Source organism: Girardinichthys multiradiatus, chromosome 8 (assembly GCF_021462225.1).
Source record: "Girardinichthys multiradiatus isolate DD_20200921_A chromosome 8, DD_fGirMul_XY1, whole genome shotgun sequence".
Taxonomy (NCBI): Eukaryota; Metazoa; Chordata; class Actinopteri; order Cyprinodontiformes; family Goodeidae; genus Girardinichthys; species Girardinichthys multiradiatus.
The window spans coordinates 36,252,558-36,396,736 of NC_061801.1; the positions used below are offsets into that span (position 1 = coordinate 36,252,558).

General features: G+C 40.7%; 3 protein-coding genes and 1 long non-coding RNA gene across 10 annotated transcripts; 2 read left to right on the top strand and 2 right to left on the bottom strand.

Moving 5' to 3' along the window:
• Nucleotides 1-3,512: 3,512 nt before the first annotated feature.
• Nucleotides 3,513-15,985, bottom strand: ppp2r2ab (protein phosphatase 2, regulatory subunit B, alpha b). 2 transcript variants are annotated; one of them, XM_047372633.1, is made up of 10 exons: nucleotides 15,757-15,985; nucleotides 10,255-10,323; nucleotides 8,817-8,914; nucleotides 8,511-8,676; nucleotides 8,142-8,254; nucleotides 7,828-8,005; nucleotides 7,557-7,721; nucleotides 6,619-6,788; nucleotides 5,289-5,380; nucleotides 3,513-4,136 (listed from the first exon to the last, which is right to left on the bottom strand). In XM_047372633.1, exons 1-10 carry the CDS (start codon nucleotides 15,761-15,763, stop codon nucleotides 3,857-3,859), a joined length of 1,338 nt encoding a protein of 445 aa, XP_047228589.1. In that variant the 5' UTR covers nucleotides 15,764-15,985; the 3' UTR covers nucleotides 3,513-3,856. The 2 variants fall into 2 exon arrangements, with proteins under 2 accessions (XP_047228589.1, XP_047228590.1); XM_047372634.1 differs by lacking the exons at nucleotides 8,511-8,676; nucleotides 8,817-8,914; nucleotides 10,255-10,323; nucleotides 15,757-15,985 and adding an exon at nucleotides 8,409-8,427.
• Nucleotides 15,986-16,165: 180 nt separating this feature from the next.
• On the top strand, nucleotides 16,166-21,311 carry LOC124872525. Its single transcript, XR_007039311.1, has 5 exons — nucleotides 16,166-17,999; nucleotides 18,089-18,158; nucleotides 18,411-18,582; nucleotides 18,813-18,975; nucleotides 21,008-21,311. It is a non-coding gene; the product is annotated as an uncharacterized LOC124872525 (long non-coding RNA).
• Nucleotides 21,312-24,274: 2,963 nt separating this feature from the next.
• gsna (gelsolin a) lies at nucleotides 24,275-53,504 on the top strand. Of its 2 annotated transcripts, XM_047372617.1 has the most exons (17): nucleotides 24,275-24,430; nucleotides 32,469-32,669; nucleotides 38,424-38,578; nucleotides 38,693-38,854; nucleotides 39,007-39,156; nucleotides 39,234-39,323; nucleotides 40,361-40,493; nucleotides 42,067-42,371; nucleotides 42,695-42,828; nucleotides 46,639-46,729; nucleotides 46,942-46,968; nucleotides 49,828-49,998; nucleotides 50,558-50,735; nucleotides 51,430-51,551; nucleotides 51,653-51,730; nucleotides 51,809-51,869; nucleotides 52,935-53,504. In XM_047372617.1, exons 2-17 carry the CDS (start codon nucleotides 32,474-32,476, stop codon nucleotides 53,102-53,104), a joined length of 2,223 nt encoding a protein of 740 aa, XP_047228573.1. In that variant the 5' UTR covers nucleotides 24,275-24,430; nucleotides 32,469-32,473; the 3' UTR covers nucleotides 53,105-53,504. The 2 variants fall into 2 exon arrangements, with proteins under 2 accessions (XP_047228573.1, XP_047228574.1); XM_047372618.1 differs by lacking the exon at nucleotides 46,942-46,968.
• A 64-nt stretch (nucleotides 53,505-53,568) lies between these two features.
• stom (stomatin) lies at nucleotides 53,569-71,535 on the bottom strand. 5 transcript variants are annotated; one of them, XM_047372640.1, is made up of 9 exons: nucleotides 71,324-71,477; nucleotides 69,206-69,277; nucleotides 65,616-65,648; nucleotides 65,239-65,348; nucleotides 63,411-63,483; nucleotides 62,431-62,513; nucleotides 61,054-61,257; nucleotides 58,819-58,953; nucleotides 53,569-56,030 (listed from the first exon to the last, which is right to left on the bottom strand). In XM_047372640.1, the coding sequence occupies exons 4-9, from the start codon at nucleotides 65,284-65,286 to the stop codon at nucleotides 55,842-55,844; spliced, it is 732 nt and encodes a 243-aa protein (XP_047228596.1). In that variant the 5' UTR covers nucleotides 65,287-65,348; nucleotides 65,616-65,648; nucleotides 69,206-69,277; nucleotides 71,324-71,477; the 3' UTR covers nucleotides 53,569-55,841. The 5 variants fall into 5 exon arrangements, with proteins under 5 accessions (XP_047228596.1, XP_047228593.1, XP_047228595.1 ...); XM_047372637.1 differs by lacking the exon at nucleotides 69,206-69,277 and having other exon boundaries at nucleotides 71,324-71,535; XM_047372639.1 differs by lacking the exon at nucleotides 65,616-65,648.
• Between the last annotated feature and the right edge of the window lie 72,644 nt (nucleotides 71,536-144,179).

Here is a 144,179-nt window from a genome sequence, read left to right on the forward strand (position 1 = left end):
GGCCTCAGGAATCTTTTGCAGGTGTTTAGAGTTAACTCATTGATTCAGATGATTAGGTTCATAGCTCGTTTAGAGACCATTTTAATGATATGCTAATTTTGTGAGATAGGAATTTTGGGTTTTCATGAGCTGTATGCCAAAATCATCCATATTAAGACAATAAAAGACCTGAAATATTTCAGTTAGTGTGCAATGAATCTAAAATATATGAATGTTAAATTTTCATCATTACATTATGGAAAATAATGAACTTTATCACAATATGCTAATATTTTGAGAAGGACCTGTAGAGAGAGAGAGGGAGCCAGGAAGGAGGAAATAGCCAGGCAAAAACACTGCAAAATAATAGGGTTTATGGTGATGTGAGAGTCCGTAATGACAGCATTGTTTCTGGCATGCCCTGTGGATTTTAGCCTAATAGAGTTCAGACTTTTAACCTTGCATTTTTTTCAAACAGGAATGACTTTAAACTGGCATTGAACTGTAGGAAAATATGATCTATTCACTCGTGGATATTTTGGACATGAACACTCAATGACTTGTGTCATGTGGTGATCCAGAAATATATAGTTGTGTGTCATGAGAATATGTATGATAAGCTATGTAACACTATAATCTAAGATTATTGTATAGATCTAAGCATGTAGAGATTGTATTAAAGTGCCCTGAAAATGGAGCCTTGAGGATCTCCTCGTATGATCTTTGTTGTCTCATAGATACTACTCCAAAATAACACAAAGTAGTCATCTTCTGCCAAGTAGGATCTGAGGCCAATCTGTCACAGTAGAAGATGGTCACACTCACATTTTTAGACAACCAGTAAAGATGTTTGTTGATTGTCTGGAAATTGTCCTCTCCAACCCCAACTCTAAATTGGGGTTGGAAAGAAACCTCAGATGCTGGACCTCCGATTTCGGGGCATGTTCTACATGAATTCTCAGACTTGTGACATCTAAATTCGACTTCTTTGTACCAGTGGAACGCAACATCAAGAAATGAAGAAAAATTAGCCAATTTAAAATTGAAGTGGACATATTTTACATGCTTCAATACAGGTGGGTTCATGGTAAAAACAATGTGGCTATGTGTTTGAGGTTGCTCTAGCTAAATGCAATTTCTTCCTGACTAGAATCAACATTTTACATATCCCAGATATGGGAAATTTCAATGTAATTTTATCTCCAGACTCCCACATGTAAGCTATTCCTGTTTAGAGCAAACATTATGAATATCTAAAGAAGGAACATTTTGATAACAATACTTCTTTGTATCTGGTTGTGTCACATTTTAGATCTTCAAGATAAGACATGATTCAGGACATCACTATTATAAATTTATAATAGTATAATAATGACTAGCAACAATGCACCTAATATGATCTTCGAAGATATTTTTGATATTTATTAGAAGCTTAATGGGAGGCTACCTCACTATAAAATAAGAGATAAAGGAACAAGTTTTTTCTTGTAAGATTCAGCTAACCATTTATAAATATCTATGATTTTTATTTTAACTAGAAAGATAGTTGTGCTCATCATTTGTCCTAACAAGCTGATAAGAAACATATCTGAAATGTTAATAAACAAGAAGCTCTTCTATATATCTAAAATGTCGTTTCTGGATGTTTTTAACTACTTTTATATGACAAGCTGACTTGCCATATCTCATTTTTACTTTTAATTCTAAAGTGTGTTCTATTTTTACAAAAAGAAATCCTAATATGTAGATAAAAAATATGTAGTAGTGGTTATATGCTATAATGTCTTACCATACTCAGCTACTTATTAGGTTGAGAAGTATAAACATTGCATCTAACTGAGGTCCCCATGAAGGTGGGGACATGCAAGGCCCCACGTACACAGTCATGACTCTAATCTGATGAGTGTTGACTCACACATTTCTGTAACTGAACCCTATTGGAGCAGATTTTAATCCCCCAATGGTTCAAGTCTAAGAACACTTCCAAGATGCCAAGTAAAACGTCTAATGTAGACATGTAAATTCATTACAGAGTGAAATATTTCTACGGAGTTTGATTATAGCTTACAACTACAGAAAAACAGAAATTCATTTCCTGAAATAATTATATTTTACATACAATTAAAACAGGATTTTTATGCCATTGTAGCTCAGTCTGTGTGTGTGAATGTGTGTATGAATGGGTGGATGACTGACTGTAGTGTAAAGCGCTTTGGGGTCTCTGGGGATTTGATAAAGCGCTATACAAACACAGGTCATTTACTTTATCTACCGCCTTTTCCTTCCACAAAACCTTCCATTTATGTACTTGAAAACAGATTTTCTGTGGCTTACCCTCAGAAGCGTTTTGATAACTGAACACCATAAAACCGCTGTGTACAAAAACAACAAAAAAAATCCCTTAATTAGTATTTTGTCATATTGTAATTTTCTGTGAAACTGAATTTTAATCCATAATCAAAGTGAACACCAATAAACACTTGAAGGACATCCCAGTCAGTGTAATAAAACCATCTGTCACAGTTGGATCACTCTAAATAAAATGTCAATGACAATTTATTGTTATTCAACTCTACAAACAAAACACATGGTAAAACAAAAACCAGGCAAAATCCCTCAAGCGAAAGGATGTAAAATATTTCCTTTATTTTTCCTTTTTCTTCCACCGTCAAAGAAAACTTGTAATTATACATTACTGGAGGCATCTCTGTCCTAAACGTCCTCATTGCAGTAATGTTTGCCAGTGGCTGAAATACGTTATTCAGTGCCTAAAATAATGTATGTTTTTTTAAACTGCAGTCATACAACACAGGGAGTCCAGTGTCAAATCCCTGTTGTGAAATACCAGCAACATTAAGCTTAAGGTCCAGCTTCGTTTCACAAAGTGGGACGGAACACATCTGGTGCCATTTTAAACAGGTTTTAATATAAATATGACAATCATAATATTAGCAGTAATATCTGTTTGTATAATCTCTCTCTATTACCTGACTGTTGCTAAACAAACAAAAAAAGAGGAGGAATCAATACACAAAGAGAGCCATCTTAAATGGGGAAAAGAAATGACTTCTGGAGTTTTGGGACCGTTCGGACCCTCATAGCCTGAGGAGCAGAGATGGATGTGTGAAGTTGTGCAGAATTTGAAATCCTTGAGGCAACTGTTTGTGTGTGTGGATGCTTACGTGTGGACAATTTATATGAATTAATAATCAATGTCAGATCTCAGGTTAAATATACTGACAAGTTTGCTTGTTGGAAAATGTTTATTTTACTGGTTGTTATTTGTGTTTAAGTTAATTTCATTTATTTGGAACTGGAAATTTAATTTAATGTTTACCAAACACTTTTTTGTATGGTATTTGGATATTTGTTTGTTTGTTATAAGCATTTCTGAAATTGATTTATTTACCGAAATCATTGTCTGAAATAAATAATAAAAAAAATAATACAAATTATGGGAGAAACCTGAAAATGATTAAAAATGTAATTGCTTCCAGAAATGTGAACACCACAATGGCATGGGACAAAAAAAGTAAGACATACTGAACCGTTTTTATTCTACCATGGAACCATTTAGAGGGACAGTTTATAAAAATAAGTTTTAGTCAAAGTTTTAAAGAAATTACAGGCTTACCCATGTTTGAAAATAAAGGGCAGATCAGCAGGCAACACAACGGGATGAAAGGAAAATTATTGGCACATGACTTCAACCACAAGGCAGAGGTTTCTGCTGCAGACAGATGGATGACGGAGAACAGAGGAACCCGTCCAGATCCAGAACAAAGTGTCAGAATAGTCAGAGAGGGATGCTGGTCATCAGCATTACCGGAGATCCTTGTAAATGAACGTGCAGGCGGCAGCAGGTTCATTTATCCTGTTAGTTCACTTTATCCTGGAATATGTAGAGGTTGTTTATAGTTGCTACGGCGATGATGTTGTCCTGCGGATGCCAGGCAGTGTGAAGGATTTTCTTGTTGAAGTCCAAACTGTCCACGCTGATCTCATCCTTCTTGCGCTTGCCTCCGGTGCAGACTTTACGAGGCTTGAGGACCTGTAGAGGTTTGCTGTTTTCCCGGGACGCTTCCAACGTGGCGTCCCGCCGCTGGCCGCGGTCGAACATCCGGAAGAAGTTGTTATAGGAACCGGTCATCACCACGCTGCAGAGGGGGAACAGGGAAGCCGTTTTTAAATACTGCGCCCACATCTACAGCACTTAACTACACTGAAAAAACCTCAGCTGTTGTTTACATAGAAACACTCGTTTTAAAGAAAATCACTTCTATAACTGGTAATCTTCATTTACTCAACTGGTTTTCTGTAAGATTAAGGTCTGGGGACTGACACATGGAGCACGGTTCATTTTGTATCTGCTAGACCAGTTTTGTATTGATTTATCCCACAGCATCACACTTCTTCTACCTTACTGAATGTGCATGCTGCGTTTTTCCAAATGTTCGTCTATTGTTTCAAACCTGACCAATAAAAATATGCTTTTTTCTGTCCAGAAGAGCTGACCGATATTAGACATTATGTTATAGCGCCATCATTGGTTAAAATTACGATGAAGATATCGGTCGCAGTAAATCCACATTTTAATCAATCCTCTCTTTTTCCAGTTGCACTTTCAACACTTTTTGTAAGCGTTAGCATCTTGGGCATTGTAGTCCATGTCAGCCGTGGGCATCTAATGCAGTTAAACTTAAACCAGTACGTGCAAAGTGAGAACTCATGATACTTAGAACACATCAGTCAACAATTCATTAGCCTTAGTTAGCAGTTAGCCTTGGACAATTATGCTATGAGGTTCTAAAATCAGAAATGCCACTTAAATTTTAACCCATGGAATGAACTGTGACCCGGAATTGGCAGATTTTCAGCCTGTTCGCCATGACCGGTAACCGGCCAGTCGGGATCATTTCCTGATCAATAGCCGGTCCATATTTGACTGCTGCTGCTTTTAGAGTGCAGAACCTCTGAACTAAAAAGCTGCTTTTTGACTGAAGAGGTCTGACTCTCTTTAAAAAGGATCGCAGCTCAGCAGCCCAGTTTCACTACAGATACCAGTCTGGGTCTCATTTATCCTGGGAACTTGTTTTTAATGAACAGCGGTGGAATTAATAAAAGCTGCCTGAATGCTTATTGTAATGCATTTCCAAAGACTCAACAGCAATACAAACATCATTTGAAGCATCTCAACGTTTTGAGTACATGACACAGAGAAAAGAACAAAAAGCTTTCTGTGTCCCAACTTGCATCAGATTAGTCATGCAGCGATTCTTAGAAGATCATAATTAGAATCGTGCTCGTACCTGTCGTTTCCATTCCAGCAGCACTCGAACTTGTCAAAGATGCAGTCGTTCTCGTACAGCGAGCACAGCTTGCTCCTCAGGTACTCGTGAACCTGAAACGATTGAATGAGGCAGGTGTCAACAACAGAAGAATCCCGTCTTCCTACAGCTGTGGAGCTAATCTGAAATGTTTTTTGTCTTTAAAGAAAATGTTCTTCTTTACAAATCCAACCATATAATAAGCTGCATTTAGCCTGACCCCTAGTGGCCACTACGTAAAATTACCAGAAGAGATTTTTCTTTTTTTGTTTTATTTTAGGTGGGGCTCCTGTTACACATCACAGCAACAGTCATTTGAACACCTGAAACTCTCAACAGCAGGCAGAATGCACATTTAATTTAATAAAAAAATCACAGACGGTGGATCATGTGTCTTGAAACCCCAAGATTTCCTTATGTCCATTTAAATGGTGCCATATTTGTAAGGAATGTGGATTTTGGGGTTGAACAACAGAGCTGACCCTCTGGGCTGCAGGCATGAAAAACTAGCTAAATCCTTCCAGCAAACACCCAACAGCTTATTCTACGACTGAAAGACACATGTTGGCATTTTAACAATTTGATCATTTAACTATTAGGGGCCTAAGAAGTGCCACCCTAGTCTGGCTCTGATGGTCAATCTGTCCGTAACAACTGGAGCCCACATGTGTTCAGTGGGGTTGATGTCAGGACTGCCGATGAACTCAGCCACAAATGCCATTTATATAAAAGCAACACCGTTAACAACAGTATAAGCTTTAAGAAGCATTGTTACAACAAAGAAATGTCCCTACCTGAGCAAGTAAGAGCACCACCTGTACAAACCTCTGTGTCGTTGACCGCCCTGTAACTCTGGGCTGTTTTTAACTATTGGCTTTACTTTAATACCTTTAAATACGAACACATCTGAATCTGAATGAGTTTTCCTTTGTACTAGATGTGCAGGATGGCCGTGACGAGGCCCACGAGCCAGACCTTTCACAACCCTAGTTTGGTTTTGGCAGTGGGCTGCACGTATTGCAACATTTGGGACCATTTTGTTTGGTGATTGGCTCAGAGTAAAAAGAGCGAGGATGAAAAGCACAATGAGACGTCTTCTATGAAGTCCTCATTCAAAGGAGACCACACACACGTGATCTGCCGCCATCAGGCCGGCCACAACTGCTCAAACAGGTGGGTTTCACACCAGAGTCTTATTTTTTTTATAGTTTTATTAATATATCACATTGCAAAGCTTTTAGTAACGCAGGAATAATGTATCTATTCCACAGAAAAGATACACAAACACTCCAGAATTATTCCCCATTCTCACCTGGTACGTCTCCACCGGCCGGTTTTCCATGTTCAGGTCCCAAATCTTCACAGATAAGTAGTCTCTGGTCATCATGTAGCGTCCGTTGTGGCTGAACTTGACGTCCGAGATGGATGATATGATCTCTGAGAAGAAGGAGCGGTTGCTGGGGTTTTCAGGTTCCTCGAACACTGAAGGAGAGACTTAATGTGATCATAGGTATCTTCATCAGCCACTTCATCTACCAGTCAATGTTGGAGGGAACTAGTGGTTAATAATTAGAGTACTGATGAATGTCACCAACAAGCTGACGTAGTAACTGATATCCCTGTATTAGAAACAGCGCTCCCAGCAGCACAGTTATTAAACTGAAATAGGAATCATAAATCATAATTATAAAACATGAACAGAAGACGACCAGAGTTTAAACTCCTGAAGAAGCAACAGTCTGAAGGTGGAGAAATTATCATCGTGGTAAAAAGTTGACACGCACATGTTGGGGTCGTCACCAAAATGGTTCCGATGCTTCAGAGATAGTAGCCAGAAAAACAACTAGTTCTAGCTCCAATAAAAAAAACATATATACTTTGTGTGTTTAAGATGCTTTGATGCCATGACCAACAAGTTAAACCATAATGTGACGTTGATCCTGTCTGCTATTTTTCAGCCAAATAATAAGAAAAACTGAAATAATGGGACCAAAACTCAGGCAGTTCAGGCTGCCTGCTGGGTTTTTCTGCCACTTTGCAGGGCAGGCACTTGCAGTAAGTCAGCCGTTTGCCTTATAAGCCGCTGATCTTCAGCGGCAGAACTTGAGCTAAACTATTTTTTAGAGCAGATTCATTTAAACATGAACGGTGTTGAAGAACTGAATCGGAAATGGCGTAAAAAAAGAAAAAAGTCTTTGCTATCAGATGATCTGACAGCTAAGTAGCTATCCCAGAGCAGCAATAACTCACACTTGGAGTGCTTGTCACAAAGAGCTGAAACTCTCATGTCACACAGACGGATTGTTCCTTTGCTGCTGCTGTAGACGAAGGTGTTGCACTGGTGAGGATGAAACTCTGCTGCTGTAATCACCTCGGTCAGCTCCTCCATGTTGGCTGGTTTAATGTCAACAATATCTGAAGAGCGAGCAGTTAAGGAGGCGCAACACTTGTACCCAGATCTATTCAAATAGAGTGAAAGAGTGGAGCAGGTTGGTGCACAGGCTGACATGTTTAAGGATACTGAAGCTGCGGTCGGTGATCTCCAGGTTCCAGAGGTTGACGCGGAGATCGTCCGCGGACAGGTAGGTCTCGTTGTCGCTGTTGACAGAGACCGAGTTGATGTGGTAGGTGTGAGCGTTGGCAAACACCCTCCGAGGACTGGCTTCCACCATGAGGTCCATGGGTATTAAAACTGGCACCTGAACGAGAAATGTTCCGGGTAACTGAAAGGAATCATTTCACTCAAACGTTCTTTTTAAACACATCATGCTAATGTAGACAGACAAAAACAGGTCAAGGTGCATTGATATTAGCAGTTTTGTGGTTCTGACTGACCCGTAGTGCCGTGATAGTGTTACGGTCTCTGTATCGGCCATCCTCCTCTTTGAGATTGTAGCCCTCTGGTCTCTTGTCTCGCTCACTTATTTTCCACAACTTAATTGTTTTATCTGTGCAACGGGAGGAGAGGACATCAGACTCAAGACTTTAAAAACAGGGAAACGGGTCGAGCTTTTCCACATTTTTTCATGTTACAACCACAATTGCAGAGTAGTGCATAACTGTAAAGAGCAAAGGAAACATGGTATTTTTTAAAAGAAGTACCTGAGAAAAATGTCCTACATTTTCCCAAACACACCTTCCTGTTCAGGTCTAAACGTCTTTCTGAAAGGAGATTTCTTTAGCCAATAAAACCTCCAGATTTACCGTTGGTGGACAACAGGAACTGAGCCGCATTCTTCTGAGGAAGCCAGCGGATCTTGTTGATTTTCTCTTCTATTTCTAAACTCTTTAAGTAGTCGAACTCAGGTTCGTGGCTCTGGAAGGTGCTGTAAACGTTGTACTCGCTCCTGAACTGGGGCAGATTCTTGTTCTGTGAGGAGAAACACGGACATTTATTTATCAGTACACTGCTGGATTAGGTCTGCTTCCCCAAACAGACAGAACCATTTGTCCCTTTTTCAGCAGAAAAACATCCAGTGTTAATGCATGTGAAAACAAATGAGGCTTTACTTCTACTTCCTGCTGGAAGATGACGACACGCCCACCCTTGTCTCCAGTGGCGAGCAGCTCTCCTGTGTGGTTGAACTCAACCGTCGATATAATGTCCGCTGGGCAGAGAAATGAGACGGACCATGAATGAAAACCTTTCGTTACTAAATGCAGTAACAGTCCGTGTCAATGGGAATGAGAGCGGTAGAGCAGCAGACGTGTAGAAATGAGACTCAGATGTTGGAGAACGCAGACGGAACATTATTCACATCTCCCCGAGCAGTACTGTACTCCACTAACTGGAACACACTCACATGTCCATGCACACTCGCTTGGACCTTTGTTGCCCACTGGAGCAGAAACACAATGAGCAACCAGATTGCAGTGAGGGGCCTTTGTGCTGGTCGGAGTGCCTGAGGCCCAGAACGGGGTGTGACACCGGAGTGTCTCAGCACTTTTGCAGTTCGCAGGGACAATTTCTGAGCCAAGTCAAGACATTTTGTCCCGTTATTTTATTAGGATTTTATGCGACTGAACAACAAAAATATGGTGCATGAAACATGTTGCACAACTAAAAATCTGAATAGAGTGGCATGTATTTGTATTCAGCCCCTTTTACTGGGACAGCCAATAACAAACCAGTTGCCTTCAGGCATCATCTAATTATTAAACGGAGTCCAGCTGTGTGTAATTCAACCTGGCAGGAAGAAAGCCACAGGCCACGTAGGAGACCGCAGCAAACATGTGGAAGAAGGTTCTCTGCTCAGACAAGACCATAATTAAACACCGATCATCAAGCTGAACACATGCCGAAACATGGTGGTGGCTGCATCATGCTGTGGGGATGCTTTTCTTCAGCAGGGTCAGGAAAGCTTGTCAGAGTTACTTGTTTCTGGTCTGTCAAATAAAATCCTAATAAAATAAACTGAAGTTTGTGGCTGTAACTTTCCTTAATAAGATCTGTACCAGAACCACAGTGTAGCTGGTGGACAAGTGATCATCTAAACAGCTTTCTGAAGCTCATATTTTAGATTTTCTCATTGAAAAAATTTGAAAAAAGCAGGAAAAAAAAACCTCAATGACAAATGAGAGTTTCGTAATGTTGAGATTTCCCCGTTTGGTGAACTAAAAACGAGTTTCCAGTCTGAGTGGCAGATGAGGAAGGATTTCCAGTTACAAAGATGAGCTTCGGCATTGATGGGTGGGGTTCATTATGAAGCAGCAACAGCATCATCGCTTTTTACTTTATAGATGGATTGCTAAAAATGTTTAAGGAAGTTCGCTGAAAAATGGGGATGAGGAAGTAAAAATAAAATGGATCAAGAATCTCTCTTAATATTTACCGAATTAGTGTCAGATTCAGGGGATTCCCTATAAGCAGCCGACTTCTGTCCAACATATTTTCACTGACGTGCTTTAGATTTATAAATCTAAAAGCATTTGATATCAAAACGCATACCTTCAGCTACGTCGTCGTCAATGGCTCCCTTCACCTGAGAGAAGCACCACTGCATGTCACCTCCGGGTCCTTTAAGAAGGAAAAAGACTGCAGGTTCATCACATCATTAAAATCAGAGAAAATGCAATAAATATCACATCTAACGATAAATGCATTGGAAAATAAGTCAAAGAGCTGCATCTTTTGTGATTTTTCCTGCTCATTTATGCAAATTATTTTAATGAAACAAAACAAACGAAAAAAAAAAAAAAAACTGTACTTTCAGCAGCTTCATGAAGTAAGCAATAAATAACAGAATGCAAAACAACAGGATGGTGGCAGACGTGTCACATCATGTAGTCAGACGTGTGCACATATCCTCTGCAACTACCGCTGCTAGTGTAGCTAGATTTAAATCCACTAATAAGTTAATAAAATATTTAGATGTATTGGTTAACATTATAAATTCACTCATTTCTGTTGCAGTGAAAGTCAGGAACAAGTCATAATTCACTATAAAACACCCTGAGCAAACCCAGTGTACAATATTAGGGAATATGGCCATCTTTAGTCTAACGCCAGAACCAGAGAGGGTCCATTTTCCTGTAGGTCTTCAGCTCAGGACTAACCCTCCAGTTGGATGCCTTTGCCAGCAGAGATCCCACACTGCATCAATAACACCAAGGTGGACTCTAAAGATGTCTGCTTTTACTGATCTGGATGTGTGTTTCTGGACATTTTCATGCTGGAACGTGAAGCTGGTGTCATGCAGATGCTTTCCAGATCAATTTGCCCAGTGAATTAATGAGATCTTGGTAGTTTTCTGCAGTGAGAATGTCACAAATTATGGAAAACATGGGACTGTCGATGGTTAAATAGTCAGAATTTACTGGACCCTCATGTTTCTGTTTCAAAGCAAAATATACATCTGTGTAAATATTTGAGTAAAATACCCGTTTCACAACTACAGTGTTTCACAGAGTTATCAAACCATGAGAATCTCATACCAGCACATGTCTAGGCTGAATTTATTTCTCCATTTCTAAACAACACAGCTTTCAGATAATGCTGATAAAGGTTTTATTCTATTTTGCCCTTGAAAAAGACTCAGGAAACTGTGTGTTATCCCTTTAATTCTAGGGTTGAATGGGAATTAAATGGTTTAAACAAAAAAATACATTTCATTTGAATCCGTTGCAGAGGAAAAAAAAAACAACTGCCTTAAAAAAAAAAACCCCAAATGGATCAACAGAAAACCTGGAGAATAATCGCCAAGAACACTTTATAGATTACACGAAGTTGGCTCATTTTAACGCTAAACAAGACAGAAGCTCTGAGCAGAAGATCATAGAACATAGATGTGAGATGGAAATCCTCAGCCTTTATACTACCAAGCAAAAGCTCCTAATTTTAGAGGTTCCTGTGACCCTAAAAAGAAAATCCAGACTGAGAACATTGACATCTGGACAGAAATCAGGTTCCAAATATTTTGGATAGCAATTTCAACACAGGAAAAATTCACAAACCAGAAGGTTTTTTTTTCTTTTTAAATAGATCCCTGTTTGGACTTGAAACTAGAATGGATCAGAGATTTTCAGGTAAAACGACTGAGATATGAAGATGTCATTTCTAGTGCAGCCTAGGATTGCTTATCCCGGGATAACTATTAAGCCTGCTTCTTCTAAAATGTTTTAATCACAACATTTATACTGAAGTATTGAAACAAACATTTTTCTTAACATAAAAACAGCCGTTAAAAAGAGGTTATGTGCTAGGGGTGTCCAGTTCCAGTCCTGCAGGTTTTAATTGGCTGAAGTACTTCCTCAGCATGTCACCTAGCTGTGCAGAGGCCTGCTAATGAACCATTTATCTGAGGCGTTTAAATACAGTCCAGTAAAATGTCTCCTTTTACGCCTAAAACCTACATACAACTGTAATCAATACCGCCGTCTGTCACAATATTCAGCAGTATTATCGCAACTAGATGTTTTCCTGATATTGTGCAGCTTTAATAACCGTGCCTTTACAAACAAAAGGCACAATGGTGTCAGGAATTCACAACATTCGAGTTAAACGTAGGCACGCCCGAGGACGCCTGAAAGTTCCAGATTCATCTGTTCAAACAAGTATATGCAGGTATAAACAATGTGGGAATTCCCAGCAAACATACCGTTCAGGACGGAGACGAGCTCTGTGTCCCAGAGATGAACGTACAGTACAAACCAAAAGTTTGGAAACAACTTCTCATTCAAAGAGTTTTCTTTATTTTCATGACTATTAATATTGTAGCTTCACACTGAAGGCATCAAAACTATGAATTAACACATGTGGAATTATATACTGAACAAGAAAGCATGAAACAACTGAAAATATGTCTTATATTCTAGGTTCTTCAAAGATTTGATTACTGCTACCCACACTCTTGGCATTCTGTTGACAAGCTTCAAGAGGTAGTCACCTGAAATGGTTTTCACTTCACAGGTGTGTCCTGTCAGGTTTAATAAGTGGGATTTCAAGCATTATAAATGGAGTTGGGACCATCAGTTGTGTTGTGCAGGAGGTGGATACAGTACACAGCTGATAGTCCTACTGAATAGACTGTTAGAACTTGCATTATGGCAAGAAAAAAGCAGCTAAGTAAAGAAAAACGAGTGGCCATCATTACTTTAAGAAATGAAGGTCAGTCAGTCCTAACAATTGGGAAAACTTTGAAAGTGTCCCCAAGTGCAGTCTCAAAAACCATCAAGCGCTACAAAGAAACTGGCTCACATGAGGACCGCCCTGGGAAAGGAAGACCAAGAGTCACCTCTGCTGCAGACGATAAGTTCATCTGAGTCACCAGCCTCAGAAATCGCAGGTTAACAGCAGCTCAGATTAGAGAACAGGTCAATGCCACACAGAGTTCTAGCAGCAGACACATCTCTAGAACAACTGTTAAGAGGAGACTGTGTGAATCAGGCCTTCATGGTAAAATAGCTGCTAGGAAACCACTGCTGAGGACAAACAACAAGCAGAAGAGACTTGTTTGGGCTAAAGAACACAAGGAATGGACATTAGACCAGTGGAAATCTGTGCTTTGGTCTGATGAGTCCAAGTTTGAGATCTTTGGTTCCAACCACCGTGTCTTTGTGCGACGCAGAAGAGGTGAACAGATGGACTCTACATACCTGGTTCCTACCGTGAAGCATGGAGGAGGAGGTGTGATGGTGTGGGGGTGCTTTTTTGGTGACACTGTTGGGGATTTATTCAAAATTGAAGGCATACTGAACCAGCATGGCTACCACTTGCAGCGGCATGCTATTCCATCCGGTTTGCGTTTAGTTGGACCATCATTTATTTTTCAACAGGACAATGACCCCAAACACACCTCCAGGCTGTGTAAGGGCTATTTGACCAAGAAGGAGAGTGATGGGGTGCTGCGCCAGATGACCTGGCCTCCACAGTCACCGGACCTGAACCCAATAGAGATGGTTTGGGGTGAGCTGGACCGTAGAGTGAAGGCAAAAGGGCCAACAAGTGCTAAGCATCTCTGGGAACTCCTTCAAGACTGTTGGAAAACCATTTCAGGTGACTACCTCTTGAAGCTCATCAACAGAATGCCAAGAGTGTGCGGAGCAGTAATCAAAGCAAAAGGTGGTTACTTTGAAGAACCTAGAATATAAGACATATTTTCAGTTGTTTCACACTTTTTTGTTCAGTATATGATTCCACATGTGTTAATTCATAGTTTTGATGCCTTCAGTGTGAAGCTACAATATTCATAGTCATGAAAATAAAGAAAACTCTTTGAATGAGAAGATGTGTCCAAACCTTTGGTCTGTACTGTACCTCGGTATGAAATGCGTGAATCAACCTCAGAACAAAAGTAAAACACCTTGTGTTGACGTTTGCTGAAGCTGCTCCTCCATCTCGATGGGCAGAAAGGCCACTCAGAGAGGAAGAAGTTACTCCAAGAGCAATATGAATAAAATGGATTAGAATTTGCAAATGCACCCAGCGACAGAGACCTGATAACACTTCTGGTGGTTTGATGAGGCTAAAATTGAAGCTTTTGGCTTTAATAAAACAAGCCTGCTAACACCATCCCAACAGTGAAGTACGGTGGTGGCAGCATCATTTTGTGAGGGTGCTTTGCTTCAGGAAAGATCAACAACATAGATGACATGATGAAGCAACATCTCAAGACACCAGCCAGGATGTTAAAGCGTGGACACAAATGTGTCTTCCAAATGGAGAGTGATCGTAATCATACCGGGTAATGGGTTAAAAAACTGTCAATGTTTTAGTTTGGTCATCACAAAACCATGATCTTAGTGCCATAGAAAATGTGTGGGCAGAGCTGAAAAGGTGTGTCAGCAAGACAGCCTACACACCTCACACCGGTTCTGTCAGGAGGAACGGGCCAAAATGCCTGCAAGCAATTGTGAGAAGTTTGTGGAAGAATACCCAAAGTAACAAAGTTTAAAAGACAATTCTACCAAACACTAATGAAGAAATATCTTGTTTCAGTGATAACTAATTAGTAGTGATAAAAGCAGATCTATACCTGCTAACATTCAGAAGATGATCATCATCTTTACAGTTTGCTTCATCTTCACCATCCAAGGCAATGTCTACCCTAACTTGTGGGTCATCTGAGTCAAACTCTTGTTCAAACATGCAAGGCCCCATTTTACACTGAGATCCAACTCAGAATCTATTAAATCTGTCAAACGTTGCTCATCCACCCTAGTTTTTACTAACACCAGCTGATCTGCTGGAGGGCTGTGCCTTTTGTGACGTCATCCACGAAAAGAACACGTTTCTTTCTTCAGTGCACTTTTTTAAAGTACATACTTCATTGTGGTTTCCCTGTTACATTTTTTGTGGGGGAAAAACGCCACGAGAAAGTATCTGTAATTAATCAACGAGATGTGAGCGATGACGTGTGAATGCTTAACAAAACGTGGTGGTAAAATAAGAGTCGTTCGGAAGCCGAAACAGACGGTTCTTCGAGGTGAACCGAGCCAAGTGATCCGGCTCTCTGAAAGTAGCCGAAATTCCCCTCAGTAGCGCTAACGCTACAGTTCGCCAGCCTCGTCAAGCCAGCTGTGTGTTTAGGGAGAATTAGACATCATGTGGATACCGACACGTATTTCTTGGTCAAAGCCTCTCAGTGTTTTACTGTGGTTTGTAAGACTAGATCGCAACTCTGATAATAACCCTTTATAGCTGAGAGAACTGTGGCAGTGCTTAGCTAAAGCGACAGTTAGCTTGCAAAAATAGTCCCAGTGATATGGTTACCAGCGATCATCTGTTACCAGCAGCTGGGTGGTCATTTTTAGCCGGTAAAGACAGCCAGTCCGGGTGGTGACACTTGTTTCTGCTGGCTAGCTAAGGTTTAGCGCAGCTAACTTTGGCTAGCTGGTTAGCTTCAGCTACCCCAGCAATATGAGTCGATCTAAACCTAGAACCTGGCAGCGGGCGATGGAACAGAGTCAAACCCAGCTCCAGGCGTTCAAGGGAAGGGTGAACACGAATTACCTGCCATGACGAGACACGCAGTGGAACTCGATCTTGCTCCCTACTCCCACGCACTGATCCGTGGGATCTGAACTTTTTCTTCCGCTCAAAATCCGTTGGCTGTGTGCGCAGAACTGGACGTTGAACCTTTTAAATGAACCGTATGTGGTTCATTTAGTGCTCCCTTCTTATTCCCGCTCTTCCTTCAGGTGTTTGCTGAGGATGTCACCCACTCTGTTGCAGCCGCCCGGCTACTTCGCATCCCATAAGTCACTTCTTCTTCTTCTTCTTCTTCCCCACCCCTCACCAGACGCTCTTCCGCACGTGAATCAGAGGGCTTTTGTTATGCGCGCGCATGCATCACAGGAAATGCAAAGTCTATCTATCTATCTATCTATCTATCTATCTATCTATCTATCTATCTATCTATCTATCTATCTATCTTGGTCAGGCATAACATTATGACCAATGACAGAGAAGGTGAATAGCTGGTTAATTCTTCATCTTGGCACCTGCTAGTAGGTGAACAATTTTATATCTCGTGTTTTTATTAAAAAGAGCTGATGTCCATATGATTTAGTATTTACCTCTGGACAAAAAAGTGATTTAATTGCATTTAAGACCACAATAAATAACTGTAAATATCCTTATGGTTTTAAACATCCATATGTCCACATTAAGACTTATGGATATAGACTCAGACCCCTAAAAAAGGTGACTTAAAACAACTATAAGAGGATGTCAATTACCTTGTTATGGATGTATGATTCTGTGGCCTTTTCTAATCATCTCTTTGCTGCCCTAATTAAATATATCTGCCGCACCGCTCACTGCTACAGCTTACACAACATAACTGTTGATTTCACATAAGATGCAACACATAGTCAAGGATAAACTGATACAAGAGGATAACCTTTAAGAGGGTTAAGAACAGGCATAGATAAAAGCAGGACTTACGCTCCATTCTTTGCTCCTCTCGGTTCATCTCTAAGATGGGTTGAGGGGGGCCCGGTACCGAAGGTAAATGTCACTCTGTATCTGTTCAACTGTATACTCTGTACACTGATCATTTTGGCATTAAATCTTGATTTTATACCTAACCATTTCTCATTATTTCACAAGGTAAATACTTTGCTGGTTTTACTGGTTGGGTCTCGGAACTGGAGAGAAACGGACCCGGTGGTGCACAGGGAGGAAAGAGAGTAAAAACTCCCATTTTACAACAACCTGGTCTAAGTTGCAAAATGTCTAAACGAGAACAAAAAGCATTTAGATTCTAACAAATGCAGTGTACAAAATTCACAACCAACTACTGCCTTTGGTGTGTATTATAATACCATTCAAATATTTTTCTTCTTGCAGTATTTTCCATGAGTCATGTCTGCTTTAAAGGATCCACTTCTCGCTTGGTGGACTCTGGAGGAACCAAAAAGCTCCGTAAACGTCTTAGCAGCACAAACATACAGGCCTTGACTTGGGTGAGCAATAGCTTCACCGCCCACATAGATACGTCAGTCTTTTTCTCCTTGAGAGGCTATGCTTGTCAACTAAAGAGGACTAAAATATTGTGTTTGTACACTGCTGCAAAAACAGCAATGATAAAAAAATGAAAAAAGTCCACTAATGGCCACCCCAAAAGAAAAGAAACTGAACTATACATTTCTCTGATGAAACCCTGAGCTGGAGTGAAATTATCATTAACCATACAGAAGACTTTAATCAGTCATCTGGACCTTTGTGGGATTGCTAAGGAGGTCATGGGAGTTTGGTTTTCCACTCTCTCTCTTTGCTGATCTGGAGAAGGCTTATGACCATGTCCCCCCAGGTTTTTTTCAGGGGGGAAACCGCGGGAGTATGTGGAACCTGCTTGTAATGAATATCCGGTCATTGTAGACTCACTGTAGACTCAGATTTCTGTAAATTTATGGTGAATTTTAACAGTATTTTACTGTATTTCATAATAACAGGAAAATACAGTTAAATTACTACACTTAGCATGTTAATCTACAGTTAATTTAGCTGGTTTAGCAGTAACAGTAAATAATTGTAATTCAACCCAAATTTAACAGCAAATAGAAATCCTTTACAAGTCGCGCCATTATCTGTCAGAATCTTTTCAAATGCTGTTGGCTGCTGGTTCTGTTCTGATGGTATCATATCATTAACAATCAATCGACTGAGAGGACTCCTTTTTGAAGGACATTTGTCTGTGAGCTTGTCTTTGGATAACGCACTTTCCCTGCTTCAGTCCACAAGTTCAGAAGGTAAGATTATGCTTAAATCTTGAATTATTTTGTATGTGTGATTATTGAACAACTGATATGTCAGACAGTATTTGTCACACTTGTTACAGGCGTTTGCTACACCTGCTGATGTTGAGAGGAATTTCACTCTACCAGCCAGTCCTCGGCTCATTTTGCTTGGTATGTATTTTGGTGTGCATTACAAAAAAAAAACTTTATTTAATAATGAGAATTAGGTAACTAGAGAACGTGCTTTTTGCGGGGTTATGTCCATCACTGTAATGGCATGCCATAATACAACACAATAACTTCAATCCAGGCATCGTCACTTACTTAGATTTTTTAGGAGAAATCTTGCCATCTCCTTCATGGTGTATTTATATTTCTTAAACTGTAGATTCACCCTAATTCCAACATTTTTTTTTTTTATAGGTGATCAGATCCACACACTCTGCAAGTGGATGATCAGTATTGAGAGCCATGTGATTTGTCAGAGCATTCAGCCAACATTTCAGTCTGGACTTGCGGCTTTCTTTGCGGTGTTCTATGTTTTCAACCTCCAGTATCAGGACGAGGCCTCCTAGACCCTGGAATTCGTTCAAAGGTAAGCTATAACTACTATAAATGACTCAAGAACTTAATATACCAATATAGCAAGATCGCTTGTGACCTACTGGAGACAGATTAGTGAATGCAAACAGTTGCGACTACTGTATGTTACTGGCAACATTAATTTGTTTTGAATGGTATTGTTTCCCCAAATATCAATTAAGTCACCAGTCTCACAATCTTGCCATTGACTATTGTAATTTTCTTCTATTGTTGTTTTTTAAGACGGTTCATCGGCATAAATCCAGACAGAGGGAGCAAAGCCACCTGTGGAAAGGTCATGTCTAAGAGGACTGGGAAGGTGGTTCAGAAAAGGCCCATGACTGTCAACCCGCATGTTGCCACACTGTTAAAGAAATTGCTGGACTTTGAGTTGGACTTCGTCTAGGTAGGTCACAACTGTCTTGTCATAATGTCGTTATTATGTGCTTGTTTCTATGCCAGTAAAACAGTCCACTCAGTACTCTGATTATAAAATGTATATTGACTTAGCTTCTACTGTAACTAATTATATGTGCTCTCTTTCAGACTCTAACCTTGAAAACTGGCTCAGAGTTTATCTGTTCTTTCTTTCTAGGTGAAACGACTAAAGGAGCTACATCCATTAACATTTACTTTTCCTTCCCATAGAAAGGACTCCTGGATCAGTGTTTCTTTGTTCTCTTTGTGTCTCTGATCTGTTCTCTCAAACCCCCAGTCGGTCGTGGCAGATGGCCGCTCACACTGAGCCTGGTTCTGGTTCTGCTGGAGGTTTCTTTCTGTTAAAAGGGAGTTTTTCCTCTCCACTGTCGCTACATGCATGCTCAGTATGAGGGATTGCTGCAAAGTCAACGCCAGTGACTGTCCACTGTCTCTACATGCTCATCTGGGAGGAGGGAATGCTGCAAGTCTCTGACTCGATGCAATCTGCTGGGTTTCCTTAGATAGAAAAACTTTTTATCCAATTTGAATAAATAACTGAATCTGACTGCACTGTTCAATGGTTAGGATTAATTGGAATGTATGAACCTGACTGTTGTGAAGTGCCTTGAGACAACATGTGTTGTTAATTGGCGCTACATAAATAAAACTGAATTGAATATTGGTGTGCCTGTCATAGCAGTGTCCTATAACACTGTAGCAACACTTTGTAACTACCTTGATATTAGTTGTTGTTTGAGTACTTGTGGGCACTTAAAGTAATTCTTAAACTAATTACAGTAATAGCAGTACTAGCAGTTAAAGTGTGTGAAATATTTAAAACACGGTTGCTTTAATATGAATAAGGAAAACAGAGAAGAGAACAGATGTGGGACAGATAGTGGATCAGGAAGTGCAGAGAATTAGTAATGAGAAGTGAGGTTCGTGTTAGAGAGGAGGAAAAAAGTAAGAAAACACAATCAAGAGACTGGAAGTTAATTGAAAACATGTTGAATATTCTTATTTGGCTAGGGCATATAATGGTATAATGGTAAAATCATCTTTGCTTATTACATATAGGCTTTTGTACCCTCAGGTGTGTACAGCCTTGGTCAGAAGTTTTGAGAATGAGAACAAATATTTTCACAAAGTGTGATGCCTCAGTTTTTTATTATGGCAGTTTATATATACTCTTGGATGTTCTGGAAAGAGATCAGATAGAAACATTTAACAAAAAGCTCTAAATGTACTGAAGCAGCAAACTTTGTGAAAACCAATAGCCATTCTCAAAAACTTTGGCTGTATATAAACTACTTTAAAAAATTTGGTTTTATCATAACTATGAGAAGCATGAAATTATCAATATTGGTTATGAAAAACAGTTACTGTGCATCTCTAGTGAGACCTACTATGATGTATGCTTTAGTGACAGTGAGACTCAAAGACAGGAGACTGAGCAGGTCGTGGCAGAGATGAACACGCTGAGATTTTTTGTCGGAAGTGACAAGATGGACAAGATTAGAAATGAATAGTACAAAGGAATAATGAAGCTAGAGCGGCCAGGTTGAGATGCTTTGGACATGCTGAAGAGGGATAGTGGACAAAGAATTTTGAAGATGGAGCTGTCAGGCAGAAGAAGAAGACCTCAGAAAAGATGCATTGATGTAGTGAAGGAAGACATGGAGTTGGTTTGTGTAACAATATAGGGGATGGATGCGACAGGGTGAGATAGAGGCAGATGGTCCGCTGTGGTGACCCTTGAATGGAGCAGCTTAAAAACGAAGGAGAAGACTGCTGTTTTTATTTTTATATGACTACTATTTTGGTACTACAGTCTTACGTTTTTCAGTTCATTGGTTACTAGAGAAAAGTAGGCTGTACTGTTGGTTTAGTGATCTAAGAGAGTGAGGGGGTTACAATACTGACAGTAGTAATTCAAGTACTGTCCCTACTGATTCAAATAACACTTATTGATTCAGCTACTTTATATTTTTACAACTCTTTTGTTGTTTGTTTTACAGGTACTAATCATTCCTGTGGAGGATACCAATCAAGTACTGCAGTTAAGCCATTTATGTGTGTTAGCTCTCTCTTTCTACATTTTACTTTCCCTGTTATTAACACTTGGACTTACAAAAGACTTGTGTCAAAGCTAGACTGTGATGCATTTCTCTTATACTGTTGTTGAACCTGTTATTACAGCTGGATTTCTTCTCCATTACACTGTTGTTGCTGCCATGCTACTTAAGAATTTCATGGTTGTTGCTGCTATTTTACTACAACTTTATACTATTGAAGAACATTTTTATTCACCAACTATACTGAGGTTTTGGTCATAATTTCACTAAAGTCTGACATTAAGAAATAAGTCCTTGTGTTCTGTGAATAAAAAACTATTTTAGTAAATCTGTTCTCTCTTTTTTTGTAAATTTCAAAGGATTTATGGGAATTTGCAGATTTCATTATCTTTTCATCTTTTGTAAGCTGATATGCATTCTGTAAAATTACCCAAAAAAAAACAAAAGTTTACTGTAATCCAATTACAGTAATATACTCCTAAAATAAATGACAGTACATGAACCGTAAAATAATGGTAAAATGCTGTTGCCTTACCTAACAGTAATTTACAGTAATATACTGTTAAAATAAATTACGATAAATGAACTGTAAAAAAAACCTGTAAATTACTGGCTTCCCTCCTGCCAGTAATTTACTGTTTTTTTGTTTTACTGTGACATCTTTTACAGTGCTCAATGCAAAGGTCGAGCTTGTTCCTCCCACAGGACTGCCTCCTGTCTCTGATCCTGCTCATGGACGAGATCATGAGGCTGTGCGCATGCGGAGAAGGGGGTCGGGTTAATCTCAGGATCTCCTCTTTCCTTCTTCTAGATGATACGGTTCTGTTGGTGTCTTCAAGCTACGACCTTTGGCTTGTTCTGAAGTGCTTTGCAGCAGTGTGAAACAGTCGATGATGAGTTTCTTTGAGTCTGAGGACATGTTTTTTTACCCGAGAAAAGTGGACTGCTCTCTAATGAAAAAGGTGGTTTGTTGTGGTGAAGTGAAAGATCTGAGCTTTCTCAATTTACAGGTCCATTCATGGAACTACTGATAGTAGACCTTAATTTGACCTTTTAAATTTAATATGCAATGAAACTTAATCTGTATATGACTGCTGGTCCCATAGCTGCCTTCTCAAAAGGTCCATGAATAAATGCATCACTACATACATGTAGGTTGCTAGGGTCCATTTATTTAGAACAGCAATAATCCCAGAGGTAATTTAATTGGCATCTCCAATTTGATTAGATTTATTTGATTAGATTAATTAGATCAAGTGCTTTCATCTTAAACTTGTTTAACAGATATGACTGACCCATATTAGCAGGTGAATGTGTTTAGAGAAACTCCATGTTGCATAGATATAAATATATCACATGTTTTCTGTGTTAGCAAATAACATAAGATTGAGAGTTTTTATCAACAGCAACTTCCAAGTCTGGCTACATTTTCTCAGTTTTTCAATTGGATCTAGGTCTAATTTTTCACTAAGCTGTTCTAACACTACTAAACTTTGATTTAAACCATCCCATTGTATCTCTGGGTGTACGTTTGGGGTTGTTGTCCTACTGGAAAGAGAACATCCAACACATAAGGGTGTGCATGTAGGCCAAAAAATTAATTTTGGGCCCATCTGAGCAGTGTACCCTCCTCGTGGCTTGTGGCAAACTTTAAACACGACGACTTATGTTTTTTTTTATTTTCACTCTTCCATCAATGCCAGATTTATTGAGTAAATAAAAACGGTAAATTTGATAGATTCTCCCACATGAGCTTTGGATCTCTGTAGCTCCTACAGAGTTACCATGTGCTGTTTGGCTGGTGTCGTGATTAATGCTCTCCTTGTCAGTTTAGGTGGACGTAGGATCTCTCGGTAGCGCTGCAGTTGGACAGATCTCTGGGAGATGTTCAAAGCTGGGGATATTGTTTTCCAACCTAGCTCTGCTTTAAACTTCTCCACAACTTTATTCCTCACCTTTCTCCTTTCTGGTCTTCATGATGCTGTTTGTTCACTAATGTTCTCCAACAAACTCCTGAGGCCCTCAAATTACAGCTGGAATCATATTGAGATTAAATAGCAAACAGATGGTCTCTGTTTATTAATTAGAGAGATTTTATTCAAGGGAATCAGAATAAAGGCGACTGTATACAGATGCACACCGCTCTTTTGAAATTGTCATTTCTTAAAAAGTTTAAAACTCATGAATTTGTTTCCTTGCATTCCATTATGAGTGATTTTGTTTTGGTCTGTCAAATACAATCCCAATAAAATAAAATAAGGTTTGTGACTGTTAATTGATAAAATATTTAAAACATTTTCAAGGGATGCGAATACATTTTTAAAGAAACGTAGAAGTTAAAGGTTATACCTACACTTACTGTTACTTTATTCACCTCCTCAACTAGTTCTCTTCTGTTTGCGTGTTCCACCACCAGAGGGCGGTAAAGCTTTGAAGAGCTGTGATTTAAACCAAGCCAGATTTATGAAGCACTTTTAATAGTTTTCTTTGGGCTCAATAAAGAGATTGTATGTTAAATAATCTTGCAATCATCCCAATCTTGGAAGTGATGTATGAAGGTAAATCTGAAAAGAAAGAAAGAAAGAAAGAAAGAAAGAAAGAAAGAAAGAAAGGGTATCTCTCTGCTAGCTTTGCTACTGGCAGAAATATTTGCACATTCTTGTTTGCAAAATACTTTGACTAGACCATTCTAACTCGAGATTACACTTTTGATGTAGAACATAACATTGTAGCTCTTGTATGTTTAGGATTGTTGTCCTGTTTGAAGGTGAACTTTCGCTCAAGCCTCTTACAGGTTTTCTTCCAGGATTGTCCTTCATTTAGTGCATTCAATCTTCCCATCAGCTCTGACCAGCATCTCTGTTTCTGCTGGAGAAATGTTTTCCCACAGCATGATGCTGCCACCACCATATTTCAAAGTTAGAATTGTATAATCGGGGTGATGTGCATTGTTAGTTTTCATGGGCTAAAAACATTGTTTTATAACCTAACCCTGCTTTTAACTTCTCTTCCATGTTGCTGTTTGTTCTCTTAACAAACCTCAGAGGCTTTTACAGAGCAGCTACATTGAGATAGTGAACACAGGTTGACTCTGATTAGGCGGATTCGGGTATGAAAACATATGACTGCCCGAAACCCATGATGTTTGAATACTTTTGCAAGGTGCTGTGTGTGTTTGGACGCTGCAGTCGCGGGCAGGTCAGGGAGGGGACTGTTTAGGGAGTGTCCCGTCCCAACATAAGCAGCGGCTCAGTGCTCTCTGCCACGCCGACTCGACGTCTCTCTGCTTCCGCTGCAGCTCGGAAGCGCTCCCCTCGGCTTGCTCAACACCCGTACATCCGTCCGTCCGACAACCTCCGCATTCAGGTAAGGTCTCCGTTACAAACCATCTCTTAACTGTTTAATTAAAAATTGCGGCCTGGTGGACAGATTGCAGAATTATAATCGGGGTTTTATTGTAGTCTATTTGTTGACCCGATTAGAATATCAGCCTGGTATAAAACGGAAGCGCTCTGAATAATGTGGATCCTTCATTTAATCGGACTTTTTGCAGAGGGGAATTAAAATCAGACTTAAAGTCGCTTGTATTTTTCCTTTATGCGCGGCAGCAGTCGCCATGTACGGAGAGTCAGTGACTGAAACTGCAGTTTTATTCTTGTCGTTAAGGACTCGCACATAAGGAGTTCAGTTTTACATAATAGGAGCCAAAAACAAGAGGAACATGTAAATTATGGCAAGCAATTCTGTATTTACTCGATATTCATGATTTTAGGTGTCATCTTCTAGTTCACAGCTACACTGCTTTAGACCCAGATAGATTTACTGTCTACCAACTATGAGCACTTTCATCAAACAAGGTGGGGCAGAAGTCCTTCTAATTATGTTTAAATCAGTTCAGTTTATTTCTTTAGCTACAAGTCACAGCAAATGTGATCTTAAGGCAATTTAGAAGAAAAACAAATTCAATTAATGTTTAGTTTTAAACAATAAATCTAATTCATACCAGTACATTCAATTCATACAGACACATTAGATCTTAAATGTGATACAAGAAAATCTATATTCAAATTATAATGTCACTTCGTCAAAAGTTATTTATGTACGCAAGCCCATCAAAATGCATTCACTTTCAGATTATCTTTTTGTTCTGTAATCTACATATGTTTATTATGCTTTGTAATCAAAAGACCATGTAATGAAAGGTCCGGACACAGAATGGGGGGTTGAAACTGACCCACTGATATTACGTCTGGCCAAGATAACATGTTAAGGACCTTTTGCTTGTATTTAAAGCATCAGGGGCATTTGTGGAGCATACATGAGGATCAGGACACAGAGCTCAGCCACTCTTCTTTGATTCAGCAATCACAGCTACATGATCTGAAAGCTCACACGACTGGAGATCTTGGCAGATTGCCTCGTATAATCTGAAAGGACAAAGTGATCTTCTGACCCTCTAAGTTATGAATAAATGTTGACTGGTTAATTTGTTTGTGTAAAATATTTTTACCGGTCAATTTTCATGGCTTTCATTAATAGTTAATTAGTATTAATAATATTGCCCCTACAAGTTAACTAGGAAGGCCTAAAATGTTCACTGGTTAACTGTACTAAACTAGTATGCTTACTACTAACCTGATTTTGGTCGTAAAAGCATAACGCGTAAAGTCTAATTTCCTTAAAAGTTGACTAGATTTTCTCTTCATTGTGTCCTCATGGACCTAACATTTCTATTGGTGAACTAGTATAGATACAAAGGTTTATTCATTAACTAGTAAACCTTTTTCAAAGCTAATGTTTCCCTCCAAGGTGATAAGTAAAGTCTATGATGTTCACTAGTTGACAAGTTCAAGCTATTTTACATTCATATTTCACCTGTGCAACCAAGAAACAAAGGGTTATTACAATGTTTACCTATTAACTAGTAAGCCTGGAAAAGTTTACTAGTTGAACAGTAACACAAATTGTTGCCTTATAAGGTAATTAGTAGAAGTTATCAGTGGTGATGAGCAGTTTTTGGCCTACCTACCTCACTAGTTCAGCTTAAAATGACAGCTGGTTAACTAGTGCACCTTAAATGTTTACGAGTTAACTTTGTGGCTCAGAATTGTCACTAGTTAATTAGCAACAAAGTATTTGCCCTTACAAGTTCAGTAGTCAGGCCTAAAATGCTTATTAGTTCATTCGTTTTTGACCTTCCAAGTTAACCAAAGCACCGATATGTAAGATTATTTACAAGTGTGCTTTATTAATGTAGCAGTTATTTTTTAACATTTGTAGTTCATAAGTGCATTTAAAATGTCAACTATGTAACTAGTAACATGATTTTTGCCATGCAAGACAATTACAAAAGCCCAAAATGCTCACTAGTTGACTAGTAGTAAATATTTTTGCCTTAGAAGGAAACCAGCAAAGTCTGCAATGCATAGTAGATGACAAGTTTAGTTTTTGTGAAGTTCATAGTTCACTAGTGCAGCTAAAAGATCAATTAGTTGACTAACTGAAACCATGCTGGTTGATGGCAAGTTGCTTTTGGAGCCTGTGCAGCAGAGCAACGTAACGTTTGTTTGGTTTCTATAGAGACAGTCAAACTATTTGAGGAAGTTTTACCTCAACGTCCTAAAAGTTTTTACCACAAGTCTGTTAGAGAGTGAGATACAGACTACATGACTAAGAAAGAGGTGTTGAAAGACTTATCTGAATGTGAGAGATACCCCATGAGCGATTTTTCTGAACTAAGCAGAAGTTACGTGCCCCAAGCAGCTGCCCAGCATGTTTCCTGGAGGATTAGACTCTGGGGTGTATCTGAGTGTTGACATGGAGGACATTTCCTTTCAACTGTTGAGTCCAGAGGCCCTAATTTGGCATCCTGTCCTCAGACGAGTGGGAGCTTGCCTTGTTATATGTAAACTCAAATATAGGTTAAGTTAAACACTTCCTGACAAGCGACCTCATTCAGTGAAACACTAGCCTACAGAAGCAGAGTACTAATCAGCAAAACCTATGAGAGAGAAGGTAGGGTTGATCCTCTGAGCCCCTGACAGCTTGTTTTTGTTTTTTGGGGTAGGTCAGCTGGGGTTTTGGTGTGGTAACTGTCCAATGGAGGCCATTTTTGCCTAGTCTCCTGTTTATTGCTGAATCATGAAATTCGACCTTGACTGAGGCACAAGAGGTCTGCAGTTCTTTAGATGTCGCTCCGGGATGAGTCGGCAGTGCACTCTTGGAGGAATTTTGGTATGCCGGCCACTCCTGGGAAGGTTCAGCACTGTTCTGTGTGTTTTCTATTTATGTATAATGGCCTTCACTGTCTTGCTGGAGTCCCAAAGCCTTAGAAATAGCTTGGTAAGCCTTCCCAGACTACTAAATGACTTTGTTTCACATCAGTTCTTGGTTTTCTTTAGATCAGGGTGTAATATTAAGCTTTTTGAGGTGTTGTAGCCTACTTCCTGTTGTCAGACAGGTTCTGTTTAGTTGATATCTTGATTTTATGGGTCTGCGGTATCAAGACTGGGGTTCACTGATGAAATTGAACCAGAAAATGTGTTTAACCACAGGTAATTTATAATTCAACAAGGGCAATTATGTTTTCATAAAAGCAAATAAAAAAATCATCTTAATTCCCAAAGTAACGATATACCTTAAGGTTTAGTTGATATACTTTAAACTTCACCTTAAAAAATTAAACAATCCCTTTAATTTAGTGATAGTATAGAAACAGTTTGCAGATTTTTTTTATTTATTTAAAGAAATTTTTTATGCCTTATAACTTAAAAATAAAAATAGTTGTTTGTACAGTAGTGCACTGAAAAAGCATGTGAGCAACTGTTAATAATGTTTAGTGATGCATATTTTCCTGGGAAGGTTGGGAGATTCCTACCGCTAACTTCAGTTAAATAGATATTTTTCTACCAATGAGAAAAATGGTACACCCCTCACTACCCCTGGCTGCCTTTTGGTGAGGAAAATGTAACTTTTTAGACACTAGTGGCATTTTTCTATGCCTGATTAAATGTATTCAGTAAAGGAAGGAGATTCCAAAGTACATTACCTGGTGCTGGTTCTTATAAGTGTTTTCAGTTGTTGCTGAATGACCGGAGGTAACCCTCTCATATCCTTTAATAACCAATCCTACAGCAGAGAAGTTGTTTGCAAAGTCATAAAGAGCTGGTCTGTTCATTGTGTAAACAAATATTAGGGAAGGAGCGTGGTTGTTAAAAAATATGTGAAGATTTTATCTGATGCATCCCAATCAGGCTTTCAGAGAACCACATAAGGCTGCGAGTGGCATGCAAGGAGAAAATGAGTCATAAGAAGACGCCCCCCACTTCTTTGCTGAAGGAGAGCTCGTATTTTTATCAGGGTGGGGGATGGAAACTCAGAACAGACATGTTTTAAAGGCCTTAAAATCCAGATTTCTCACATCACACCATCCTGGGTTATCTTTCCAACAGCAGACAAATCACAAGGCTTTCTAATTCTTTGGTTTCTTATCAAATGGATCCCATGTTTCTCCACAGTGGATTGCATTTTGAGTTTCCACTCAGGCCTCGAGGGAAGGCAGACACAACAGAGAGAGAGGCTGGAGAAAAATGGGGGAGGGGACGAAATATGCCAGGCTGGGGTGGCATGTCTGTTTGTCAGCACAGGAAGGGCTGGTGAGTAGGCCTGTGGAAGAGGGGACTTTGCAGATGAGCGAGGCTGACACATTGTCTTTTTCCAGCCAGCCAGCCAGTCTGCAGAGAGGGACTGACTGATAATCATATGACCCGTTCTATTTACACATGCAGCTGTGTGGGTTTTCATTCAAACAGAACTACCCCTTCATGACTCACCGTGCTGGATCTGTTAGTGGTTCATCTACTTCTCCACCACAGAACTAACCTTTTTCACTTCATAATGGTTTTCTCAGACCTGCCCAGAGTTTATACATTTTATAAAAATATTTTATTTGATTCTTCTTGGTAAATCAACTTAATTAGATACTGCACCAAAAAGCAGAAACCGAATAAATGTAAATTTGATAAATAAACACTACTGCAAAATTTACAGGATTTGAAAAAGATAGATATGCAAGATATGCACGGTGGGGCAGTTGGTAGCACTGTCGCCTTGCAGCAAGAAGGTCCGGGGGTCTTTCTGCATGGAGTTTGCATGTTCTCCCCGTGCATGCATGGGTTTTCACTGGGTACTCCGGCTTCCTCCCACATTCCAAAGACATGCCTGTTAGGTTAATTGGTCACTCTAAATTGCCCTTAGGTGAATGAGTGTGTGCATGGTTGTATGTGTGTTGCCCTGTGACGGACTGGTGACCTGTCCAGGGTGTACCCCGCCTCTTGCCCATAGACTGCTGGAGATAGGCACCAGCTCCCCTGCAACCCACTATGGAAGAAGCAGTAGAAAACAACTGACAGATATACAACATTTTGTTTTATGATGTCTACCTGGAAAACCTATCCTTAACTTATCCTTAAAGGTTCTCAACAACCTAACTTGAATATCGGGATCCAGGAGAGAAATCCTGCTGCTGTCAATTCAAGCACCAGGGATTACTGTAGGAAAAACCTTCCATATCATCTGGTTGAATGGAGAACCAAAAAGGAATTGCTCAGGCAAAATAATGGCTGCAGATCCTGTGGGATGGATAGATGTTTCACAGCCTCCTATGATTTCATGATAGTTGTATTCTGATCTATATATTAAAGGTATCCATCAAAAAAGTCAAGGATTAAGTCATCAAAGTCAGCGTTTCTTGTTAAACATCCTCATTATGTCAGAAGTTGACCAGACAGCTATCAATTTGTGATAATGTACAAAATGTCACAAAAAAGACCAGTTGGAACATAAAAAATGATGTGAGTTAAAAAGAATCTTCTTAGTTTTCCATTTATTAAGCTCACAGTCTTGAAATACTCCACAGAGGTTGTATTGAGCTTCACAGTTACATAAGAGGAAGAGGACAAATGAGGGCAAAAAATTATCGTTCCCTGGATTCGTCACTTCCCTCTTCCCGGGTCAGGAGCAGATTCCTGCCATGTCTGTGGGAAGACTGCAGCCTCAAAGAATGGCTGGCCATGTATTTTGGAAGGCAGTATGTTCCAGCAGCATTCCTGTGGAAAAACAAACTCTGTGTTAGTTTTGAGCAGTTTTAAACAGCTTCTTAATCGCAAAACTTTAGATTGTTTTGGCAACGAGATTTTTAAATGAAGACCAGCAATGTGGCCAATTTTAAAGTTGTCAAGTTCAGGTTCACAGCAAAGTTTCACTTCAGATTAATTGGTTTCAGAATGTGTTGTGCTTACTTTCCAAACTAGTGAAAAATATGTTGTGTGTAGAGTTGGGATTTTTTGGAATCTGCTTCGAAATATTTTGCATAGTTTACCTAAATTTCCTGCCTGGTGTAAACTCTGTAAACCTGCAGCTGCTGAACAACTGGCCGAGGCTACATTCAAATAGAAATAGGAAATAATTGTAAAATTAATTAGCTTTTTGCTGCCAGTGAACCGATCAAACAGAACTCCTTGTACAGCAGATCCACACCACATCCACAAAAAATTGTAGTCCCTGAATGTAGACGCTAAATATTAAACATCTGAAACAGACGGCAGCTGAGTTTATATTCTCTTCTTAAATTACAACGGTTTCCAGAAATGCAATTAAACTTAGAATGGATGTTCAGCTGCCTTTAAGACACACAGCAGGTTGTAACCTTGTTCAACAACTTAATGCTCTCCAAGTAGCACCAAGTGTTTACTGTGCAGTCAGATCCGAATGAAGTGTTTCCTATTTGTGTGCACAGATGTGTAGGATTTACGTGTCTTAAAGCCGATGCATTATTATTATTATTTTTTTTTACTGGGCTTTGAAAGATGTTCAAACCCCTTAACATTATTTACATTCTGTCATGTTACAACATTATATAATTATTTTAGAGAAATTCATTTCCCGTACTTCTGAATTGATTTGAACACATGTCAATATGTTTTATTGGAATTTATGTGATAGACCAGCACTGAGTAGTGCATAATTGTGAAGTGGAAGGAAAATGATGAATGTTACCAAAGTATTTTTTAAAGTGTATTTCCTTTATATTCAGCCCCTTTTTATCTGAAAAAACTCTAAATAAAATCCAGTGCAACTAATTGCCTTCAGAGGTTGCCTAATTAGTAAATAGATTGCCCCTCTGCATAATTTAATTTCAGTATAAACCTCAGAGGTTTGTTAGAGAGCATTAGTGAACAAACAGCATCACGAAGACCAAGGAAAACAGCAGCCAGGTCAGAGAGAAAGTTGTGGAGAAGTTTACAGCAGGGTTTGCTTCTAACAATAGAACATCTCACAGAGATCTGTTCATTCCATCATCTGAAGTCTACCAAGTCTTGATCGTCCACTTGAAGTCAGTTTACTCAGAGAAGCACCCAAGAGGTCTATGGCACCTCTGGAAGACCTGCAGAGATCCATAGCTCAGGTGGAAGAATCTGTTGAGAGGACAACTATTAGCCGTGCACTCCACAAATCTGGCCTTTATGGAAGTATGGCATAAAAAAATTAACTTTCTTAAAAAAGCCATAAGAAGTGCAGTTTCCCATGTAGAAAACACAGAAAACAAGTTATAGAAGGTGATCTGGTCAGATGAGACCAAAATCTGGCCAGAATGTAAAATCTTTGTGTGGAGGAAAAATAACACTGCCAGTCACCTTAAACACACCATTCACACAGTAAAATATGGTGGAGGAGCATCGATGTTGAGATGCTTTTCTTCATCAGAGACAAGGAAGCTGGTCAGGGTTGATGGAGCTAAATATGGGCTAATCCTGGAAAAAAAAAACAGTTAGAGGCTCCAACACACTTAAGACTGGAGTAGATAATACAGCCAGTGCATCAAGGGGATGGTTTACAGCAACAGATATCCATGTATTAGAATGGCTTAGTCAAAGTTCAGACCTAAATCCAATTAAGAACCTATGGTTAAGACTTGAAAAGTGAGGTCCACAGATGCTGTCCCTCCAATCTACCTTAGCTTGACATGTAAAGCTGTTAGAGACTTATCACTCTGGTGCTACCAAGTTTTGCAGAACGAATTTCAAGTTTCTCCTCCTACTTCCACTTTATTTTCGCTTTCTGCAGACACAGTGTTTCTGTTGCCAGAAACCTGCCATCGTAAACAGCTGGCAGGTTTCCTCTTGCTGCTCACTGGAGGAAATACCCAGCTCACTGTGATGATTCATTCTCCTGCTTATTAATAACTAACCAGAACCCTAACCTTTATCTGGGTAACCGCGGCAACAACCGAGCATTAGAAGGGAGTGGCTTTAGCATAAGCAGGTTGCTCATCAGCTGGGCGTCCCCGTCTCAGTCCCGTAGAGTTTTTAAACTGCAGCCTCTCTGCTGTGTGATTTCCCTGTAGGCAGGATGGCAGCGCACCACGCAGAGTTTGAGCGGGCCGGTCAGAGTCCAGGCCTCCAGGTGTGGAGGGTGGAGAACTTTGACTTGGTTCCTGTTCCGGAGAACCTGTACGGGGGATTTTACACCGGAGATGCCTACCTTATTCTTAACACTATCAAACAGCGTTCTGGGAACCTGCAGTACGACCTCCACTTCTGGCTGGGTGAGTCCACAGAGACAAATATCTATATCTTATAAAAGACAAGTTAGTTATTTCTGTATTTCTCTTCTTCTTCTTCTTCCATTTTTGTCTTTTTTTTATGTTAAAAAAAGATGTTTTCAGGGTTTTATTGCAGATACGACCCTGTTTGACTTGGAATGCAGATGCTGGCTCTGTGGCTCTTACTCTGAACTGCTGCTGCTTTGCATGTTTCTCGTAAATTCCTGAAACCAGAGAAATAAAAGGCATTTGCCTTCTCTTAAAAAGATCTAATAGTATTTACACAGAGTGGTTCTATAAGGACTGATGTGAGCAGTTTTTGCAAAGCCTCATGTGAGGATAAAGTGATCTGTTTTATTACCAGGAACTGGTGACACATTTGGATCCTCTACTGCAATAAAAGCAGCATTATATTGTAGAATATTCAAAATATCAAACTTCCACTTCTCCGTTTAGATGCTGACATACCTAGATACAGACTATGAGTAAAGAGCAGTCAAATTTTATTGGATTCATTATTCAAGAAGCAGTAGTGTTCATGAGTTCATTATAACATTTGCATATTAAATGTTAGTTTAAGTGAGCTTATCTCTGTTAATTCTGTTCAGGAAATATATGTTGATGTTTGGAACCAACAGTTGGCAGATGATTAAGGGAGTTTGAGTGGGGTGTGGTTTTATAGATTTCTATTGTTTCAGTCAGACTGACCACACTGTGTACTAAGGTTTAAAGGTTCATGCATTTTTACTGAACCATCTCAGTTTGGTTCCAGGTTATACTTCCCTTTTCTGTGTCACTAAGAGTCTGCTAGACATGCATTCAACTTTTCAAAAATGACTTTTTTGTCAAAAAAAAAAAACAAGCCAGTTTTAGCACTGGATGACCAGTCGCTCCGGCTAATTACCCATAGAACCGAGCCCCTCAAGCTGATGCTCTCAGGAAACCACCGGGAGCAAATTTTGTTTTTTGTTTGTCTGAGAATGCACTTGTGTTGGGATTTCCATGGTTGCAGGCCCACAACCCCCACCTAAATTGGGCCGAGTTAAGGGTGGAGGCCTGGTCCACGCAGTGTTTGTCTGCCTGCTTGCAGTCTGCAGTTTCCCCTCCTAAGATCCCTCGGCGGGGGTTGAGCCCCCCGATCTGCACCTGATTCCCCCTGACTATCACTACTTAAAGCTAGTCTTTAGTAAGTCTCGAGCCCTGTCGCTTGCGGCCCACCGCCCGTATGACTGCGCCATAGATCTGTTACCTGGGGCTCCGTTGCCATCCAGCCGGCTTTATAAGATCTCTGGCCCCGAAAGGATGGTGATGGGGCAGTACATAACCGACTCGTTGGCCGGCGGAATAATTCGCCCCTCGTCGTCGCTCCTCGGTGCCGGGTTTTTCTTCGTCGGAAAGAAGGACGGCTCGCTGCGACCATGTATTGATTATCGGAGGTTAAATGCCATAACTGTTAAAAACAAGTATCCACTTACTCTCCTCTCCTCAGCGTTTGAACCAGTCCACGGGGCCACTGTGTTTACTAAGTTAGATCTCCGAAATGCGTACCATCTAGTTCGGATCCGCCAGGGAGATGAATGGAAGACAGCCTTCAAGACCCAACGAGGACACTATGAGTACCTGGTCATGCCGTTTGGATTATGTAACGCCCCCAGCTGTCTTTCAGAATTTAGTTTATGACGTTTTAAGAGATTACCTGAACCAGTTTGTGTTTGTCTATTTGGATGACATTTTAATTTACTCTAGAACACTGTCGGAGCATAAACATCATGTCCGCCTAGTGCTGCAACGGCTTCTGGAGAATCAGCTCTATGTGAAGGCGGAGAAATGCGAGTTCCATCAGGCATCTGTCAATTTTCTCGGCTTCATTCTAGAGGGTGGACAAGTTCGTGCTGACCCAGAGAAAGTCAGAGCGGTGATGCATTGGCCCACTCCAGAGACACGGAAACAATTACAGCGGTTCCTAGGCTTCGCGAACTTCTACCGGAGGTTCATCCACTGCTACAGCCAGACAGCGGCCCCCCTAACTGCCCTAAACATCGACCAAGTCGTTCTTCGCCTGGAGCCCGGAGGCGGAGACCGCCTTCACCACCTTAAAGGAGAAGTTTTCTCAAGCGCCAGTACTCATCCACCCAGACTCAAATGGACAGTTCGTCTTGGAGGTGGACGCTTCCGACTCTGGAGTGGGGGCGGTCTTGTCACAGCGCCGAGACCTGGACGGGAAGCTTCATCCATGTGCCTTCTATTCTCGGCGCCTGTCCCCGGCCGAGAGAAATTACGAAGTGGGTGATCGAGAACTCCTCGCCATCAAGCTAGCCCTGGAGGAGTGGTGGCACTGGCTGGAGGGCGCTGAACATCCCGTGGTGGTATGGACAAATCATAAGAATTTATCCTACATTCAGTCCGCTAAGCGCCTCAATTCCCGCCAGTCACGTTGGTCGTTATTCTTTTCTCGTTTTAACTTGTCTATTTCTTTTAGACCCGGCACCAAGAACGTCAGTTTGCGCCAGACGATTCGAAGAAGGAAGCAGCCCCTATATTGCCACCTAGCTGCAAGGTGGGGGCCATGACCTGGGAGATCGAGGACAAGGTGCGACGGGCCCTCCTCTCTGACCCGGGGCCCGGTTCTGGACCCGCCAACCGCACCTATGTCCCCGCCACGGTGGGCTCCCAGCTCATTAAATGGTTCCACTCAGCAAGGTTCTCCGTCCATCCTGGCACCAGTCGGACTGTCTCAGTGGTTGCCACACGGTTTTGGTGGCCTTCCCTCCACCGGGACATCAAGGACTATGTAAACGCCTGCCCTGTATGCGCACGAAGCAAGCCCTCAAACTGTCCACCCGCTGGCCTGTTGCAGCCCTTAGAGGTTCCCCATCGGCCCTGGTCCCACATAGCATTGGATTTTGTAACCGGCCTGTCCGCCTCCCGAGGAATGACGGCCTTCCCTCCACCGGGACATCAAGGACTATGTAAACGCCTGCCCTGTATGCGCACGAAGCAAGCCCTCAAACTGTCCACCCGCTGGCCTGTTGCAGCCCTTAGAGGTTCCCCATCGGCCCTGGTCCCACATAGCATTGGATTTTGTAACCGGCCTGTCCGCCTCCCGAGGAATGACAACAATCCTGACTATAATCGACCGATTCTCCAAGGCCTGTCATCTGGTGCCACTCAGAAAACTCCCATCCGCTCTCCAGACTGCTAAGCTCCTTATCAAGCAAGTTTTTTGCCTTCACGGCATCCGGTTCGTCATCCTCTCCGACCGAGGTCCCCAATTCACCGACAAAGAATAATTCTGCTCGGCACTGGGAGTTAAGGTCTCGCTAACCTCGGGTTACCACACGCAGTCCAACGGCCAGGTCGAGCGACTGAACCAGTAACTGGAGTCAGCCTTGAGATGTGTTACATTAGCAAATCCGTCTGGATGGAGTGCCCACTTACCTTGGATCGAGTATTCACACAATTCACATGTGTCCTCCGCTACGGGCATTTTGCCCTTCCAGATAACCCTTGGTTACCAGCCGCCCCTGTTCCCGTTGGACGAAAGAGAGGAAGGGTCCACCTCTGTGCAGAGCCACATCCGACGGTGCCGCAGGATCTGGAACCAGACCGTCGGACCCCTTCAGAGGACGGCCACGCAGAACAAAAGGTACGCGGACAGACGTCGTGTGCTGGCCCCGGAGTACCGCCCGGGTCAGAAGCTGTGGCTGGCCGCTATGGACATTCCTATCACGTCCCTCTCCAAGAACATATCTCCCAGGTTCATTGGTCCCTACCCTATAGAATCTCTCGTTAGCCCCACATCCGTCCGTCTCCGCTTACCTGCTAATTTTCGTATTCACCCAGTGTTCCACGTTTCCCAGCTAATGCCTGTCCGTACCAACACGCTCTGCCCTCCGCCTGAGCCCCCTCCTCCCGCCCGGGACTTCCAGGGCCATCCGGTCTACACGGTCCGCCGGATCGTGGCCGCCCGTCGGCTTGGTCGGGGCTGGGAATAATTGGTCGACTGGGCTGGCTACGGTCCGGAGGATCGCTCCTGGGTTCCGAAGTCCTTCATCCTGGATCCCTCGCTTCTCCGGGACTTCCATTTCTCTCGGGCTGGGTCTTCCGGGCCGCCAGGTGGCGGCCGTTGAGGGGGAGGTGGTGTCAGAGTCTGGACTCTGTCCTTGGCTGTTACTAACCATCTTCAGCCACTAGGTGCCGCCAGAGACCGTTCCTAGATTGTGACAGGTGCAGCTTTTTGGGATGATCACCTGGAGAAGTATAAAGAGGATGAATTGCCAGTATCTCATCGCCTGAGTGTTTTGCCAATGCAGTATTACAACATGGCCAGATTAAGTCTTGTCTGTTGCAAGTTACCTTTGAAATAAAATAATAAAACTTGTTTAGGATCCTAAACAAGTTTTAGGATCGCGATGATGGCGAGGATGTTCTCGGTCATAATAAAACTTGTTTAGGATCCTGAACATGTCTCGCTTCTTTAAAGGGAGACCTAAACCAGCCTGAACAGAAGAAGGAAACCCGGACCATTTACCAGCTGGCAATCCGCCTCAGCCCTGCCTTGCCGAGCCTGTTCACCCTGCGGCAGTCCTCCAACCTCCAGCCCTCTGAAGCTCTGGCGGCCACTGATGCAGCCAGTCTGGACTCAGCTCCCTCTCCCTGGTGGATCTGAACCCAGCTAGCTTCCTGTTCCAGTCAGCAGCTGTCCTTCCCTCACCTTACAGCCTCTCAATAAACTTCCTAAACTGTTCTTTGGATGTTTCTGCTGTATGTAGGTCAAGTCGGCCACTAACATAATGACAAAAAATGGTTTTGGGTAAATTTTCCAATTTGTCATAGAAGCCATTTCATTCCTTCCTACATCCATTTTATAGCTATAAATGAACCATTTTTTATTCGTGTTTTTAAAGTATTGCCAATCTTTTAATTTTGTCTTGGTATATAATTTTTTTTTTATTAACTATGGAGGTAACTAGTCATGAAGTACAAAAAAAACAAACATTTATTTCAACGCATTTGCAACTTATTTCCATTTATTTTGGAATGCGATCCCAGTTTGGACCAGTTGAAAGAAGTTGAACCAGATTTTAGCCCCTAAGCCAAACAAAAAACTACAAGCAACCTCCTTCTGGGAAACACATAACCGCATTTTCTACAGTACACTAGGAGTAGATTACAGAAAAGTTGTTCATTGTTAAAGTATGAAACCCTCTTTGGCAGACAGCTTCTTTTTTGACCCAACAAAGTCAGGTATGAGATGAACGAAACTGCAAAAGTTTAGTGAAGGCAAATGGTCAAAATGACACATTTTAAATCATTTACAACCACAAAGACTGAGAAAGCAAACCCCCCCGGCTATAGAGATGGGTCTAATGTAGCAAGCTATCTGTCTACAGGTAACCTCCATTAAATATAAAAAAGATAAAGTAAAATCAAAATAATCATGTTTGAGCAAAACAAGTGCTATATTAAATATTTTAATCTGAAACTGTAAACTGTGCAAAAAAAAATGCCACATGTAAAACGATACATAAAATGAAAACTGGGTGTGATGCATGTGTACCGTTACAACCCAAGTTTACCCAGAAACAGATTATAAAATGAAACAATGCTTTATGTCTGTAAGCTCTGGATTCATTTTCTGATCCACTTCAAGGATTCACCACAAAAGATGAGGTCTTTATAGAGCAACATTATTATATTTCTTAGATAAAAAAAAGCGATATTAATGTCGAGACTGTCTTTTTTCGTCTGGTGCAGGTGATTTCTGCAGCCAAGATGAGAGCGGCTCGGCGGCCATCTTCACTGTCCAAATGGACGACTTCCTCGGGGGGAAACCGATCCAGTACCGTGAGGTGCAGGGGCATGAGTCCAAAACCTTTCTGGGCTACTTCAAGTCTGGAATCAAATACATGGTGGGACGTCTTACACTGTCTGCTTGTAATCCTGTCTGTTATGACCTCATTGTTGTCACGGTTGAAGGTCGAACGTCTCAAAATGATAACTAAAACATAAAATGTATTTTCCAGAAAGGAGGCGTAGCTTCTGGGTTCAAGCACGTTGTCACCAATGAGGTGTCGGTGCAGCGGTTACTCCAAATCAAAGGTCGACGTTCCGTCCGGGCCACGGAGGTGGCGGTTAGCTGGGACAGCTTCAACCAGGGAGACTGCTTCATCTTGGACCTGGGAGATGTGAGTCAGATGATTATTATCAGATATACAACACGATATCATCTGACTGTCACTACAAAATTTTCCAGGTCATGCAAACAATGCAAGAAATGATTTAATTAGTGTATCTTAGTTAAACTAACGTCTCCGTTCTTCGTCCTCTCATTCCACAGGAGATTTATCAGTGGTGTGGCTCTCAGAGCAACCGCTTCGAGAAACTCAAGGCTACTCAGGTCGCCAAGGGTATCCGTGACAGCGAGCGCAGCGGGAGGGCCCGGGTGTACGTCTGCGATGAGGGCATGGAGAGAGAAAAGATGACAGAGGTCAGACCAATGAAACCTCTGAAAGAAATGAACTAACAAGCTGAGATATTTATTGAGACTGCCGCCTCTTCTCACAGGTTTTAGGTCCCAAACCAGATCTGCCTCCTGGGGCTTCTGATGACACCATAGCTGATGCTTCAAACAGGAAGATGGCGAAACTATACAAGGTCAGAGCATGAATAAGTGCTGTTAAAGATAGATCGCAGAGGAAAATCTGGTACCCAGGCCGGTGACATACTGTATTTATGGATATGGTGAATCAAAGCTTGGAAGGTGAGAAGCGTAGAAATAGTGTTTCGTGTCTTTTAGCCCCAGCAACGACCCTTTCTTATCAGCTAGAGGCGGGGCAGTTTATCCTGTTTCATTAGTAGACAACAGTGGGTGTAAACTGTCTTGGGTAAGCTGTGGAAAGAAATTACTGGAATTATTTTATTGTCTTTTACTGGGAAAAAAGACACTGAACATATTTGACATGTTTAGATTTAAAATAAGAAATTGTGACAAAGTAACAGCAACTTGCAAGAAAAGTTGACTAAAAGTTTTTTCCCTAGTTGGTTCCTTCTAAGTTTCCTTAGGAAGTGGAGTCTTTATCAGGCCTTCTTTACCGCCGCGGATGTGTTTGCAGTCCAGGAGAGGTCCTCAGCTCTATGTGTCCCAAGCAATTTCAAGGACATTGTCAGATTGTCCACCAGAATGTCAGGAATAATGGTGCTTAATGTCAAGCCAAAATCTATGAACAGCATCCTGATGTAGCCTCCTGGCTCCTCGAATTGGCTCAGTGCAGTAGGAAGAGATGTAGTGATGCCGTCCTCCGTTTATCTGTTGACAAGTGAAGAGAAGCCTTGATGTGGTGCAGGATGAGCTTGTGAAAACATTTCATGATATCTGGTGTCAAGTCAGTAGGTCTGTAATCATTGGGGATCTTTGAAACAGGGGTCCACTGTAACATGTCAGTGGAGGTCTTTATGTAGAACAGAACAGTCTCTGTGTGCTCCCGTAAATCAAGATGTTCAGATATGCTCCACTGCAAGTTGACTTGCTGTGGTGACCCCAGCATAAGGAAGCAGCTGGAAATGCTCCTCCATAAACTGACTAGTCAGAAATAAAAATCTAGAAACGCATTCAGGTGAGAATCTGGGTTTTAGGGTTGAAATCTCCAACCCCAACCTCACCTTCAACTTACTTCCTGTTTCGTCTGCTGCAGGTTTCCAACGCTAGCGGCGGCATGACCATTACTCTGGTGGCAGCAGAGAACCCGTTTGCTCAGAGCGCCCTGGAGTCCGGTGACTGCTTCATTCTGGACCACGGCTCAGATGGCAAGATCTTTGTCTGGAAAGGTCGGTTTAAGAGTCAGTCAGAGGAAGTTTTTCTCCCGCCATTGAAAACTGAATTGATATTTTTTGCTATTGTTGGGATTATGATTATTGATTAATTAATATTTATCAAGAATTATAATTACAAATCATAATTTGAGAAAATTAATTTCTTAACCAAAAATCCTCATTTATGAATTGAAACCAGAGATGTCCTCTGGTGTTGTGATTATGGCTGAAAGCCCTTGATAATTACAATTATTAAATTCTCAGTAATAGTTGATAACTATTATTAGATGTCACTGTTTAATCAACCGTTTCTGCCGAAACGTGGGGAACTTTAACCTTTAACCTTATTTTGACTGACAAATCACGCCTTCGCTTTATCTACGTGAAATTTATTAAATCAACAGCCCTGATACAACTCGCTCTTCCTATTCAGTAATCTTCACCTAATCAAACATGCAAAGTTATACTCAAAAAGGGTAAAATATCTAACTAAACAAGATAAAACAGCATTGAGTGTGTATGAAATTAAACCAGCAGTTATGGCAGTTATGGTAAGATACAAGAGGAATATGGTTGAACGAAGCTCTGGGAGGCCACTCCCAAAGTGTAGCTTAGTTACTGTAAGTCATAAAACATCCTCCACCGCTGGCGGCAACTAATAAACATGAAGTTGAAGACAAAGAAAATGGTTGATTTTCACCATGAAGTTATTATAACAGTCCAACTTTAAAATGTGCCCTGAGCTCTCAGGTGTTAAACAACACAGCAAAACACACACAGCTTGAAAAGCACAGTGGCTTTCAGATATCCACAGCAATGAAAGTTTCAATAAAATGTTGCATGCACATACAATTTAGAACTCATTGGACTATGAGTGGCGATTCTAAATTGCCTAAAACCTTACTCTATCCTGCCCACGCTATTCCTAATAAAGAAACAAAATAAAAAAAAGAACGTAATTACTTGGTGGTGTCTCCTCCGGATCAGAGAGGCAGAGAAAGGAGGGGGGAAGAGTTTCCATGCGTCCGTGGATAACTCAGAGTAGAATGGTCTGTTTTACTTCTGGCTTCCTTGGCAGAAAAGCAGTATCACGGACCGCGTCAACAGCCGACTGGAACAAAAACAAGGGTGGCGATTCCGTCTCCTTGAAACCTCCGCGGTTTTTTTGGTTACGTGTTAAACCCACGTTTTCGATCGGTAAAGTTGAAAACTTACAAGCCTTCTTATTCCTGTAAGATTAATTCGCTTAGTTTTCTTGTTGGCCAACAAGGAGAATGAATGAAAGTCCATGTGGGATTTTCTTCTCCAGAGTGATGCTCCAGTTGCGTGGTAACCACGTCTCGGTTTCCAGGGTGAAAAGCAATGGTGGGCCATCTCATACTCTGTTATATAGTTTACTGTGGCATCAGAGCTGCGACGCCCCCGTTCTATGAGCTGCGGTGCCCGCTGGGATTTGTAGTTGTGGACTGTCCTGGTATACAAAATGGCCGATGATGCCAGAAGTCCTGGTGGCGTCCAGCAACGTGCAAATGGTCCAACACTCAGCAAACAAAATGATCCAACACTATATTTGCTTTTACTTCTCCAGGCAAAGACGCCAACATGGATGAACGAAAGGCGGCGATGAAGGCAGCCGATGAGTTTATCAAGAAGATGGGCTACCCCAAACACACGCAGGTCCAGATCCTGCCGGAGACAGGCGAGACGCCCCTCTTCAAGCAGTTCTTCAAAAACTGGCGCGACAAAGACCAGACAGTGGGCCTGGGCGTGGCCTACATCGCTAACAGCATCGCCAAGATCGAGAAGGTGTCTTTCGATGCCGCCAGTCTACATGAGTCTTCCAGCATGGCGGCCCAGCACGGCATGGTGGATGACGGCAGCGGAGAGAAACAGGTGAGAGGGGATTGGTCAATGAGCTCATTAGGATGTGTATCTCCCATGCATTGTTTCCTTCAGTCTTTTAGGGAAAGGTTTAACAAGACAGGAGTTCTGATTTATCCCTACTAACTGTTAAAAAACATCAGAAAATGGAAACCAGCTGTGAACTGGGAGCACAGGAGAATCTACAGATATAAGACCTAGTAGTTCAATGACTTTATTATAGTAGTAATGTATTTAAAACACACAGGGATAAAATATTTTTCTGTATGTAATGTAAGTACAAAGGGAAGGCGGTTTCTGATTTGATGGGATATATTTGCTCCTAATCTTGGCAGATCTGGCGCATCGAGGGATCCGATAAGGTCGCGGTGGATCCGTCCACATATGGACAGTTCTTCGGAGGTGACAGCTACATCATCCTGTACAACTACCGTCATGGAGGGCGTCAGGGACACATCATCTACATGTGGTGAGAAGACAAGCTCCAGCTTGATATGAATAAAGAAAGAGTTCAGAGAATGTTATCCAGGTATGGCGGTACCGTACCTGAGGGGGGCTTTGGCCCCAGAAAGTGTATTTTCCCAGTCATTCTGGTCAAACTGTGAAAGTTATTTATTACACAGATTACATTCACACAGAGAGATATGTTTCAAACATATATTTCTATAAGTTTTGATGATTTTAGCTTACAGCTGAAAAATATCTTAAATTATAAATATGTCATGTGACTAAGAAAAAACAAAATTATTAATACAGAAATGTGGGCGTACTGAAAGTGAGCCCATGTACTATACAGTGTTTGCCCTCAGTACTTGGTTGGGGCTGCTGTTGCATAAATTACTGCATTGTTGCAGTGTGGCATCGAGGCGATAAGCCTCTTGTTCTGCTGAGTTTTTGGGGAGCACAAGTTGCTTTAATAGTGCCGTTCAACTTGGTTCTGGCGTCTCATCTTCCTCTTAGGAATCCCCTATAGATTCTCAATGAAAACTCGATCAGTACATGATCATTATAGGAGCGATTGGTACTATTGCCAGGTTGGGCGGGTGCCAAGTTGTGTTGGAAAATTAAATGAGAACGTTTAAAACGCTTGTCAGCAGAGAAAAGCATGAAGTGCTGTAAAAGTTTGTATTGACTGTGAAAGCGTCACAACGGACGGAAAGGCATAATGTTCTTTCATCTGAAAAGAGGACTTCGAAGAACAGTCAAGCCCTTCTTCTCATTCTAATGTTCTGTTTGGTTCAAGATTAGTTTAGCAAACATGACAGTTGTTGCCTGTGCCCTGGATACATGTGTGTGTGGCAGACCTTAAAGCACTGACTCCAACTGCAGTCCACAGCCTGTGAACTTCCCAAACTCTCCAAAAACGTCACAAGGCTGCATTTATCCCTGTAGCTTGTGCAACTGTTTCTGCCACACTTTTTCCTTACACTAAACTTTCTATTGCTATTATTGGATACAGCACTTTATGAACAACCAGCTTCGTTGGCAATGATCCTGTCAGGATGTGACATTTTGGACTTTGTTGTGGTTTTGTGTTTTGTTTTGCTAGATGTTCTTGTTTGAAGTTTTGTATTAATGTTTATTGCTTTCTGTGTTCTGACAATTCTGGTTTCCTTTTGCCTCAAATTCTGTTCTCCTCTCGTCATTAGTTTTCCTCTTTTAGTTGTTAATTACTCAGTTTTTGTCATCATTTCTTCTGCTTCATTCTCAGTTTGTTCTATCAGTGTTTACTTTTGTAGTCAGGGTTTCTTTATGGTCTCCTTTTGCTTAGGCCTTAGGTTCTAGTTATTCTTCTGTTCCTTCCAGTTCCTCTGTTTCCTTTACCTCTTGGTTATTCTAGATTTCTTATGTTTTGGTTATTTTTATCTTAGTCTATTGTTCTGCTTAGGTCTATGTTTCTCTTTATTGGTATCAGTTCCACCTGTCCCTTCAGCCTCCCTGTTTCCTTGCCACACCTGTTCTGTGTCTTTTTGATTATCTGTCCTTTGTTCTCCTCTCACAGCTCCCTGTATATTACAGGTCCTTCTCAAAATATTAGCATATTGTGATAAAGTTCATTATTTTCCATAATGTCATGATGAAAATTTAACATTCATATATTTTAGATTCATTGCACACTAACTGAAATATTTCAGGTCTTTTATTGTCTTAATACGGATGATTGTGTCATACAGCTCATGAAAACCCAAAATTCCTATCTCACAAAATTAGCATATTTCATCCGACCAATAAAAGAAAAGTGTTTTTAATACAAAAAACGTCAACCTTCAAATAATCATGTACAGTTATGCACTCAATACTTGGTCGGGAATCCTTTTGCAGAAATGACTGCTTCAATGCGGCGTGGCATGGAGGCAATCAGCCTGTGGCACTGCTGAGGTCTTATGGAGGCCCAGGATGCTTCGATAGCGGCCTTTAGCTCATCCAGAGTGTTGGGTCTTGAGTCTCTCAACGTTCTCTTCACAATATCCCACAGATTCTCTATGGGGTTCAGGTCAGGAGAGTTGGCAGGCCAATTGAGCACAGTGATACCATGGTCAGTAAACCATTTACCAGTGGTTTTGGCACTGTGAGCAGGTGCCAGGTCCTGCTGAAAAATGAAATCTTCATCTCCATAAAGCTTTTCAGCAGATGGAAGCATGAAGTGCTCCAAAATCTCCTGATAGCTAGCTGCATTGACCCTGCCCTTGATAAAACACAGTGGACCAACACCAGCAGCTGACACAGCACCTCAGACCATCACTGACTGTGGGTACTTGACACTGGACTTCTGGCATTTTGGCATTTCCTTCTCCCCAGTCTTCCTCCAGACTCTGGCACCTTGATTTCTGAATGACATGCAGAATTTGCTTTCATCTGGAAAAAGTACTTTCAGTGCTGCTTCTCTGTAGCCCAGGTCAGGCGCTTCTGCCGCTGTTTCTGGTTCAAAAGTGGCTTGACCTGGGGAATGCGGCACCTGTAGCCCATTTCCTGCACACGCCTGTGCACGGTGGCTCTGGATGTTTCTACTCCAGACTCAGTCCACTGCTTCCGCAGGTCCCCCAAGGTCTGGAATCGGCCCTTCTCCACAATCTTCCTCAGGGTCCGGTCACCTCTTCTCGTTGTGCAGCGTTTTCTGCCACACTTTTTCCTTCCCACAGACTTCCCACTGAGGTGCCTTGATACAGCACTCTGGGAACAGCCTATTCGTTCAGAAATTTATTTCTGTGTCTTACCCTCTTGCTTGAGGGTGTCAATAGTGGCCTTCTGGACAGCAGTCAGGTCGGCAGTCTTACCCATGATTGGGGTTTTGAGTGATGAACCAGGCTGGGAGTTTTAAAGGCCTCAGGAATCTTTTGCAGGTGTTTAGAGTTAACTCGTTGATTCAGATGATTAGGTTCATAGCTCGTTTAGAGACCCTTTTAATGATATGCTAATTTTGTGAGATAGAAATTTTGGGTTTTCATGAGCTGTATGCCAAAATCATCCGTATTGAGACAATAAAAGACCTGAAATATTTCAGTTAGTGTGCAATGAATCTAAAATATATGAATGTTAAATTTTCATCATGACATTATGGAAAATAATGAACTTTATCACAATATGCTAATATTTTGAGAAGGACCTGTAGTTGGTCTGTGCTCTTTGTTCCCTGCTGGTTCCTCTGTTTGTTCACACTCTGTTCTGCCTGCTCGTTGCACAACTCGGGTCTACCCGCTACTGCCATGTTTACCATGTTCCTGCAGATGTAAGTTTTGGGTCTCTGGTTTACCTGCAGTGATTTTGTTACGCTTGTACCCTTGAATAAAGCTGAAGATTATTTGGATTATGCTGCTGCCAAGCTCTTGTCTGCGCTTTGGTCCAACCCAAAACCACACCGTGACAGATCCTGTGTAGCTTACATTTTCTTTGGGGGATGGAAGTGAAAACACAAAGAATGTGACATTTGTAGCTTGCTTATACAACATTTTCTACCACAGATTTTCCTTCCACTTAACTATAAATATGATTGGATACAGCTCTTTGTCAACAGAGTTTCTTTAGCAATGACCTTTTATTTATTGAGTGTCTGATGGAAAACTGTCCAGTCAGCAGTCTTCCCTGTACCATTTGTGTTTCTTTATTTTTTATTTTTTTGTTGTAATATTGTAATTGAGGAATTTAAGTTTTTGGGGGTTTTTTTTTAGCTGTAAACCATAATCATGAAAGTCATCAGAAATGAATCCCTCTGATAATATTTTAATTTACTCAGATGTAGCTGTGCTTGAATGAATCCCATTCAGGACGTTTTGTTTGTCAGGCAGGGAATGGACTCCAGTCAGGATGAAATTGGCACCTGCGCGATCCTCAGTTCCCAGCTGGATGATGAGCTCGGTGGAGGTCCTGTGCAGGTAAAACTTGTTATTCTCTTGGTTACTTTCTGTTTTCAGAGGCTTACATTCATATTCTCATCCATATTGTTAACATCTGCTCTCCTGGCCTACTCAGCTCAGCCCCTTCCTGTCTGATCATTACATCCATTCACTCTTTTTGTTCTCTCCCTACTGTTTTTTTCTTCTGCTGCTTCTTTGCTCCTTGGTTTCTGCCCCGCCCTTCTCCTCAGGTTGTTGGTGCTCCTATAACCACCCAGGTATTTTCCCTTCCCTCCCCTGCTACTCATTACTCTATGCAATTTGACTCCAATGCTACCTTTTTAGAACCAGAGACAACAATAAACAGTGACAGCACGTTTCAACCCAAGCAAATAAAAGAGGTGTAGCAGGAAAACTATCCATCCATGCAGAAACTGCTGCTGTCACATCAGCATCTCTTGCAATGCTCAAAGTAAAGCTAACCTGGCCAAAAGTTGGCTGGGTATTAAATTAGTCTTTTTAGAAGCAAATCCTATTACAAAATTTAAGTTTGTTCACATACAGTCATGTTGTAAAGAAAGTACACCCTCTTTCAATTCTATCAAGATAATAAAAATGATCTGGATCTAAAATATTTAAATCTAAGCTTAAGTGAGCAAAACACACAACCGATTCCACACAGTCATTTGACCAGTATGAAAATCTGTTTGAAAACTAAATACATCCCTGCGGTTTCCTTGTGAATGAAGCGGGTAAATAGTAATGAAAGCATTTAACACAAAACCAGGGTGGAAAGACAACAGCAGTAACCTTAGAGAAGCAATTGTTGCTGCCCATTAATTCAGGAAGACTTATAAAGTTATAAAGCCCAAGAAGCCCATCATTCTGCAGTGAGGATTCTTTACAAGTAGATACATCAGCAAATATTCTTCCCAGCAGTGGACGTTCCAATAAATTCACCCCAAGATCAGTCCACACCTGCTAAAATTAGCTAAAACTAATAATCTCCATCTCAGACTCTACAGGCCTCCGTTTTAGCATCTCAGATGTTAAAGTTTATGACGGCCTTTGGACTGATGAGACCAAAGCAGAGATATTTGGTCATAATGCACAAACCATCACTAGAGAAAGCTAAACACAGCCACTCAGTTAGCCACGGTGGTGGAGGTGTGGTGATGTGGACACTTAAATCGACCTTAAACTCTCCTGTATACCGAAATATTGTAGAGTCAAATGTGAGGGAATCGGTCTGGAAGCTGAAATTTAGCCCAAACCGAGTCCTCAGCAGAACAATGATCTCAAACACAGCAGCAAATCTAGAAAAGAAAGGCTAAACAAGAAAAGAAGCAAGTTGCAGTGGTCCAGTCAAATTCCAGACCTTAACCTGACTGAAATGCTGTGGCGGGACCTTCAGAGAGCTTCACAAAAACCAGATGTTCAAATACCAAAGCAACACTGGAAAGAAGAAATTCCTGCAAAATGATGTGGGAGATAGAAATCAACTTGTGAGAGTTCAACATTCATAGGTTGTACTTAGTTTTTCAGTCGAAGCTATTTGGCTTCATTTGTGTTCAACAATCAGAAATCAGTTGTGTGTTTTTGTGCACTTGAGGTCAGATTGAAAAACCTACAATGAAGGGGGCCTACTTTCTTTTTAACCATGGCTGTACATCTAGCTCAGGCCTTGAGAAACGTCATCTATACTTACAGTCTTGTTTTTTAAGGGAACTATTTGAACACGAATGCAGAATATAATGGAAAAAGATGAGTGAAAAGGTTAGGAATTGATCATTGTTTGCAATACACTCCTACCTGTTTTGACCTGTTTCGTTCTGTGCTTACAAATGTTGGAATTCAGAAAGAGACAACATGGAGCAGGAAGTTACATCACCAGCTGCTACAAGCCTCAAGCATGTGCCAAATATTTGATCAAACTGCAGAACAGCATGAACGTGTCAGTTCTGATCTGTTACATTTCATGTCTGTTCTGATCCACACTCACCAGTAAATATTTATCTTTCCTCGGTCTGCTCGTACACGTTCAGGAGTAGCATCACTTGCATTGTTGACGGTGTGCGCCTGACTGTGACGCCTCACAACAATAGATGTTAGACATGACTTCAAAGTCCTGCCTGTAAGTTTAACAGTTCCTGACTGCAATGCCTAACTCTGTGCTGCCATCTTGTGTTGGTAATGAAGATTGCAGCAGAGGTCTTTCACATAGAGGTGAATTTCAATAAATTGGAGTATTATGGAAGACTGAATTAATTTTTGTAATTGAATTAAAAGAAGTAAAATGCATATATTATATGAATTTGTTGCACTCAGGGATATATTCTAAATGTTTATTTCGGTTCGTTTTGATGAATTTTGCTCAAAGTTAATTAGACCTCAAAATTGAGCTTTTTAGAAAAAATCTTATGTTACATAAAAACAATTAATAAAATCATTTTACTATGCTTTCACTCTGTCATGGCTTGCAGATTGAAAGGGAAGGTTGCTGACTTGACTGTATGTCAGAAGACAGTCATTAAAACCCTCTGTGAACAGCCAGCATCTTTAGCACTGACCTTAGCTTAGCCTTGTGGACTGCGTCAATAACACACAAGGTGGCAATGCTACAGTTCTAGATTGCTTACGCACCTTTTCTATCACACTTTTTCCTTCCACTAAATTTTCCATTAATACGCTTTCATACTGTGAACATCCAGCCTCCTGAGCAATGGTCTTTACTGGTTTACCATTGCTGTGGATAGCGTCAGTGACTGTCTGATGGACAACTGTCCAGTCAGCAGTCTTCCCCATGATTGTGTAGCCTATAACATTACTTTTTTGTATTAAAATCGTTTTTCATTAGTCTTTTGCAATATTACATTTTTTGAGAAACAGGATTTTGGGTTTTCATTAGCTCTAAGCCATAATCATCAAAATTACCAGAAATCAAAGTTTAAGATATCTCAATCATTTCACTTTTTTCATGATATTCAAATTAATTGAAATGTACCAATATTCCGTTAGACCCTGTGGGACACGTGTGATTTGAATAACTCACAGCACCAAAACTGCATGAGGTCCATGTGATGTAATTAACAGCAGCTTGAACTAGCTCCAGATTAATGTTGGTGTTCGTGCACCAGGTGAGGGTGGTCCAGGGCAAGGAGCCGGCCCACCTCATGAGTCTGTTCGGAGGCCAGCCCATGGTGGTCTACAGGGGAGGAACGTCCAGGGACGGAGGTCAGTCTACTCCGGCAGAGACCCGACTCTTCCAGGTGCGCTCCAACTCTGCTGGGCACACAAGAGCCATGGAGGTAAGAGATCAGACGTCATTCATTGTTTCACTTCACAGCAGACTGTGTATTTATCAGCATCAGTGTGAATTTATCCCACACCAAATGACAGATGCCAGCACAGAGCAGCTCCAACCTTAACAAGTGTTGCCTGCTTAGCCAGAGCAAAACTTCTTCCTTTGTGCCTCAGAGCAGATTAGAAACACATTTGTGAAGCACAGTGTTGTGCTAAGAGGTCTGTTCTGTTATTAACAGACACACTGTAGTTTATTTTGAGGCTCTGTCCTGCTGGCATGATAAATCTTCTAGATCTGTATTAATCCGCTGCTGAAAATAGTCCCCAAACACAATTTGCTCTTGTTTGACTACAGATTGAAAACGTGTTGGAGCAGGAATATACTGAGAAGAACGAGCTCTTCTGTCCTCTATAATCTTTATGAGCTTCTGTAGAAACATCACAGACATGTTATGTTATTCTGCAGAAAGAAGGAAAGAAGGAAGGAAGGAAAGAAGGAAGGAAAGAGAGCTTTAAATGTGTTCTTGCACCAGATTTGCACATTAACCTACAGTATCTCTGCAGCTTGATGCATCGGCGTCCAACCTGAACTCCAATGATGCTTTTGTTCTTGTGACCCCCGACGGCACCTCCCTGTGGGTGGGGGTGGGTGCCAGCGACACAGAGAAGCAGGGAGCTCAGCAGCTGTGCGGCATCCTGGGAGTGTCGACCTCTTCCGAGCTTTCCGAGGGAGGAGAAACTGGTGAGGAAGCTGCGTCTTTTCCCTAAAACTTGGGACAGGAGGAAATGGTGGTGGGGGTGAGGCTGAGTGTTACTCCATTGACTGAAAACCAGTTACATCGCAAAGCCAGCACAGAGACACACAAGACAATCTACTCACGCATAGTTTTTGCCAGCTGCTTTATACATACAGCTTCCGCCACATTTATTACCACCCTTGGTACAGATTTGGAGCAAAAGCCTTGAAGTATGTTTATGTTTTATTGCAGCAGCATAACAGTACCCTGAATATCTAGAAAGGTTCAACTTTGAATTTCAGGAGATTTACTCCCAGAAAAAATCCAAGGATACAAAATAACTGATTTTAACAGAATCCCAGATGGAGCCATTCATTGTAGCCTGGCTATTTAACTTACTTTTTCCTTCCTTCTTCTCCTGTAACATTTTACCAAGTTTGAGCAGACAGCGAGAGGGATCATTGACCCTTCAGCTCACCATGTTCTCATCTTTTAAAGAGTTCTGTTAAGCACGGTGGAGGACCTGTGCTACTGTGGGCCTGTTTCTCTTCCAAAGGGCCAGGGAACCTTGTCAGAGTGCATAGCATCATGAATACACTGAAATAACAGGAGACTTTGAATATAAATCTAGGGAGCTTTAAAATGAGCCATCATCAGGTCCTAAAATGACTGTTTTTTTTTGACGTGTTATTTTTTCAGATCAGTTCTGGGCTGCTCTGGGCGGGAAGGCAGAATACCGCACCTCCACCAGACTCAAGGACAAGATGGACGCTCACCCGCCGCGACTCTTCGCCTGCTCCAATAAGACCGGGAACTTCATTGTAAATATTTCCAAACAACTTCCACACATAGCCAAGAAAAAAACTCCTGCAGGCAGAATGTTAGCTTCGGTTCTGTCACCGACACTTGTTCCTCCTCACAGATCGAGGAGGTACCCGGGGAGATGACGCAAGATGACCTCGCCACTGATGATGTCATGATCCTCGACACCTGGGAGCAGGTAAACAACCACAAAACTTTGACTCCTACAGGCTCTGTGATGCTAAACAAAGTCTGAACCAAATCTTTCCTACTTTAGGTGTTTGTTTGGATTGGGAATGAAGCCCAGGAGGAAGAGAAAACTGAAGCCATGGCATCGGGTAAGAATTAATACTGAATTTACACATTACAGCCACAAACCACAGGGTATTTGAGTTTAAGTCATAGACCAAAACAAAGTACTGCTTGATTTAGGAGGAAGGAAAAAAATAAAAACGATAAAACTGATGAGTGAGATGCTCCTTTGTATTCAGCCCCCCTGCGTAAACACTTTGTAGGACAAATTACAGTTGCAATTACAGCTGAGAACCTTTTGTCACTGATTTTGAAATAGACTTTGACTAGGCCATTCTAAAAGCTGAATATGCTTCGATCTAAACTGTTCTGGCGTAGCTCTGGCTGTACGTTTAGGGTCGTTGCTCAAGTCTCTTCCAGGATCTCCCTATATTCACCTGAGTTCAGCTTCCCATCAACGCTGAGCAGCTTCTGCTCTGAAAAAGCTTTCCCACAGCATGATGTTGCCTTCACCGTGTCTTCAGGGTGTTTTTTTAAGTGGATTTATTAGGGACAGTACACACTGATTAACATTTACATGGAAATGTGTCAGATTTTAGCATTTGGCTAATTTCTGTCTGTCCCTTGGCAGGTTGGTGTTATTTATAAAAACAGATCATAAAACACAACGTTGCTCTTGCGTGTCATCTTATAATTGCAATTCCCTACTGTAAGGTGCATGAGCCTCTTAATAGGTCTGCAGATGTACCATCCTCTTTCCATGTTCAGATGGACTGAACAGAACTCTGTTAGATGTTTACAACTTGATACGTGGTTTTAGAACCAGCCCTGCTTCAAACTTCTCCACAACGTTCTCCATGACCTGTCTGCTGTGTTCCTTGGTCTTCATGAGGTTGTTTGTTTACTAAGGTTCTCTGTGTTTTTACTAATTAGTTGACTTTTGAAGAGGGTCTTTGCATCGGATTATTTATTTAGGGTTTTCAGAGTGAAGCGGGCTGAATGCAAATCCACGTCAAACGTTCTAGGCTTTAATTTGGAAAAATGTGTCATAATCCTGATAAAGTATTACATGGTCGTTCTAATGAGAGATTTACATCAAACAGGTGTTATGTGTCATGGTTAAAAAAACGACATCTTGTCTTCTTCCTCAGCCGTTCGTTACATCGAGACCGACCCAGCCAACAGAGACACCCGGACTCCTATCGTCAAAATCAAGCAGGGCTTCGAGCCCCCCACGTTCAGCGGCTGGTTCCTGGGCTGGGACCAAGACTACTGGACCAGCGACCCACTGGAGCGGGCCATGGCAGAACTGGCTCTGTGAGCGCTCACCCCTTCATCATTTCCCCCCATCTGCCTTTTGCTCTGCAAGCATTATGCAACAAATGCCAAGACTTGCTTTATTAGCTGCCAGCACAAAAGTATAAGACTTTTCTTATAATTTATGTTTTTCTGTCACGTGCTGCATTAGTGCCTTCACGTTTGAACCAACGGTTAGAAACAAGACTTTCACTTATAGTTTTTGTTTTGCATTAAATATATTTCAAAATGGTGACTTTTATTGCAGATTATTCTAATTTTATATTGAATCCACAGCTCAGAAGGAAAACAAACAATGCCTTAACATCATTTGCTTTAGTTAAACATTTTAAAAGTATTTATTTTAAGGAACCAACTTGCTATCCCCAGAAACGTCTGTTTCAAATAAACCAAATTTAACACAAGTTTTCTGCCTTTGTTCATTCACCTTCAGCTCCGATCTGAAACAAACCAGGTCACAAACGTGTGTGTGTGTGTGTGTGGATTGCATCTTTATTTAAAATTATGTATATATATTAAATTTAAATTAGATGCAAGAATAAAAACACAGCCTCAACAGTAAACATGTAAAAAGTGATAAACAAGCTTGTAAATATACACTAAAAGGAGCCTCAATCACAAATAATACTACAGTTGGTCTGCAGGGGGCAGAAGAGCAAAAGTTCAATGTTTTCCTTCTTCCTGAGTCAAACTTTCAGCAGCAGCTCTGCAGAGAAACAATCTTTCAACTGTCAACAGCAACAAAACACATCGTATGATAGAAGCGATTCTACTCACTGTCCACAGGAACCTACTAAACATCACTACAACAGCACACGTTGATCAGCCAGAATATTATGACCACTGAGAGTTGGGAGTGAGAAAACTCTCCTGATACAAATTTCTAGTTTTTTTTTTTCACTGGAGTGACTTTGAGGGATCATTCCTGACTACCTAGAAGAGGCCCAAAGCAGCAGGTACAGAAACAGCATCCAGAAGCATACTAATTAAAAGGAAAACCAACTCAAGATGCTTCATTAATCCGTTCTCTGGGTGACAGACTGGGAAAAATAGGTCTGATCCATGGGAGATTTCACTGATGACCCTAATTTTAAGGAAAGTGGTCATAATGTAATGCCTGATCTGTGTATTCAATACAACACATAAACCTACAGGATGCTACTACATCTACCAACAGGGATGCATGGTATATTTCACAGGTTAATAAGAACAAGTATGTTTGTGTTACACTCAGAAAATAAAAACTCATAAGTAAAATTTCATCAGCAGATGGAAGGAGATCAATGTTAATACAGATGTTTGGTTGGCAGGGACTTAAGGCTTTTGGCTGAAACATTTATAGCCCTGAATTTGAAAAAAGTAAGGAAACTGAAGGTAGGATAAAATGAAAGGCACCACTGAACTAAACTGTCACTCTGGGTTCTGTCAGCTTGATGGCTTAAAGGTCTTTTAAGTCTAAAAGTGCGTATTATCCTCTAAGTACTTCATATACTGTGGGTTGATAGAGAGCTGATAGTAAATATGTACAACCAGTTAAATCCAGCCTGGCGACCAGAAACAAGCAAGAAAATGAAAACTAAGTGGATTATAAAGCAGTTTATTTATGGAATATAAATGCATTTCTCCGTCTTCCATGTTGAGCCTACTATTCATCCCCTCCAAACCTCTTCACAGTTTGTCACATTACAACCCTGAACCTTAATGTGTTTCATGTGATGGACCAACACAAAGCAGAGTAAGATGCTTAGGCAGAAGGAAATTCATACGTAGTTTTCAACAATTTTCATGAATAAAAATCTGAAAAGTGTGGCATCAAATTATATTCTCCCCTTAATAAAAAATAGTTTAAATTACCTTGAGAGGTCGCCTAATTAGTAAATAGTCCACCTGTGTGGCATTTAATCTTCATATGAAAACATTTGCTCAGTGAAGACCTTGAAGGTTTGGTAGAGAACATCAGTGAACACACGGTGGTGGCAGCATCATACCATGGGGATGCTTTATTTAGCAGGGACAGGGAAGCTGGTCAGAACGGATGAATGGAGCTAAACACAACACATTCCTGGAAGAAACATGGGTAGAGGCTGCAGAACACTGGAGACAGCGGGGCTGAAAACAGATGCATGCCACACTTTTCAGAACCTTATCTTTTTAAAAGTGCTGGAAGTTATGCATCCCTTTTCTTCCACTTTGACATTATGCACCACTCTGTGCTGCTCTATTCCATAAAATCCCAGTGACGTTTGAGCTTGTAATGTCGGGGAATGTGAAAAGGATCGGGAAATATCAAAACTTCTGCAAGGCACTGTGAGCAATGAATGAAATAATCCTCCGTTTGTTGAACTTTTAACACAACAAAAGTAAAACAGAGCAGTTAATATGCTGCACTCTGCACTGGTCACTGGGTTTTTGACCGTTTAAAGTTAAAATACTGGATTTAAAAGTGAATCATCAAGCATCAAGTTCATTGGTAATAATGTTACTCAGGACAGAATAGGAGTTGATGGTGTGTGTGTAATCAGAGGAAGGTCAGTCATCCAGCAGGAGTTCATCTTTAACAGAAGATGTAAAAGTTTGAGGTCATGGAGCCTCAGATCGGTCAGTTAAAAGAATTTAATCAGCTTTTATCGACAAATGAATAAAAACAGCTACTTTAAAAGCACTGCTGGTTAAAAGCAGAAAGCCTATCTGACCTGTGTCTGTCTGTATGAGCACTAATAGAAGGTGGAAGGAGTTCTTCCTCAGCGTTTCATGAGGCCCTGCATCATCTCCAGCGGAAGCGGGAAGATGATGGTGGAGTTCTTCTCGGCGGCGATGGTGTTGAGGGTCTGCAGGTAGCGCAGCTGCAGAGCCGACGGGGACTCTGCGATCACCAGGGAGGCCTCCTTCAGGGCCCGCGATGCGTTCATCTCGCCTTCGGCGGCGATCACCTACAGGAGGAAACAGGAGGAGGAGAGAGGGGAATAAAACCAAAGATCTGAAAAGCTTTCAGAACACAAGATCTCCAGTGATAAATACTGAGTTACATTTTTATCTTAAACTTCAGCAGAGCATCAAGAAATATCCCATGAGCATTTTGGGACAGCCTGGAATGGGCTTTTCATTGAATTTGTATATTGGTGCTGAAGACCGTCTCCAACAGAAACATCTATGTTGTCTAAGAAGGAAAAGTACTGGTCCAAAACCCAACCTTTTCCTCCTGAAAGTCATTGTGTAGATTAGTACAGTGTAGGAACAGAACATGTTTCATTTGGACTAGAAATGTTTGTAGGTTCCTGTTTGACTCTTTTTCTACTTCAGTTTGTACAGAACTGTGAGATTTCTTCTCTTATTGCGTTTATGTCACCCGAGCGAAAATAAAAAAGCTGTTTTTAAATCATGATTTCATTTATTAGAAGAAAAACGGTGATCCAAACCAAACGAGCCTGTGTGCTGATTGTTCTGCACGGGCAGCACCAGCTGTGATAACTGGCAATGAGTCTTTTATATTGCTGGTGAAGATTATTGGCCCACTCCGCTTTGCAGAATTGTTTTAATTCAGCCACATTGGAGAGTTCTGGGCCCAAACCGCCTGTTTAAGGTCGTGTCTCTGCATCTGAATCAGATTTAGGCCCAGATTTTGACATGACGCTGTGCTTTGGATCATTGTCCTGCCGTTTGACCCAAGTGTCGTTAAGCTTCAGGTCACAAACGGATGGTCAAACACTGCTCTTCTGCTGGAGAAGAGGATTCACGGTTCATCAATAACAGCAAGTCGTGCAGTTTCAGAAGCAGCAAAGCAGCGCCAGATCATCATACCACCACCACCATGTTTGACTGTTGGTCTGTTGTTCTTTTTCCGTAAGGCTGCGTATTAAAGCAGATGTAACGGGACGCACATCTTTCAGAACTTCCCTCCCTCCTTGGGGATCATCAGGACAGTTCTTAGTAAATGTAAGACCGGTCTTTGTGTTCTTTTGGGCCAGCGGTGGTTTTGGCCATTTTTGCCGAGTCTCTTTCTTATTGTCGAGTCATCAACACTGACCACTGCATTCTAAATATGTTCCTCTGTGAGTAACAAATCAATAGTTTAGAAGTTTGACTCTTTTACACGATTTACTGAAATAAATGAACTTTGAAATGTTATTATAAAGCATTTGTAGTCCGGGGTAAAATCTGTATATATCTGTATTTCTTTGCCCTTGTCTTATATATGTTCTGTATATTTCCACTTTCCGATGTCTGTGAAGTCAATTCAATTCAATTCAAAAATACTTTATTCATCCCAAAGGGAAATTTAATGAGTTACGTGCTTGCGTGTCTCATGTGGTAATCGCCTCTTTCACATAAGTCACGTGACCGTGTTTAACCAATCGTATGACAGGCAGCAAGTGTACAAGCTGCTCTGGCTTCTGTGCAATCAGAGGAGTGGTGTAACCCAACTGATAGCCGCTACCAGACCAGAGAGATGTTTGCAGCCGTTTGAGTGTGAAACTATCTTGGAAATAGCCAGGTAAACTTGGATGAATTTGGGTTTCCTCGAACTTCGAAAGGTCTGGAGGTTTGCGGATGGCGAACTAAACAACTGCCGGCTAGGAGCATGGGACCCCAGCCTACAACTGAACTCGTCCTGTGTTCTGGTAGGAGGCTAGTACACCCTAAGCCTCCATCTCACTAAACTAGCTTTGCCCACATGTGCAATACAGTCTTTGATACACTGGCATATTTAAACAATTCTGGGACTCATTTGAACTCATGTGGAGTATGGTAGTTGTGTCGATCCATGACTGATTGGGCCCTGTCTTTGATGGACATTTCTCAGACCAAGACTTGTGTTGTTTTCGATCGTTTTCTATTGCAATAATTTAATAAGGGCACTCGACAATAATAACAGTTGCAGCAACTTGTACACAATTTATGGTATTTGGTTTATTTTTGTTGGTTATTTATTTTGCACATTTTTGGTCACTAATTTTTGGTTATTAGAATAAATGGTACCATCTGTGTCATTAATTTCTGTCCTCCAGCTCCAGTAGATTAATCTAGTCCTCTATGTGTTAGCAGTACATAGTAAAGCAGTGAGAAAGGCAGATAATGTGCTGAACATTACACCCTGCGGTATACTGTATACTCTTAATATATGAAAGACAGCTAGTGGCCAGTTACTACACACACATTTACAGCTCAAATAAAAGTATGAATTGATCATTTTGTCTGTTTTCATTGACAGTCTGCATGGAACAGAGCATATTTACACTCTCTGTTTTATTATTTTCGGAGCATCTTTTTACTGAACTGAGATGGATTTCCTGTTTGATTCTTAAATCCCACATTAAATCCTAATCTGATCTTTTTCCAACACATTTGTATACAAAGGTTCTGTGAATACTTGTTAAGATTTATTATAGTTTGAAGGCATTCCTTTGTTTGAGAGGAAACCCGCCTCTTTAGAAAGAAATCTGAAGGTTTCCTTTCTCTTTAACCATAAACATTCACTGTTGTATTGCTCTTGCATCTTATACTGCTCTATATTTACTCTCACTCACTTAAAACTGTGCACATATATTTATATTATTTTGTAGAAATGTTTATACTGTTTAATTTGTACTGTATTGCACCGACTACGCCAAAACAAATTCCTTGTATGTCCAAAAACGTACTTGGCAATAAAGCTTTTCTGATTCTGATTCTGAACATCCTGCCAGACTGCGGCTTTTAAGACGATCTGCTGCGCCTTACCTTGGCTCTGGCCTCGCGGGTTGCCTCAGCCTCAGCTGCCATGGCTCTCTGGAGCTGCAGAGGCAGCTTCACGTCTTTGATCTCCACGCGCTCCACCTTGATTCCCCAGTCGTCTGTGGCATCGTCCAGAGTGGACTGGAAGCGCAAAGAGACAGTAGGATCAACACACCTTCAGTTTTAAACTCTGTCCAGCAGATGGAGCCGATCCAGGCTGCGCTTCTACAAAGAAAGCTGACGCTCTGATGCATGTAGAGGAAATCCCTGGGTTTCTGAACTGAATGTTGCAGTCAGTTATATTCATGCATTTATTAGATGTAAACAGGTCTTGTTTACACATTAAGCATTGTAAAACACCTTTGATTTACCTTTATTACTTTTATTTTGTTGTATTTCTTTGAAAGTAGGGGTGAAGAGAGGGGGAAGACATGCAGCACAGATCGCAGGGGCCGGGACTAGAATCAAAGGTCAGCCGGGTCGAGGACCGAAGTCTCTCTATACACCTGCCGTGTGCCGGGCCCAAATTAACTCATACCTTTTAACAGCTTTAAAACCATAAAACAAGCAGGTCAAGACCTCAGGAGCTTATTTCCATCAGTAACTGGGGAGCATTTCAACTTAATTCAAAAAGCACCAATTAACAACAAAGCTTGCCTTCGTAGCTTTTTACAAGACAAAAATGAAAGGGATAATTCTCACATTGCTAACGTCATCTTAACATTTTAATAGCTGAACTGTATTGAACTGAACCACAAACGTCTCCTATGTTAAAGTGTCTTTAACTTTTAGCTCACTAAAGGACTTTCTCAGCTGCCAGCAGTGCAGAAACAGGTTGAAATGGGAATGTTCATGATCAGGGTGTTGATATTTTCTGTAAACTCTTTATAATCTCTGGTGATATTAAACGCCGTTCCTTTTCACAGTGAACAGCTGTAAGCTGAAACTCCTTCAGGATCAACTCTGGGTTTCTGAAGTTTTCATTTGAAGCAGAAGGAATATGATTTTACATTTTTCACAAATAAAATCAGAATGACATAATAATAAGACTTGCATCCCTTTGAATTCTATGGAAGATAGTTTTTCATTTGATAATGAGATAATAACCTGAAGGGTGATTATTACTTTAAAGATCACAAAGTCATTTGGGTTTAAAAACCTGTGGTTTCTGTCAGTTTAAATTTTCAGCACCTCTGTGTTTTGGACCAGAACCCCTGAGTGACAAGCCTCAACTAAACCTTATCAAGAACCGAGATTTATCCACACGGAACGTCCAGGAAGTCCTCCACTCAAATATTTAAAACATGAAAATGATCATTGTGACCACATCAATGTTCAAACTTCACAATCTCCCAAAGAAAGTATATTTAGGTACAGCAAAACAATGATTTCTCTACATAAACCCAATCTGTGTTCACACAGGAAAATGCTCTGACCCGCTGCTTATCTCTCACGGTTTCAAGGCTGTGGCTCTCACTGTGACAAAACATTTCCCGTCAAACTTTATTTTTAGAGCGCTTTCCATACAGACAGCCGTGGCTTACAAACGTTAAAAACATTCAAACCGACATAAATCCACTGAAACCCCCAGAGACGCACACACTAGCAGAGATCAAACTAAGTCAATAAAAATACTAATATTAATAAGAAGAACATTTAAAGTGAAATGCATTGTGTTGGTCTAGGACATAACATTTTAACAAAATACACTGAGATGTGACAAAATGTGGGAAATAAAACGGACCAAAAACAAGTAAAACAGTCTGCAGCAGCTTAGCATAAATTAGGAATAAATCTAAATAAATTCTTAAAAGACGAACACATTAACCAGCTTGTCTTACGCTAACTTGAGTTTAACTTGCTTGTTTGGTTTGGGTCTAAATGAAGTGCACCTGAGGAAGCTGGCTCTAGGTTCTACCATAAAGTTTTGAGAACTCTCAGATGGGATGGCTGGATGGGAGCTAAAAGCTTTCATGAAATGGAGAGCCAAACCTCATCAAACAACCAAACCAAACCAAACCAAACCAAACCACAAGAAGCATGAAGAGGAGCTCATCCATGCAGAGAGGCCTGACGTTCCCCATAATGGTGATAATTGAAAGAAGTGAGGAAGGAACTTCATTGTAGCTTGTTGCTTCTCTAAGCAAAGAAATGCTAGAGTCCATTTGCAAATGTAGACCAAACAGAGCAGGCCTAAAGCAATAAACCTTCATTAAAAATACTTTTATAAGTGTCCTTTACCTGCATGCTGTGTGCGATCTCCTCACGGTCGGACAGGATCTCTGCCAGGTTCTTGGTGCCCAGGACGTTCCTCAGGGTGGTCTGGGCCAACAGGCGGGTGGCGGCGTCCGCATTGGTGATGTTAGCCACAGCCAGAGTGGCATTCTGGACCCGGTAATACACCACGCCGTCAACGCTCACAGTCACCGAGTCTTTGGTCAGAACCTGAGAGATGGGTAACATTTCACTTATTGGATCTTCATAAATTCTTCCAAATGTGAAATTATTTCAGTAACTGAATTCAAAAGGAGAAACTTGTATATTTCATAGATTTACTACACATAGTGTAATATATTTGTTATTTTTGAAGATGTTTCTCAGATATGACCATGAGACAAATAAAAAGCATTTTTTTATAGAGAAATGTTTTGTTCTGGTCATCTTATGTCAAACACAATCTGCCCAATGGACATTTACTTGGCAGGCAGTCAGAGACACCCTAAACAAGGATGGTAAGGCACAGAAGCTAAAAAGGATGGCTATTCCACAAGGAATATATTCAAGCATATTAATGGAAAGTGTAGTGGAAGGAAAAAGTGAGGTGGGAAAAAGATGCAAGCTATCCCCATTCCACTGCTCTCTTGGTGGATTGTAGCTTGAGTCAGTGCATCAAGGGCCACCACACACAGACATATCCAGGTTATGAGCTAGATTTCCTGTGTTCAGCCACCCCTGAACCGGACCAGAGAGAATGTCAGAAGTATCTTACCTGGGCTACGGAGAAAAGGAACTGGGTTGTTGCTCAAAGGTCCCACATCCTCTTTTCATATGAAAGTAAAGTCTGCATTACATTTGAAAATCAAGGTCCTGGAGTCTGAAGGCAAGAGTGGAGAGGCACAGAATCCATGGTGCTTAAGGTCCAGTGTGAAGTTTAATGTGTGTGAATTGATTTAAGCAACAGTCCCCACCCTGTGAATCCTCCCCAGACTGTAGAATAGGCTTTGCTTCACTATCCTCTCAAGCCTGTGTTTGTCTTTGATGCTTGTGCACCTCTGTCTAATGCATGTTTTCCTTCCCCTAAACTTTCCATTAATATGCTTGGATAAGGCGCTTTGAGCAGCTTGCTTCTTTCACAAAGACCTTAAGTGGGTTGTCCTCCTTGCTGAAGGCATCAGTGCCTGTCTGCTTGACACCTGTAGAGTAGCCTCCCCCATGACTGTGTAGGTCATAACATGTTAGATGTTAAATTGTTAGAAACTGAATTTAGTTTTTTCATGAGCTCTAAGCCATAATCATCTAAATGAACAGGAATAAATGCTTGAAATACATGAATTAGTGGAGGATATGAGTTTTAAAATGACACCTGCAGGTGGGGCAGCGGAAGAGTGCGTGTCATACCTCTTGTGGTGGGATGTCAAAGGTGATAGTACGCATGTCCACATTAATGAGGCTGTCAGTACACGGCAGGATGAAGAACAACCCTGTGATATTACAAGAATGCAAACAGTTTGAACAAAGAATGAAGCACAATAATGAGAAAGCCTATCAGCAAATGTTTGGGAACGCTGGGATAAATGAGCGTCTGGCTGGAGGCCAAGTCAAATTCTGCTGCTCGAGCTAAAGCTGTGCAGACAGCGAGGCAAAGCTGTGGAGGATGTTTGCAGCTTTCATCAGCACGTTTTAGGTCTCCATGATTGAAAAAGGGGGGCAGAGATTAAAACAGACATAAGCTAGGTGCATCATCTCCATACAGTGAAGTGTAGCTGCCTGTATTTCCTGTCAAAATGTATAGAATACAAATTATAGCAAAAATGGTAACACATTGCCAGGATGGAAAGACATCAGCAATGACCTTAGAGACGAAAATACCGCTGTCCATACGTCTGGGAGGGGCTATGAAGACATTTCTAAATGACTGTAAACCTCCTAAAACAAAGAGTTTCTGATTGGTGCTCAAGGAACGTTTCCATCAATGAACAGAACTGGTTAAGGAATAATGGTTATTTTAAGTGACAAGAGCTCCAAAACCCAAAGGTTGACCCGGTGTTGTGTTGCTACATACGACAATATAAAGAACCACATTTAAATCAGATCTTTAGGCTCTTTATTACCAGCAGCGTGTCGTAAAGATAGCATTTGTTCCCATTCCTTTAACCAAATCAATGAAAAATACCAAAACGTGCAGATGTTTATGGCTCTGTTGTCATCCATCTAAGACATCTTCCATGCTCTCAACCAAATAGTCCCTTTGGATATTTTTTTAAATCTTTGGTGCTAAAAATAACTTAAAGTACTTATAAAGACATACGAGAAGCAGAAAGATTTATCTTCTTAAAACATTTAGCAGTAAAAACGTTGAACAAAAATAAAAGGCTTACCCGGACCCTTTGCTCCTCCTCGCAAAATGCGCCCAAGGCGAAAGATGATGGCGCGCTCGTACTCCTTCACGATCTGCAGAGGGTACACACACTTTCTGTATCTTTAAAACGTAAGAAAATAAATGAATAGAATATGAATGAATGAATAGATATATTGTCTGCTTGTTTGAACCAAAACACAGAATCCAAATAAAAAACACCTCAGTGATGAGGACAGTAAGACAGTAAGAGCCAACCAGGAAGTCCCCACATCTAGTGGTTACCTGATTATCAACCAGGGCGCCAAGACGGAAAGACATCAGCAATGAGAGATCAATTGTTGCCAGAAGGGTTATACGCCTATTTGGAAATAACTTGAACTCCAACATTTAGAAGTAAGGAAGTTGATGTAAAGAACCATTAAGACAGCCCAGGAGGGGACATCCCAGCAAATTCACCTGGATCAGAGAAACTACAACATCCAGGAGGTCCATCTCAGACTCCAAGGGCCTCAGTTAGCATGTTAAATGTTTATGACCTATGACCTTTATGATAATTAGAAATAGACTGAACAAGTATGGCTTGTACAGCGGCTCGGAGAAGCTGAAGGCGAAATGTATGGAGCTAAATTTGGGCCATAAAGTTTGTTCAAAAACCAAAAAAGTTAAACTAAAAACAAAACTTTTAAACTGAAAAAAAAAAGGTCAAAACAATTTTTAACACTTTCAGATTTAGTTTTTTTCACTTTCAAACTCCTGACCCTGTTTGCCGAGTAGAGCTGTGTGGTCGGATACTCCCACTGCGGTCTGGCGGTTCTCCCGCTTTCAGGAAATGTTCGTTGACATAAACAGCTTAGATCAAACTCAGTCACATAAACATTGAATATGGATCGTGTTTTACAGAGATTTCCTATTCCTATGGTTCCTGAATGCAACAGCTGGAATTGTTTTGTCCAACCCTGTTGAGCTGTCAATCGTGATTCTGAATCGTGAAAATCTAAAAGTGTAAAAAAAAAAAAAAAAAAAAACACGAATCTGAAAAAGTTTTGATTTGTTTTCAGTTTAAATTTTTTTCCAAACTAATTTTATGGCCCCAATTGATCTCCATAAATGTCTCTTCCCTTAAAACATAAAATAGAATTAAAACTTTTGATTGGGAAGTTGCCTCTGAATGAACCAGACATCTGGACCAACGTCCTTTTGCTGCCACAGAACCTGGGAATGTTTTACTCATTAAGTTGATCACACACTGCTCTGTACAAAAGAGTATTTTAGAGTCCGTCTAACATCCGGAGCTTTCTCCAAACTGGCTCATCAACAGGACAATGGTCCTAAAAACAGCAGCAAATCTACATCTCAATGTCTGATAAAAAGGAAACTAGATGTTAAAGTGTCTCAGTCAAGTCCAGATTTGTTTAGTGTAGACCATACAAGAGCAGTGCAAAAATATCCTGCAAGCTCTCTTTCAAACACAGTAGGGGAAGGTTGAGGATTTAGCCATGTTTTTATCTTGAAATTGTTGAATCGACCTCTGCTCTTGAAAACTAAAAATCTAGAGTCAAACATAAGACTGTTGGATCAAATTGGTGACGCAAGATAACACACAAAACAATGAGCGGAGTCAGAATGGAATCCAATGGGCCACATCAACATGAGAAACTAATAGCAGTGCTCATTTAAAACATGGTTAGGAGCCAGAATAATTGTATTATTTCTATGTTTCCAGCATGGTTGGAAATGATGATAGCATTAAGCTTCGAACTTCCTACTATTATTATTCCTTAACTCAATGAAATGACTTTGTGTTTGCTTTAAAACCAGGCCTATCGTAGATCTGATGAGCAGCTGACCTTAATGCACATCCATATGGAGATGGGGAGAGTGACCAGCATCAGCATGACAGAAAGTCCAACCAGCAGCCAGCCACACAGGCCGATGTCAGAGTCTGGATTTTCTAGAGCTAGGGGAAAAGAGACACACACACATCCTGTAAAATTAAATCTTCATCCATTTCTGAGCTTGTAGCTAAACATTCTCTCCTTGAATTTTTTGTAATCAAGTCATGCATGCGGGTAGCTTTATATCACCTCTACACATAAACCATTTGTTAGTCAGGTTTATCATCTCCTCCAACCATTCCTAGCTCAGCGCTCTCATGTTAGGCTACACCCAGACATTCATGGTTATTGATAATGAAATGCACCCACATGGTGGTTCGGATCCATACCTTCAACATCATGTGAACTGTAACGGCCTGGACCTACAGGGAAAGTTAGAAGTCAAAACGCAGTCCTGCAACGTACAGCAAGCCCCGGAAGACATTTTAAGAGTGCCAATGCAGCTACTAAAAGAACAGCATCTACCTCAGAGAGGAGGACCGAAGCGCAAACAAGGTTTAAGCCAAACACACGATGAGGACGCAGTAGAAGTATCAACCATGTTTTTTACTTTCAGCATTCAGCACTTTTTGAACAATTTAATAGAAAACTGTGAATTTTATAGCAGTGAAAGACTTATTAGGTAAAGGAACACAAAACTGGATGCGGCACTAATTGCCTTAATTTTTGTTTGTTTAAGTAGACAGACAGGAAGTGGGCTGGAGAGAGGGGGAAGTCGTGCAGCACAGGTCTCTGAGGTCGGGACTTGAAACTGGGGCGTCTGCATCTCCGTCTATGGGTCACGCGCTCTACCGCTGCACTACGTGCCCCACCTAGCTACTTTTTAACCTTTAACCGTGAGTAACAAAGTTGTTTAAAAGTTTGAATATCTCACTATGTCAAAATCACGAGTGATGACATCATCACACTAACATTCTGCAATAAAATCTAAAAATAAAGATCAATAAACTGCAATCCTGATAAAAAACGATGAAGGTATGAAAACGGAGATCATGTTTCTATGGCAACGTACTGCTCAAACCATTTTTAACATCAATTGTACAAAAAAGAGAAGCTTTTCCCTGTGTTGGGACCACAGCCATGGGTGTTCAACACTAAAACTCAGGTACATACTTTCCTGGAACCTTTCAAAATAAAGTGCATTAACCTTCTTCCAGCACAGCCAGGAAATGGGGTAACTGCGAACTTCCTGTGGCGCCAATACCCAAATAAAAGCCCCACCTTTCCACAAGTCTTTCTCTTCCACACCGATGACCATCGGGTCAGGAGGGAACACAGCGCGCTGAATGTCTTTTGCTGGCAAAAGGACATAAATTCAACTGGATCCAAGGACCGATCACCGATCATTTGCAAAAGTTATGTAGAATGAAATACTGTCTGTGTATCCGGTATTTTCATTCATGAACGGAGAAATTAAGGTGTAAGAGTTGCTTACATTTTCTCTTCGAGGCCCCACAGAAGCAAACGGTGTTCCGAGAGAAGCTGTTTCGACAAGCCGAGTCTGGAGGAAAGACGACGTCCGCAACCGTGTTTACGGTAACGAACAGCTGGTCACCTTCTGATCGGGAGAAACTGAGGAAGTTAGCGGGAAGCCAACCTTTGTTCACAGAACGAACGCACCTTCTGATCGGAGGAAACTGAAGAAGTTAGCGGGAAGCTAACTCTTTGTTCACGACGGATATCTTCTTCAAACTTCGCCTTTGGACAACATTCCCTCAACAGGTTCAGAGTTTGGGTTTTGGGCAGATTAACAGATTGGTTTAGGATGAAATGATCTAAACGTTTTCATGTTATGAAGTTTGTTTTGTGGAACTCGGCTATCTTGGTGCTAGCATGCTACCTGTAGCACCCAGGCCGGTTCGGGTTCTTTGTATGTTTTAAAGCTAAGATAAACTTTATTTAAAGGGTGGTTTTAACCAGAACATTGCTCATAACGCGCCGTCAGCGCTTATGCATTTTAACCCTGGTATTTTAAAGGTATGTGTTGATTCTGGCGCTAAGCTATCTCTAGCTTAGCACTTTAGCTAGCTTCTTTGTTAGCCCAACGGCCAGCCGGTAAGAACACGTGTGCTAGCATTAAGGCTAGTCAACAGAAAGGTTGTTAGTTTTCAAGCTAGTGAATAATAGTCCCTGAACATCATTTACTAAAGTTGATAACTAAGTAAACACCATTAAGCCCCATTTCTCCAGAAAGATTTGGCTCTTTTCCAAAATACTCAATAATATTTCTTCAAATATTATTTTAATAAATGAAGGCAGCTAATTAGACACCGTTGAGAATTAGTCATCCAGGAGGTTGGTTTTATTCAGCAGATCATTATTTAAAACATTATTTTATTAAAATAATATTTAATCTGATCTTGCATGGTGAAGGGTTGTCTAAAGGTTGCTGATTATTTTCTAAGTTAGTTCCAAAACTAACTTAACTTCACTTCCAGATTCTTCAAGATAATCCTTGGTTCTCAAACATAAACATTGCATGGTAATGTTGCATCACTCTTTTTGGTCATAATTTCTAATCATCTTTAATCAACTTGTTTATATTGTACATAGCCTATTAGTCTTCACTATTCTTTAATTCTGCTTGGTAGTTAGTTGGATTGTTTTAGCATAGTAAAGAGTTTGTTGATTGAAATATGTTTGACTTTGAGTTGACTTATTTTTGTTAATAAATTCTTGTATTTTAAGAAATTGTGTGAATTCATTCCATATATGTGCAGAGTTTATGCTGTTCAATAATGTCAGAGCTCGTCTCACACCTTTCTATTCTGTCCTAATACCATCGCCTTAATGGGGCTGGTATTCACAGGACAATCCTTAACAGACCAAAATATTATTTGGTAAAATATTAATATTAAATAATATTCTCAGATTCATATTTACAACACCTGACTGCCTGACATTCCTGCCAGGCAGGACTAGCTGAATTATTTCTATTTGCTTCATGCCAGAACAATGAGAAATTCTCATACATGCCCATTAATATCTGATAGAATTGCATTTTAAACTGTAGGACTTGAGTGGCTTTCACTACTCTCTATGGTTTGCTGGAACCCAGTCCTCCTGACAGAACTGGTGTAACCAAATCAGGTTTGTAGGCCATCTTGTTCTCACACCTTTTCAGCTCAGCCCACAGCTAGTTTCTGAAGTGCAACACTTCGTCCTGCTGGGAAAACACCCACACAGCACAATGCTGCCACCCCCGTACTTCACAGTTAAGATGCTGTTCTCAGGCATGTAAGCTTTCCCCTTTTTCCACCATATCTAACAATGGTTAGGATCACAGATCACAATCAGATCACAGGAAAAGTGTCCAACAAATAAGGTTTTTATTGCTGAGTACATTTGCAGACCGAAACCTGGCTTTTCATGTTGCTTTTGATGGAATGACTTCTTCCTCTTTAAGTGGCTTTTAATGCCCATGTTGGTACAGGACTAGTTTGACTGTGGATAACGACACGTGCTTACTAGCTTCAACCAACATCTTCACAAGGTCCTTCGCTTTGGTTGTGGACAGTAGGACGGCAGGACATTCTTATGGTGTTTCTAGATGCAGATCATTGCACCTAAAAGCATTTAGAAATTGTACCCAAGGAGGAACCAGACATGTGCAGATCCTCTATTCTCTCCCTGATATCTTGACTAATATCTTAATTATATCCCAATAGCAAGCAGTGTTTAAGGCGTTGTCATAAAATACATCCACATGCATGCCTTCATTTAACACAATTAACCTATCAGAAGCTCTCGAAGCCATGACATCATCATCATTATCTGGGCTTTCCAAAACTCTTTAAAGGCATTGTAATCTTGTAATCTCTAAATGTCTGAATTTCAAAACCAGTAATAAAAAATGTTCTGCATAGTTATCTGACTCACTATTGAAGCACTGGGCAAAACATAATGATGTTAATCTTACCTGACCTAAACAAAGAAAATCTTAGTCTGAGTTCCTGTCAGACAGTGAGAATTTGGTTCCATTTTGTAATTTCTGCAGGGACAAAAGCAAAGCAGAAATCTCGAATGAAAGACATAGACAATGAGGAAGATGTCCCCTAATGGATATTGTGCCACAGTATGTCTATGTTCATACAGCAGGTCTTGATTTTCTTCTTTTGCGTTGTGGTTCACACCACAATTTAATTGCAACCGCCACCAGACTTCAGTCTGAACAGTTCACGACCTCAAAGCGATCCGCATACGCAGAAGGGGAATGTAGACATCACACAGCAGCTGTTTACGGGAGTAGAAATGGGTGCCAGCATCTCTGTGTAATTATTAAGTTGTTCAGCAATGGGAGCCATAACAAAGATGGATGGGTCACATATGGTAACAAAAAAAAAAAAAAAATCGTATTTGAGCTGGATTTGCCTGCTGTGTGAACGTAGCCATACTGTGGCACTAGTTAAACAAGATGCAAACTGTGAAGCTACATCCTTTATACATGTACTTTTAGAATGTTGTATTAGGACTGAGGTAATATTGGTCCTGTGATGGAGGCCGCTCTCCTACAAGTTTAATAAAATCCTCACTTCAGGTACATTCTTGCTGTACTTCTGACAGGAACTCAGAAAAATCAGACTACTAAATGCATTGCACTACAAAGGTTGGACTGGTACTTCTGGGTTTCTGAGCCATAAAGTCAACTTCACTGGGTTTTCAATTTGATTTTTGATCTTGGTACTCTGAAATTACTACATCTGAGTACATTCTTCTTGTACTCGGCAGTTTTCTGAGTTCCCAGGAAGGAAATACAACAAGAACCGTTGCCTTAAATCAGAATTTTGACTAGGACAGTCAGAGGTCAAGGAGTACCCTGAATTCAATCTCCAATATGGCCGCCACGCATATAAAACATGTTTAGAGTGACATCATTCATAGAGTCAAACTGATCATAGTATTAGTTTGAGATAACATCACCAAAAGTCATTCAAACGTATTTTTCCTATCAAATATAGAGATAATTAATCATAAGTATAGTAAAATGTGGTAGATGATTTAATTTATTGTACATTATTTTCTTATAAGCTTAGCATGCACCCATTGATCGTGGTTCTGGTCCCTGTTTGGACCCGTTGATTCTTTCAAAAGATGACAAATTAGGAGGTGTGATCAAAGCCCTGTTCATAGAAATTTAACTTAAGGATTTTTATTCATAATTTGTCTGTGTCCCATATGTGCATTCTGAGACGATTGTCTCAACAGAAATTACGTTATGGGTTCATAATAACAATGACATTCTAGATAAATCACATAACCGCATTTCCTTACAGACAATCATGAGCAGATAAGCAGACTGTCACAGCAGGTGCGAAACAATCAAAACTGTAAAAGTGAGAATAACCAGGAAACGGAGCACAGTACCACCTGTGACCTGAAAGTCAATTATTATAAAACTGCTGCTGCTTAAATTAGGATTTGCGCTGTTAAATAACTCCGAGTTTAAATAGGTGACGTCACTAAGACGATCAATACTTATTAAATAAATCGAGCTGACCCCACCTGGTATTAATGGTTATCCCATTTACTTCTAATTGCCCCATGGTTTGCTGTAAAATTAAAACTCAATATCAATATGTTCCATTTATAAACAGCACACAACCAAACAATATGCCATGTTTATTACTTACTGGTACCTAATGCCTGAATTACTGCACATATATCTCAATTGAGTAGATGTAAACAGTCGTATTCTATGTTTCATCGCCGTCACGGACTTTATTCTTACTGGAAAAACTTCCATTTTCCAACTTTCCATTTGGGAAAACGACACAGCTGCAGGAACGTTATAAAACGGTTGCTAATGTTAGCTTTTCGTTGCTAGAGGAGAAACAGAATGGCGCTAACGAGTACAGCCACTGCTTTGTCTGATAAAATAACACAATTTTCACACCATGTGAAAGTAAAACTCAAGGTTAATACTCTAACTGTGTTAAGGTACGTAACTGAGTGGAATATAAGGCAACGTGTGGCTCTTAAACCGTTGAAACGCTGTAACTAAGCTACAAAGTGCGTTAGAAAGTGGACCGAGCCTCACCGAACTGGCGCTCTCTTCTTTTGGATTCTTTCATCGAAACAACTTCGTTGTCGCTGTCCATAATTCAGACCGACAGATATATCCTCGGAAAACTAAAACAGTTGAATGTTCTGCGCTGCGAAAAACAGATTCAATGTAAACATAACAACCGTGTTCGCCCTGGGTTTGGTCTCGCAGGCGTAACGTCGCAGCACGCATTCTGTTTCTTTAAGAAGTGGGCGTGGCGCCTTACACACACACACACACACACGCGCATTCATGCGTTGCTTTGTTCAAAAAGGTGAGCAGTCACGTGTTTAAACGTCAGGTGACTAAATGTACACCTATTTATTGAAATGACTCTATTAAAAAATGAAACTCGTATATTTATACGGATTCATTAAATACAGAGCGACTAATTTCAAGTTTACTTCTTTTAATTGTAATGATTATGGCTTACAGCTAATGTAAACCCACATTTATGTTTCTCACAAAAGTCCAACATCACATGCTGGAGGTTTAATTACAGAAAAGGACTTGTAATACAGCAGTGTTATGTTATCATGGGGAAGGCTGATTTCCTTACAGTTCACCATGCAGTCATTGACCTCCTCAATATAAAGCCTTACACAGCTGTCTATTCACACTGCGTTGTCTCATTCAGTGGTGGAACAGTAATACAAGCAATATGCTACAATTTACTTTTACTGCAAATAAAACACCCTGCAACAAGTAGATATATTAAAAGTGGATTAAGTTGAGTACATAGGGTAAAAAAAGATAAACAATTATTTTAGTTTTTACCCAGGTTGTAAAAGACACCCACAATAACAGCTTGGGTTTAATCTCAGGGGCACATTTATTTTTAGGGCTTCACCACATGCCAGAGGTGCAGTGAGAGCAGAGCAGTCCTTTAGACACGGCAGCTGATTGCTGAATTTACCAGCACTGTGATATTGCTAATCTCAGGAGGTTATTTATACCTGTGATTGGCAGCGAGCCGGAAGTGGTCAACTGTCAGCTGCAGAAATGATGTTTCTTTAAAGATGTCTATTAAATAAATCTGCTCTTTTTCTGATACTTATTGTTCCAATCAGAAGTTTACATACATTTATAATGGGCATCAAAGCCAATTTTGGGCTTTTAAAAAGGCATTTGAATTTTTCATTTTCCAAAGTGGAATCCTTACAACAATCAATTAATGACCTTCAAAAACAAGAAATGGGTTTGAATTTGCATGAATTTGGCTTTCCTGTAAATATACACCACCCATTAATATTTAGTGAAATAGTAATATGCACCGATGTCAAACACTTTTGCAGCCATCGTCAAGGTGGCATAAAGTTGGATAGACATTTGAGGTGTTTTCTTGTTTGGGATCCTTGTCCTGTTGGAACAAGATGTGTCCAGGTTTCTGCCATTTAACTGAAGAAAATAAATTGTTTAGGATGTTCAGGAGAAACCCAGAAACCACCAAACATCAAGCCCAGTGTGAACCAGGAGCTGCTGGAACACCAATATCACTGCCAGTTAAACATCAGCATGGACTGAGAGGCCTTGGTCCTAAATCAGAACCTTCCAGGACAGTGAAATTAGCAGCTGCCCACAGGGACAAGACATATATCTTCTGGAGGCAACTTTTAGAGTTGTGAAAGACTAAGATTGAACTGTTTGGCCGAAGACCAGAAGTTTAGAGCTGTCTAGTTAAGGCTTTCAAACCTGTAGAAAACAATTTAAACTGCCAAGCATGGTGGTGGCAGCATCATGCTTTGGAACTGTTTTCACTACATCAAAATTATTCAACTTGCACCTGAATTAACAGCCAAATGTTTAAAACTTGAACAAAATTAGATGTTCCAACAGAGCAATTGGTTTAAAAATTGATAAAGCAGGTTGGGAATGTTGTTCCCAAAGCTCTGAGCATGGTCTGCGGCATGAAACCAATCAATACTAATGAAGCCGACAAATTCTGCAAGGAAGAGTGGTCAGATATCCAGCCATGTTTATGCTAGAAGCTTGTTGTTGGCTACAAAAACAGGGCATAGATTTGCAGCTTGCTCAAGGGACATTTAACTAAATGTATACTTTTAGCCTGTATGTAAAATTTCGACGGGGTGAAACTCACATGGTCTAAATTAAATAAGGATTTGTACACCCAATTCTTTTTTTTAACTATTGCACTGGTTTATTGTCTAACTGCTCCCCCATAGAAAAACATTTGAGACACATCATTAAAGGTCTAAAATTACTTGGCATTCATCCCGATGGTGAGCGTTTGTAAACTAAATGGAAATGAAAATGCTCAAACAGGAAACTGGCTCAAACCTCATATGTAACCTGATAGTTTTTATGTTTTTTAACAGATGTTCTTGTCTTGAATTCTCTTCAAGCAAGACACTGTATCATGAATCACTAAGGTAGTCGAAGTAGAACAAACCAGAGAATGAAAACAGACTCAAAACACAGGATGTAGATGGTAAGTGAAGTTTTATTCCTAGTGTAGGCTTGCCTAGGATAATAAGTTGGTGTTGTCCAGGAACCAGGGGAAGAGGACGGAATCCAGGAATCCAAGGTGAGAGTGCTGATGGTGAGTATATTTACAGTGCAGTCCTTAGGTAAGTATTTACCAGGTGCAGGCAGGCAGGCAGGTAGGTAGGTAGGTAGCCGGGCAGGTAGGCAGACAGGCAGTCCACATAACTGAGGTTATGTTCCAGCAAAGACCAGTTCCAGCAGCTGCCTTAAGAAGCCCAGTGAGCTCATCAGAGATGAGCTGCAGCTGCTGATAACGAGCTGCCAGAACCAACCAGGAGGAGAGAAGCTGAGATCCCATACACTGGATATTTTATGTTTTATCATTAGGAAACAAAGTTGATCATACAGCCAAAAATATCCTGCTTGACCTACAAACAGACTCAGGGTTTATGGTAGTTGTGGCTAAATACAGACAGGAAACAATAAGCGATCAAAGGGTTTAGGTTAATATATCCTGGAAGGCAGCCATCTTCCAAACACACAACCACTGGTTGGAACTGCATTATGAATGTTTAATATCTTACAATATTTCAACGTAAGCAGACATTTATTAATACATAACTGAATGTGAAGGCAAACTGGACTGCACAGGGCCACACGACTGACTGAACTTTTCCTGCTTTACAGCCGAATCTGGCATCTGGCAGATTCAGTGCTGAGTGACAAGTTATGCTGTAAATATTTTGAGCCAGTTTGTGTTGATGGAGACTTAGAAGTGAAGGCTTAATGGAAGCTAAGAGCCAAACCTCAGAGTACAAAAAAACACAGTCAACATAAAGGGAGTGAATGTAGCAGCAAACAGAGACACTAAGATCATATGTCTAAGAATCAGGACTAAGGTTTATCAATAGAATACATTTGATAAGATACATTTCTATCACCAGGAAATATTAAAATATACATTAGCATCAGTAATTACTCTATTTATGGCAAGGCTTATATGTCTTTGATTTTATAGTAAAAATAATCCTTTCAGCTAAGCCAGCAAAAGTGAGGATAGATGTGAGCTGCTGAGGGTTTCTGTTGTGCTCCATTTGCTTTAGTAGTCAGAACTCGGATTATGACACCACACCCAGTAACTGTGTTCCAGATGCAGTTCACAGAACCAAGGGGATTTGCTAATTGTTGTGCTTAGAAGCAGGACACTCACTGTCAACAATACAAACTGATATGGATTTATTTCATTTCGTGACTGATTTAATTAAATACGTACTGTGAAAAGTGAGGCTAAACATCTTATTTCTGAAGCCATTGGAACGTTTTGATATTCAAGGTAATTAAAGATTCCTATGATGGAGTGACACTGGTTCTGTCTTCCCTTGTATACTAGAATATTGAAAATTATGTGTTACGTAGGTGTAAACATAAGGAAATGAAGGTCCTGCTATGTGTGTGTGTTGCCTTTGATGCACTCTTACAGGGGTTGGACAATGAAACTGAAACACCTGTCATTTCAGTGTGGGAGGTTTCATGGCTAAATTGGACCAGCCTGGTAGCCAGTCTTCATTGATTGCACATTGCACCAGTAAGAGCAGAGTGTGAAGGTTCAATTAGCAGGGTAAGAGCACAGTTTTGCTCAAAACATTGAAATGCACACAACATTATGGGTGACATACCAGAGTTCAAAATAGGACAAATTGTTGGTGCACGTCTTGCTGACGCATCTGTGACCAAGACAGCAAGTCTTTGTGATGTATCAAGAGCCACGGTATCCAGGGTAATGTCAGCATACCACCAAGAAGGACGAACCACATCCAACAGGATTAACTGTGGACGCAAGAGGAAGCTGTCTGAAAGGGATGTTCGGGTGCTAACCCGGATTGTATCCAAAAAACATAAAACCATGGCTTCCCAAATCACGGCAGAATTAAATGTGCACCTCAACTCTCCTGTTTCCACCAGAACTGTCCGTCTGGAGCTCCTCAGGGTCAATATACACGGCCGGGCTGCTATAGTCAAACCTTTGGTCACTCATGTCAATGCCAAACGTCGGTTTCAATGCTGCAAGGAGCGCAAATCTTGGGCTGTGAACAATGTGAAACATATTGTTCTCTGATGAGTCCACCTTTACTGTTTTCCCCACATCTGGGAGAGTTACGGTGTGGAGAAGCCCCAAAGAAGCGTCCCACCCAGATTGTTGCATGCCCAGATTGAAACATGGGGGTGGATCAGTGATGGTTTGGGCTGCCATATCATGGCATTCCCTTGGCCCAATACTTGTGCTAGATGGGCGCGTCACTGCCAAGGACTACCGAACCATTCTTGAGGACCATGTGCATCCAATGGTTCAAACATTGTATCCTGAAGGCGGTGCCGTGTATCAGGATGACAATGCACCAATACACACAGCAAGACTGCTGAAAGATTGGTTTGATGAACATGAAAGTTAAGTTGAACATCTCCCATGGCCTGCACAGTCACCAGATCTAAATATTATTGAGCCACTTTGGGGTGTTTTGGAGGTGTGAGTCAGGAAACATTTTCCTCCACCAGTATCACGTAGTGACCTGGCCACTATCCTGCAAGAAGAATGGCTTAAAATCCCTCTGACCTATGTGCAAGACTTGTATATGTCATTCCCAAGACGAATTGACGCTGTATTGGCCGCAAAATGAGGCCCTACACCATACTAATAAATTATTGTGGTCTAAAACCAGGTGTTTCAATTTCATTGTCCAACCCCTGTAGTTTGAATAGTACATGTATGTTGGGATAAAAGTTGTGGAATTCACAGTGTTTAGTTGTGTCAGACCTAGGTAATAACATTAACACATACATTTCTTTCTAGGTAAGAATAATCTGGTCATCTGGGAATTAAATTTCAGTGATTTATGAGTGTTCCCAAATAACAAAATTACTATTTGACAAATTAATCAGAAACTAGGTCATGTTGCCCCTTTATGGTTTAGTTTCCAGAATTCAACATCTCATGTGAGTTAATGTTCTTTAGTGCAGACAGTGTGTGAGCATTTATCACAGCCAGATTTTGAAAGGTGAATCGGTCCTGTGTAATAAGTCCAATTGTGAAATTTACTTGCTACTAAACATGCTACAGTAAAACAGTGGGAGCTAGTGGTAGCAACAGAAACTAAGCAACGAAGTGATAGACCATATAAACCATAGAGAGGGTCAAAGAATGCTGAGGTTCACCAACTCCAGTTTCTACAGACATTCAAACTTCATGTGGCCTTCAGATTAGCTCAGGAACCATGTCTAGAAAGTTTCATGGAATGTGTTTCCATGGCCAGGCAGCTGGATCAAAGCCTTACATCACCAAATGGAAAGCAAAGTGCAAGAAGCAGTGGTGGAAAGCACCCCACCACTGGACTCTAGAGCAGTGGAGACGTGTTCTCTGGAGTGATGAATCTCACTGACTGAAAACCCAAATGACAAGTTTGGTCTTAGTTTCTAGGAGAATGTTGCTTTTCTGACTGGAATGAGTCAAGTGTCAAGTGTGAAGCTGAGGTATAGTTTAGTATACCAGGATATTTTGGATAATTTTATGATCCCAACTTAGTGAGAGGATGAAATTGCTCAAAGTGTTGATTCCGAGGGGCTGAATACAAATATGACTCAGAGGAAATCATGGTCTGTACTAATGTAAGAACTGCCTTTCTAGGAGAGAGTTCATCTCATTCAATGAGATACACTTCACTTGCCATATGACTCCATTAGGATGCAGTGCACAGTTACATTAATTGCAGGCTGCATTTAAAGCACATAATACCCTAGAGCTCCATTAAGGAGATGCTGAAAGAGCATGGCTTCAAGTCTTTCAGGCAAGGCAAGGCTACTTTATTTTGTATAGCACATTTCAGCAACAAGACAATTCAAAGTGCTTTACATGATGAAAAAATGTACATTGTGGTGATAAAAAAAACATAAAAAGGTACATTGCAGTGGCATGATAAAGGAAAGTATAGAAAAGTAAAGAAAGGTTGGTGTCATGTTTGGGAGGTAAAAAAGTTAAGTGAAGAGCAAACTAAAAGTGAGAACTTTTAATAGAAAAACAACACAAATGAAAAGAACTTAGGTAGAATTAGCAGGATCAACTGGAGACATGGAGAAAATGAACACAGAGCAGAGAAACAGACCAAATGGCAGAAAAATTGAAGAAACCAGTGAGGAACAAAGAAACTGGTATAAGTATTCATAGTGTTACTTCATCATAGTTGCTAATCAAATGTGTGAACATTTACACAGCAATGACTTGTTTGAAGAGTTTCAGTCAAGTTTCAGAGCTCATCATAACACTGAAACAGCTCTGCTGAAAGTCACTAATGATATTCTTATGGCCTCAGATAATGGACTTGTGTCTGTACTGATTCTGTTAGATCTCAGTGCTACATTTGATACAGTCGACCATAATATTCTCTTAAAAAGGCTGGAATATGCTGTAGGGATCAGAGGAACAGCGCTAGGGTGGTTTAAATCTTATCTGTCTGATAGATTCCAGTTTGTTCATGTAAATGATAAATCATCTTTAAACTCCAGAGTTAATTGTGAAGTAACACAGGCTTCAGTACTTGGGCCAGTTCTCTTTACTATATTTATGCTTCCAATAGGTCAAATTATCAGGCAGCATGGGATACATTGTCACTGTTACGCTGATGATACTCAGCTTTACTTATCCATAAATCCTGATGAACCCAACCAGTTAGAAAGACTACAAGCATGTCTTGAAGATATAAAACTTGGATGACTTTAAATTGTTTGCTTCTAAATTCAGACAAGACAGAAGTTGTCCTTTGGACTGGAGTCTTTAAAAAATAAACTGCTTAGTCAATCACTTAACCTGGATGGCATTAAATTGACCTCCGGTAATAAAGTAAAAAACCTTGGTGTTACTTATGACCAGGACATGTCATTTAAATCCCATATTAAACAGGTTTCTAGGATTTCCTTCTTTCACCTCCCAATCCTTGTGGTTTTTAGTATAACAATGACCATCAGTGGGACCCTTTGTGGGGTTCCGTGAGACAACATTGTTGTAAATAAGCGCCGTTTAACTAAATAATCTGAACTGAAACTATCTGTGTAGTTATGCTGCTACAGGCTTAGGCTGCTGGAGGACATAATGACCACTTTCACCCTCTTCGCTACATTCTCACACTACTCTCCAATTTTGCATTATTTGCTGTTATTTCAGCTTTTAACTTTGTTCTCTCTTTTCTTTTCCTAGAAGCTACACATGGCCTGGCTCTGTGTCTACCTGTGACACCTTTCTGGAGAGGGGCATTGTCCAAGCATCTGCTGGCAACAACTAATGCTCACCCTCTACCGATGATCCACATAGCCCTGTCTTTTAGTGTTTAACCCTTTCTCTCTCCTAGACATGGCGATTGACTGAGCTTCTACTGTGACTAACTCTATGTGCTCTCTTTCAGACTCCAACCTTGAAAACTGGCTCAGAGTTTATCTGTTCTTTCTTTCTAGGTGAAACGACTAATGGAGCTACATCCATTAACATTTACTTTCCCTTCCCATAGAACGTACTCCTGGATCAGTGCTTCTTTGTTCTCTTTGTGTCTCTGCTCTGTTCTCTCAAACCCCCAGTCGGTCGTGGCAGATGGCCGCTCACACTGAGCCTGGTTCTGCTAGAGGTTTCTTCCTGTTAAAAGGGAGTTTTTCCTCTCCGCTGTCGCTACATGCATGCTCAGTATGAGGGATTGCTGCAAAGTCAACGCCAGTGACTGTCCACTGTCTCTACATGCTCATCTGGGAGGAGTGAATGCTGCAAGTCTCTGACTCGATGCAATCTGCTGGGTTTCCTTAGACAGAAAAACGTTTTATCCAATTTGAATAAATAACTGAATCTGACTGCACTGTTCAATGGTTAGGATTAATTGGAATGTATGTACCTGACTGTTGTGAAGTGCCTTGAGACAACATGTGTTGTGAATTGGTGCTATATAAATAAACTGAATTGAATTGAATATATACTGAGGCGGGGGTAGAGAAATGACAGGCAAACCAGAAGGGGTAATCAAAGGGAATGAATTGTAGCTGAGGCAAAGAGGAGGCAGAACCATCACAGGAAATGTGGAGCAGCTGAGACAGAAGAAAAGAGCAGAGCAGAGAAGGGGAGTAAACACAAATAATCATGAATGGAAGTGAAAGTGGGGGAAAAATGTTAAACAGAGATCTAACATTAGCCTATATGACAAAACCCAAGTGTCAAAAATAACAGAATTTGGCAAGACCTATAGATCATAACAAGGGACATGTTGAGAAACATGATCACAAATGAAAACCATAACCTAACACTTCAGGATCTTGACAGTTTGACTGCAGACTGAAATTAATGACTGCATTCGATGCTTTTAGCCCCATTTTTTCTTAACATAAAACCAAATGTTTCAGGAGAGTCCTTTGGTCTGGTTGTAAAGACTTCCTTACTTCTGTCAATTGGCTTTAAGCTGGAAAGGACAACTTCTAAAATATAGATACACAGAGTTTATTATTAAATGGCAGAGTGAGGGCACAAAAAGATTTCAAAGCAATCAATTACAAGCTGCCATATGGATTTACTGACCAATGAGCACTTAAAGAGGCAGGTTTTGGCAAATGCTTAAACAGATGTTAAGCACTTTACTTCCCAGCAAAGATTTTTCTCAAAAGTTGTCTGATATCAAAGTGACATTTAAATGAGTCAAAATTAGTCACTAAAGATTTTTTAAATATACAAATTTCAAATTACATACAAATAAAACAGAAAAAAAACTGCTTATAATTTTTTTTTTTTTTTTTGAAATTAAGAAAAGATAAAGTGAGAAGTGAATGAACTTCATCCCTAAATGCTGAAGACTTTGAACATCGTGGGGCTGCTGTGGTTGATGTACCTCTATAATGTTAATCAGATTACTGGGCCAACAACTGTGGATAATTAGACCAAAGCGGTTTCAACTATTGAAAGATGACACTTTAGGGCTGTCCAATTCATGGAAACCAAAAATAAGAGCTCTGTTGGCATATTTGGCACAAAGTGAAGCTTGTTCTCAGATTAGGTTGGACTCTATCAAGACTGCCCCTTGTCAACAAGCCTGTTTGTGGTTGTCATTGACATAATCTCATAGTCAGGGACAGCCGGATACCATCGTTTTATATTTTGCAGATGATGTGGTTCTATGGGCATCTTCAAAGCACGACCTTCTGGGTGCACTAGAGTGGTTCGCAACCAAATGTGAAGCAGTTAGTTGCTCTTGTGTGTGAGGCCATGGTCCCCTGAAAAAAGTGGACTCATCCCTCCAGGTTGGGTCTTTGCCTTAAGCAGAAGCGTTTGAGTATTTTGGTGTCCTGTTAGTGATCGATGATAAGAAGGAGCAGGAGATGGACAAATATTTGGGCTTTGTCTGCAGTAATGTGGACACCACTCTGTCGTGGTGAAAAAAAGAGATGGCCTGTCAACGTTTCAACTTTTGTTATCCCTTATGGTTATGAGATACGGATCACGACAGAAAGAATCAGATAAGTTGCTGAAATTAGCTTCCTCCACAGGGTGACAGGATTCATCCTTAGTAGTTAGTTGAGGGCTCAACCTTCCAGTGAGAGCTTGAAGTAGAACTACTGTTCTTCTTCATCAAAAAATTGAGTTCAGTTGGGGTTCAGTTGAGGTGGTTTTGGCATTTGATCAGGAGGCTTCAGGGGCAAGTCCCTTTGGAGGTTTTCTATGCACATCCTACTGAGTGGAAAACTTGTTGAAGGGATTATATATCCGTTCTAGCCTGGGAGCCTTGGGATCCCCAGAATAAGCTGGAGGAACTATTTCTAGTTGCCAGAGGTCAGAGGAGAATGGCCAGAGGAGAATGGCCAGACTGGTTTGAGCAGATAGAAAGGCAACAGTAACTTAAATAACCACTCGTTACAACCAAGGCATGCAGAAGAGCATCTCTGAACACACAACACGTCGAACCTTGAGGCAGATGAGCTACAGCAGCAGAAGACCACACCGGGTGCCACTCCTGTCAGCTAAGAACAGGAAACTGAGGCTACAATTCACACAGGCTCACCAAAATTGGACAATAGAAGATTGGAAAAACGTTGCCTGGTCTGATGAGTCTCGAGTTCTGCTGCAACATTCGGATGGTAGGGTCAGAATTTGGCATCAACAACATGAAAGCATGGATCCATCCTGCCTTGTATCAACGCTTCAGGCTGGTGGTGGTGGTGTAATGGTGTGGGGGATATTTTCTTGGCACACTTTGGGCCCCTTAGTACCAATTGAGCATCGTGTGAACTCCCCAGCTTACCTGAGTATTGTTGCTGACCATGTCCATATCTTTATGACCACAGTGTACCCATCTACTGATGGTTACTTCCAGCAGGATAACGCGCCATGTCATAAAGCACAAATCATCTCACACTGGTTTCTTGAACATGACAATGAGTCCACTGGACTCAAATGGCCTCCACAGTCACCAGATCTCAATCCAATAGAGCACCTTTGGGATGTGGTGGAACAGGAGAATTGCATCATGGATGTACAGCCCACACATCTGCAGCATCTGTGTGATGCTATCATGTCTATATGGACCAAACTCTCTGAGGAATGTTTCCAGTACCTTGTTGAATCTATGTCACGAAGGATTAAGGCAGTTCTGAAGGCAAAAGTGGGTCCAACCCAGTAATAGCAAAGTGTACCCAATAAAGTGGCCGGTGATATATATAGGGTTACTGGCTAACGGGATAACAGCATTTCCTTACAGGATCCATTTTCCATCAACTCGATCTTGGATAAACAAAAGACAATGGATGAAAGGTAAAGGGGAATACAAAAACATCTTAACAACTAAAACCAAATATATTTTCTATCATAAAAACTGGGTTTGATTGAAAAATCTCCATGACTGGGTACAATAATGAAGCTGTCATGCAACCCTGTGGAAACACAAGAATGCAAATAGTTTCAACAAAGACTAAAGCCACTGTAAACACAATAATGAGGAAGCCTATTGGCAAATGTTTGGAAACACCGGGATGAATGAATGTCTGGCAGGAGGCCAAGTCAAACTCTCTGCGTCGAACTGCAGCTGTGCTGACAGCGAGGCAAAGCTGTGCATCTTTGCAGCTTTCATTAGCTCTCTTCAAGCCTCTCTGGTTGAATTAGTGCATTCAGCACGAAGAGGCTGATCAAAACAGACATGTAGTAGGTGTAAAATCATTTAGCAAACATTAATACAGTAACAGCTTAACAGTAGTTGGCTGCATTCTCAGTCAGGAAACTGTGAATTTAAGCGGTCAGATCCCAACCATGTGTTCGGAGCAGGGAGAGAAGAGAAAGCCATTTCCTCCAGATCTTAATAACTTCATTTCTTGTACGTCAGATGAAAAAGTCTGATCTTCTCTGGTGCAGCTCCTGTAACACATTAAGTCATCCATAGGAAGTTCTAATTGGGTGTGATTATCACTCTTCATGGCAGAGTATGAAAAAATATATTTATTCTTTGACAAATAATCTTTATCAATCTGTTTCAAACAAAACATCTTTAGCTTTTCCATTAATCAATAATAATATTCATGTTTTAAAACTCTGCTGTCATTAACTGGATACACTGGTTTCATAAGGAGACTCTTTTAAAGCTTTTTTAGGTCTACTAAAACATCAGCATTCAAAAAGTTGTCATTCTTTATTCAACTTTTCCACATTTTCTCACCTTACAACCACAAACTGTAGTTGGTGTTTTTGGGATTTTATAAAATGGAACACAAATGGTGCATAAATGAGAAGGAAAATGAAATGGAAGTTCATTTTAAAACCTGAAAAGTGTGGAGTGCATTTGTATTCAGCCCTCTTTGGTCCGACTGCTCTAAAGAAAATCCAGTACAACAAACTACCTTCAGAGGTCTCCTAATGAGCAAAGAGAGGTTGTAAAAGGACTCAGGGGTTTGTTAGAAAACATTAGAGAACAAACAGCATCATGAAGATCAAGGAATGCCCTGAGAGGAGATGGTGTTTAGGATGTGGCTGCTGCCCACTGGCTATATCAATCTTCTACTCACTCAAACCAGCCACACACTATCTGTAGAGTGCCTTTATGTAACACCATTAGTTTGTAGGGGTGGACAGTTATTAAGCAATCGTTTCTCCTCAGCTTTGTTTTTTGGTTCAATCATTTTGAATGGACAGTGGGTCCATTATAATTTAGGTGCTTTCCTGCTGCTGCACACTTGACTAAAATGAATGGGTAATTAACAGGCTTCTGCAGCCCTTGATTGCATGGAGGAGGTAATGCAGTCATTCACATCTGGTGTACTGGTGTAGAGACCCTTTGTAAAACATGAAGGACAGTAGACACTGAATAACCACTGGCCTAGTCAAAGTCCAGACCTAAATCCAGTTCATAATCTGTGGCAATATGGATGGATGGATGGATGGATGGATGGATGGATTGGGATATGGAATAAAGCCTGGAAACAAATATTTTTCCATACTAGATTTCTTTTCCATACTTACCCATCCCAGGAACATAATTACATCAAATTTCACACTCTTCCAGACTTCACATATAACATTATAATAACTTGTCCCTATGAAAAGTAATCCATTAATAAAATAATGGTTAATTAAAAATTTTTCCATTTACCCGTTCTGTTCTCTAGATTTTTTGCAGTTCTGAGGTTAAGTTCAGTGAGGAAAGCAAAAGAGATAAAATGGTAAAACTTCCCAATAAAACATGTGAGAGTTGTCATGAGAGAGACATTTCAATTCTAATTCATTCAAAATTACAACTGAAGGTGAAAGTTCACATGAATACTTTGAAATTCACACCAAAATAACCCTTGGTTGAATAGTTCCTGTAAAAACAGCTACATTTCTCTCCTTGTTCAGCTGATGTGGACACAAACAAGACTTTAATCTGCTGCTGAGCAGTCCCAGTTTCCCTTCTAACCAACTGTAGAGAAGCAGCAGAACAGCAAACTATTCCAAACTGTCTAAACACAGACTGCTGTGTGTGCTTTCCCTCTCGTTGCTGCTGCTCAAGCCTCTGAGCTGTCATGGCAACCTATGTCATTAAGCAGGCAGGGAAACCAGGCTGTCAAGCTCATGTGAAGTGACAGGATAATAAATAAAGGTTAAGTCACTGGCCTCTGCAGCTACAACCTCGCTCACCTGGATGAGGAAGCAGTGATTGGTCTCATCCATCTCAAAAGTCTTCTGGTTTGCCTTATATAAAATAAAATCAAGGTTTTGCTCAATCCATACTTAGATGGTTTTCCCCACAGTTGTCATGGACAGTAGGGTGCAGTACTTTTCTTTGTATTTTTCTTCCAAACAGCCAGACTGTTTTATAGTCTGTAACAGTGGTCTTGAGCAATCACTCAACAGGCTTTCTGAAGGTATATCTTTTTACTTTTCAATCAGCTTCTGTCTAGAACCTGATCTTTTTAAAATGATTTCTTATGTTGTTTGTTACTTCACTTCACTTTGACCTCTGACCCATTCAGGCTCATAAACTTGGGATATGAACCACTGTTGTTTCGACACATAAAAGACCACTTAACAAAGAGTTACAAATTCATAAATAATATAAAAAATAACAGAAAACAGGATTTTATTGCCACATCTGTCATTATTAAAGTGCACGGCAGCTTAAATGTGAGCAACTCCTTGTTTTAATTTTTGTTTTTATCTAAATATCAGTTACCAGTCAGTTTAGATTTCATTCGGTATTAGGCTTTATGCAGTGGTGGGTTTTCACATGGCCTTTACATCTCACCACCCAGGGTGTCATTCTGTCAGGAGGCGGCAGGAGTGCCAGAAAAATAGTTCTGTCAGTTGGAGGGATTTTTCTGTTGCAAACTTTCATATCCAGTCAATGGGGAAAGGACGCCCTCTTGTTTTGTGCACTGTGCAAACACTGAGTAAGCACTTTTTGCACAAAACAACTGAACAACAATATTGAAGCCAGAAGTTCAAATCTTCTTGGGTGCAAAAATAAAGGGGTATTTCACAGATTTCCCTGGTTCTAAATCTAAAATACCAGTTAGAGCGTCAGGGCAATATGGGATGCAGGAGGAGGGGTGGCGATTATGGAGGACCGATCCTGACAAAATTAAAAATAAAAGCAGAAATATATATATTTTGTTTTTCCTTTTCCTTACACATGCCTTTGTTCTTTTTACATTTCCTCATCTCTCTTTTTCCTTTACCGTATGCATTTCTCCTTCATTATGCAAATGAGGGCTGCCTTCTTCTCTCCAGCTCCTCTACTATTGGTCGATGTACAGGAAGGAGGAGGATCCATGTGCAGGCCGAGGGTGTGTCCCAATTCAGGGGCTGGATCCTTCCAAGTCCGTACTTGTGGCCCGATTACGTCACAGCGCGGCGTGGAAGGTCTGCCAAATGTGGCCGACAAATGTGTCCTTCTTTTGCCCGATTTGAAGGATGGGTTGTTGTGAGTATCCATGATTCATTGCGGTTCGAAGCGGTTTGTCAAGCAGGGGCAGCCATGGCGGACCACAGTGGCAAAAGCTGTGAGAAAACTGTGAAAAATTACACTTTCTGTGACACAAATGAACTTTTACAATGTTTTTAGTGCGGGAATATAACTGTGTAGACGTGAAACATCAGCTTGATTTATCTAGACATTGCTTAATTTCAAACGTGCTCCGACGTGTTCGGAGTTTTCCGATCTGATAGTAACTGCCAGCAAGCTAGACCCGGAGAGATCTGACTGGACTGTCGGCACTGAGCTCCCGCTGCCAGTCATCACAGTGAATGTTAAACACAAGTGATTTCTAACAGTTTATGTTAGTATTATTTTAATGTATTGTGTCATTTGTTCATGTAAGTCGATTTGACTTTACAGGCGATATTAAAGTTAACCTGAATAAATGGACAATTTTATGTAATCTTACCGTATCGCTGGAGAGTGTGATTGAGAATAAATAAGCTTTTAAATATTAATTTTTAATATGTGTTTTTAAAAGTATATTTATAATTCAGGTACAGCTGAAGAGAAATACACTTTCAAATGCAAGCAAATCTCAGTAAAGAAGTTAAAAGTTTGAGAGAGCTTGTTTTAGGCATTTGCATAGAAATATTTTAATATGTTCTGCAAATTAAGACAAATGTAAAATTAAAAAAGGCTCTTTTTACACTGATATTAAGCAAGATGTTGTTTTTTTGTTGTTGTTTAGGGACAAAGGAGCAGACAGGCCAGTTTATTAAGTTCAGGGGTGAGAACCACCACCTTTTTACTGGAGCTAAAAACTCAGCCACCGTGGCTTGGAGGTACAATAACAACATTCTTTGCAGTCAGTTTCTGTCCAGTTTCAATAACTCCTATCTTTCTAACTTTCATAAATATCCATCCAGTGATTAACATACTTCTTTTGGTTTTCCCTCTTTCCTTTTGCTTGTTTAGGACAATTCTGGAGAAGATGGGCCACCACGAGAAGTTCACCCCCTTGCAGGCCAAAAAAAGTGGGACAATATGAAAAAGAAATATAAAGTATGTTCAGAAGTTCTCATGTCACACACAAATAAAAAATATTTCTAAAAGTCTTGTCGGTTTCTCTGTTTAGTCAACTCTTTTTTTCTTCCTTCTAACTTTAGGATCGCAAGTATCCAGGGTCAGGAGAGGGAGTCAGTGAAAAGCCCACTGCTGCTACTTGGCCCTGGTTTGTCCTTATGGATGAGGTGTTGGGACAGAGGTCTTCCACAACACCTCCTGTCCTAATTGCCTCCATCCCTGAGGACACTCCAGGGCCAAGTGGAGCAGTGGGCAACCAGATGGAGAAGGAAGACAGTGAGCCAGCAGGAAGGTGTCAGAAAAGAAAGAGGGACAGAGATGATGGAGTTGATCGGGGAGGACATGAGGGCACCAAAATAAGGTACTATATAAGAAATAAGTTTTGTTCAGATAGTTTCTTAAAGTTTTAAGCTGTTCTAATAAATTTCAAAATTGTTTTTGTCACCAATGTATTTTATTTCCATTTGACCTAACAATACATCAACTTCATTTAAATTTCTAAACACAGTTTATTTTGAAAATTACAAATAGCATTTTAAACAGAATGTGAAAAAAAAAGAACATTCAACGTCTACATCCATTAAGTGGGTTCAAAGGGCTGGCTGGACTACATCACTAAGATGTAAATCAGAAATATGCAGAATTAGAAGATGGTGCTCACAAAATATTACAATTAGTTATACCCCTCAAACATCAATCACATCTATAATATTATACTTGCCTGCATACAGTAGTCATGTTCTGGTGGAGTGTATATACACAGAGGTTGGACAATGAAACTGAAACACCTGGTTTTAGACCACAATAATTTATTAGTATGGTGTAGGGCCTCCTTTTGCGGCCAATACTGCGTCAATTCGTCTTGGGAATGACATATACTATATTAATTTGTACTGTATTGCACCGACTACGCCAAAACAAATTCCTTGTATGTCCAAAAACGTACTTGGCAATAAAGCAATAAAGCTTTTCTGATTCTGATTCTGATACAAGTCCTGCACAGTGATCAGAGGGATTTTAAGCCATTCTTCTTGCAGGATAGTGGCCAGGTCACTACGTGATACTGGTGGAGGAAAACGTTTCCTGACTCGCTCCTCCAAAACACCCCAAAGTGGCTCAATAATATTTAAATCTGGTGACTGTGCAGGCCATGGGAGATGTTCAACTTCACGTTCATGTTCATCAAACCAATCTTTCACCAGTCTTGCTGTGTGTATTGGTGCATTGTCATCCTGATACACGGCACCGCCTTCAGGATACAATGTTGGAACCATTGGATGCACATGGTCCTCAAGAATGGTTCGGTAGTCCTTGGCAGTGACGCGCCCATCTAGCACAAGTATTGGGCCAAGGGAATGCCATGATATGGCAGCCCAAACCATCACGGATCCACCCCCATGCTTCACTCTGGGCATGCAACAGTCTGGGTGGTACGCTTCTTTGGGGCTTCTCCACACCGTAATTCTCCCAGATGTGGGGAAAACAGTAAAGGTGGACTCATCAGAGAACAATATGTTTCACATTGTCCACAGCCCAAGATTTGCGCTCCTTGCAGCATTGAAACCAACGTTTGGCATTGGCATGAGTGACCAAAGGTTTGGCTATAGCAGCCCGGCCGTGTATATTGACCCTGTGGAGCTCCCGACGGACAGTTCTGGTGGAAACAGGAGAGTTGAGGAGCACATTTAATTCTGCCGTGATTTGGGAAGCCGTGGTTTTATGTTTTTTGGATACAATCCGGGTTAGAACCCGAACATCCCTTTCAGACAGCTTCCTCTTGCGTCCACAGTTAATCTTGTTGGATGTGGTTCGTCCTTCTTGGTGGTATGCTGACATTACCCTGGATACCGTGGCTCTTGATACATCACAAAGACTTCCTGTCTTGGTCACAGATGCGCCAGCAAGATGTGCACCAACAATTTGTCCTCTTTTGAACTCTGGTATGTCACCCATAATGTTATGTGCATTTCAATATTTTGAGCAAAACTGTGCTCTTACCCTGCTAATTGAACCTTCACACTCTGCTCTTACTGGTGCGATGTGCAATCAATGAACACTTAAACAACACTATATAACTCCAAGTAAATCAAACTTCTGTGAAATCAAACTGTCCACTTAGGAAGCAACACTGATTGACAATTAATTTCACATGTTGTACAAATGGAATAGACAACAGGGGGAAATCTTTGGCGATTAGCAAGACACACTCAATAAAGGAGTGGTTCTGCAGGTGGTGACCACAGACCACTTCTCATTACCTATGCTTTCTGGCTGATGTTTTGGTCAATTTTGAATGTTGGTGGTGCTTTCACACTCGTGGTAGCATGAGACGGACTCTACAACCCACACAAGTGGCTCAGGTAGTGCAGCTCATCCAGGATGGCACATCAATGCCAGCTGTGGCAAGAAGGTTTGCTGTGTCTGTCAGCGTAGTGTCCAGAGCCTGGAGGCGCTACCAGGAGACAGGCCAGTACACAAGGAGATGTGGAGGAGGCCATAGGAGGGCAACAACCCAGCAGCAGGACCACTACCTCCGCCTTTGTGCAAGGAGGAACAGGAGGAGCACTGCCAGAGCCCTGCAAAATGACCTCCAGCAGGCCACAAATGTGCATGTGTCTGCACAAACGGTTAGAAACCGACTCCATGAGGATGGTATGAGGGCCCGACGTCCACAAATGGGGGTTGTGCTCACAGCCCAACACCGTGCAGGACGCTTGGCATTTGCCAGAGAACACCAGGATTGGTAAATTCGCCACTGGCCCCCTGTGCTCTACACAGATGAAAGCAGGTTCACACTGAGCACATGTGACAGACGTGACAGAGTCTGGAGACACCGTGGAGAGCGATCTGCTGCCTGCAACATCCTTCAGCATGACCGGTTTAGCAGTGGGTCAGTAATGGTGTGGGGTGGCATTTCTTTGGAGGGCTGCATGGCCCTCCATGTGCTCGCCAGTGGAAGCCTGACTGCCATTAGGTACCGAGATGAGATCCTCAGACCCTTTGTGAGACCATATGCTGGTGCGGTTGGCGCTGGGTTCCTCCTAATGCAGGACAATGCTAGACCTCATGTGGCTGGAGTGTCAGCAGTTCCTGCAAGATGAAGACATTGAAGCTATGGACTGGCCCGCCCGTTCCCCAGACCTGAATCCGATTGAGCACATCTCGGACATCATGTCTCGCTCCATCCACCAACGTCACGTTGCACCACAGACTGTCCAGGAGTTGGCAGATGCTTTAGTCCAGGTCTGGGAGGAGATCCCTCAGGAAACCATCCACCGTCTCATCAGGAGCATGCCCAGGTGTTGTAGGGAGGTCATACAGGCACGTGGAGGCCACACACAATACTGGGCCTCATTTTGACTTGTTTTAAGGACATTACATCAAAGTTGGATCAGCCTGTAGTGTGTTTTTCCACTTTAATTTTGTGTGTGACTCCAAATCCAGGCCTCCATTGGTTAATAAACTTGATTTCCATTGATGATTTTTATGTGATTTTGTTGTCAGCACATTCAACTTTGTACAGAACAAAGTAATCAATGAGAATATTTTATTCATTCAAATCTAGGATGTCTTATTTGAGTGCTCCCTTTATTTTTTTGAGCAGTGTATCTATACATAGACAGAGAGAGAGAAAAATAAGTTTTGAATACCCTGCGACTTTGCAAGTTCTTCAACTTAGAAACCATAGAGGGGTCTGAAACTTTCTTCTTAGGTGCACGCCCGCTGTGAGAGACATAATCTAAAAAAAAAACAATGATTTTTAAAATAATTTATTTGTGTGTTACTGCTGCAAATAAGTATTTGAACACCTGCCAATCAGCAAACATTCTGGCCCTCAAAGACCTGTTAGCCCACCTCTAAAAAGTCCACCTCCACTCCACTTATTATTCTAAATTAGAAGCACCTGTTTGAGGTCGTTAGCTGCATAAAGACACCTGTTGGCCCATCTTCTCCAGAATTGTCCTAAACAAGCAAAAGGAAAGAGGGAAAACCAAAAGAAGTATGTTAATCACTGGATGGATATCTATGAAAGTTAGAAAGATAGGAGTTTTTGAAACTGGACAGAAACTGACTGCAAAGAATGTTGTTATTGTACCTCCAAGCCACGGTGGCTGAGTTTTTAGCTCCAGTAAAAAGGTGGTCATTCTCACCCCTGAGCTTAATAAACTGGCCTGTCTGCTCCTTTGTCCCCAAACAACAAAAACAACAACAAAAAAACAACATCTTGCTTAATATCAGTGTAAAAAGAGCCTTTTTTAATTTTACGTTTGTCTTAATTTGCAAAACATATTAAAATATTTCTATGCAAATGCCTAAAACAAGCTCTTTCAAACTTTTAACTTCTTTACTGAGATTTGCTTGCATTTGAAAGTGTATTTCTCTTCAGCTGTACCTGGAATCACGAATTATAATGCTAGCTGAATTATAAATATACTTTTAAAAATACATATAGCACATTTCTTCATCAAAAATGAATATTTAAAAGCTTATTTGTTCTCAATCACACTCTCCAGCGATACAGTAAGATTACATAAAATTGTCCATTTATTCAGGTCAACTTTAATATCACCTGTAATGTCAAATCGACATACATGAACAAATGACACAATACATTAAAATAATACTAACATAAACTGTTAGAAATCACTTGTGTTTAACGTTCACTGTGATGACTGGCAGCGGGAGCTTAGTGCCGACAGTCCGGCGAGGCAATCCGGCAGTTACTATTGATCAGAAAACTCCGAACATGTCGGAGCTCATTTGAAATTAAGCGATAAATCAAGATAAATCAAGCAGATGTTTCACGTCTACACAGTTATATTCCCGCATTAAAACATTGTAAAAGTTCATTTGTGTCACAGAAAGTGTAATTTTTCAGTTTACTCACAGCTTTGCTGCTATGGTCCGCCATGGCTGCCCCTGCTTGACAAACCGCTTCGATCCGCAATGAATCATGGGAAAAGAAGGACCGCGAAGGATTCTCACAACAACTCATCCTTCAAATCGGGCAAAAGAAGGACACATTTGTCGGCCACATTTGACAGACCTTCCGCGCCGCGCTGTGACGTAATCGGCCCACAAGTACGGACTTGGAAGGATCCAGCCCCTGGAAAAAAGAGAGGAGGAAATGTAAAAAGAACAAAGGCATGTGTAAGGAAAAGGAAAAAGAAAATATATACAAATGGCAAACACAGTTTTCTTCACCTGGGATTTGTCGGATATTTTCTAGTAAATTTTGGATGTAGATAAATCCCAAGGCTTCAACCTTTAGTTTTGCTAATTATATTACAATTTAAGTGCTAACAATTAGCTGTCCATGTTTTCTTTACGTTCATCATCCATCCATCCATTTTCTATACCCGCTTCTTCCGTGCAGGGTTGCAGGGGAGCTGGTGCTCATCTCCAGCGGTCTGCGACTTTTCCAGGGTCCTCCCTGGAAAAGTCACCAGTCCATCGCAGGGCAACACAGAGAAACCAATTAACCTACCAGTCATGTTTTTGGATTGTAGGAGGAAGCTGGAGTACCTGAAGAGAACCCACGCATGTATGGGGAGAACATGCAAACTTCATGCAGAAAGAACCCTGGCCAGGACTTTCTTGCTGCAAAGCAACAGTGCTTTCAACATGTGCAACTGTGCTGCCCCATTCATGAGCATTTTTAATCAACTGATATGTTGAAATATATAATAAAATATTTACAGTGAGCCATGGTGATTTATGGTGAAAATAAAACCAATTAAACTCCTGGTCTTTTTAGTTTTGATAGCTATATTTCCCTGGTTAGGTTAAACAATTCACGTCAGATTGAATATTGAGACTGATTAACTATACAATAGTAGCATTTTATATCATGCTAATATCCACCACAACAGTATCATTTTGGGCATCCAGAAATCCAGAAAAGTACATTAAATATGCCAAAGAAAGAAAAGGAGGTAAAGCGTATTGTTGGAGCTTCACTCCATCTAATCCTCTTTTAATTAGGGTGACACAAAAACGTGGGACCCCTGCTGGATTAGTCACAGCACACTGACAGAGCGCAATGATGGGACCAGTGGGCGACACTGGTAACCACTGTAGCCAGTTAGGTGCAGGCCAAATCCCCTCGACTGGGAAACAAGACACCCATCTTCCTACAGCTACCTGGAGATCTAACCGCCCTGCGTCTCAAATCAAAGTCCTTTTGGGTCTCTGCTGAGCTGGGAGGGATAAGTTACAGCATATGATTTGCTCATTTTCAATCTTTTCACTCCTGCTTGATGGGGGCGACTGTGTCTGCTGTCACACTTGCTCCCTATTATCCACCCTTTTTGCTAATCCTACAGGGTACTTTGTCCTCCTCGTTATCTTTCCTCATCCCTAACTATCCATCTTCATGCTCTATCTGCTTTGTCTGTCCTCTTCTAACCCGATAATGGAGGTTCAGCCTCATGGTGAACAAAAGAATCAATTAACAGCTGAAGCTTCTGCACCGTCTGCAGAATCTTCATATAGACCCTACACAGGTCAGTTTAATAAATGATAGGATGTCTTTTCTCTGTGCCCAACATAAAGCACCAAAGATAACAGGAACTGTTGTATTAGTTCAAATAATAAAAAGCTCCAGTGATTAGCTGTATAACCACTTTGCTAAAAGGTTATCTTTATGGGGTTTCCATGCTTCTGTTTTTTTCCCAAAGACTCCAATCCTGACCAGAGGACGGCAAGCAGGATGAAGGCAGCTCCCACAGCTCAAATAAGACGAGAGTCATACCTGCTTTCATGTCTGAGTCTCCAGAAGTCTCCAATAACACCAGAAGAAGTTGCTAGATTTGTTGCTAGTTCCTTTTTTTTGTAAAGCAGGCACTAGAATCTGAATACTTGCAACAAACTTGTGAGACAAAAAAACCCACAGCAGGAGCTGTCCAGACTGTAATGAAAATGCACAAAGCTGCTGCTGGCTGGTTCATCATTTTTATTGGTGCAGGTTCCTTTATGGACCGTTATGCAAACTAGATTAGAAAAAAGTAAACCAAAACGTTTTAAATAAAAGAATAAAATTAATAAAATCCTCTGACCATTAACACAGGAAATGGGTGGATAGGTCCTTCAAAGGGGATTTGTTTAAAAAGAAAGACAATTTGCAAAAATTTTAAAAAGAAAAACTTCAAAAACATCATAAAAAGATGTTAAAAATATATATTCATGGTTTTAAAAATAATTTTACAAATAAAAATCTGAAAAGTGTGAAATGTGTTTGTATTCACCATGTTTAACAGTGCGTCAGATGGTTTTTTAAGCGTTTAGTTTCCACCACATATTCTAAAACATTCAGTATCGATGTAATCTGACGAGACCAGCTTCTTCTAGATATACTGCCTGGCCAAAATAAAAGTCGCCACCTGGAGTTAACTAAGCAAATAGGTATGAGTCTCCCATTGGATAATTAATGCATGGGCGATTATGTTTCAGCTGGCAACAAATTATTTAACCCCAACTGGTGCAATGAGTTGCTTCTCATTTCTTAAACAGCCATGTAGAAAGACACATCCCGTGGTCGTGGAAAAGATGTCAGTCTGTTTCAGTAGGGTCAAATCATTGGCCTGCATCAAGCAGAGAAAACATCTAAAGGAGGTTGCAGAAACTACCAAAATTGGGTTAATAACTGTCCAACGCATTATTAAGCACTGGAAGGATAGTGGGGACCCATCATCTTTGAGGAAGAAATGTGGCCGGAAAAAAATCCTGAATGATCGTGATCGGCGATCACTTAAACGTTTGGTGAAATCAAATAGAAGAAAAGCAACAGTAGAACTCTGGGCTATGTTTAATTGTGAAAGTAAGAGCATTTCCACACGCACAATGTGAAGGGAACTCAAGGGATTGGGACTTAACAGCTGTGCAGCCTTAAGAAAACCACTAATCAGTGAGACTAACTGGAAAAAAAGGCTTCAGTTTGCTAAGGAGCATAAAGATTGGACTCTGGAGCAACAGAAGAAGGTCATATGGTGTGAGTCCAGATTTACCCTGTTCCAGAGTGATGGGTGCATCAGGGTAAGAAGAGAGGCAGGTGGAGTGATGCTCCTATCATGCCTAGTGCCTACTGTACAAGCCTGTGGGGGCAGTGCTATGATCTGGGGTTGCTGCAGGTGGTCAGGTCTGGGTTCAGCAACAGTATGTGTTCAAAGAAAGGGTCAGCTGACTACCTGAATATATTGAATGACCAGGTTATTCCATCAATGGATTTTCTTCCCTGATGGCACGGGCATGTTCCAAGATGACAATGCCAGGATTCGTCAGACTTGAATTGTGACAGAGTGGTTCTGGGAGCATGAGACATCATTCTCACACATGGCTTGGCCACCACAGAGTCCAGACCTTAACCCCATTGAGAATCTTTGGGATGTGCTGGAGATGGCTTTGACTCTACCATCATCAATGCAAGATCTTGGTGAAAAATTAATGCAACACTGGGTGGAAATAAATCTTATGACATTGCAGAAGCTCATCGAAACAATGCCACAGCGAATGTGTGCCGTAATCAAAGCTAAAGGCAGTCCAACGAAATATTAGAGTGTGTGACCTTTTCTTTTTGGTGTCGACTGTTTTTTGGCCAGGCAGTGTATTTACTGAGTTCCCTCCTTTAAATGGCTTTTATTCAACAATGCCGTTCTTCTCGTCTGTCTTTCATCTTGCCACAGCTTTTCATTTGGATTTAGGTCTGGACTAGGCCATTGTTACACATAACAATCCAAAGCATCTTCACAGCATGATGCTGCCACCACCATGTTTTAACATGGGAGTGGTGTATTCATGGCTTGTGACATACTTCCATCGGAGCTTCTTTTGGATTTCTTCTGAATATTTTTCCCGAAGGAACAAATTTAGTTAATAGTTTTTCTGTCATCAGACCATGCCATCTGAGCTATAGACCTCTGTAGCTAAATGCATTAAGTTGCTGACCCACAGGAGATCTTGTTTCTTTTTTGTAAATACTACTTTCATGTTTCTAATCTTTTTACCTGAGTACACCGAACCACGAGGGCATTTCAATAAATATATTACATACTTGCTCGGCATAAGTCTACAGAAAGTCCAAACTGTATAAAACTTGAATAATTTTTTCATATAATATTAAATTAATTGCTTAAATTGTAATCTTTTTTGGTGTATTTTGAGGATTCCCCATGTCGATGAGTTAAGTGTGAGTTTTATTCTGGTGTCTCACGATTTATAGTTTAACAAGGGCTGCCCTACACTGATGTTTCCTTTTTAGCAAATTACCTGCGCTACTCCTTATTGGTCAAGTTGTGTACCAGGCCTGTGTACAAACATACTTTCCATACGTCAGGCTGTAGATGGACACACAGTCCGTGCTCTTAGTATTTTTGGGTTGCAGGTCCATACTCCTTCAGAGGAATGGTTGAAGACTGCTCTATGAGATATTAAAAGCCATTGTGGCAATGAATTAATAAAACAGCTACAAATGTCTCCATGAATTGGAATATTGACTTTTTTGATTTAAATTAAAGAAACAACAAATTTGAACAGTGACACGATTTAAAAAGAGGTTTCTCCATCCCGATTACTGCTGTTATGAAGCTTTATATTTTAGCACTGGTGGGATTTATTCATTAATAGCTGGACAGGAAGAAAGAGGAAGACATGCAGTGAATGGCCCGGGGACCAGGAATTGAACCTGGGACAGCGGCACTTACGGCTGCAGCCTCTGCATATGGTGCACCTGCTTTACCATTGAACCAAATGGCATCCTCTGAAATCAAAGAATAGCACAGGAGCCAAACATTATTGGACTTGAACTGTTCCTGCTTTGGAGCTTGGGACACTGGGTGGCAGTGTGTCCCCCCTTATAGAACCTGAGATGTTCACCATCTGTTCTCAGTGTTAGACCTCAATCTGTGTGAAGTGAGATCTGTTAAAGTTTGACAAGCGTGGAGATTAAGAGAAGGTAAAACATCATGCATCACAGGGTCTCACGAGCTCGTTATCAATAAGACGTTTATTCCCTACATGGAGAACAGTATTTAAAGTGCTACCATAGGAGAAAATTGTTCAGATTCTAATTGTAAATTTTATTTAGAAGATATTTTTCTGTAAAGAAATGCTGTTATTAATGCTTAATGAATAATACTGACCTAAATAATGGAATTTCTTTTTATTTCTGTTTTGTCATGTTGGTTTATTTCACGGTTGCAACAAAGAAATTATGCAGGCTTTAAGGTTAGAATCATAAAATAAAACAATTTTCTGTAAACCAAAACTCAATATAGTTTATTTTTAGGAACATTTTTTATATTTTGAAGAACTACCGAATGAGCAAATTACAGAGGACCCCAGATGTGTAAACGCACCTGCTTTGTGATGTAAACAATTAGACCATAATAAGCATTTAAACACTTTCCACATACATAATGTAGCATTTATTATGAAAAACGTTGCTGAAAAAACAAATCTGTGTGGGCGGACACGTGATCAAATAAATGCCTTCAAATTAATACTTGTTGAACCACCTTTTGAATCAGTTCCAGCATTCAGTTTTCTGCCAACAGTTATATTTAATCTGATGAATCAGAATTAAAGATGAACTGTCATAGTAGGATTATTTGCTCATCTGCATCCTTTAGCGAAAGCCACAGTTTTTAAAGAGGTCCTACAGGACTGAAACTACTGGTCAACGGTATCAGTTAGGAGAAATGTCAAACTGCATTATTCATATAATAGTGACGTCACATAAACTGGACATTTCTTGGTCTGATGAAACCGAAATGGTCACAATTTTATAGGGAATGCTTGGCACAAAAACAATACTGACCATAGAGAATACCATGCCCACACTGAAACATGTCGTGGGGTTACCTTTAAAAATTAGGTTTCATCTGAAACACAAGAAGGAGGAAATAAAAATGAACAGTTTCAAATGGCCCAAAACCTTCAGGTGTTTGCTTGAAAACTGAAGATGAAGTGAGAAGTTATTTTTCAGCATCACAGTGAGTCCAAGCCCACTGCAAAACCAGCATAATAATGACTTCATTAGAGGAAACACAAAGTTTTGGAATGGCCTAGTTAATGTCCAGGGCTAAAGTTGACAACAAAAAAAATAGTAAAGAAATGCTGCGAGCTCACCTGAAGAGAGCAGTGGACAACAGATGCTCACGATCTCATCTGGAGAAATTTTGCAAAGCTCGTGCTCGTCGTCGTTGCAAAGCAAAGAGGCCAAATATGACGATGTGGGAGGCTTATAGACTCCGACTAAAGAAGACCGGATGCTGAAAGTGAATCAAAAGGTGCTTCAAGAAAGGCTGAGCACACTTATGCAACCAGATTAATGCAGCTTTTTGATTTTTTCTTTCAAAAGGATAAACGAAACATTAAATGTGGAAAAAGTTTTGAAATGTTTCAATGTTTTGTAGCAGAAATACCAGGTTCTTTAAGAGGGATGTTCAGAGCGATAGGAGCAATTATTTCTCTATTTCATTGATAAAATGATGTAATGAGAACATTTGTCCTTAGAAACAATAGCGTTAATATTCAATATTTTGCCATGTGCTAGAATTCATTCAGTTTATTTTTGTTTGGTCAAGTTTGTTCCTTTTGAAAAACAAATAATCTAGATTTTAATGTTCAAATTTTAGAATAAAATAATTTTCTGTAAATATATACAGTCATGTTCAATAAATTAGAATATTAATATTATTGCATTTTATTTTTTATATAAATGAAAAACACCTGTATAATTTCTGGTTATAGTAAAATAGTTCTCTGCAGCACCATTCTGACCGTCAGACAGGCAGACATTAGGCAAAATAAAAATACCTGTGTAGTTTATCACATAGTGATATTTCTTTAATTTATGTTTTGCTGAGTTAGTTGTAAATATTTTGTGGAGAAAACACAAAAACTACTTTTATTCAGTTCTTTCTCTGCAGGAGATTATCAACATGGTGGAGAAAGTTAGCTCAATTATAAAACAGCACCATACATTGTTTACTTTCTCTCACTCATGTTTTGTTCTTGGTCCATTTCAACAGTCTCAAATGCAACTTGACAGAAAATCCATTTGCGTTTTACACGTAATATGGGATTATCCCACAAACAGCAGTAAGCCTCCAGAATCAGGATTTTACTCTGAAAAGTTAACGGGAAGACGGAGGGGTCAGGGAGGTCACGGCATAGATAAGCTGAGAACTTGTAAATCCTGTCAATCTGTTTTCAAATTACTGCAGCAGCAGCATGCGAGGTGTTGTTTCCGTGTATTATGGTAATGTAATAGCTGAGGCAGGGCCTCGGTCTGCAGCTTCTCCCTGTTTGTTCGCTCCCTGCCATGTTGGCATTCCGCTCCACTTCTCCTGTTAAAAAAATAAAAAATGATCTCTCCCTCTTCTTCTACCTCTAAACTTACACAGGATGCAGCGCCCACACAGCTGTTCTCCCGTGAGCTGGCGTACATAAAACATAAAAGGCGAGCCTATATGAAAAATGCACAGAGTGCTGGAATATAATGTGGTTGAAACCCCGCTGCTGTCGGGCAGGAGAGGGATGAAGAGAGAGGCCTACCCTGGATGGATTCCTTTTTCTGCAGGATTCGTTTGACTGGATGCCTGTGCAAACATTTACTCGCCGTGCTCAATCCGTGGATCACATTACAAAGATTGATTGTTCACTCGCCTCTCACCCTCCACTGTTTCATTGGCCAATATGAAATCAAATGGGATTTTCTTTTTTGAACGAGGGGTATCTGAGGGGGGTAGTGTTTTTATGCACAGAATCAGCGACAGCGTTCCAGCAGACAGAATAAATTCCTCCCCACGTCATTGTTCTCATGCATCCGAGTGGCAGGCAAGTGAAAAACAACTAGAAGTGATTGTTACAGTTGAAATGGTGGTGTGTCTCTCCCTCGTGTTGCAGCCGTGTAAATTAGAAGAGCTGCCGTGTAAACTTGTAAGGCAAATAATTGGTGCCTCGCTACCTACCGCTGAGTAATTGGAAAGTTCACAAAAAGAAAGTGAAATTAAACAAGAGGGGAAACATGAGATTGGAAGTGATCTTTCTGGGGAACGTGCATTCTAATTAAAGCTTGTAGATTCAAATCAAATCAAATCAAATCCATTTACTGTCAATTCTTCTAAAGCTAATGGAACACAACTGGGGATGGGCCCATATGAGATTCTCATGGTGTGATAACTATGAGTAAAATACAACAACAAAATAAAACTAAAATGAATAATTTTTAGATTTTTCCCTGCGCTAACACATCTGAATCAAATGGTTGAATTCCCTCATTCACTCATTCAGCTCTGCAGAGGCCTGATAAGGAGCTATTCATTTGGTTCAGGAGTGTTGGAGTAGGGATACATTTAAAAGTTGCAGGATGGTAGCTCTGGGTGCTGTAGGTGGGCAACCCTGCAATACATCAGCACATTCTCAACCACAGGTCTTTAAAATGTTGTGGGGATGCTTTTAGAGAACAATGTTTGTTTTAGTTTTCTCAGAAAGTGTCTCTGCTCGACCACTTCATGATCCCAGCGGTATTTTTAGACTAGGTGAGGTCATCAGAGAAATGCACTGCTTGGAGTTTATTGCTATCAACTCTCTCTACAGCACGTTTTTTGATGTAGATTTGTGTGTGAAAAGATTGTGACCACTGGAAGTCAACGAACATCTTCATTTTGTCCACACTGTGTACCAGGTTGCTGCTGCTGCGTCAGCCTTCAGTTTTTTGTCTTCCTCCCTGTAGATTGATTAATCACTGCCAGGACTGAGTTTCACTACTGTGGTGTTATTTGCAAATTTAAAGATTAGGATTTCCTTACGTGTGGATGCGCGCATTTCAGTATAGACAGTGGAAGCAGCAATGGGCCGAGCACACAACCTTGAGGAGTCCCAGTGCTCCATGTGATAGAAAACTAAAACCAATGAGTACTGAGTGCCAAATCTTAACTAATTAGTGTTGGAGGGCCTATGGGTGCTATATCAACAAACCTAAATCAAAATTGACATTAAACACTTCCAGCTTCTACTCCTTTCTTTTCCAACCAGTCAAACTGACCTGCATTCGTAACATCTTCTCCCCTTTGTGTTTTCATCAATAAAATAAGCTGGGGAAACAAATGGACACAGCCAACAGAAGGCAAAAGATGTTGATCTGGGTGTCTAAACCGCTCAAGTGAAAGTAAAGAGCAAAGATCAGCTGCTTTGACCCAAGGGATGGAAGGTCAGCACACTTTCTCCTCCTGCATAACCTGCTTTCAGAATTACCAAACTGCTCCCAGAGACCCCAAGCAGCAGCAGATTAGCCCCCCTTCGTTGCACCTCGCCCCTCTTCTGCCAACACGTTCGCGTTCTCCTCTCCATTTCCCCCACCGTCTTCCTCCCAGCATCATTTTCTTGCCACCCTCCCCTCTCTCTCGCCCCCTCACATCGTTAGCATTTAGATAGTTGAGAGCAGAGAAGCTTGGGTAATAGGCTTTCCCCTCCTCTTCCCTCCACCCCTCTTTGCTCAAATCAGCTGAAGTGAGAGGGATTAAATCAAAAGAACAACAATGATGATGAGAGCAACTGCAAGGCAGAGAAAGGCGGAATCAGGGGGTGGCGTAACGCCTGATCGGCTCTGAGCTCATTAACCCGAGCCTTGACAGAACTGATGTTAGAGGTGATTGGAGATTATCACATTTAGGAGATACTTCATCCCCTTATCTCACTCAGTGTCCCCAGATCACCTCCCCTTCCCCTTTTCGCTCATGCTTCTCTTTCTCTCGATTTCATCCAGGTCAGCTGTCCACAGTTTGATTCTCCTGGGGAGGGGTGAGCAGATGCCATCAACACCGGTTCCCATGTCTGCTTGATCTCCTAATTCTGCTTCATTTAAACTTCATCAACTGTTCCACTGGACCGGAAGCAGAGAAGAATGTAAGCAGCTTGTGTGGAAACAGCTTTTTCTCCCTTGCTCCCTTTTTTGTTGTTGGATCTGATATGATACCCCCAAAGCTGCTGCCACAACCCCCTTCACTCACCCTTCGCTCACCCTCTCACCCCTCCCAGAATGACAAACACCCACTTTACCTCAGTACATGCAATGAAGTGAGTTATTCATGCACAAACACCTGGGACACAGCATGGCCGTATTTTGTGGGTCATTATCCTGCTAAAAGACCCAACATAGACCCAATTTTCAGTTTTCTGGCTGGTTTTTAGTCTAAATGTCCTGTTGTTTCGAAAGGTTCACGATATTGTGCGCTTTAGCAATGTTCCCAGTGCCTTTAAAGAAACACAGCCCCACAGCATCACAGATCCCCCCCATACCTAACAACAGGCATATGGTGCTTTTCTACACATTCGTCCTTGGTTTCAAACCCAACTGGAGTGTTTAGTGCCAACAAGCAATTTTAGTCTTATTTAATCAAAGCACATCATTCCAGATAAAATCCTAGCAGCATTTAGGAAACTAGACACTTTTTACCTTTGTGATGGTCGGCCCGAAAATGCTTTTTACTGGCATGAACAGTTGAAAGCATATATTCATATACGCTTTGTAAAAAGAGACATAACAGTTTTTAAAGAACTCTAACTCAAGACACATTTCTTTTGTAAATCTTTTAATCAAATTTTATTCATTAAAATTCATCTTTCATTTATTTTGTTTTTTATTTGTCACACTTTTTATGCATTTCATTCTTGGCTCTTAAAGGTTTGTGTTGTATTAGTTTAATCTCTTTAGTTGTTTATTATATTTCCTTCATATGTTAACTGTTATTTTAAGTTCATTCTAAATCAATTTGTTGCATTGGTCTTACTTTACACCAGGTTAGTAGATTAGGTTAGTAAATGTCTTTAATTGCATTACTTTCATAGCATTTACCTGTTATTCTGTATTTTTGTTAAATCTCCAATGTTCCCTGATTTAAAGACTACGGGTAAAAGTCTTTGTGTGTATGTGCTTATGTATGTATGTGTGTGTGTTTATTTATTTTTTTTGTATGAAATTTGCTTTCAAAATAAATATTGACTAAAGGATTTTTTATTCACCTTCAGACTTTAAATTAGATTCAACTTTCCACATATTTGGTAGGTTTGGATTACGAAAATTATTTCTATTTACTGGAGGTCAGAAGAGTGACAGAGAGAATTTTTATTGCTTTATTCACATTCAGACATTTTACATATACAGGGATTACTATGCCTTTATCAGCTTGAGCCTAGATGATGGTGACATGGATTTGTAAGGTTCAGATTCTAGTTTTCTCACATGTGAGTTATTTGGAGGTACTTGTGAATGCATTTTCAGTCAATGTCTTCCTGTTGTGACATCATTTCAGGAAGAGAACTGTGGACCTCCACACGACTGGTTCATGCTTGGGTCCAATTTTCCATGCCTCAGGTGAATGTGTGTGCCAGATGAGTTCTGTGTCCCAGAAATCAGCAGATGCTGGTGTAATTGGTTATGTGGATTAGCCACATGACAAAAACAAAAAAAATTGTGAAGATGCTGGCTGAAACCGTTAAGAGATTATCCACTGTGAAACAAGTCCTGTACCAACATGGGATTAAAGAGAAGAAGAAGCAACATAAAAAAAAAGCCAGGTGTTTTGCTGCAGGACAGACTGGTGCACTTCACAAAATAGATGACATCATGCAGAAAGAACAACATGTTGACATTTTGAAGACACACCTCAAGGCATCAACCAGGAAGTTAAAGCTTGGATTACAAATTTAACTTGGTCCTCTAATCCAACCTTGTTTGCACAGTTTCAGTCGTTTTACCCTTCATACAGCAGGAACCGTTTGCAAATGACTCTTGAAGATTAAACCTCACCTTACTTAAGTAGCAAGTCCTTTTGCCTTTCCCATTTTGAAGAAAGGCTAAGAGAAAGGGGCCTCAGAGCCATTTCAGGGTACAGGAAGTCAGGAAGTTTCTTAATTATCCTGAATAAGTAAAGTCCAATTTTTCCAAAGTGGCTCAGTTATTTATTTTATAGGAAGTGCCAGGGATGCCAGTAAGCATGAAAATAATGATTTTATACAATACAGTTATTTCTAAATGTGGGATATTTCCCCACTGAATAAAGGTACTTCAACTGAGTATCCAGTAGCATAACGTGAACATTTCAAGGATTTATTCGAGGGAATGGAGAAATACCTTTTCTTCTGATAATAATAGCCCAAAGTTAAGATTAATTTAAGGGAAAATGCATTTAATCTACTGATTTAAGCTTATTTGTAGGTAAACATAACATATAAAACACATGAACATGATAAAATCTGGTGATGTTTGTCAATATCATTCAGGGAAATGTAAATCTCTTGGAGTGAGATTTTATTTAAATATCCATTTCCACTGTTTGGCTCTTATCAGCAAAGAGCATTGTGGAAAATCTATCCAGTTATAGCCAGTTGTTTGGGTCAAGCAGTTTTAGTTGTCCATCAAAGCCTTCCCATTGGATTGTTTGGGATTATTAATGCGAACCAGAGGTTCTTTACCTTTCTGATATTCATAGATTTATGAATTAAACATCAGAGTGAAGCAGAAGGCAGCATGAGTTCCAGTTACAGTGCAGAACGATTGTGGAGTGAAAAGCTGAAGCAGAATGTGTCCTTTAGTCCAGCGTCTGTTCAAGTACGGTCTCATCAGCTGCAATATGTTCCTCAGGACTGTCCAACTGTCCCTGTGAGCAAAACAAAACATCAACCCCACCCAGAGTACAGCTCTTAATCCACCACTGCTCATCAGTTTGGTGGTTCTAGAATATATATATATATATATATAAGCTCAACTTCTGTCTTCCAAGCTAAACTGGACCCTCCATATTTTATGTCTGCTCCAGGGTCTCCCTGTTTTCAGACATGATCAAACTCCAGCACTGGGTTTAGATGAGTATACAGTAAATTGTGCAAAAATAATTAGGACATTCTATGAAAGTCTGTTTTTATTTAGACATATGGACATTTAATATCAATTTCAAAACTGCTGACAAATTTAAGCAACTACAAAAAATGGAAAATCTTTCAAAATGTTTCAGAATGTTTCTGCTGAGCAATGAACCCAGCGCATTTTTCCCCACCTTAAATGGCTAAAATCACACAAAGGTGTATCACATCTAGTGTGCATGATTAGGACATCCACAGTCAACATTTTGAAGGAGGCTAGCCCTGTTTAAACCTCATATGTTTAGTTTGGTGCTCCTGGCTGTTCGGTGAGAGCTGTGTGAGGCCTTCAGAAAGAAGACTGTAGCAGCTTATTAGCCTGGTAAGGGATGTAAAGAGGTCTGAAAAGAATTTGAAATCAGGTATTTCTTTGTATACAAAATAGTCTACAAAAGAAGAAGATTCAAAAGAATTTCCAGCATCCCCAGGTCTGGCCATCCATGCAAGTCTACCCCAAAACCAGACCACTAGAAGCAAATAGAAGTGTCCAAACCTACAGCAGGCTCTTGGCTGGTTTTATTATGAAAATACATGCGTGTAAGTTTAACTTTAATGGGAGATATATGAGGAGGAAACCTTTCATCTTACAGAAAAACATGAAAGCCAGAAGTTTGCCAGAGAGAATGCAGACAAAGATCAGGACATTTGGAATAATATTTATTGGAGTAACGACACTAAACCTGAATTAGACATCAGAACAGAAGACATGTTTGGCATAAACCAAACACAGCTTGCAGGAAATTAACCTTTTAAATACTGTGAAGCATGGAGGTGGAAAGGTCATGGTTTAGTGATGCTTTGCTGCAGCAGGACCTGGGCAGCTCACAATCATGGAAGCCACAGTTGTTTCTACCATGTATCAGAGGGTGCTTGAAGACAATGTTACACCATGAAAATGAAAGCTGAAGCACAACTGAACCCTGTAACATGTTATTGACGCAAAACAAACCAGTAAATCCACAAAGGACTGGCTGAAAAGTCCTGGGTTGTGTTAAAGCCCAAACCTTGAGATGCTTTAGGGTGACTTGAAATGAGCTGAACATGCAAGAACATTTTACAGCTGAAAGTGAGGAAGGGCACAAACTTTCTTTAGACAGATGTTCAAGACTGGAAGATGTCTACAAAAAGTGTCTCACTAAATTTATTTTAACCAAATGGGGTACAGCTGGCTGTTAGATAGGGTGTCCTTACTTTTTTCTTAGATAGACAGCACATTTTTGTTGATTTCCTTTGTTTTATGAGTAAATCAAGGTCATTTTTGCTGTTTGTTGTACTTTCTTTTCAGGAGATAAAAAATCCGATGGGACATGCACATGTGAACATAAAATAAAGAACTGGATATTGAATAGAGTGACCGAAATTTTATCACAGAGACAGATGGAACAATGGACAATGGTAAAAACAATTTTCTTACTACTGCAATATTTATTTGTAAAAACAATTCCCATCGCACTTCTGTTTAGCTGCGTTTCTGTGCCGGAAGCTGCTGTCAAATACTTTTGTGTTTTCTGGGTCTGCTCTCTCTTCTCTGTCCAAACTTGTACTAGTGCTGTGTTCCATTAACCTCGGAAGTCAGAACTAGAATGTCGAAGTTTACGTCATCTCCAAGTTGTAGCGCTCCAGTTTCCTGCTTGTTTTCGTTCGTATTGCTAGCAACTGTAACAGCAGTCTTACAACTATAACACCGTTTGACGCAGTATTTTGTATATATAAACAGCGTTGAAACATCTCGTCTTATAAGCACTGAAAAGTAGTACGCGTACGACTAACTAAATGTTGCATAAATAATAAAGAACTTCTAAGTACAGTCAAAGTAAGAATGTTTTACTACTATTGTTGTGAGTAGCAACCTTCTTGAATGTGGAAGTCGGGTAAGGTCGTGCTGCCCCGACTTTTCTACTTGTAATTTCGACCTTCGCGGCTTTCCAGTTTCCTACTCAGAGGTCGAAAATTCCAACTTCCAAGTACAATTGGAACACAGCATTCTGGTTGTGCTGGAGGTTTCTTCCTGTTGAAAGAAATCATTATTTTCCACTGTCGCCACATGCTTGCTCAAGAGAAGGAACTGCCGCGAAGACCATGGCTCGACGCAATCGGCTGGGCTTAGATAGATCATTTTACTGAATCTGAATGTATGTAACCAAATTTGAATCTGTCATCATTTTATTGTAATGACTTGATCATAATTTCTGGATATGATATTTCGGACCTTGATATGACATGTGGCTATAAATAATGCGAATTCTGCAATTCCTAAACCAGAATTTCTTCTTATTATTGAAAGTTGCCAAAGTTAACATTTACATTTGTACAGACAACTAAATGTAGACAGAAAACATTTTCTGCTTGTGCTGCTGCCATAAACCCACAAACTTGTGCGCGCGGGCGCACACACACACACACACACACACACACCTAATTTGAGTAAAGTCACTAATCCCACCGGTCGTCAACGTTGTGCACTGCTCTTGCTCCCCCCCCTTCACACTGGGAAATTTAGCATGCCCCCTCGGCTGAGGCAGAAAACGAGATTACTGTATTTAAATGACTATGGTAATGGCGGGCATGCTGCCGGGCCCCCGTAGGATACAGGATTTTCTCTTGCGCTCATTGTTAGCAGTTTTGCAAAGTGCTATCGTCTAGCTTTGGCTCACAATGGGGATGTCATTTAAAAGACATTTCTCTTTCTTTCTCACCCCCTCCTCCTTCTTTCTTTCTATGCCCCTCTGTTCCAGCTCCATGTACCGGTCCCCAGGAGACCCGGTCTCCGAGTGGATGAGCGTCAACCTTCCACCCGTCCAGACATAAGGTGAATATTCTTTATTTAAAGGAGCGGCTGAGTGATTGGATACGGTCAGTCTGTTTTGGAAGACATAATCCAATCTATGTTTGTAATGAAGTGTACTCTCTGAGGATGCATGCCATGTGTCCGCTGTAAGACGCAGAGACCAGGTGGCCAGGAGGTCAAGTGTTTGAGGGTACCTGTGGTACTCTGAGTGCCACTGAAAGGGAGAATTTTGTTGTTAGCTGATCGTTTAAAACAATAAAGAGCAGTAGATTAAATAAAAATATAGTTTAAACAAAATTATAGTTGACACCCTAATCTGAAATCAAATATAGTGCCATGGAAAAGTTTTTCAAACTTTATTTTTTACATGGTGTATTTTTACAACCCCAAACTTCAATATATTTAATTGGGATCTATTTGATAGACTAACAAAGTGTGGTGAGTATATATATCCAGCATCCAACTCTTTTGAATACAGAAAAGACAGTGTTGTCTTCCATCTAAACAATGTGAAATGAGATTTAGATTGTGTCTGTTAAGGTTTAAATGTGGCAGAAAGGCTGTTGGCGTAGATCAAATATACTAACTTAGCCAAACTTTCAACATATTTAATTTTTAATTTGGACTGGAGAAGTGGGCAAAAAAGTCCAACTTTCAACACATTTTTCTGGGCAAACCTTAAATGGCAATAAAAAGACACCCATGGACATCCACTGGAGGGTTGATTCTGGGGCACAGGTTCACCTTCCAGGATGGCAATGATCTTACACACACAGCCAGGGCTGCGATGGAGAGGTTTGGATCAAAGGATATTCATGTGTTAAAATGGCCTAATCAAAGACCAGAACTAAACCCATTTAAGAATATGTAGCAGGACTTGACAGTTGATATTTATAGATGCTCTCCATCCAGTCTGACTGACTTTTAGCAATTTGGCAAAGAAGAATGGACAAAAATGTCTGTAGATGTTTAAAGCTGGTAGAGACATTTTTAAGGAACACTAAACAATGAGCTGTCATAGGACAGCAGCAGCAAAAGACCAAAGAAAAACTTTGAAAGATCTCAAGAAAGCCTGAAAAGATTGATCAAGATAACTTTAGAAATTACAACAAAGTCTTGGCCCCTTGGAAGGACGAACAACAATCATAGGGATGGTTTGAAACATTTACACAGTACTGCTGTAGTTATATTACTGGCATGTTTGGGGAAGAACCTTATACTTACACCCTGCTCCACTTTCAGCCAATCAAAGCTAATTGTAGAAATTACCCCCACAGTAATGTTGATATTTAGACCCTATGGAGGTGCTTCACCCAGATCAGGCTATTTATACAGAAAAAAATAACTACAGCAGAGGAGGACGCTGGAGAGGTGGCTGCAAAGAGATGGAGTGAAAGAAGAAAGAGCAATGTACTCAGGAGGACATCAGGACACCGACAGGGAGCTGTGGTGTTGCTGTTGCCTTTCTTCTGCGTCACGAGGCACTTCATCTTAGGTGGGTTTTTCCTTCCACGTCCCCCTCTGCCTTTTCCGCCTCCATCCCCATCCTTTCTTCACGTCCCCTCTCCCTTCCTGCCTGCTTCCCTGGGTCCCCTGCCGCAAGCCTGATCAATTGGTTCTCAGCAGCACGCGGAGCGATAAATCATGAGAATAGGGGCCGGCGATGATTAGGTTGCAGGGAGCAGAGATAGAAGGAGAACAGGAAGGAGACGATGGATGGATTGGAGGAGAAGGAGGAGGGGTGAGCAGCAGAAAGGTTACTGATGGTGTTTGTTTCTCTGAGGCCTGTACCTGTGCAGGGGGCACATTCCTCTGGGTGTTACATAAAGGAGCTATGGGTCTGCTGAGGCCCGTCGCAGCCTGCAGAACACATAAACTGAGCTGGAATTACCCAGGCGATGAGCTATATGATATATATATATATATATATATATATATATATATATATATATATATATGAGCATGGCAGCATTGCTTATTCCGGCCAAGCCTATTATATCAGCCCTTCTGCTGAGGCAGACGAGGAGAAAGAGGAGGAGGGAAATAGGGAACAAGGTGAACCCATGGGAGCAGGAAATGTAGATTAATACTGCTGCATATTTTAGCCCAATTTAAACTTCATTTGTCTAAATGTGTGGACTTTAGCCTCATTTAAGCCTCTGTGGTTCGGTTTAGATGGGAGAAATTAACCAAAAAGAGGCAATAAATACCTTGGATGTTGTATGGTTTCTGTGACATTTTAAAGAATGGATAGTTACACCTTGTTTTGTCCAACTCCTGGGGATAGAGCTCCCTGTCAATTATTGACCCCCCCCCCCTAAATGTGATTATAGAAATACTAGGAGGAGTGTTGATGAGATTGGAGCAAAACTTGGGTTTATTGCCTCATTGACAGAGATTTGCATCATTTAGCCTGTCACCTTTTTCTCAGATAACAAAACCCTGCTCACACCACCATGTTTTGGGCAGAGGACAGGTAGCAGGGATGGTAATGAACAAGTATGTGTATGTTTGGGTGACTGACAGCCAAAACAAGCCCCTTACACCTCCACCTTCCCCTCTCCCAAACGCACCAGTCGCTTCTGCGTTTAATGGCTGCTCTCTGTTACTGTATGTTTCATCAGCGGTGCAGGGTGGCAGGTGGGAGGGATACCGCCTTTGGAGAAGCGGGACGGGGCTTTGTTTGCTTTAGTTTACATGCTCATGCGTTGTTTGTTGCATGTTTGAGCGCCAGATCCCTGCCGTCAGCCTCTCCGTGATCGAGTCTGACAACTCCGCGGCCATGTTTCCGGGAAAAGGGGAGGAAAGGATCCAGGTGCTTTTTTCTCTTTGAGGTTTTGTCCACAGTAGGCAGTAGGAGCTTACGTGGGTGATTCTCTACTTCTTCTTCTTCTTCTTGGGGGCATAAGGAGACGAAGGGGGTGGCGGGATTACAGAGATGATCCTGCCATTCATCCTAGCTCTAAACAGAGCCCCCGTCTTCCCTCCCCAAACCCTGCTAATTCCCTTTTGATGAGGCGTGCTAAATAAATCCCATTTCCATGCCTTTATTCCCCACCGACTCCTGCTGTGTAGATCAGGGGACGCAGATTTTCTGGGGGCTTCTGCCGCCGTTTGGGACCCACAATGAAGCCTACTTGCATGGCGGCCCCTCTCCGTCCAGTCGGCCTCATTATGCCTGCACACAGACAAGCCCCAAACACAGGCGGACTGGCATATTTACACATCGAGTTTCACAGGAATACACCATAATGGCTTTGTGACAAATACCAACATCATGTCATGTGCTTTAAGTTTGTAGTTGGGCAGTTAAAGCATCCTCCAGGTGTCCACGTTGGTGTGTTGGATGTGATTTTTTTGTGTGTACTGTACATCTCCCTCCTGTCCTGTCGGCCCTCTCCTCTCTCACATGCTGAGCCCCAGCACTTTGGCTGTGACGCTAACAAGCTCCTCCGTCTCTCCCGCTCTGTCTATGCTGGGTCCCTGTTATTAATGGGGACCAGCTGGGAGTGGCGAAGGTACATGCACAACCAGACAAAGCCCCATATGTAATCATAAAGTCGTAACAAACGACCTGATGTAAATGAGAACTGGGGGTGTTTTGAGGTAGTTTGGAGTGAAAAAACAGGGCCATGGATGGCAGGATTGTGGTAAATGGAGAACAGAGGTGTTAACTGATAAGAAAAAGGTTTCTGCCCTCCTGAATGGTTGGTAAGGACCTGCTTACCAGACCTCTGACCTCAGCCTGGACATGGCAGTGTGGGGTCAGGACTTGAGAGACAGCACTGAGTGGCTCTCTGATGGCTCATTTCTCTGCTGATAGAGCAAATAGGCTGCAAAGAAACCAAAATAGGACTTCTTCCACGACTGTATACAGAGTCATGAAGAAATCTTTCACTTTGAGACGATCCTGTTACTTTACAAAGGAGAGATATCCTACTCATGTGGGGCTTACACAGACACATGCTTCCAATTAGCAGGGCTTCTTCATGTAAATGCTTCATAAATTACCCACCCTGCCCTGGGATTAGAGTGCTCATAAAGAGAGTTAGCATCTCAATAAACAGGAAAGGTTGTGTATGGAGAGCAAATTAGGGGTACAATGGGAGGGTAAGGAAAGCTGGGGGGAGATGGAAGCAGGGCTAGCTAGGTGTTTTTGGAGTCAGAGTAACACAGTCCCGACTCAACAAATAAATATGGCATTGGCCTATTTTCTGTCAGAAACGTTTAAAATCTGTAATCTAACAAATATGTAGGCACAAATGCTCACTAACTCTTCATAGCAAGCAATCCACTTGGAAAATTGAAGTTAAATATGTGTATTTTAGACAAAATCTTTCACACAATTTGGAACTAAAAATAAAATTTTACAAAAAACAAAAATTACTTTAGCGCAGAACAAATTTTGAGCCCCCCACAAACTTTGGAAGGGCAAAGGACCTGATAACTGTAATATACCATGAAGATGGTATTAAATGTTGTAGTTGCAGCACTGCTAAACCTGTGAACAGAAATAAAGAAACAACCGCCAAAAAACAATCTCTAGAAGCTAGAACTGCAGCAGAACTAGCTGCTACAGGAAGTTAGTATTAGCACATGTGCTATTGCTAACTTCCTGTAGCACCTATTCTGGAAGTTAGCATTAGCACTGAAGCACAGTTAGCTGGTAATGATCTCAGAAAACAGTTGCTAACCACTTTTAGCAATACAACCCCAAAACAATATATTAACATTATATCTCCATTTTATGGCTTCAAACACAAAAGGAACAAGTTCACATATAGACATCTCACCGCACTATGTATGCCATTGATTTCGTAAGATACAACCCTTGAGACAACATGTGTTGTGAATTGGCGCTATATAAATAAAACTGAATTGAATTGAATTGAACCCGTCAAAAGTGCTCATGTTTTGTTAATTGCTGCAGTTTTTCACTACATATACCATGTATGCAGAGGCACATTTGATACAAAACTGTAACATATCAATAGATTAACAATACATGCTTTTTCTTCAACTTTCTAATCATATTTTAGTTACCCTACCACTACATTTTAAATGTCAGGGAAACATGTTTATACATTCTTTCAAAAAATAAATCAGGAGATATGCTTCTATCACATTTTGCTGTATGAACAATGTAAAAAAAATATGAGGTACATTTTTAGAAGTAACACAGCAAAGGGTGTAGCTTATCAATATCACATTTAAATTTCTTGACAAAACCCTTGACTGTGTAAAACCTACAAAACATCAAAATTGGTTAAAAAAAAAAACACGTGTACATAAATGTAGTGGAGAGCAGTGCCAGATAAAATAATTGTGCTGTAATTTGTAATTTGGCCCAGGCTTCTAAATTGTAGACAGGGGAGTCACACTAAGATGATTGCTCTACCTAGAACCATGGGCCTGATGCTTCAAACCCATGTTGAAAAAGCTTTTTGGATGAACGGTGAAATGTCTGTTAGAAACAACCTTTAACCACCTAAGGTATATTTATGAAGGTGTATCCTACCTTCACATGGGATCATCACTATCATACATTTAAAAAGACCAAGAGTTTCATTTATTCTCACTGCTATGATTTGTTTTCAATTAGAGATAAGAACACACCTTCTGTAGACCATGATTAAAAGCTCCAGGAGCTACTACCGGAATCAAAGCGTAAATCTATTATTAATCAAACCAATATAAATTCACACATATTTACTGATTAGAAACATAAGTAATAAACCAAACTTCAAACAGATATAATGACAAATGACAAAGAACGAACAACCTACTTCTACTGATTAGAATACAAGGTGTCTTCAGTGACAAAAAAAATGTTAATCAATCTCATTATTTATTGTGTTAAGGTCTAATAGTTAACTAAACTTAGTCAGATTTTTTAAAGGCAAGGGAAAAGAAAGAGGAGGAAGAGTTTCACGTTTGAATTTCTCTCCACCACATCGGTTCTAGTCCAGTTCCGGATCAGCAGAGTAGCGCAGAACTTTCTCTTCTCTTATCTGATTGCAATGGTGGCCTCAGGCACTCAGCCAGTAGACAAAGTAAATATCAAGCTACATATCTCTGTTTGTTGAAGGCGTCTCAGCCCATTGTTATACAGAGAAGAGAGAGGAGACAACAGGTGTCTGTCTGACCAACCTGGATGTTTGGACGAATAAATCTTTCCATTCCAGCTGGGCCCACACATCAAAATAACAATTGATAAAAGAAAGGAGTTACTGGCTTGGTTTAACTAGAAGGTCCAATATTACATTAAAGACAACTAAAGCTCCTGGCTGTAAGTTTAATCTGTCCAAAACGTTTTGCATCGTCCTTCATATCTTTACCGCTTCATTAGTCTGGAGATGTTTCCACATAATGTTCTTTCCTCCTGATGACAATTTTTGTTTCACTATATATCTCCAAAATTGTATCTCTTACACAAACGGTAGGATCAATGCACTTACAAACTGTAATCTGTCTGTATGTGTTGATTTTCACAAAATTTCTCATTCATCTCTGAGCAACTTTTCAGGTCAGTTCGGTAGAACTGGAATCCCTAGAAACTATGTGTTTCACAGATTTCACACCAAGACACGTCCTTCTCTGGGATACAGAACCCATTTCCTTCCTGAAAGGTATGATGGCTATTTGAACAGAAAAACGTAGCATCTTCAAGCATCTGGAAATTGTACCTGAGAATTAACCAAATGTGTGGAGGTCCACAATACTCTTTCTGATACCTCCCCTAATTACCTCCGCTAAGGAGGTTTTGTTTTTATTGTTGTTTGTTTGTCTGTCCATTTATCTCAAAATGTTATGAACAGATTAGGATTAAATTTTCAGACAAGGTTCGTATTAAGATGTTGGGACCCACACAGCCATGGAAACAACATTAAAACTCCAGTACAAACTTTTCTGGAATTTTCCAAATAAATTGCATTTAACCAACTTCCAGCAACTGAGGAGGGGGGGTAGCAGCGGACTTCACATGATGCCACTGGCTGTATAAAAGCACCCCCCTTTCCAAAGGTCCGATCTCTTCCACGCCGGTGATCATCGGGATAGGAGGAGGCAGCGCGCTAATGTCTCTTTGCTGGCAAACAGACATAAACTCTTCACACTGGATCCAAAGGTGTCATACGATCATCGATCCTATACGCTAAGTTAAGTACTGATGAATCACTGTTGAAAGAATCCGGTATTCATTCATAAAAAGGGGTAAATTAAGGTATAAGCATTACTTACTTTCTCTCTGAGGCCTGCAGAAGCAAACTGTCCCAGAGAAGTCCCCAGTTGAGACGCTGTCTCTACATGCCGAGTGAAGTGGTTTTCCCTGCCTGAGAGAAGGACAACAGGAGCCGCATCACCGTGGTTACGGTAACGTGTAGTTTGGCCGGCTGACAGAACAGCCGCCACTCCCCACAGCTAAGGAGGTTAGCTGTAGCTAACCATTTAAAGACTGTGGAAGTTTCTTCAAACTTCGCCGCCCTGGACAACGTTCCTCACCACAGTTCATGAGGTTAAGTGTTTGGGCAGAATAATATAGAAATGATTTAGATTGAAATGATCTAAACGTTTTTCATTTTATGAAGTTTAGTTTTGTTTGTGTTGAACTCTGCTATCTTGGTGCTAGCAGAATACCTGCACACGTGCTCAGTTTGTGTGTTCTGTGTTTGTGTGTTTTCAAAGTTAAGACAAACTTTATTTAAAGGGTGATTTTAAACACAGAACATCGGCCATAACACGCCGTCTGCGTTTATTAGCTTCAACTGCTAACAGGTAAGGACACTTGCTTGCTGCCAAATAATATTTACCCAGAAAGGTTTAGTTTTCAATCCAGTAAATAATGTGTCCCTAACATCATTTTACTAAATTTGATAACCAAGTAAACACCATTAAGCCCCATTTCTCCAGAAAGATTTGGCTCTTTTCCAAAACATTCCCTTAAATATTTTACCATTTCCTTCAATAATATTTTTTAAAGTATTATTTTAATAAATAAAGGTGGCTAATGAGACACCGTTGAGGATAAGTCATCCAGAAGGTTGGTTAAATTCAGCAGATCATTCTTAAAACATTATTGTATTAAAATAATATTTGATCTGATCTTGCATTGTTAATGGTTGTCTAAGTTAGTTCCAAGACTAACTTCACGTCACTTCCAGATTCTTCAAGATAATCCTTGGTTCTCAAACATAAATAACACTGCATGGTAATATTGCATCACTCTTTTGGTCATGGTTTTCAATCATCTTTAATCAACTTGTTTATATTGTACATAGCCTATTAGTCTTCATTATTCTTTAATTCTGCTTGGTAGTTTAGTTGGATTGTTTTGGCATAGTAAAGAGTTTGTTGATTGAAATATGTTTGACTTTGAGTTGACTTATTTTCGTTAATAAATTCTTGTATTTTAAGAAATGTTGTGAATTCATTTCATGTGTGTGCAGAGTTTTGCTGTTCAATAATGTCAGAGCTCGTCTCACACTTTTCTATTTTGTCCTAATACCACCGCCTTACTGGGCTGGTATTCACAGGACAACCCCTAACAGAGCGAAATATTATTTGATAAAATATTACAATATTAATATTAAATATTAAATAATATTCTCAGATTCATAATCCTTACAAAGACATGGAACAGATGATTAGATTTTGGTGGTGATGTGGAGCATCTTTTTAATTGCTCCATGGTACAACCCACATGGTTACTTACTCTGTCAGCTGCTGACACGCAGTGGCCAGAAGTCATCCAGAGCATAACTCATCAGTAAGGAAAAAAGCTGACAATGAGCCTATTGCCTTGGCAGAGGTCTGCGCTCTATGAGTGCTTTTCTAGTTTCTTTTGAGTCTCATCATCTCACACAGGGAAGCAGTGGGTTTGAGGTGTTTTTATTCACAGGTGGGCTTTGAATAACTGGGATTTGGGATTTCCTAAATTGTTAAAAGTGCATGTAAACTTCTGAATTTAAAGAAAGTAAAAAATGTCAAAAAACGTCTTTCTTCCATTATTCTTGAAATTCTGCCTGTTGCCCTTAGACCACTGAAGATAGGATGCAGACCCCCTGCGACCCCACAAGGTTAAGCAGGTAAAGACAATACAAGGATGAATTATTTAGGAAAGTCGGATTTAATTGCAGGCAGTGAGAAAAACTGGTCTACAAACATGATGAGTAAATATCTGGCTTCTACTGTATAGTGCCCACATAGGGAAATAAAACGAACCTATTCATGACTTCCTGTAAAATCTATTGTCTTATCCATTTTATTGCTCTAAAGAGCCCACTAGACTGCAAAAGAAAGTGAAAAATAATGTAAAAACTGATGAAATTCAAACTGACTGATGATCCATTCAAGCTGGAATGCACTGCTTGGAGTTGTGTGCGATGAAAGACTTTTCTGGTGAACAATCAATTATTACAACCACAAACACTGATGAGATTTTTGTCTGCTTTAGCTCTAGCCACTTGAGGCTTGTAGATCTACATCAGACACAAATACTGCTGAACAACTCGAAGCTTTTTTTCTCCACAACTTCTCCAACGCTCGGGTTCAAGCTGTCTGCTGAATACGTGACGAGATAATTTGATAAAGCTGCGTGCCTGTGCTCAGTCTAACAGATAAAGGCGGGGGCATTACGAGAATTAGACCGAGCGGGTTGTGCAAAAGGTGTGAGGTTGGGAGGGGGGCTTTTAAATTCTGCTAGGAACCTAAAGCGCCTGTAAACACAAGGCACACAGCACTTTAAGGCTCTAAACCTCAGGGCACACTGGCCACACAATCCACTGTCATATTGAATTGGCAGAGTTGGGAGAGAGGCTGGTGGGGATGGAAGTTAAGCTGAAAGATGGAACCCCCCGGCGTGACAGACACTTGTCCGTGGAAAAGGAGTTCTGCAGAAAACTCACCCCACCCTCTCGGCAACACTCTGCTTCACTGTCGATCACCAAGACGTTCGGCACCACCGGCTGTCACCCGCACATGTAATATAAATGCAATCTCACATTTTCCCTCCTTGTGATGTGTATCAACCATCTCGCAGGGCCAGACTGACACACACTCGCTCAGTTGTGAACACAGACAGTCAATAACAGAACGGGGTGCAAGATTAAAGTCTAAGCCCACCTTCTTTTCATGTGGCAGAGCAGCCGCTGCCCTGAGATCTGGCACCAGATGGCGCTGTGCTGGTCGGTGCCAGGAGATAATCGGGACAGATCGGGCTGCATTACTACCCATTATCTTCTAATTATTCTTGTGTGGAGCGTTGATCCTGCCGTTTGTGTAAGTGGATGGCGCAGAGAGCCTGTCGCCCCCGGCATCCCGGAAAATCCTCCCCGCTTTCCTGACTCCCCTCTGGGGATGGAAGGAGAGATCAGCCGAGTGGAAGAGGAGGCAGAGGAGCAGGTGGGAAAGGGACCTGATATTCCGGTTTTGTGGAATACGCCGCAGCTTATCGTGAAAGTGACACCAGAGAGGGCAGAATGAGGAGATCACCTGTGACCTGTGCATTGGAGCCATCTAAAACTTACAAGTTTGACAAAACCGGGGCAAGAACTGCAGTTTTTCCTCTCTGATGACTCTATAAAAAACATGGCGAGGCTACAGTTCAAGTCTCCCAGGCTTCATTTGTACTGCGCCTGAGTGGAAACAGGCCCCAACTCCCCCACCCCTTCACCCCAAAGGATAGAGCTAACTGCGCAGAGACATATGGCCTACCATGTGCTGGGTCCCACATGCACTCTCTTAAGCGCGATTCAACCCAGAACATCTTCACTTAATTATCAGCATTTTGTTCAGCATCCTCCCTGTTTTGCATATTAATATCTGTCAGATCTGAACATAATTTGAGGGAATGAAAGCTCAGACTCTGAGGACATTCAGTCATGATTGAAAGAAAATGCACCTTCTTTTACATCTATTTTTTATTATTAGGAGATGGTAAAAATGTCATCATATTTACTAGGTTCTAAAGTGATTTAAAACTGTTTTTGAGTGTACACAACAGATTCCACATCATCATTGCTTATAAACAAATATGACAGAAACTAAGTCCACCTTGCTACTTCCATTAGATTTAGTAGAGAAATTAGCAGCCAGGTGCTGTCAATCAAATGGATTTGATTCATCTATTGACAGCAAATGTGATCACCTCTATAAAAGCAGAAGATAGCTGTGCTGGAGCATACAGGTGTGTTTTAATGCAACACCACAGCAGAGACAACAGCCACTTTTGAGAAGCAAAAGTAAGTGGCTTTTATTTCTGCCAGTCAGCCAGGGAAGAGTTGTAAGGCCTTTTCCAGGCAATCTGAAATCCGCTTTTCCGCAGTGAGAAAGGATATTCACAGGTGAAACGCTTGTAAGGCCGGCAATGCTTATAGAAAATGCAAACAACCCAAGAGATCAGACTCCACAGGCCTCAGTTAGCATGTTAATGTTAAAGGTTATTGCAGGACAAGCTGAAAAAATGTGGCATGTTTGGATGAAAACGATATTGCAGCAGAGCTTGGTGTTACATCTATATACACAACTAGACTCTTGGAACAATGTCCCTTTGACAGGTACAACCAAAGTAGAGATTTCTGCCCATAAGCAAGATGTTAGAAGAAAATGTAATGTAGCAAAGTAGGACAAACATCTCATACCTACTATCAAGAATGGTGGTGGAAGGGTGATAATTTGGACTTGTTTCTCAGCTACAGGACCTAGGGAGTCCTTAAATCAGTGGAGTCCAAAGTCTGTCCTTGAGGGTCGGAGTCCTGCATGTTTTAGATGTTTCCCTGCTTCAGCACACCCGATTTCCATTGATGGTTTTAGTAAAAACTAAATCATTCTACTCAATGGTGAAGTACTAGAGCTAAAAGAGGGTGTACTTTCTTTTATTAGAACTGTATGCTTGTAAACATAGACCTAGCTGAGCAGGAGTGTGCATATTTTGATTCAAAGACTGCCATCTGGGAGTCAAGGATGATCTGTGTGTTTCCCTCCACCTTTTTAAACAGGTCTCCTGTGTAAACAAGTGTTTGTAGAAGTGTCAGAATCCAGAGATGAAGTGCAAGCTTAGTGTGTGTTTTATTTGCCCGTCACAGCCGACACAGAACACTCTAAACCCACCGGCTGCACGTTTTCCCATGTTGTACCATTTTCTCAGCTGACAAGTAATAAAACATGGTGTGGCATTGCTGATCAATCTCGCCAGCTCACAGGCCGCACAGCAAGGGCATGTACATGCAAATGAGAGCAGCTAAATGCCACCTAAGGGGGAGAAAGAGAGGTAGGCAATCACTTCAGCTGACAAACGGCACAGGACATGGGATGCAGTCAGAATCAGGAGGTAGAGAGGGGTGTGGCACCTGATTTCCAGGGGGAATTTTTTTATGCAAGGTGAAATAAAAGTCCAGGTTTAAAAAGACGAAGCAGAACTACAGCTGTGAAAGAAATAAGAGCTCAGTTTGCTTCTGTGTGCACAGATGCAGTGGAAAAAAACCCAGAGTCGTGATTAAAATGTAAGAGAGGCTTTCTGCTAAGACTTGAGCCATTCTCCGCTGAGCTGGAGGTCAGGTCAACTGATCCCAGGGGCCACTTGCGCAAATCCCAAACATAAACACGGCAGAAGAAAGGAAGAGAAAGCACAAGGAGGCTGGTGGTAAAAAGGAGTGCTATAACTTGTCCATGGGAAGATGAACAGCCCGGGAGATCATGAAGGGAGAGCTGATTAACTGGCCTTTTAGTTCTCTGAGAACTATCCCAAGGATTCAGACTCTGGCTCTGCAAATCCTGACCCTAACGCTGAATCTATCAACCCTGGGAGCCCCCGCCGCAACAATGAGAAGTCTATAAGCTGGTCCAAGCTGCTCCATTGACGGTTCATTAAGCAACAATGAGGAGAGATAACCACTGCATTGCTGTATTAGTGGCTTTTTCTTTTCACTTTGAAAGCCAAGGGGTTCCCCATAAACCAAAAATTTGCATTCAAGGAAACTAAAGCAGGTGTTTTTCTTTCCTCACGACACGTGTGATGTGTGGCATGCTGCAGCTGTCAAACACGCCATCTTCAGATAGTTTTTATCTACCACGACGAGGCATGGCCTGTACAACATCAAGAGGAGTGAGACAGAAGGGAAGTTTTGATATAAAGGCTCAGGCCCGGGGCACCATCCAACTTCAGAGGGCTACATTTGAGATCAAAGACAGAGCAGCAGGTCAAAGATCAGAGAGTAGCTGAATATAGAGTACAGGCTAGATAGAGATTCTCCTGATGATGCATATAGTTTGGATCGCAGAAGATAATGCCATGGTTAAATCAAGAAAGCTTTGGTGAGCTACTCTAACTGAACTGGCATTTGAAGGACTTCAGTAATCAGAGTTCTAAATCTACCTGTTTGAACATCAGAGGAAAATGCAGTTTAGGGATGTAAGATAGTTTGACAACAACTAAACTGTGAAAGATGCCTTGGACTTCTTGGACTTCCATCCATCCATCCATCCATCCATCCATCCATCCATCCATCCATCCATCCATCCATCCATCCATCCATCCATCCATCCATCCGTCCATGATCTTCTGAAAGGCTCAGTTTAAAAGGAATATTTAAAGACTGGCTTGAGGAGCTGCATGGGCTTCTCACGTAACCTCACACCAGTGGCCATGGTAAAACATCCGGAAGATGTTGTGCAGTTCCATCCACACTTATTCGTACTTCTTCAGAGAAAAAGCTTCAGGACAAACCTTTAATTGCAGCATCATCTCACACACGGCTGCATGGTGGTGCAATTGTTTGCACTGTTGCCCTGTAGCAAGAAGGTCCTGGGTTTGAATTCCTACATGCATAGAGTTTATCTGTTCTCTTTGGGTATGCATGGGTTCTCTCCTGGTACTTTAGCTTCTTCCCACAGGCCAAAGACGTGCATGTTGGATCATTTTTTATCACACCCTTCAGTTATGAGTATGTAATTGAATGGTTGCTTGTCCAGGGTGTCCCAGTCCTTGCCCATTGACTGCTGGAGATAGGCACAGACCCCATGCATGCTGTAAGGAGTAAGTGGGTGTAGAAGATAGATGGATGGATTTATGGATGGATGAAGAATCTCAAACCAATGAAATATAGAACTTTCAACTTTTTTTTTAGGATATTTACAAAAAAAAGTAAAACAAAATTAACAGTGCCTCAATTATTGGCATCCCTGGTGTTGGTCCTTTGTAAAACCCCCTCTTGCCAATAAGACAACACTTAGTCCACAGGTTTTCAAACGTTTTAGGTTAATAAATATTTTGAGATAACAATGGAGCAAGATTAATTTTGTTGCCAGTGACTTAACTTAATTAACCTGCTGAAAGATCCAATGACGACAATTTTCTAGCAGAGGTTGCGAGATCTTTATTTAAAATCTCCTGTTTTTTTGTTGTTTTTTTTGCATTCACATGGTTGTTTGTAATGTTGATCTGCAGCAAGAAGGTCCTACTTTTATTTCCTGTTCTTGAGTCTTTATGAATGGAGTTTGTGTGTATTCATACTTCAGCTTTAGCCGTCATCTACCTGGAGTGTGGTTGGGGAGAGCTCAGCCTTAGTCTTCTATGACGTAAACAGCATTTAACAAATCCTACACGTTCACATTTGTGTAGCTGGGACAGAAAAGGCTTGCCTTACAAACAACCATTTTGCATGTAGATAGTGTCTAATGGTTGTAATGGTAACTTGGTTACCATTTCTTTGCTTTCTTCAAAATAAGTTTCGGTCTTTGTCTAGTTTTATTTATAATTATTCCAATTGCCAAAAGTATTTATGCACCTGCCTTGACTCGCACATTAACTTAAGTGACCTCCCATTCTTAATAAATAGGGTTCAGTATGACGTTGGTCCAACTTTTGCAGCTATAACAGTTTTAACTAAATGGGAATGTTTGACCATTCTCTCAGAAGCCCATTTGTAAACATCATAAACTGATGTTAGACAAGAAGGCGTGGATAACTCCAGAGAATGGGCCTCCACTACTCTAGAGTCCAGTGGCGGTGTCATGCCTTACACCATGGCATCCAACGGTTTGCACTTGGTGATGCATGGTTTGGATGCAGCTGCTCGGCTATGGAAACCCATTCCATGAAGCTCTCTACTCACTGTTCTTGAGCTAATCTGAAGGCCACATGAAGTTTGAAGGTCTGTAGCGACTGACTGCAGAAAGTTGGTGACCTCTGCACACTATGCATGTCAGCGTCTGCTGGCCCTGCTCCGTCAGTTTACGTGGTCTACCACTAGGTGGCTGAGTTGCTGTTGTTCCCAATCACTTCCACTTTCTTATAATACCGCTGACAGTTGACAGTGAAATATTTAGGAGCAAGGAAATTTCACGACTGGGCTTATTGCACATAGCGTCCTATCACAGTACCACGCTGGAATTCAAAGAGCTCCTGAGTGATTGGAACACCTGATTTTAATTATTTGGATGGGTGAGCGAATACCTTTGTCAATCCAGTGTATAAATATCAACACTGGCCTGACTTACTTTATGGGCATGTTCTCTTATCTTTACCCTTTTGACCGGTGGCTAAGAAAAATTAACCCCTGTGTCACATGATATTTATACCCGAGGCAAACATTAGATCATGGTTTATTGATTAAAGGTTCCTAAACTCTGGACTCTGTTTAAGAGAGGTGGCAGAGGTCAGGTTCTTCAAGACAAGCAAGAAGTTTTGACTGATTCTGACTACAACATCTCAGTCTTTCAAAATAATGCAGTGTCACTGAGATTGTCATAAATCAAATCCAACATAACTCAGAACCTTTCTGTAGACACCAGTGTATTCATCTTCTGCACAATAGACTGAGACTCCCCATGAGGCTCTGTTTTCTTTCTTACAATCAGGGTTGATGGGTTAAATAGCAACTAGAATTTGCACACTTTGCTATTTTTTGTTTTACAGCTTGTGAGTGTCATGCAGCTGTGATTTCTGACCTCTCTGACAGCAATCAAATTAAAAGCATGGTTGAGCCAGGAGCTAACTGTGTATTATTCAACTTATGGCGACCAGGCTGTACTGCCTTAGCTTGTTGATCATTCATATGTATAATTTAAAGCTCTCAGTGCATGTATTATAAATGAACATGGTTCGTGAAGTAGCAGATAGGCTGCAATTAACATCTCGAAGCTCAAACTGTGCAGTTTGACGGTCTTTAGCCTATTTTTTGGTAGCTTTTTTTCCTCTTTCTGTCCTTATAACCCCCGCTCTCCTTTCAAACTTTTCCATTACCTTCTTCCTCCCCCCCATTCCCCAAACCTCTCCTGTCTCCCTCTTTCTCTGGGAGTCAACTTTATGAAAGTGTCTGAGTGAGAGTGAGTGACTGAGGACTCTAGAGGCAGTCAATACCTTATCAACTCCTGCTGAACGCTGACACCCTGACGTCCTTGACAGCAAATTATTACTTTTTCATGACGCAACCAGGTGCAATTACAGCAACATCTTTGGGCTCAATCCTGCTGCTCCTGCAACTGTCAAAAGGTGTTTCTGCTGGGATCCTGGAGGAGCTGAGACATCAGTCTCACAGTCCCTCCATAGATCTCAGCAAAGACAGACTGACAGACACGAACGACGTGAGAAAGGGGGGACCCAGTGCAAAGGGAAAAACAGAAGAAGAAGAAGCCATTCAAAACGTGCCCAAAGATTCAGTAAATAGTCGCATTCAACTCAGATTTCTTTTTCTGGGAGCGCTGAGCGGTTTGTTTAGAGGAATGCTGAGTGACAGCGAAAATGTGGCGGAGTTTTGTTGTTGTTGTTTCACTGCTGCTAGCAGCCCGGTAAACAGCCTTGTTTGTAATGTCATCACAGGCTCTCCGTCGCCTTTTTCTTGCGCTCCACACTGTAAACCCTGTGGGCTTGATTATAAAGTTTAAAAGCACACTTTATTGCACAACAACTCAGAAGGGGGAGAAAAACAGCCAGGTAAACCTCAATTAAGACTTCAGAGTGTGACTTTCTCCCTGTGGCACAGCAGCAGAAGAAGAGGAGCACAAAGCCCTCACAAGCCTGTGATGCCACCCCTGTGAATAGGCTGGGTGGGTGGGTTGGTGGAGGTGGTTGTAGAGAAACTTTGCCATCCTGGAGGTGGATGTTGCCTCATGTCTCTTTGTGTTTGGAGTGTCCTCCTGGTTGGTGTTGGCAGGAGCTGTGTGTGTTTGTGTGTCATGGTAAAGAAGGACAGGACAAACCATAAAGGTGCAGCAGAGACACCTGAGAGTCTCACCTTTAATCTCACCTTCTTTTTCTTCCCCACTTAGCCAATTCCTCCAGTTTTTATGCGGCAAGTGCCCCTCAGATTATGTTTTTTCAAAGCACACACACACATCTGATTTATGCAGGTAATGACACCTCGTGAGCTATTGGTTTTCCTTGGCCCCCTGTATGTTTTCTTCCCCCCGATCTCTCTTCTTTATCTCCCTTTACTCCCCAAGGCCTCTCTACCCCCTTCTCTTCCTTTTTTTCCCTGTGTTGTCAGACACAGATTTATTCTGCCTGTGATGCGTGTAGAGCAGAGGAGTGTGAGCGAGCGAGCAGGCAGGCAGGGAGGGTCAGCAGCAGAAAGGTGTGTGTGCATGTGTGTACAATAAGAGATAAGATCATGGCTCCCCGGGGGCTTGTTTGGCCCTGTACCCGATCCATCAAACGCCCGCTCCAAGTGTCAAGGTCAACTCTAATGAGCATTTTCTGGGGTCTTATTCTCAACACCGAGCACCCTCCCTCCTTCCCTCCCTTCTCCAACAACACCCTCTCAATGCACACAAACACAGATGCTATCCTAACACACCTTGGACATACCTGCTTAACTGCAGGATGGATGGTTGTGTGACAGGAAGTACAAGATGCTTGCATGCATCCCATCAGACATATCTGCAGGAGAGCAGGTGCACAATGCGTTATGCGGGTGCAAGGTGAGTGATTTTTGTCAGGTTAGGACTGTGGCAAGTGTGAGTACTGTCGATACGTTTCAAGAGCTGATCAAAAATATGTCAAAGCATCAACTATCGATTGATGGAACCAGCTGACAAATCCCATTCCTGTTTATTTATTTTGAACGTATTTGTTTCAGACCTTTGGTTTAAGGTATGACTTAAGGTATTGCTTTTTGTCACTCGTAAATGGTTCAGATTGGCACACTAATTTGAAATATCAAAGATAACCAGAGAAAATACAAAAAGCAATCCAGACCACTCTGGCCCTGTGTGAAAAGTAATTGCCACCCTGAACCTAATAGCTGGTTGTGTCACGAAACGTTTGCGTTAGCTAGCAATGACTCTTTTAAATGTGGGTCAATCTTCGCCTACTCTTCTTTCTTGTGTGATAATTTTAACCACATTGGCCCAGACTTTGACTAGGCCTCTCCAAAATGTCACAGTTTTTTTTTTTCAATCATTCAGAGGTAGACTTGCTGGTGTGCTTTGGATCATTTAGATCATTTTGTCCAGTTTCTTTCTTATAGGCCTGCAGTGGTTTTGATGTTGAGATCGGTCCTTTTGTGACCTCCTGGATAAGCCATCGATGTGTTTTTGGAGTAAATCTGTTAGGCCATCCACTCCTGAGAATATGATGTTCCATCTTTTCTTCATTTGTGAATAATGGCTCGCACTGTAGTTTGCTGAAGAACCAAAGCTTTACAAATTACTTTGTAATCATTTGCCTATTGCACCAGGTATCTCTGCTTCTAAGCTGTTCAGTTTAAGTGATTTATGCATTCCAGACATCTGGCACTAATCAGTCCCAGGCATGGCTAATGAACTTGAACTCAGTTTTCCAAATATTTTAAGCACAATTAATTATATTTTCACATAGAGCCAGGTGGGTTTGGATAGCATTTTTCATAAATAAATGAATATTTTATTTAAAAACCACTTTCTGACATTAAAATTAGTTTATGGTCTGAAAGATACATAACAAAAAAATATAAACAGAAGAAATCTCTAAGGTTGCAAATACGTTTTTTTACAGCACTTTATAGCTACTTCCGCTGCATGTTTTCCATAATTTGGGACTAAAAATATGTCTCAGCAGCAGGTACCATAGGTGGGCTTTTAAAAGGAAACCGTCCCACATCATCGCCTCATCATGTGCTGATCTGCCAAAAGTTGTTAAGGTCTGAAGGCTCGTGCAAGTGTGGGTGTGCACTGGAGCATGTGGAGCATACTAATGAAGCAATAAAAGTCACAGCGGGAGGGGTGAGGGTGGATACTCAAAGCATGTTGGAGAAGGGGAGGGAAGATTTGGGAGCTTCTGACAGGAGGTGTGATAATTGAGATGTTGTGACCCCACATATTACTTGCATATTGTGCATATTGGCCAAATTAGGGAGCAGGGAGTTTAGGGCCAGGATGGAAGGCTGGAGAGCTCCTGCCATGATTCACCTTGCATGTATGTTTGTGTCTGAATGTAGGACAAAACTAGAACAAGGGCTGACATATTTCCTCAGAATCTCCAATGTGTTGAAATGGTTCTACAGCTTTTTACCTGTACAGCATTATAATGTATTTATAGGTAGAGAAATTAGATTTTACATTACTAAAAAGTCTTTCACAATTTTGATTAATGAATAGTTTATCAAGGATTTTTTCCTTTTTTGTTTAACAAGTTTGTTACTGTTTTAAGCATACAGGATTTTCCTTGTTATAGGCAGTGGTTATGATGGTGAAAATATGAAGAATCAGGGAAGCCTAGCCTAGCCTAGTGGTTATGTGGATGCTCTACATAGCCACTACTCAGTGTGAAACTAACAGGTGCTCAAGCTAACTGCTATTTAGAGTCCAGCCAACAGCTACTTAAGCAAACAGCTAATTGGAATAAAGCTAGCAGCTATGTAAGCTACCAGTAGCTCACACTCAAGCTAACAGGTAAAAGCTAACTAAGACTCATAGGGGGCTGCATCATTCGAAGGACCGGTCTACGTGGGCTGGGTCCTTCAATGGCTGCGAAAACTACAAAGGCCGGATGTAATCGGCTGTGAATTCGGACGGCCTGGTCTTCACCAGATGTTCCCGCTTTTAACTCATTGTGTCTTATATCGCCTAGCAACCATGACAGCGAGAGGCACAAAGTCGTGGAGTCGTACAAATGTATCAATATAGTTAATCCTGCTGTCTCCACTGTAAATAACTGCACGTGGTTTTTATTTATCCCTTTACATATTCCTGATGGCTTATAATCCCATCCTGTTTAAAATTTTCTTCTTTTATTATGTTTCCATTACATTCTCCTCCATTTATCAGCCAACACGGTAAATAAAGTATATTGATGACAAATACCATTCATTTATTCATTCATCATCTATACCGCTTATTTCATAGAGGGTCAAAGGGGAGCCGGTGCTTATCTCCAGCAGTTTACGGGCGGGAGGCAGGGTACACCCTGGACAGGTCGCCACTGCTGAACCACCTGTTCAATAAATAAAATGGAGTCTAAGTCAACTGCTGCAGAGAACAGTTACAGATGTGTTTTTAACAGTTTCTGCTATAAATTGTCAGAGCTTGGTATTACAACTCCTAAATTATCTTTTACCTGCGTGGCCCTGTCTGTCCTAAGAGGCACATGTAATATGATTCATCAAGGCCTCTTTGATGCCCTCACTTTCCCACATGACGTGCTGAGGCCAGGGTTCCAGCCCACCTGCGTGTCCCCACTAGTGGGAGAGTGTAGGGGCAAACCTAGACCCTCTGCCCCCCTCCTGCAGGTACAGGAGCTGTAGATGTCTCCGCATTGTCCACCAGCTTGTGTGAGTCTCCCTGTGGCAGCTGCAGGTGACCACCTACCCTATACGAGCAATGTAACACACCATCACTCAGGAGAAGCATTCCTGACAGATTAACATTGAACTATGACATTCCTGCTTGGGGAGAAACACTGTGCATGTGCAAAAGGATGAGCTGGAGAGCAGTACCTGAAATATAACTGGACAAAGACATCTGTTTTCAGGAAATCATACCAAAATTGTTGTAGCATATTTTCTCAATTGGATTTAGGTCTTGACTTTGAATGGGCCAATCAAATGAATGAATATGCTCTGCTAAACCATTTCATTGTTGCTCTGTCTGCATGTTTTCAGTTGTTTATCCTGCTGGAATGTGAAGCTCTGCCCATTTCTCAAGTCTTTTGCAATCTCTGACAGGTTTTCTTCCAGGATTGTCGTGTATTTAGCTCCTTCCATCTTCACATCAACTCTGATAAGTTCCTCCATCCCTAATGCAGAAAACCATCCCAAAGACATGATGCTGCCACCACCATGTTTTACTGTGAAAGTGGTATTTTAAGGGTGATGTTCAGTCCTCCACATAAAAAATGTTGCTTGTATGTCAAATAGTTTACTTTTGGCCTCCCCTAAGTGGCTCCTAGTAAACTGAGAAACGGTCTTTCTTTCAGCAATGGCTTTCTTCTTACCACTCCAATAGACTGAACATAGCTCAGTGAGATGTTCAAAGCTTTTGATATTTTCTTATACTCTAACGCTTATTTAAACTTCTCCAAAACTTTATTTCTGACCTGTCAGCTGTGTTCACTGGCCTTCATGATGCTGTTTGTTCATTAATGTTTTCTAACAAACCTCTGAGTCCTTCATGGAACAGCTGGATTTATGCTGGGGTTAAATTACACACAAAGAGTGTCTATTTAACGATTAGGTGACTTCTTAAGGCAGTTGCTTGTACTGGATTTTATTTACGGGTCTCTGAATAAACGGAGCTAAATACAAATGCACGCCACAGTTTTCAGATTTACATTTCTAAACGTTTTGAAAATCATGTATGTTTATTTTTCCAATTTATGATTAAACACTGTGTCGTGTGTGTTTTTTATACTGATTTGAGAGGATGCAACTACTGGGGCTCTGCAACCTAAGATACAGGTCCTTCTCAAAATATTAGCATATTGTGATAAAGTTCATTATTTTCCATAATGTCATGATGAAAATTTAACATTCATATATTTTAGATTCATTGCACACTAACTGAAATATTTCAGGTTTTTTATTGTCTTAATACGGATGATTTTGGCATACAGCTCATGAAAACCCAAAATTCCTATCTCACAAAATTAGCATATCATTAAAAGGGTCTCTAAATGAGCTATGAACCTAATCATCTGAATCAACGAGTTAACTCTAAACACCTGCAAAAGATTCCTGAGGCCTTTAAAACTCCCAGCCTGGTTCATCCCTCAAAACCCCAATCATGGGTAAGACTGCCGACCTGACTGCTGTCCAGAAGGCCACTATTGACACCCTCAAGCAAGAGGGTAAGACACAGAAAGACATTTCTGAACGAATAGGCTGTTCCCAGAGTGCTGTATCAAGGCACCTCAGTGGGAAGTCTGTGGAAAGGAAAAAGTGTGGCAGAAAACGCTGCACAACGAGAAGAGGTGACCGGACCTGAGGAAGATTGTGGAGAAGGGCCGATTCCAGACCTTGGGGGACCTGCGGAAGCAGTGGACTGAGTCTGAAGTAGAAACATCCAGAGCCACCGTGCACAGGCGTGTGCAGGAAATGGGCTACAGGTGCTGCATTCCCCAGGTCAAGCCACTTTTGAACCAGAAACAGCGGCAGAAGCGCCTGACCTGGGCTACAGAGAAGCAGCACTGGACTGTTGCTCAGTGGTCCAAAGTACTTTTTTCGGATGAAAGCAAATTCTGCATGTCATTCGGAAATCAAGGTGCCAGAGTCTGGAGGAAGACTGGGGAGAAGGAAATGCCAAAATGCCAGAAGTCCAGTGTCAAGTACCCACAGTCAGTGATGGTCTGGGGTGCCGTGTCAGCTGCTGGTGTTGGTCCACTGTGTTTTATCAAGGGCAGGGTCAATGCAGCTAGCTATCAGGAGATTTTGGAGCACTTCATGCTTCTATCTGCTGAAAAGCTATATGGAGATGAAGATTTCATTTTTCAGCACGACCTGGCACCTGCTCACAGTGCCAAAACCACTGGTAAATGGTTTACTGACCATGGTATTACTGTGCTCAATTGGCCTGCCAACTCTCCTGACCTGAACCCTATAGAGAATCTGTGGGATATTGTGAAGAGAACGTTGAGAGACTCAAGAACCAACACTCTGGATGAGCTAAAGGCCGCTATCGAAGCATCCTGGGCCTCCATAAGACCTCAGCAGTGCCACAGGCTGATTGCCTCCATGCCACGCCGCATTGAAGCAGTCATTTCTGCAAAAGGATTCCCAACCAAGTATTGAGTTCATAACTGTACATGATTATTTGAAGGTTGACGTTTTTTGTATTAAAAACACTTTTCTTTTATTGGTCGGATGAAATATGCTAATTTTGTGAGATAGGAATTTTGGGTTTTCATGAGCTGTATGCCACAATCATCCGTATTAAGACAATAAAAGACCTGAAATATTTCAGTTAGTGTGCAATGAATCTAAAATATATGAATGTTAAATTTTCATCATGACATTATGGAAAATAATGAACTTTATCACAATATGCTAATATTTTGAGAAGGACCTGTATTAATACTGATTTCACTTAACAAATGTGGCAACAAAACAATAAAAATAAGAAGAAAAAACAACCTTTTAAATACACCATGCTTAAAGTTAGACTGGGTGTCACAAAGAAGGACAATTTGTGTCTGTCATCAAGGATGCAATTATAAGTTTTTCATGGCCATTTCTCTATTTGCAGTGAGAGAGTTTGGGATAAATCTGCATGGCCTTTCACTAATGTATATGGACTAAATGTTTTGACAACACCGTTCCATAGGAACCTCATTAGTCACTATAAATCCATGGAAAATTGGTCAGCAAAGATGTAACAACCACTTATCTCCTTATCTGCAAGCAGTCTTTCAGGTTCTTAAATTGAACTGTGCAAGTTTCTTGACTGGGACTGGCTTCTCAGTCTTCAGCTTCACCTATCAGTACCTTTCTGCAAGATAAGTGGTGATTTAATATGAGCAGCCAACTCAGGAGTATATTACTTTAGGTATTAGAGCAGCGGTTTAACTCTTAAAATGCTTGAAATATAGTCAGCATGGGACATCATACACTGTTTTTCCTGCACAATATTTCCCATCACGCTATAGTAAATGTTGAATTTCCTTCTGAACAAGGAACAGGTAGCAAAAACAGAGAAAAATGAGACACAAGTTAGACACCATAACAAAAGAGTTGTCTTTTTTCCATTCATTCCTCTTTCTTGTAGTTTCACCTGCTGTGTCACTTGCCCATTAGGATGATTTCTACCATTGTTTATGTCCAGCTGCAGAAAAGGCAGCATGTAGAAGCAAGAGTGAAATATAAATAGCCAAAAGCCCCTGTGGTATTCTAGTATTCTACCACTGTCATAAATGCCAGCATATATGGATGTGCTATATATATGCTCAGGCAGCTTGGCAGCAGATGATAAAGACAGATGGAAAACTATATAAAAACAATGAATGTAACTGTCAGAGCTATATAACTGTCAGAATTACTCCCCGTTAGTTGTTGAACAGGACGTATGAAACACATGTGCCTGTTCTGTTCAGAGTAAAAACACAAATAAAAGACTCCCGAACTAAAGTCTCAGTTGTCCCCCTTTGCTGGATCAGTCTTTTTCCAGAATAATCTTAACATTACTCTGGTATGAACACTATTGGTTTTTTGTTACAGATTACAATGAATCAAACCAGATTAAGGAAGATTAAGGTCAGATTTAAATGCTGGAGTTTTTTAAATCAATCCTAGAAAAGATAAATGATTTAGACTGGTACGTAAAGTGTTTTTCACATTTATTTTTAATGGCTTTCTGATGCTAGTCATATCTGTAATGTAAGCTCGGACATAAAACAATGATTTGGTAGGAGATTCATATTAATGACAAAATTACTAGATTAGATCACTGTTTGCAGAACTTAGTATAAATAATGGTTTTCACATATTTCACATATTTCAAATCAACAGACTGGCTGGAACCTGGAACCTTTGCCTACCCATGGCCACTAATTCTGACCATTTTCTGGAGTTGCTGGCTGGAAACCCACCTACCGCTAAGCCCTCCCATTACATCACCAGGACCTACAGAAGTTATAGCGATAGAACCGTAGCAAATCCGATCTGGCGTTGTCAATTCACTCCCAATACTGCCACTAGCTTCATACATCTACGACCTTTTTTAATTAATCACACTATATTTCCCAACACTTCTCATTTACAATACTTACCTGGAGGATTCCTACTTAATCTGGAAAAATAGCCTATTGTTGTATAAAAAGATACTTCGCCAAGCTAGAACAGTTTATTTCTCATCATTAATAGAAGAGAACAAGAATAATCCTAGGTTTCTCTTTAGTACAGTTGCTAAACTTACACAGTCATAGCTCTGTTGAGCCATCCATTCCCTTAGCTCTTAGTAGTCATGACTTTATGGGATTCTTCTTAAATAAAATTGATTCTATTAAAAATAAAATCTTAGACATACTCCCAAAGATGATTACTTCATCCTCAGCAAGTGAAACAACATTGGAAATAACTGCAGAACCTGATCTGTGTTTGGACTGTTTTGATCCTGTGAAGCTTCCTGAATTATCAGAAATATTAGCTTCATCTAAACCTTCAACTTGTATGTTAGACCCAATCCCAACCAAATTATTTAAGGAAGTGTTCCCTCTGATTACCAGCTCCATTTTAGATATGATTAATCTATCTTTAGTAAATGGATATGTACCACAAGCTTTTAAGGTAGCTGTCATTAAACCTTTACTTAAGAAACCTTCGCTTGATCGAGATGACTTGAAAAATTACAGACCTATATCCAATCTTCCATTCTTATCTAAAATACTTGAGAAAATTGTTGCTAATCAAATGTGTGAGCATTTATACAGCAATGACCTGTTTGAAGAGTTTCAGTCAGGTTTCAGATCTCATCATAGCACTGAAACAGCTCTAGTGAAAGTCACTAACGATATTCTTATGGCCTCAGATAATGGACTTGTGTCTGTTCTGGTTCTGTTAGATCTCAGTGCTGCATTTGATCCAGTCAATCACAATATTCTCTTAGAAAGGCTGGAATATGCTGTAGGGATCAGGAGAACAGCGCTAGGCTGGTTTAAATCTTATCTGTCTGACAGATTCCAGTTTGTTCATGTAAATGATAAATCATCTTTAAACTCCAGGGTTAATTGTGGAGTACCACAGGGCTCAGTACTTGGGCCAATTCTGTTTACTATATATATGCTTCCAATAGGTCAAATTATCAGGCAGCATGGGATAAATTTTCACTGTTACTCTGATGATACTCAGCTTTACTTATCCATAAATCCTAATGAGCCCAACCAGTTAGGTAGATTACAAGCATGTCTTGAAGACATAAAAACTTGGATGACTTTAAATTTTCTGCTTCTAAATTCAGACAAGACAGAAGTTGTCGTCTTTGGACAAGTCTTTAAAAAAGAAACTGCTTAATCAATCACTTAACCTAGATGGCATTAAATTGCCCTCCAGAAATAAAGTAAAAAACCTTGGTGTTATTTTTGACCAGGACGTGTCATTTAAATCCCATATTAAACAGGTTTCTAGGATTTCCTTCTTTCACCTCTGGAACATTGAAAAATTAGAAATATCCTTTCTAGGAGTGACGCTGAAAAACTAGTCCATGCATTTGTTACTTCAAGGCTGGACTATTGTAATTCGTTACTATCAGGATGTCCACAAAATGCAGTTAAAAGCCTTCAGCTGATTCAAAATGCTGCAGCAAGAGTTCTGATGAAAATTAAAAAGAGAGATCATATTTCTCCTATTTTAGCTTCCCTTCATTGGCTCCCTGTTAAATCCAGAATAGAATTTAAAATTCTCCTCCTCACATATAAAGCCCTTAATGATCTAGCTCCATCATACATCAGAGATCTGATTGTTCCATATCTTTCTAACAGAGCACTTCGTTCTCAGGCTGCAGGTTTACTGGTGGTTCCTAGAGTCTCTAGAAGTAGAATGGGAGGAAGATCTTTTAGTTATCAGGCTCCTCTCCTGTGCAACCAGCTCCCAGTTTTAATCTGTGAGGCAGACACCCTGTCTACTTTTAAGGCTAGGTTTAAAACTGTCCTTTTTGATCAAGTTTATAGTTAGTGTGGTTTAGGTTATCAAGGAAGGAGCCTTCTTCCCTCCCTGTTGGTTGGAGTAAGGGGGAGTCAGGTTTAGCCTAAACCGGCTCAGTTATGGTTGAGGTGCAAACACACCTTCCATTTCTGCTACCTGTATGACCCCTTCTCTTTTCCAATGGTTATAATCAGTCTGACAGAGAGAGGTATCCCGATCATTGTGGTTTTTAGTATAACAATGACCATCAGTGGGACCCTTTGTGGGGTTCCTTGAGACGTTTAACTAAATAATCTGAACTGAAACTATCTGTGTAGTTATGCTGCTATAGGCTTAGGCTGCTGGAGGACATAACAACCACTTTCACCCTCTTTGCTACATTCTCACACTACTCTCCAATTTTGCATTATTTGCTGTTATTTCAGCTTTTAACCTTGTTCTCTCGTTTCTCTTCCTAGAAGCTACACCTGGCCTGGCTCTGTGTCCACCTGTGACACCTTTCTGGAGAGGGGAATCGTCCGAGCTTCTGCTGTCAACAACTTAATGCTCACCCTCTACCGATGATCCACATGGCCCTGTTTTTTAGTGTTTTACCCTTTCTCTCTCCTAGACATGGCAATTGACTGAGCTTAACTGTAACAAACTCTATGTGCTCTCTTTCAGACTCTAACCTTGAAAACTGGCTCAGAGTTTATCTGTTCTTTTTTTCTAGGTGAAACGACTAAAGGAGCTACATCCATTAACATTTACTTTTCCTTCCCATAGAAAGTACTCCTAGATCGGTGCTTCTTTGTTCTTTTTGTGTCTCTGTTCTGTTCTCTCAAACCCCCATCGGTCGTGGCAAATGGCCGCTCACACTGAGCCTGGTTCTGCTGGAGGTTTCTTCCTGTTAAAAGTGAGTTTTTCCTCTCCGCTGTCGCTACATGCATGCTCAGTATGAGGGATTGCTGCAAAGTCAACGCCAGTGACTGTCCACTGTCTCTACATGCTCATCTGGGAGGAGTGAATGCTGCAAGTCTCTGACTCGATGCAATCTGCTGGGTTTCCTTAGACAGAAAAACTTTTTATCCAATTTGAATAAAAAGCTAACTCCGACTGCACTGTTCAATGGTTAGGATTAATTGGAATGTATGTACCTGACTGTTGTAAAGTGCCTTGAGATAACGTGTTGTGAATTGGCGCTATATAAATAAACTGAATTGAATTGAATTGAAACTGAATTGATCCAGTATAACCTTGGCTCAGTTACAATTAATAAATATCATTGCAAATCTTTCACTCTTCAATTAGTCTCCATCTCAGGTCAAAAGAAAGCCTCACATTATGACAAAACGAATACTTGACATTTCTGATTGTTCATTAGATTTGAATGAAAAACGTGAGCTACATTTTCTTTAAGTATTATTGAAATTGCATGGAGTCTGGGTATAGTAATGTAGAAAGGCCAAGAAATCTGCTTTAAGGAAGCAGCAAGCCTGTAGTAGACTGTTTAATGCCTGTACTAGTGCTAACTTGCTTAAAAACTTAAAATTCTATTGTCTTTTTTTGTTGTACTATTGCAATATTTATATATATTACAATAAGCTAAGATGCAATGTGGCCAACCATGGGAATAAAAACTATTAAATTGGAATAGAACAATCAACCGGTCTGTTGTTTGGACAGTTTAACGTTAAACCGAAACCTTACTCTTTCAAGGCTCTAGTTACCGATAAGAAGCCACATTTTCCTACAAGTTCCTGATGGACTTCACAGTTTGGGGATTTTGGGTCAAAAGTGAGTGAAAGTTGGCCATGGATGAGGGAGCTGGCATTCCTCATGAGGGACGTTTATGATGGATGCTCCTGACTGCTCGTCCTCTGCCTCTCCACACCCCTCTCCATTGGCACCACACTCACCTCTCCAACCTCTTGCCACCATCCCTCCATCCCCTCTTATCCTCTGACCAGATGTGTTCATTGAACTCTGTCAAAAATAATAAAACACTGGCTGCAAGGGCCACGAGTGCTGGGCCGACAACGCAGGGCATGTGGGAAGATAACATAGTCAGATCCATGTGTGGACCTACAGTCCTGAAACAGATTAAAGTTATTAGTTTATTCCCAGGTCTTTGCTTTTTGTAGGCTTAAAACATAAAAGAACAATAGAAGGATATTTAGTGTACTTTAGTGTAATGTTAGTGTAATACCCCAACAAGTTGGAAAGACAAACTTCAGTAGATGACCCTTTATATGCACAAAGGGATTCAATTAAGTGCAGTTTATGCAGCATCAAGATGCTAAAACTTATCCTCTCTTTACTAGACAAATACATCTAAATAAAATTGTAATCAGTCTGACTTACCATACAGGTTTAGATCCAATCAAGTACTTTCTAATTCAATGTACTTATAATACGCTAGGGTCAAATTCATAAAATGATAGTTGGTAAACAGTTGTCTGTATAAAGAAGCCTAGCAGATTGCATTGAGTTACTGACTTTGCAACAACCCCTCACTCTGAGCAAGCATATGGGGACAGTGGAGAGGAATCACTCACTTTTAACTGGAAGAGACCTCCAGCAGAACCGGGCTCAGTATGATGAGCCACCTGCCAAAATCTTCTGGGGGCTCAGAGTGAAAATAACCACAGAAGAACACATGGATTAGACTAACAATATTTTCTAGGCAAAAGAAAAATGGAGTAATGGCAACACTGATTCCGTCAATGGAGAACCACTGTTCCAGGAAGAACTGGGTGAACTGGACAAAGAAATTAACGAGATTTGATTTATGTAATGAATGGTTTGATAATTATCATGATGCGGTTTCAAATTAGAAGTCTAGTTTCGAAGTTAGAATCTTTTTCGATATAACATATATATTCTAATAAACATAAAAATTGAAATAAGTAATAAATATATTGACCATAACTAATGAAAATTGTCATTAACTAAACATTGATTCCCTTAAGAATTGCAGGACTTTATGGATTAATAATGTTACTTTCTCAACTAGCAATATTTTGGTGTACAAATCCCATTTGCAGTACTGTTTGAAACTACAAATATGTTTGAGTACAACCGGTCTATCTTATTGAATTTTAAAGCCAACCTTTATCAGTGACAGTTTCTGTTTCTTAATAAATTATTGAAATTCCTTTTGATTACCCAGGACTAGTTCCATGAATACTTTCTAAAGAAGAGACAGGGAAGTTAGAGAACAAATTATTAGACCATGAGAAAACGTACAATTATAGCAGCAGTAGCTCGATCAGTGACTCTGGCCAGGAAAGAGACAGAAAAACACAGAAGGATTGGATGGGGAATACTTTAAACAGGAAAGAAAACAAAGAAAAAACATAAAATTAATGGCAGCAATTGCTCTATCCATGTGTTCTCTTGGAAAGAGAGACATAAAAAACATATAAGTATTAAATCGGTACTACTTTCTAAGGAAAACATTTGACCAGGAATACTTTCTTGGCAAACGCAAGACAGCAATCACAAAATTAATCGCAGCAATGGCTCTTCTAAACATTCTGTTTAGTAAAGAGTGACAGAAAAAAACATGGACAGCTTGTACTTAGGGTACTTTCTAGGCTGCTAGAAGGAAAGAAGGATTCAGCCTAAGGGAACTTTCTATCGCAAAGACAAGAAAGGGAATAAAAGCTAATGGCAGCAATATCTCCACCAGATTCTCAGTTAATTAAGAGACATGGAGAAAAGCTATTAACATGTTGGACAAGGAGTACTTTCTATGGAAAAAGAAAGACTCAACCAGTATTACCTTCTAGAGGAAAGACAAGAAAGCAATCACAGAATTAATGGTAGCAATAGTTCTTCCAAACATTCAGTTTAGTAAAGAGTGACAGAAAAACACTTTCTAAGGAGTACTTTCTATGGAAAAGAAAACAATGAGAACGCAAACTTGATGGCATATTGTTATCAACGTTTTAGTCCAGTTAAGAAACAAACTAAACACAGAAGCACCAAGCCAGGTTTGGTGTATCCATAATTACAATAACACTTACCTGGACATTGGGATGGTTTATACTGTATTGTGCAGAATAACAAATTAATGTAGTGCAAAATCTTTTACAAATTGCCACACATTTAAATTCAGACACACATTTATCAAAGTCCAATTAATTAATCTGTTGTTTCTGATATCAAGGCACACAATTAGCTTAGGAAAAGCAGTTGTGCAAATTAAGTTTCTAATGGTCTTTACTCCGATTATTAATCTCAGCTGACAGGTGAGCTCAAGAAATGTCAAACTCTGCTAAAATATTGAGCCCAAGCCAGTTCCAGATGATGAAGAGAAAGGCAAAGGACTATAAGAAGAGGGAGAAGCTGTGTTTCGCTCTGATGTTGCTGCTCACTAAGGCCTCCTGGGACAGAATCAAAACCTGCCTTTCCTCAATCCCTCTTAGCAGGGGTGCCTGGTGACCACTCGCCCTCCAGGGAGCTGCCAGATGAGAGCCAGGATGCCGAGTGATGGCAAAGATGGAGGCAGGCCGTCCACGCTGATGGCTGGAGTGATGATTTCTTTCCCGAACACAGACACAAATGCCTCCTCCCTCCTCCCCGTGGCCCTGGCCCTGCAGGCAACACACACTCTCTATGCCACACACACACGCACACACACACACATCGTGGTTAGGCCTCCAATTAAATCAAAAGTGGTTTGTTTTTATTGGTCTTTTGCGCTGACAAGTGGGCTATCATTCTGACGGCTCTACCTGTCAGTGAGCAGCTGAAAATCCTCCGTTGACAATGCCCAATGCTTCCAATTAGGCGAGAATCAGACTCCTGGTGCGCTAGCCATCCTTCCACCACCACCCCACCCCCCTCCAGGCCCACCTTCCCTCCCTCTTTTCTTCTGCTCTAACTCCACAATCCTCTACAATTCCCCACTCCTTCCTTCCCACTCTATAATATCTCCCTCCTCCTCCTCCCGTCCTTTTTCCTCTCTCCAGGAGAAGGGGGTCTGTCTCTGCTGCAAATTACCGACACAAAACGAAGGTGGTGGCGGCGCTGGCGCAGGGAGCTGCCGGTCCAGGGGCCCTGTCAGCATTAATGAGACGATGAAGGTTTATTTTGCCCGCATGCATGTGCTAAATTCTTTCTTGTGTGACAGCTGACTGGGAAATGTGAGTGTTAACCTTATAAAAGATTCAGCGGGTTCTCATTATTTTCTGTCAACTCCAGTACCTGATGGCGTTAAGGTGCATCATTTGCATCCCTGACTGGTCCGAGGTGCAGCACCAGCTCCAGAAACTTCTTTTCCAACACCCCCTCCATGTTTTCTGCCTTTTTATGCCTCAATGCTGTTTGTTTGTTGTAAGGAGTCATCTTTTTTACATGCATCCCCGACGAAAGACACGCTTTCCTCCATGAAAAACGATAGAGATGCCAAAGTTTATTCAAAGGCGACACAGATTTTTTACAAAACATATCCAGATACACATTTAACACGTCGGCTCAGTGACGCAAGTAAATAAAAATGTAGCTATGTGTTTTTTTTCTTTACCTAACCACAAAAAAAGGAGGAGACTGGAGAGCTGAGGAGACCCAGCAGGCATTATTAGAGGGTATTCTGATATAATGGAGAAGGGAGAAAGCAACAGAAAGTACAGGAATGCAGACAGTTTATTAACACTGACAGGTCAGTAATGTGATGAAACACGCTCTCTGTTACAGCCTGTGCAATTTTCTCTTGTAAAGGAATCAAAATCTTAACTAGACTTAAAATTCCTGATGGAAATGTGAACATTTGACTACAAAAATGTGAGTGTTTTTCTGTTACGTATTGTCACATTACAGTCATAAGTTTTACCTCAAACTCAGTCAGTTGTATAGCATCTGTAAACAACACGTTCTTAATTGGATTTAGGTTTTGACTTTGACTAGACCATTATAACTCATGTATATGCTTTAATCCAAATCATTCTCTCGTAGCACCGAAGCATTTAGCATTGTTGTCCTGTTGGAAGGGGAACCTTGAGGTTTTTGCAGCCTCTACCAGTTTTTTTTCCAGGTTCCCCTTTTTGGGCTTCACCCACCTTCCCAACACAACCAGTTTCCCTGTTCCCTGCTATAAATACATATTCCCTGAGCACGATCCTGCCACCACCATGTTTTATGGTAGAGATGGTGTGTTCAGGGGGGCTAACAGTGTTTTTCCACAATCATTTAGACCAAAAGGTTACATTTTGGTCTCATCTGACCTTCCACTGCATGGTTTATGTCCAACTACAGGGAGAACTAAAGCGTATTTCACCAATGGCTTTTTTCTTACTGCTCCTCCATAAAGACCAGATGTGTGGGGTGCAAGACTAATAGCTTTGGTATTGACAGATTCTTTAACCTGTGGATCCGTGCAGTTCCTCCAGAGTTACCCTGGCCCTTTTCCTCATTCTCTGATTAATGCTCTCCTCACCCCATCTTTCTTTTGGTGGGTGGTCATGTCCTGGCAAGATTTGCAGTTTGTCACACTCAGATGCTTGCACCAGATTTTAGTTAAGGGTATCAGAGTGAAGGGGCCTGAACAAATTCACACCATGATTTTTACTTGTAAAACAATTTTGAAAATCATGCAGAATATTTTTTCCACTTCATGATGATGCATTCATTTGTGTGGATCTATCACATGAAATCCTTATTAAAACACATTGAGGTTTGTGGTTGTAATGTGAGAAAACGTGAAAAAGTTCAAGTGGTGTGAATATTATGTCAAGACACTGTAAGAGGTAGCAACATTGTCCCAAAACGAGTCTCAGTCGAAGGTTTAGTTGATGTGGAGCAGCTCGAAGGGAGTGAGGACCCTACAGCTGGTCATTCATTCCCTGATAGTATCCCAGTTTCCCCTCTTTAATGCAGTTCAATAACAAAGTGTGCGTGGTGCCGAGTGTGAACTGGCTCTCACACTTCCTGGAAGAAGAAATAAATAAATAAAAATTGGGCTTCACTTGACAAGAGGGACACTTGTTTAAAAGCAACAGCAGTATGAGCCAAATCATTACACACAAACAAAATTCACACACATCCACCCCCTCACACACTTCCACACAGTTACAGGTTTGGCTGCCTGGCTGCTACTACAAATAAATCCAAAATCCTAGGGATTTGTAAAGTTTTCCAGAAGCATATAATTTGAAAATGAATTTCAAACAATGCATTTTGCTCACACAGCTATTAGATGTACGTGATGGATATAAAAATAGACACATTACAATGTTTGTTTACCGATTCTGTGTATAACTTCAGCTATAATTTCATCTTTATATTTAATTGTTCATTTTCTGCATTTTATCAACCAGGAGTAAAAATAGAAACAAAAATTCAAATGAGATCATCTCTAGCTGCAATATTTAACATTAAAAGTGTGAAATTTGCTTTTATCATTTTCTAGGTCTGGAAAGAATGGAAAACATAAACTAAGTTTGGAAAAGCATTTGTACTTTCAGACTCTCCCTTTTCCAGAGTAGAAAATCCAACTTTCTAAGTATAAATTGTTAAAGAAATGCCAGTCTGACTATACATGACAGATATACCAAACCTATACCTGCTATAATTGATTTTTTATGTAATTTTGAGAACGTAGGTTAACTATCTCAATATTTTGTGAATCTAAAGATAACAGAGTCAAAATGGTGCAAACAATTGCTATTTTTTTGTTTTACATTGTGTTAAATGGTGGGATAAAAAAAACTGTCATCACAAGAAAATCAGCTTCAGATATGATTTTCTCTATGCAACCAGATAAAAAAATATTGTGACAACAAAAGTGTAAAAACAAGTTACCACAGAAAATGTCCTAAGAGATCTTGTAATCTTAAGATAGCAAAACTATCTAAATTGTCACTTCAAAACAAGCTTAAGCTTGCTTTATCAAGTCATAATGACATAAAGAAACTGTTATTGCAACAAAATAAACTTGCAATCTCAAACTATTCCCACAACAAGAAATGTGTGAGATTTTATTATAGAAACACTGAGTTGATGAAACTGTAATCTTAGAACAGGCTCCAGCTATCTCAAGATAATATTACAATATGCATTAAAAATGACACAATAGTGAGAGTTCATTGTAGAAAATAACTAGACAATGAGCTAGAATCATTATATATAGGCTCATGTTATCTCGAGACACAATGACATGATGTGATATCAAGATAATGAAATAATGAAAATGTTATCACGATAGCAAGCTTAACATTTCATTATCGAAATAATGAAATAAAGTCATAAACAAGTGCAAGCTCCTGTCATCTCAAGATAATGAAACTGTGATCATGGCAAAACAAGTTTCAAGACTTAATTATCAAAATAGGACAATGAAACAATTGTCACAACCCCTATGTCACATTATCTCGAGATATCATTATGAACCATTATCGTGACAATTAAAAAATGTTCTTAAGAAGCGGTTATCTCAAGATAATGACATAAAAATAGTTTTCACAACTAAGTGAGTTGCAAAAAGTCTAAGTCAAGTATTAACTACCAAAACATTAATGCAACAAACTGTAATAGCAACAAGCTTAGGATGACACTATCTCCAGGTAACGAGATAATAAAACTGTTGTTATTCTAAGCTGACCTGGAGATGCTATTCCAGGGTAGAATAACTGAATTGTAAACTTCAAAATAAGCTTGAAATCCTGCATTCCTAAGATAATGAGATAATGAATTTGTTTATGTAACATAAAAATATTGAGACAACACAAGATCTTGAGATAATTAAATCTATATTGGGACAAAATAAGCTAAATATGCTATTTCAAGGAAGCAGAGTGTGAGTCAAAAACCACCTGAGATTTTTATCTTGAGATGAAGAGACAGTAAAACTGACTGCAGCGAACAAGCTTAAGCCTGCGTTATGTCAAAATGATACTGTAATGAAACCGTTAACACTACAAGCTGGTTATCTTGAGATTATGATATATTGTAACAATTCTTGCTGCAAAGCCAGCTTGGATTAGCATTTTAAGATGCTAAAGTAATCGAACTGTTACCACAAAAAAGTGTCAGATATTTTGTAATATCACAATATTGAGATGAAAAAAATGCTTTTATAAAAACTGAATTGTGTATTTGAGATCTCCATTTCACAAGATAATGGCAGTAATAGTTTCGTCAAG

Excerpts from the sequence above, each read along its gene's own strand:
- ppp2r2ab (XM_047372633.1), bottom strand. Across the intron at positions 7,722-7,827 it reads GATCACCGACCGCAGCTTCA|ATATTGTTGACATTAAACCA; the intron begins GTATCCTTAAAC and ends CTCGCTCTTCAG. Across the intron at positions 6,789-7,556 it reads TTGTGACAAGCACTCCAAGT|TGTTCGAGGAACCTGAAAAC; the intron begins GTGAGTTATTGC and ends TCTCTCCTTCAG.
- gsna (XM_047372617.1), top strand. The coding sequence starts at position 32,474 with ATGGCAGCGCACCACGCAGAGTTTGAGCGGGCCGGTCAGAGTCCAGGC. Across the intron at positions 46,969-49,827 it reads GTGCTCCTATAACCACCCAG|GTGAGGGTGGTCCAGGGCAA; the intron begins GTATTTTCCCTT and ends TTCGTGCACCAG. Across the intron at positions 50,736-51,429 it reads TTCCGAGGGAGGAGAAACTG|ATCAGTTCTGGGCTGCTCTG; the intron begins GTGAGGAAGCTG and ends TTATTTTTTCAG.
- stom (XM_047372637.1), bottom strand. The coding sequence starts at position 71,384 with ATGGACAGCGACAACGAAGTTGTTTCGATGAAAGAATCCAAAAGAAGA. Across the intron at positions 65,349-65,615 it reads CAGTTCACATGATGTTGAAG|CTCTAGAAAATCCAGACTCT; the intron begins GTATGGATCCGA and ends CTTTTCCCCTAG. Across the intron at positions 63,484-65,238 it reads CCATATGGATGTGCATTAAG|ATCGTGAAGGAGTACGAGCG; the intron begins GTCAGCTGCTCA and ends TACCCTCTGCAG.